Source organism: Nymphaea colorata, chromosome 5, assembly GCF_008831285.2.
Source record: "Nymphaea colorata isolate Beijing-Zhang1983 chromosome 5, ASM883128v2, whole genome shotgun sequence".
In the NCBI taxonomy this organism is placed as follows: Eukaryota; Viridiplantae; Streptophyta; class Magnoliopsida; order Nymphaeales; family Nymphaeaceae; genus Nymphaea; species Nymphaea colorata.
The window spans coordinates 3,011,684-3,152,512 of record NC_045142.1 but is presented as its reverse complement, the minus strand read 5'-3'; the positions used below and the strand labels follow the sequence as shown (position 1 = coordinate 3,152,512).

Genomic DNA, 140,829 nt, shown 5'->3' with positions numbered 1-140,829 from the left:
CACGCAGCGGAGTACAAGAACCAACTCAGTGAGTTTTAACATGTTAGAAGAACTTCGTTTTAAGCATTGATCGCGAGGTTGGGGATGACGATGGCAACAGTTCAGTTGTTCAGGACTTCTGGTTCATGGATGTTCTCGGGTTCACAGGGAGGAGTTGCAGAGAGACAAACGGAAATTTTGCATTGATGGGGACAGCCTTCCCCGCATAATTACAAATGCGGGTGCTCAGATTTGCAGATTAAGTGACGGTGGTACTCGTTTGATTCAGAGAAATTCTTTGTCTGGTTTCAGATCTTTTTGAGTTTCAAATTGAAGAAATTATTCAAATGACCCTAACTTCATGCACCTTTTAAGTGAATTCACGAACTCTATCAATGGCGGGCTGATGACACTCGAGTCATTAACCCGAGTCTGGTGGAGGTGCTCTAAGTGGCTGGACTCAGATCCAGCTTCAATCCCGATGAACTATTTGGAGGACTGGTGTGGGCAGTGGCCCACACCAGCCTGCATGCAGTTTTGCTACTGGAGTCTATACACATGCACATAATTTTCTATATGACTATTTTTATGGGTTTGATATAGGCCGATACTAGACAAGTTGTCTGGTCCAGGCCTGACTCAGCGTGTTTGTCGCATGGTGCAGGATTTGCCCATGAGTCACAGTGGCACAGCCAAAAGTTCTGAACACAAATATATATATATATATATATATATATAGTTCTGAACAGAAATATATATATATATATATATATATGAGCAAATATTTGAAAGCACTCATGTGTAAATAAAAAATTTTCATTGGAATATGTGAACAACTGCCCCCACACGCGCACAAATGTAATTAAGCCTTAAAGTAATTTACAAATTTCACAAAAAAATATTGACGTCTGGTAGATTTTAGTACCTTGCTTTGATTTGTTCAATGTAATAAATTTTTGAGAAATTTTGCAGATTTCAAATTTTTGCTAGTTTTTCGTGGCCATTCGTGAATGATCTTAGGGAAAGTTTTGACAAGTTTTACAAAGTTGACAAATTTTATAAGTCATATAAAATTCTTAGCCAACTTTTGTACGCATCATGACAACTTTCAAACTTTTGCAAGCTACTGATATCTAAAAAGTTTTCTTCTTATTCTTTGGACTCGTTTTTTAATTAAGGTCATTTTTTTCAAAACACAGACATTTATAATTTTTACTTTATTCGATTCTTTAAAAAAAATTATTGATTTTAGATGTTTCAATAAAATTTAAAATTTAGGTAAAACTTTTGATAAATGCTTGAAAATAACTTTTCCCTTAATTTTTTTTTCTTTTTTTATTTTTTTTTTAAATATGGATTGGAGACCGCTCTTTGAAACTTCACAAAATTCCTGAGCTTTTGTCAAACTTTCATATTTTGTAACAAATATTTTGATTTTACGGTCTAGCCTGGTTGTGAGCCAAGTCATGTAAATTTGAAGTGCATTTTGAAGAGGGTTCAGATAAAAGTGTAAATTTTAGTCTTATTATTTGAGTTTTTTCATAAATTCTATTGATTTCAAAATTTTTAGCAGATTTTTAACCTGTGCCAAATTTTGACAAGCTTCAAAAGTGAACCTTGTTAGGAGTACTTTTGTCTTGTCCTGACAAATACATCAATTTTACAGTTCAGTTCAACAATTTTTTGAAAAGATTTACAAAGTTCAAAATTTTCTTGTGATTTAAAGTTCAAAGTTCAACAATAAACTCTCATAAGTTTTGCAAGGTTTTACATGCTTCATGGGCCTTACATTATACAGTTTATTTTAAAAAATTTTCCACACTTTCCGTCAATATCTAAATGTTTTCGAGACTTCGTTAAATTTTGAAAATTTCACCAACTTTTGCCAGTGTTTCAGACATTTTTAACCATCTTCAAGGTTTCTTTAACGGATGAGTTCCCACGTTTTCGGACTTACAAGTTTTTTATAAGTTCTAGAACCGTTTGTGAATTTACATAATACTTTATATATATTTGACAAACTTTTATCTGCAGACACTTTTCAAAATTTTAAAGTTTTGCATGTCTTACAACCATTTATAATCTTCATATTTTACAATTCAGCATTTTTCAGAAAAAGTTTACAAATTTAATAGTTGTTTTGCTGGCTTGACAAAAATTATAAATAACTGTTCAGGGCTTCTGGTTCATGGATGTTCTTGGGTTGACGAAAGAGTTGCAGAGAAATGCTTTGTCTGGATCCGGACATTGTTTTGAGCTCTGACATGGTGAATAAATGTTGATTAAGACTGAGCATCGGGCCGAGCTGCTGACAACGACAAAATCGATCTTCGAAACTATTAGTACAGTTGCCCCGGCGCAGCCTCTATGCCATGCCGGTTCACAAGCTCCCCAATTGGAGCGAGCTTAAGGATGAAGTAGAGAAACCCATTCAGCAAATTCACGAACTCTATCAATGGCGGAATTAAGATTTTTTTGGCTGAAAGACACTCGAGTCTAACCCAGTCCCATGTAAGTGCTGCAACAGTGGCAGAGTTCAAAAGTTGTGTGTGTATATATATATATATATATATATATATATATATATATATATATATATATATATATATATATATATATATATATATATATATATATATATATATATATATATATATATATATATATATATATATATATATATATATATATATATATATATATATGTGTGTGTGTGTGTGTGTGTGTGTGTGTGTGTGTGAGAGTGAGAGAGAGAGAGAGAAAGTAAATAGTTGAGAGCACCGATATATAAATAAAAAAAAATTGATGATGAAAGATGTGAACAACTGCCCACACAAGCCCACATGTAAAGCGGACTTGATGTCAGATTAAGCGGCATAATCTCCGTAGTTTGTTATTCCAACTAATAAAACAAGGCTTCCAAGGGCAAGATGGCATTACTTTATATCATTGTCACAAAGAATGTGTATGGATATTATACGATGAGGAAAAAGATGGGTATAAGACGGTAAAGTTGTATATATCCAGAATAAAACGAAAAAATCTTAGTAAATTTTTAAAAAAATTAAAAACATTTAATAAATCTTAAAAATTGTAAAAAAATAAAAATCATAAAAAATTATGAAAAAACGCAAAAAAGGGTATAATACGTGTATAGTACACGTTTTATATGAGTTTTTTTTATTTTCTGACGTTTTTTTTAAAAAGACGGAAATAAAACAGGTATTACATGGCTGATTGTGTCTTACCGTATTATACACGTCTTTTTTCAATAAGATACATTTTTTGTGACAATAGTTCATATATCACCAAGAATTGTTCGTTGAACGATCATGTTCATGTATATGTTAGGAATTGTTGTTGTTTTATCTAGGAACCTGAATAAGAGAAGGTGATGAAATCTATTAGCGCACATCTTAATTATAAATCTTATGACATTGCAAAAATCTTAGCAACAAAACAATCAATTCATTAGAACTTTTGGACAGAGAAAGAGGCTCATAGAAAGAGATTTTTTTTCTGCCCAAATCTTTGACGCTAGTTGATGGTTTCATACAATCACCACATATTTCAAAAATTATACAAATTTTCATGATTATTTAATTTGTTTAAGAGAGTTTTTAAAAATGTCTCCAATTTCATCTATTTTTTAAAGTCTTTGGAGACATTTTTAATGATTTTCAATTTTTTGGGGGAAAACAATAAACTTGCACAAATATGAAGCTATTATTTTTTTCACAATTTTTTCTATTGATGTTAAAACTTTTTCTAAAATCTAACTTGTGACCGTTTCTTCAGCAAGGTTTCAAAGATATTGTTAAACAGTTTGAAAGTATTTTAAGCCTTAAAGTAATTTACAAATCTCGCAAAATATATTAACTTGTGATAGATTTTAGGATCATACTTTGATTGTCCAATGTAATAGATTTTTGAGAAATTTGGCAGATTTCACACTTTTTGTGAGCTTTTCGCGGGCATTTGTCAGTGATCCAAAAAGAAACTTTTGACCAGTTTTACAAAGTTGACAAATTTTATAAGTTTTATAAATTCTATGCCAACTTTTCAGATTTATCTTGAGACCTTTCGAGCTTTTGCAAGTTATTTAAATCTAAAAAGTTTTCTCATTCTTTTGGCTCATCTTTCAAGGTCCTTTTTCCAAAACACAGGCGTTTATAATTTTTACGTGATTCGATTTTTTCAAAAATTTTGTTGATTTTAAAACGGATTTCAGATCCATTGCTATCAAATTCCTTTTACATTGAAAAACTGCAGATCTGATATTAGTCCAAGAGGTGGGATCTGATTTTAGTTTTTTCATAAATTCTATTGATTTCATAACTTTTAGCAGATTTTTAACCTATGTCAAATTTTGACGAGCTTCAAAAGTGAACCTTCTTTTAACAAATTTTTGAAAATATTTACAAATTTCAAATTTTTTTTGTGATTTTATGTTTTACATCTTTTACAAAACTTTATAACCTCACACTTTCTCGACGAACTAAATGGGAGATCGAGAATAGAACAGTGAAGTCTACTAAAGTCCTGGGTTAATTATATGGTGTTGTTCCTACAAGTACATGTTGTGCTGATGATTTTAAGATCTTACCAGTATAGCAGATAGATAAGAGGTCAATTAAAGGGAGTTGGTATAATTTGTAGTGCAAGTTGAAGCATACAGGGATCGTGCCGACCAAGTATCGATAAAACTATTAAACCCTGAGGGGATCAGGGAAAGGAGAGAGCTTCGGCTCTCGCTCGGAGTAGTGGGGTTGGTCTCCCATGACCGACCTCAAAGAGGGCGCTAGCGCTGCTTATCCGTTCTGGCGCTCGTTGGCGAAAGCCGGCACCCAAAAGAGCTAGATGGTATTGTTTTGTAGCTCTTGAAAGAAAGTTATGAACAATGAACAATCTAAAGACATTTGGAATTTCTTTAGTTACAATATATGTTTGTGGATGTGCATAGGAGTCCATCTCCCATTTAACATTGTTGAAATTTAGGGTGGTGAAATCCTTGTCATTTTATTAAGCCATTGAGATTGATGAAGGAGGCAGTGAACTGGTGGTGCAGAAAGTCATAAAACTCAGCCCTTCCTTTAAGGTGTGTTTGATAGCTTCGGGACTCTGATTCGATGTTGATCTAAGATCACTTTTATGTGGGATCCGCAATGTCGACGAATATTGGGTTTTACGACTTTATGAAAAAGATGATTGAAGGTCCTCAGTTTATGTCGCCAAAACCTCATATTTGACAAATTTTGTGCCTTGTAATAGGTGCTGAAGCTATGGAGAATATCTCTTGTTTCTACCTTGTTGAACCAGGATACTAACTGACATACATTGGGGTTTTGTGTCTCGACACCAAAACAACAACTGCAAACTCATCTCCCTCCCCCTACGCTCCTCCACACACATTAAAAAAAAAAAGAGAGAAATCTTACAAAATGTGTATAATTTGATGCAGGTATAGTGAGTAGGTTTGCGCAATGAGTAAGTTGAGCTCGAGCTTTATGAGGCAAGCTCGAGTTCGACTCTATAGTCTGAGTCTGAGGTCGATCACAACTCATTTAAGCACTGTGTCATTTGATTCATATTTTTTTCTTTTAAATGAAAATGAAAGACACGAAAAGGTGTTAAAATTCATCAAAAATTACCGACATAATCCTACATATTAACAAACAGGAAAGATGAGCCGAGTCGAGTTTAAACAAGTTGATCTCATGTAACTTGAACTCGACTTGTTTATAGCTCGAGTTTTACTACAAGCTCGAGCTCAACTCATTAAATAAACAAGTCGAGCTTACACAGGCTAGTTCGAATCGCGCTCGAGTTGCCTCACTCTTCCTAGTGCAACAAAGAGCAAATAATTGTGCGTCTAATTTCTTATGCACAACGCATCTCAACTACATGCTCTTCTTTCATATAATTATGACCAAAGTTGTTTCTATATACCAATATTAAAGGCAACCATATTTACTGTGCTGGAAATCAGCGTCTTTCTTTTTATTTGTTTGATTCGGACCGTTGTTCTCAGTTTTGAATCGCTAGACCAAGATTGTAATATGCACTTGGATCAGGTTCAGATGGGTAAATTTGAGTTATTTCTGGATTTTTAAATGAATTTCTTAAATTGGTTTGGTTTTAGGTCTGCATTAAAATGCAATATTTTCATGTATATATTCCTGATTAGTAATGAACTAGATAAATTCACGCTTTGGAGTTAATTACAAACCGTAACTGCCAAATTTGATTGAAGGTGGCTGCCTTGTCCTTCATTGAAAGAAAGATTATGAATTTAAACCAATAGATGAAAGTGTTAATGCTGAAGTGTAACTAAAGATGTCAATATATTTAATTTGGATCTGACTGACTATTCAAAAAAAAAATGAAAAAAATGGTTGGATTAGGTTTAAAATTGGATTCAAACTCGGATGTGAATGTAAAAATTGGATATGGATCAAATTCAGATTATGAAATCAGATTTTAGATTCAAATCATATATGACTTTTCTTCGTTCATATTTAAATCTCAAGCATGTAAGTATCCAAAGACGCATATACGGTTAAGAGTATATCGAATTCAAATTTGATTATAGCAAAGTATGTTTTGTGTTATATTTTGCAGATCTTCTTCATCATGCTGGAAAAGAAACCACGAAAACATGTCCTTCTAATGTTTTAGTTTGGATCGATATCCATTTAAGAGATCCCAGATTGCTTAGTTAACAGGCATTTTCTGATTGAACAAAATATCGAACCAAAGTGTGTATTTTGTTTCAAATCCTGAAAAACTTGCTTTTATGCTTGAGCTGAATTCTGCAAAAATTACACCCAAAAAAAAAAATCTAGCATTCTTTTGTTACTCGTAGGCCTGGGCATCCGGCAGTGTCATAGCAAAGTCCTACAGCCTAAGCCCACCTGACACTCGAAACCCGAGCCGGGGCCCAGCTTGGTTAAAATAAAAAATATACATACATAAATATAAATAATCGTAATAAAATATATATCAATAAAAATAATATTAAAAAACATATCGGACCGAATCGAGCCAATTCGAGCTGGGCCAGATAGTTTCGGGCCTGGCCGGTAAGCTTTTTTCGGGCCCGAACCTGACCTGATGTCTACCCCTAGTTAGTGGCATCTGAACTAAAACATCGAAACTCGTCTCAGGGGCCGTAGCATAGATGAGCGGGTGAGTATTCTACCAAGCAATGCATCGACAGTTTGATTCCTTTAGGTGCTATTCTCCTAGTCTTAGAGTACATGATGTCACCAAGTTGAACATATAATCACGGGTTCAGTGCTCATGGCAGCTGCTTATATGGATGAGTCTCACTATTCACCTAGGCCGAGAGACTTTGTTGATCACTTGGTGACATAAGACCCTGATGCTAGTACCTTTGCCGCAGGGGCTATGCCTGTCTGCATGAGCTTTAGGTATCTCCTACTTGATTCGATTTCCATTAAAGTGTCGAAGCAGCCCTAAACCCTAGAGATATGGGAAGACAGGGTGGGGGGTTCGGCTTTTTCGATGTACCTTCTGTCTGATGGGTTTTGGGTTTCTCGAAGGGTTTAATCCCGCTGATTGTGTTCCAGATGGGCGAGAAGATTGCTGATTTTGCTAATTTTACATATACAAAGAAGAACATTCCTTGCCAACTTACAGAAACCGTGGCCATATTTGATTCCATGAGCTTTGTGTTCATTCAAATCTTGTTGGCTTATAAAAGGATTAGTTGACATTTTGACTGACCTGATTACATAAAACACTGAATGTAAGTTATTTATTTAAAATTAAATCTGATTCGGCATGAAATTTGAATATGACCAGATATTTATTTAAATCTGAATCTAATTGGATGTCATTTCTCAAATCAAAATCTGATACAATTTCTTAATCGGATGTTAAGCGTTCTTTTCTATATCCAATCTTTTGAAAAAAAATCAGTGGGATATGGAGACTTTTTAACGGTTTGTTATAAAGCGAGAAGAAATCAATAAAGTCCCGTTTGATGCACAGGAAAAACAATTCAGTGGGATAGGGAGACTTTTTATCCACGAAAAAACTCTTCGTGTCCAGCACCGAACTTTTTTTATCAAAAAAAAAAATGCAGCCATCAAACATGGTGGATTTGGAAAATTTGACCTGCCGTACACTTTCCTTGCATTGTTTTTTCCTTGACAAAATATCGGCTCAAAAAATTTCTGTGCCATCAAAACGGGGCCTAAGATAATAGAATGAGATTCACTCTTTCTAAACCTTCACTTTGGCTGTTTGATTTGCGTTCCACGGACAAGAGGAACTGGAACGTCTTGTTCTTCATACCACTGTTCCCTGTCTGCTGTTTCATGAAATTACGAACGGACACTACGTCTATTTTGTTCGGTGTTTTGAAGCAAGTGCTTTTGTTTATTCATTATAACTGCCATTGCATCACTTTAGGTCCCGATCTCAGCCTCCTCGAGCATCTTCCCTTCCATTGCATCACCGTGTTTGCAAGAAAACTGGTAGGAACATGACAATTGCCTAAAAATCACAGATGAATTTCAAAAATTCTTTAAAAAAAAATGCAAAAATATTAAATATATTGGATGAGTCTTCTTGTCCTCACAAACTATTAATGCAAGTCTTTCTTGCCTAGCTCTAAGTTGATAATCCTAATTCTTGATAGCCTGTTGCATATCTGACCCACTTAATGGTCCAAACAAATGTGTCCAATGAGTTGAGTCCAAATGACAACCCACTTGGGGAAGAGGCCCATGCATAGTGGATAAGGGCCCCATCACACTTTAATCAACTGTGTATGTGTGTGTGTGCGCGCGCACCTACCTGCAAATTGTCTGAATGTGTGTGCGTATGTGCATGCATGTGTGTGTGTGTGCGCGGGCCTGCTTGTTTGAGAAGGAGCCCATGACATGATCCACCACCCTCCCCTCGCCGGTGAGGTCACTGGCGAGGGTGGCGGCAGTCCGCTGACTATGGCCTCCCTTAAGAATGTTGAGGCGAGGTGCCCTCTTGGTGGCGGCAATGATAGAGGAAGCAATGGCCTTTCCCATCTCAAAGAGGTCTGCTTGCCGCCCAAGTATTCGAAACTAGTTCTATACACCACCTTCGTGTATGTAATTTTGTACTAACTGGTATCAAAGCATTGAGTATTTTTTTTTTCTACTACTAAGTGAAAGTGGACCGTCCATTTGGACGGCCCAAATCAACCTCTCATTTGAGAGAGAGAGCAAAAGAGCCAAAGAAAGTGGGGAGAGAGAGAATGATAGATGTGTCTTAAATTATTGAGGTTGACAACAAAGACCTGACCTTAGATTATTAAAGTAATCTGATTGTACAGATTTGATTTTAAAAGTGATTTGGTAAGGAACATATGTTAGCTCAATTATTTTCGAGTTTAAATGTGTTGTTTTAGTCATAAAAAATTTAATAACTCTTATAATATCAAATTTTTCGTCGTAGAAAAATTGATCATTTCCATGTACTTACACGAATTAAGACATGCTATACCAATTTCTTTTCTATATATATACTAAATTCCTTTGATGATGCAAAGAACAATGAACTAAAACGCATCAAAGTTTACAGAGTTGAAAATTCTTTCTTTTGTTGAAACATAATAAAAAACCCGAACAAATTAAAGAAAATGCGATCCACTAGAACTGATCAAAATATCTTGAGATTGTGAAGTCCAAGTTATTTATAGGGATATAATACAGACCTCGAAGTGCATTTGATTTTAGTGAATTCAAAGCTTCATCGCCTAAAAAAAAAACTCTACAGATCGGATCTATCAGTTTATATTAAAGATGAAATAAACGATAGAGACATAGCTAGAAATTTTCAGTTAAGGGGTACTAATAGTTTAAATTTTAAATTTGAAGGAACACCCATATATAAATTAACAGAAAGATAATAAAACATCTGTATGAAAATAAGAGCATTTGCATGGACTGGCGCGGACAATTGCCCACATAAGCCCAAACGTGCCTCTGCTATATATATATATATATATATATATATATATATATATATATATATATATATATATATATATAAACTTACAAGTTTTAAATGCAGATAAGAGTGAAAACCAAGAGTTAGTTTGGATTCTTTAGCATTATAAATTTTGATATGCCAACATATATATATATATATATATATATATAAACTTACAAGTTTTAAATGCAGATAAGAGTGAAAACCAAGAGTTTGGATTCTTTAGCTTTATAAATTTTGATATGCCAACATATACACCGATGGGTAAAACATTATCTTTTTGTTGGCCGGATCAGTTATTTTTTTCCTTAAGTTTCTCACAGCCATTAATTTTATAAGATCAACGGTCAAAATGACTTTTTATGAGGTCTGATACCTATTTTTATCGTAAAAGCATAAAAAATTACTAACAGTGGATACGTAATGAGACTTGTTATGTTACAATTGCGTAAGGACTAAGGATCATTAATGAACTTAACGACAAACCTGAGTAATATAATAACGACAACAAAATAGGTAACGATGAAAGCAACGGACGAATTGACGACGCCAATTCTTATGCTGAGACATGAAGGATTAAGACTCAAGATATATGAATTCTTGAAGCTGACCCTATCTTAAGTTGGACCTTTTATATATATATATATATATATATAAATAAGTTCAATGATTCTGTTGTTTAGAGTCATTCAACCATTTAATCATAACGGTTCGATCAATAATGATGAATGGTCAAGAAAAAATTAAAGAATTTTTTTATTATTTAGTATTTGTTCTTATTTTTTTTCTCCATGTTTTTCTCACAACCATCCATTTGCATTATATGAACGACCTTGATTATATAACTGGGTGACTTTAGATAATAAAAGAAAAAAAAGTGATGAATATTTTTATCATTTATTATTTATTTTTATTTTTTTCTTCATTTTTTTCTCACAACCATTCATTTGCATTATATGAACGATTTTGATTATATAACTGTATATATACATATATACACACATTTGAAACTCTCTTTTCCTCTTGATCTCATGGTGCAACGCTCTCTTTTAGTATATGACATTGCATATTCATTTTGGTATCTTTATTCTTATATGTATAAAAGCATAACGCTCAAGAAAATGGAATGGACGATGCTTTTTTCGTCGCCATCAACCTCACCAACTACCTTTGAGAATAAAGAATTTATTTTCAAAAAATCGTTATGCTTGTTTGTTAAATAATTATACCAAGGTTCCCTTGATTTTAAAACATGAATTTGTGGTGACAAAAGTTTATCAAAAATAAAAGGGCAATGGGAAGTGTTCTAACTGAAACAATTGGTCCGGCCCCCTTGTTCCTCCAATAGAGAAAATATATATATATATATATATGTATTTGATAAATTTTCTTGAAGAAAAAGTGTGATCAATCCGAAAAACGGTAAGGACTGTTTCAGGAAATACTCGAAAAAAGCGGCGGGGCCTAATAATGGGACGAAGGCGAGGAAAGAACCAGAAAAGCTGCAGAGCCGGCCATGATCAAATTATAATAACACCGCCCAATTTCCTTTTCACTGGCGAGAAAAGCTTAGCCGATCTCTCCTCCTCCGGCGCCAATGGCTCCCGGGAAACCCACGGCCAACGGCGGTCTTCGCCCGCCTTCTTCCGGCGAGAGCGCGGACGGCGACGACGAGCGGGAGGAAGGCGAAGAGGTAGACGACGTCGAGGAGGAGGGAGAGCCTCCGTCCGCCAACGGCGAAGGGCAAGAGGAGCAGGAGGAGGATGAGGAGGACGAGCCCAGGCTTAAGTATCAGAGGATGGGAGGGAGCATCCCTTCGCTCCTCTCAACCGATTCCGCCTCCGCGATCGCCGTCGCCGAGCGGATGATCGCGCTCGGCACTCACGACGGCGCCGTCCACATACTGGATTTTCAAGGGAATCAGGTTCATCAAGTGACTCATTCTCCTTCTCTTAGTTGTTCAACGTTTACGTAAGCAATTGGTTGCAATTTTTTATCAGTTAATTTCGATCAATTTTCTCGATATGACTTCTACGAAGTGTTTGTAAACCATGAAGGAGGAGGAAAGAAAACTAGATTATGGATCAGTCTTCTGATATTTAGTATCGATTTATAGGGCCTCTTTGTTCAATAGAGTGGAAAAATGTACGTCATGGTTCCTTGAAATGAAGGATTTCACGTATTGATTGTAACGGGAGATTCACTGCTGCACTTCATTGTGCTCCGGGATTCCGTTGATTTTCGCGCAGAGCTAATTTGGTGAATCGGCAGTCTGGGCGATTATGGCTTTGTTTACTTTTTTTGGTTGAGCGTGTCACTTGATGACATCCAACCACTTCTCTTGAGTGCTTCCCCTGGCTGATGGGCGCTTCATCTGAAGCAGTAGAAAAAAATCGCATTTGCTGGTAATGATTTGAGCTTTTTCTTCTTAACAGGCCCTTGAACAGTCGCTACCATTAGATACCTCGTGGTGATTCAGAAATAGTTGCTATCGGTCAGATAGCTATTAGAATCCATATTTTTCCCCATGATGGTACCAGTCCATGAAACTACTGTGGGCTTGTCGCGGCATGCATCCCCGAATAATAGAGAAAACTTGAAGTTACTTTTAAATTGCTAAAAGTTATACAGGTTCTCGTTCATTGCTGGAAGATTGCCACTTGAAGTGTATCATTCATTTGATGGTATTATGAAATGTCAATGGAAGTTCCTATACCTTATTCAGATTGCAAGATTTGTGTTGGTTGACATTCCTAATGGTGACGTATGTGGGGATTCCATTGAACTATTTTACATAACCATTATTTAGATATAACGAATGTAAGCTGAAGTGGGTTGAAGGGTGCAATTTGTTTCATAGCGGAGCACAGGCATGTGGACTAACTCTGAAACTTCTGATAATTGTGAAATTCCATGTTTTTCAAGGCAGAAAACATTTCAATAAGTAGAATAAGTGAAAACAGATACAACTGCATGGCATATTTGCAAAATCGATGAACTATAGTGCTACTATAAACTGTTAAATTGTTGGTAATTGAGCTTGATTAACATGAAAAAAAAATGTACTCTCTTAAGTGTGAGCAATGGACTTATGAGACATCATTATCATGTTTTGGATAGGCAAATCTTGGAGCAAATAACTTATTGTACAGTTTCAAACCACTCCACAACTTCCTAGCATCAGGAAAAGAAAATTTTCTTTTCATGACAAGTATCACCATCATGCTCCGGTGGTGGTTTTATTCTTATTCCATTATCATACTGTGGACATTTGCATGTCTACAATGTATTTATTTATAAGAAAGAGATTAGGAACTAAGAGGAGGTTAATGGAAGGTCAGCAGGTATGCTAGGGTATAGAAAAGATAACATTTGATGCAAGTTCAAAGATATTCCTACCACAAGCATGCTATGATTACAATTAGGACATTAGTTTTAGCTTAGGGTTTTTAAAGCTGTGGTCTTGTATGATTTTAGAGATGATCGTAATGTGGGCAAATTGTGGTGATGTTTCTGCATAATAGCAGAACCTAAAAAGTTTACTGCATACAAATTTTGCTATTTAGATGTTTGTTTTTTTCCACAGTCTTGTGCAATTTTATCCTTGTAAGTTTAGAGAATCATTCACACTTGAGAGATATGGGAACCTAGCAAATGATGCAATTAAATTAGTACTTCTAATATCTTTTACGAAGTTTCTGAACTTCCTTGTGCCCTTGGTGGTGGACAACTGGACATCCAACTTATTAATGCTTTTACATGGTTTAGAGACTTTTTCTAACCAAGTTTTCTCTACAAGATAGTTTACGTTACAACTATCTGAGACATTTTTGGCAGTTTGAAGTTCATAATAGCCTCATAATGTTTGGATTGCATTCCACAAGAAGCGATTTTTCATTGAAAAGTTCTAGATTCTAATGCTTGTCTTTAGGCTCCAAGTATACCTTGGCTCTTTTGTAAATGCATTCAACCCTGGTGCAAAAAAACATTGTTTCACATACTCACATAAAAAAAATGGCTTTATAAGATGTTGTAGTTATATGTACAATAGCGTGGAAAAATAACTGCTTATGTTCTGAAAGTGCTGGGTGTATTATTACAGTTACAAAAGTAAACCTTCTGTTTATGTGGAAGAAATTGACAGAACCATAACAAATGGGGGCAATTTCCCAAAACCTTCATAGTCACTTCTTTTTTTGGTACCAAAAATTCCTTATCTATGTGAAAAGTAGCTCAGCATTTTGATGAGTGACACTGTGCTTTGGTAATTTAAGCTAGTTGATAATTATCATCCTTGAAAGCAGTGGCACATTTGAAAACATATGGACCATGGTTGTTAATGGTGTATCATGTCTCTCTTTTTGAGGGAATACTAAATTAACTGTTGGAATGTACCTTTTGTAATTTTTATTTGAAAGGTAAAATGGAATTCTTTGATTGCAAAGGTAAGTTTATGTTTTGCTATTTGCTGCTGCCTTTGATGACACATACTTTTGGGATGTTATAGTTACTGAGTTTTATCATTGCAGATCAAGGAGTTTTCAGCCCATACTGCTACCGTGAATGACCTCAGCTTTGACTCAGAGGGTGAATATATTGGAAGCTGCTCAAATGATGGCACTGTTGTTGTGAATAGCTTGTTTACAGATGAGATGTTGAAGTTTGAATACCATAGACCAATGAAAACAATTGCATTAGACCCAGACTATGCAAGAAAATCATCACGGAGATTTATTACTGGTGGTTTGGCTGGAAACCTTTTCCTCAATGCAAAGGGATGGCTAGGATATCGTGATCAGGTTAAGCTTCCTTTTTTGTATGGAAAAGAGTGGTTGGCGAAATGTATCTGCAAAATGATATTATTGAATTGTTAGAACATGCACCCTTACAGATATTACACTCAGGAGAGGGTCCAATACATGCTGTAAGATGGAGGACAAGCCTTATAGCTTGGGCAAATGATGCTGGTGTGAAGGTCTATGACATGGCAAACGATCAGCGCATTACATTTATTGAGAAGCCACGGGGAAGTCCACGTCCTGAATTGCTGCTTCCTCATCTAGTTTGGCAGGTGTGCTAATGGAATGTGAGTCAGTTTGAACCTATGCCAAAGCTTGATAATATATCTGACGACTGACATTTTACTTAGGATGATGTTCTCTTGGTCATTGCATGGGGAACTACCGTAAAAATTGCTGCTATCAGGACAATTTCATTGGGATCTAATGCAACTCAAGGTCGCTTCCCATCATCAAGTACAAAGCAGGTGGACATTGTAGCTTCGTTTCAGGCCAGCTACTATATTTCTGGAATTGCACCCTATGGTGATGCTTTAGTAATTTTAGCATATATTCCAGAAGAAATGAATGGAGAAAAGGGTGCCTCTACTGTTCCTCGACAGGTCTTTTTCCATCACCTATTCCTACAATAGAATGAAACTGTCTTGTTTTAATGAAACTGTCTTGTTTTAGCTTTTTGATATTTCATGACTTTTGTGTAAGTTGGGTGACAATTTTTCTCGGTTTAAGCTAGTATTAATGTGATCTTCATGGCTATAAAATTTGACAATGCTTGTATCAAAACTTCTGTTTGGTTCAGTTAGTGCTGATATGTGCATTTTGCTGATCAAGGTTGCTGGAACTTTGCACGGGCTTGAAAGACTATCAGTTTCTGTTCCTTTTATCAGAGTCTTCAATGTTGGTCTTAGCAATATCTTGTTTCTTGTGATATTTATATTGTCTAATAGCACTTGATAAGAACCAGAAAAAAATTCAGCAAAAAAAGGAAGATTTAAAATAAAGGAGTTTGTTGTTTGTTAGTGTTCTGTGAACGTTATTACAAGGTCAATTATGTAAAATTATAAGTTATATGTTTTTTTAAATCAGAATGTAAGCTCCTTAGTATTCCCTATGTTTGTTGAGTCCTAAATTATTCTTTCGGTGTAAGGCCTTAGTTGTCAAGGCGGCTAGGCACTGCGTAGCCTAAAAAGACATCCAAAAGTCGTTGCAATTTTGCTTAGTTATTTTTAATTCTCAAATGTTAGCTTTATGTTTCATGTGTTAAGTTAGCATGTTATCAAGTTAGGAATAGTCAAAATCAACATATAATGATATAAACAGCAAAATAAAATGTTTTAATGCATTGACAAATAGCTTTAGTTTAGATTTTTCAAGTTGTATTTGACAAATAGTGAAATGCGAGGTTCTGGTCAAATGCTAGGCTTTGAACAGTTTTTTGTGTATGGAGATTCGTTGCTGATAACAATTAACAATATAGGGATAGCATTCAACGTATGGAGAGATACAAGAAGAAATCAGTTACCAAAATTGACAGGATTGCATTCAAAGCATGGAGAGTTAGAAGAAGAAACCAGTTATCATAAAAGCTTTCATTGATGTAACAAGTTACAATATATACACAAACAAATATGGAACTCGTAGATAAATACTGATAGAAGACACAGAAAAACACTTTGAACACTTGAAATTGAAACATGTACTACACACAGTAAACACTTTGAAAACACATAGCAAACACTTTGAACAGAAAACACTTTGAAGGTGAAAAGTCACCTTCTATGGACTAGGCATGCTGCTCCTAGTTCAGCCTAGGCGCCAACACCAAACCCCTCGCCTAAGTCAAGTCATGGACTTAGTCGAGGGCTGTGGACTCACGCCTTGTCCATGACCACACGTCGTCTAGGTGACGTCTTAACAACTAAGTGTATGGTGATAGTTACTGTGAAAATATAATGATATTGGCCTTTTATTCAATACCTCTTCAGACGTATTTTTTTGGAAAATATTGCCAATATTGGCAATCATCATTCAATGATAAATTTCAGCAAATGGGGCTGAACTGCGAACTGGCATATCAGATCTAGCCTTGGAGTCCTAGGTGTGGTCAAAATAGATGGATGAAAGTATTAGTTCCCGTAAAATAGGATTCATTAAATGCCACCATTTTCAATATCTGTCTGTTAGTTTTCAAATATCAACCTCAAATAAAGTTGTAATGATATTTCATAATAACTTTGTATAAAATCATTTGTCCTACTTTCCAATTTGATCTAATGGAATATATTCCTGGAGACTACAGGTCTGTAGCTCCTCTGGCTGATGAGGATGACTTTGCTGTCAATCCAGTGAGTTATGTGTTATCACTAGCTCATAGTTACGTTACCCTAGAATACCATAGTTTTGTATGGTCTCTATGGTTTAGTCTCTTGCAATTAATAGAACCTTCACGGTTGATACTTGCCCATCTATAAAAACAAATTACGAGGACATTTTTGCAGTAATTGTTCTTGCTGAGGCTTGTGGAGTTACTAATCTATATATGTTAAACATCTATGCTACGTTAAGCAGGGAACAGCACAGAGGCCTGAAGTGCGGGTGGTTACCTGGAAAAATGATGAACTTGCAACGGATGCTCTTTCTATACATGGTTTTGAGCATTATAAAGCAAAAGATTATGCACTTGCCTATGCTCCTTTTTCAGGTATTTATTTCTCTCAATTAGTTGACCTCAATGCTCCTAGTGAAATTCTAAACATGCTCCTCTTTGTAGTGCTTTGAACTCCTCTCACTGGGAGACTACTGTAGGGTTCTCTTAGTGGTTGACAGGGTTGGACTTTCCTGATTAATCGATGTGATCAATTGTAGGAAGCAGCTATGCAGGTGGACAATGGGCTGCTGGGGATGAACCACTATATTATATAGTATCCCCGAAGGATGTTGTCATTGCGAAACCAAGGTTAGAGCTCATGATTCTAAATGCATTATACTTTTTTTTTTTTGCTTCTTTTTTTTCCTGAAATTGAAATTAATAGAAAAAATTGGTGGATCACTTTATTTTAAGATTTTGATTTATCATTAACCTTTTTGGTAGTACTTGTCGATCTGTCTGTGGGATGAAAAATTGTCTCAATTGTGTGGTGCACTATGTTTATGATGAGGTGTTTTTGATAGACGTGCAACCTATGACACATGGTTCAGGCAGACACTGGTGCAGAGCATTTTCAAAAAACTTGGGACTATATATTTTTATTTACAAAATATACAAGATAATACCAAAATAGACAAGAAAAACACAAAATATAAGTTTCCCACACCTGCACCTGTGTCTAGCAGTGTGAGCATAGATGTAGCACCTTTCTAGGCATGTTCATGTGACAGCTAGCAACTTCAGCATACGGATGGAACAATGATGCTTAATTATTGAGTTACAAAATTCTGCAAGTGCTAGCATCCATTGGGGGGCTATTCTCACATGTTTTTGAATCATGGAAAGAGGTCATTACATCAACGGGAGAAAATCACATTTCTTTTTCTAATAAGGATCCCTGAGTCTTGGGGCTAGACATATGAATTATGGACATATACTGCATTTCTTCATTGTTAAGAGATTCGCTTTGTGAGTTCCCTTAAGTGTACAAAGCACTTGCTCTTTAAGGGTAAGGACATATACTGCATTTCCTCAACAACCTACAAGCTGCATTACTAGGTTTTAGGCTTTACCTTAAGGTTTAAAATATTTCACAGGGACATTCAAATAATTTGATTTCTCCTTGACAACAATGGTGGTTGTGTTTTAGACATTTCATAAGATGCTTTCTGCTCTCAAAAAAATGTACTTGTTCACAAGTTTTGTATAGTCGCTAATAGCCTAATACATTGAGTCTGAGGTGAAATGTAACTATTTTTTCCATGTCTGCCGATAAAGCTAATGAATACTATTTGTTTACATATGTGGCTTCTGAGGCACAACGTGCATATGTATTTACATGTTTATTTTTTGTCTTTATATGCATGTTATTATACATTTAGGTGGGGATGCACCTGGGATGGGATTGGCCCAATGCCCAATCATGTTGATGCTCTTCAAAAGTGTAGTAGGAAAATGATTGGTGCCTGCTAATTGCCGGGACGGAAGTGATTAAGGAGTGGAGCATGTCTTAGCTGTGGTCTGTGGGTTAAGTTCGGATGCCAGACTGGTTTGAACTAGGTAGAACCAGCATAGTGTTTAACACAAAGAATTGAAAATGATCCTGTGTTATCCATGATGTGGCTTTACCAAGTTGCTGAGTGCTATTTGAAATTTTAATTTGGTTGATGCTCAAAATGGAAGAAATATTTCCAGATCACATTACAATTGGTGACCATGCATGATTTTTATTTTTAAGAGAAATGGTATGGTTTCATCTATTTCTTAGGGATGCTGAAGATCACATTTCTTGGCTTCTTCAACGTGGTTGGCATGAAAAAGCTTTGGCTGCAGTAGAAGCAGGGCAAGGTCGTACAGAGCTCCTTGATGAGGTGAGTTATTGCATATTTCCTTCTTTTTTGTGTATCCACACAGGTTGAATATGATTAGTTGGATATTGTATGAGATTTGTTATATTTCATCCTTTTCATCTTCATTATATAGAAAATTCTGAAAGGTTGAATTTGATTAGATGAATATTGTATGAGATTTCATTTACATGTCACTTTTTTCTTCATTACATAGCAATCAGCTAGGCAAGGATAATAAAGTTTGGTAGCGGTCAACCTGCATCCCTCCAAACTTGACCTGCCATTTGTGTCAGGTGGTTAAAGGGGCGGTCAACAGGTTGGTATGTCTCAGTTTAGAGCATTCCACAGCCTGTCTTGTCTGCCCAAGTAGGAACTAGTTGGATCAGGTGTCTGTCCTGGATCAAATGGCTCAAAAAGATACGTTCATTAGAGATAGTTATTAGATGGTGACTTCGTAACTGGGATTCTTTTTCTGTTTTCTCTTTCTTAATCCAACACGTTAGACTTTATTATACCATTACATATTCAGGTTGGAGCTACGTATCTTGATCATCTAATTTTGGAAAGAAAATATGCCGAAGCTGCTTCATTATGCCCAAAGTTGTTGCGAGGATCCACATCATCATGGGAGAGGTAACATTTATTCCATCATGGTGTGAATTTTCTAGAACCAGATGTTTGTTTTTCCTTTTAGTTAATAGACTTTCTCTCCCAGATGGGTTTTCCATTTTGCTCATCTTCGGCAACTCCCTGTCTTGGTGCCGTATATACCCACAAGTAATCCACAACTTCGTGATACTGCCTATGAGGTTTGTGAATGTACTGTTTAATTCATGATTTATGGTTGGACTGCTGATTGTATGATACACTTTATTGAGAGCCATTATAATATACAGGTGGCACTTGTATCACTTGCAACAAATCCTTCTTTTCACAAAGAGCTTCTATCAACTGTTAAATCATGGCCATCAAACATATATTCTGCCATGCCTGTTATCTCTGCTATTGAACCTCAGCTTAAATCTCCATCAGTAACTGAAACACTAAAGGAGGTATATTCATGAGGCTTGAATTATTTTTTTCCATTTCTTTCTTTTTCCTTTTTTTCCACTTTAATTTTCATTGCCTTATTCCCAATTTTTTTAATCAGGCATTGGCTGAGTTATATGTTGTCGATAAAAAGTATGAGAAAGCTCTTGGGTTGTATGCAGAGGTAAGGAACGTCAGTCATCTCTGCCCATCAAATCCACACAATATGATGCCATGTACACCCTTGATAGGTTTTGCATGTTTTTTTCATGCGTCTAACCTCAATTTTCTTCTTGCAGCTAAAGAAACCAGAAATATTTGAATTCATCAAGAGGCATAACTTACAAGATGCTGTTCATGATAAGGTATAAATTATTCCCTTATAGATTAATACCGCCTACCGCCTGAGGTTTTTTCTCTACTATTCCAATCTGCTCTGAGTTCTACCCTTCTGGACATGGTTATTTTGTTCGTTTTGATTTTATTTTCTTTGATATTATTTTTCTTTTATGCCTTAAACAGATTTTCTGCTATGTTCATCTTGGTATTAATTCTATGTGATTGGCTTCATCTTAGGGACCTTTCTAAAATTATGAGAGAGAAAAGATATTTGGCTTCTATGATCCTGGTTTCCTGCTGTTGAATTTTATTTAATGAAAATTTTCTTTATTTGCATTAATTTGGTTTTCTACTTGACTCTTCTTGCGTGAAGTGGTCTTAATGAGATGACATCATATCTTTTCCACTTCATGTTTGTGTGCCTCTCTCTCTCTCTCCCTCCCCCTGACAAAATTCTCAAAATAACTGCTTGAGATATCTATATTCATGATACCTTTTAAGGAAGATGAAGAAGCTTCAATAAAACTTTCCTTGTTATTATACTACCAATAACATCCTTTTGAATTTTGATATTAGCTACCTCGTGTCATAGATTTCAGTTTCCCAACCTGGCACATATATATGCCCATGAGTTCAGATGGTTCCCTGTTCATGTGATAGGTGGTCTACTTGATGGAACTGGATGCTAAACGATCAGTCACCCTATTCATCCAGCGTCGAGCTACAATTTCTCCTTTTGAAGTGATGTCACAGTTAATGGACTCTAAAAACAAGGCTGACTACAGATATTTCATTCATTTATATCTACACTCTTTATTTGAGGTTGATCCTAATGCTGGAAAGGATTTCCATGACCTTCAGGTAACTTTTTTCTCTTTCTGTTATTCAATTTTATTTTGTTAAATTAGTTCCTGTGTTTATTTTCAATAGCATCTGCTTTTGTTTTTGCTCATAAAGCACCCTGCTTTGAAAGAGGGGAAGAATGATAACATGAGCTGTTCAAAAGTCTGGCAAATGTTATATAACTTATTAAATTCATTTGAGTTTGGGCAGCGTTGCTTCACAGGCTTGTGAAGAATGCAAGATGGAGGAGTAAATAGTTTCCTTAATGATGGATAGCTGGGTTTTGTGGTAAAAGGTTGCTAGACTCTGATTTCTCCTTCACAATTTAAACAACAGAAAGAAGCAAAAAATAGATCAATGTCCTAGGCGATCTTGATGTGTATTACTTGTTACCTGAACTCAAGATGCTACTAAAGTTCAAGTAGAATTTTGGCTGGTACTGGGCAAGTAATGGTTAAGCGATCTCAAAGTAAACAAAATATTGAGGTCACTAGCCCTAAGGCTAAATGACTGTTAATTTATATACCATGTATATATCTTTTAGATTTCATCATTTTTTTTTTCTGTCGATATATACTTTGCTGCATAGTTCTTTTCTTATGACTGATCTTTTGGCAAGCTCCAAGCTTGTATTTCTATGTATTAGAGGGACATCACCTCAAAGTTTTTTGCTGTTCCAAGTTTCATAAGCTTTTCAGCTATTACTGTTAGTCTGTTAGTTTCAGCCTTTGGGCTAACTATAACTACTTTGCATAAAACTTCACAGGTTGAGCTTTATGCAGAATATGAACCACGTATGTTGCTTCCCTTCCTCCGTAGCAGCCAACATTATCGACTTGACAAGGTCTAACCTTAGGTTTATAGAGTTGCATTTGCTGCGTTCAGTGTATTTGGAACTGATTCAGGTCCATGATGACAGGCACAAGAAGTATGTGTGAAGAAAAATCTTCTAAGAGAGCAAGTTTTCATCCTTGGAAGGATGGGAGTTCCAAAACGAGCATTGTCAGTACTAATTAATAAATTGGAAGACATGAAAGGGGTGAGCCTTTTCCTCTCGATATCTGTTAAGAAGTGGAAACTTTGCAGTCATGTATGTTCGACTTGCTGCACTATTTACTTGTTTTCTGCTGATGGTTGCATCTATTGCAGGCCATAGAGTTTGTCACGTTGCAGAATGATAATGAATTGTGGGAAGAGTTGATTAAGCAGAGTCTTTCCAAACCTGAAATGGTGAGTGAGCATAATAGATCTGTCAGATTTTTATGTATTACCACTGGTTGCATTTTGACAATTTTTTCGCAATAAACAGGTGGCCAAGTTGTTGGAGCACACTGTTGGTAATCTGGATCCACTGTATATTGTGAACATGGTTCCACAAGGGATGCTCATCCCCAGGTTGTTGTTGTAAAGCATGCTTCTGCTCTTCTTGTCATTTGTAAAGTGCATGTTGACTTCGTTGATGTAGGACAATGCCCATACTGTTTCACTTTGCTCATTTTGATTGTTTCATTTTCACTGCACACCTTTTCTTAATCTGTATGATACCTACTTACATATTTTTAGCTCGCCCTTCTTTTTTCTCTGTATGTTCTTTTTTGCAATACTTGGCTGGTTAAACTTATGAAATTTCTATCCTAGAACAGTCATCTCCTTTTCTCCACATTTTTGTTGTCTGTCTATGTTACATTCGATGAAACAATTCTGGGTCAGCTCTTGTGTTTGGTACGTGACGTTTTGTTGTAGTTAGATGTATATTAGTTTGTCCACGAACATATATTGGGATCTTAGTTCTTACTAGAACTTTTGATGTACTAGTGTGGATTTTTACCAAACTGCTGGAAGTGATTTATTTTCACCTACAGGCTTCGGGATCTCCTTGTTAAAATTATCACCGATTATCGGACAGAGACATCTTTGAGGCATGGTTGCAATGACATCCTTAAGGTATGTATGTTTATACTCTCTGATACTTGTTTTGGTCTCACCAGAATTGCTCTGCCGAGGAAACTGGATCTCTATCTTGTCTTTTGCAGGCGGACTGTGTTAACCTGCTGGTGAAATATTATAATGAAGCTCGACATGCAATCTGCATCAGCAGCGAAGAGGATGAAGCACAATCTGAGAGACAAAACTCTTCATCGTTAAGGTCTGCCGGTAAAACTGATAGTGTGAAGGCAGTGGGAGTGAAGTCTAAAATGAGGGCTGGTGGAAGATGCTGCATGTGCTTCGATCCATTCATCATTCAAAATGTTTCTGTCGTGGCTTTCTTCTGTTGCCATGCATATCATATCACGTGCTTAGCAAGCGCCACAGATGCTTTGAGCTCAGACATTAAAAGAACTGGTTCATCATCCTACGCTTCAGAATCAGATGAAGATGATGATGACACTCGATCCAGTGCACCAGGGATGCGGTGTATTCTGTGCACGACTGCTGCCTCATGACCTGCAAAAGGGTTTTTGTGTGGGTGATGCAAGTGATGAGTGATGATGTGCCGGATGTATTGTATTCAATTTTTTGTATGATTAGTTTGCTCTAAGTTCTAATTATGTGTCTCCTTTAGGTTTTAGCCTCTGAGTGTATATTACTTACGGTTTTTTTGCTCAGCAATCTATGTAAATGCTGTTCTGAAAGTCCTCCGGAATCATGAGATTGTGCTTTACAATTCTGCCTGCCAGCCTGCTCTTTCCACGAAGTTCTGTTGCAGCCATGTTTCTCTCTGTGATAAGAAATGAGGAAATTATTTCTCTCAAGCTCAAATTTAGCTTTATTTTTGTTCGTGGATGCTGCTGAATCTGTTTCATTACCTTTCAGAAGCAGTCCTCACAGGGATCAAGAATCCACCATATTCTTCAGAAATGCTACTAGAAATCCAACTCTTTTCAGTTGAATGAGAGAGCTTGGTGATGAGGTTGCGTTTGTCATGACCGCAGGCACCCATGTTGAATCTTCTAAATAAGATCATCTCAAGGATCAAGCTGCGTCTTATTTATCTGGAATCTTCTGGTAACCAAGAGCTCTGTCCACTCTAGATAAGAGGCTGGGTTCTCGAGAGCGCTTCTTATAGCAATCACAAATTCATTCATTTGTTTAAAACAGCTCGAACCTAATATAGGGAGATGAAAAGATTGGTAATTTAAGGTGTGGATATGCTTCAATAGTGGGGAAGAGGTTGTGCGTAGGCTTTGGGATTGGTTTTTGCCGTCAAAACGGCATTGCTCACAAAAAATGGGTCTGATGAAGCCTTCTTCCTTCTTGCTTTTAGAGTATCGGGCTGTGATGGTGCTGTACTTCAGTCTTAGAGTTGTGCTTCATCTAAAAGATGTTTTCATTAATGTAAATCAAGCATAAATATCTTTTTTAATGTTTACTTTGGAAAAATCATTTTCAGCATAACACCTTCAAGGCCCGTTTGATTGCCTGGGTGAAAGGGGGGAAACAGGTGAAATGTGTACAGGCGGGTGAAATTTCATCCTGTAAATTTTTTCAAAAAAATTTATCATGGTAAATTTATGACGATAAATTCTTCCCTACCATCAGACGGACCCTCAAGGTGTAGGCTTATGATTCATCTTTCAACTTGGTTGTCGTGATTATTACGGAACACATTAGAGCATGACAATAACCTTGAAGTTCAAACATCAGACCTCTTGAATGTGAGCCACCTAATTCAAATACATATTCTTTGTTCAATTGTTATGCTTTGACTCATAAAATCAAAATGAGATATGCTCTAAGCCTTTTTTGCTAAGATGGTTGGATCAGGATCAACAATTAGTAGAAGGTGAGTCCTTGATTCGATTTATGTGAAATTAAATGCTATAGAATGGTGTGGATAGTTGTTGACACTGACGAGATCTGATTTGGGTCTGAACTGAATGAAATCACTCCCCCTTTACACTTGTGATTCATACGGTGATGCCTGGTTTCTCCAAGCTTAAGCTTACGATCCATGGTGGAATGGCGCTGGACATCTAGCCGACCCGATCCGAAGTCCTCGGCAGCTTAAGGCCCAAGCCCAGGCCTGGCTGAGACTTGGATATAATAAAATTTAAAAAATATATAAATCTAATAAAATAAAATTATATGACGAAAGTTATGGGGCCGATTTCAGGGTCGATCTTACGACCTGGTTCCGGTTCCGGGCTCTGCCTGTTTGAGACCGGATACTAACTACCTGTCGGGTATCACTTTAAGGATCCGATCTATGAATTTGAGGTCAGTTATGTCATATCCTGTCTTCCCACGCTGAGTCAGAGAGAGAGAGAGAGAGGAAGAGAGGGGTCTGTCGAGCTGCTGGACATTTCATGCGCTCGGGCAGCTGAAGAAGAGAAGACTGTGACGGCGGTGGCGACGGCCAGGGAGTAGGAGAAGAGGGGAGCTCTCCAAAACGCTAGTTGAGAAGCATTTCCCTTTGCTCTTGATTGAAGAAGGGACTCGAAGCGTGAGGTCTTAGTATTTTTGCCCCTGCCTTCGATCTCGGTGGTTTCGGTCAGTCGTTAGGGTTTCGGTCTCCTGGATAGCTGCTTCGATGGCGGAGGTCATGGATGCGCCCCCTGAAAACCTGGATCGGAGGCGGGAGAAGCCACCGGAGCGGAAGGAAAAGACGGCGGAAGAATCGACGAGGAAGAGGGATAGGGACTCCAGAGAGAGGAGGGACGAGCGGGATGAAAGGGTGTCTAATCGGCGCGGTGATTACTACGAGAGGAACAGGTCGCCTTCGGCCACCGGTGCTGGCTCATCGAGAGACCGCGAGAGGGAGTACAGGCGGCGAAGCAGCCCCAGTCCTCCTCCATATGTACCTCGGGATCGGCGGCCCTCTCCTTCTCGCCATTCTCCTCCTTCTTTCAAAAGGACTCGGAGGGATGACGGGTATGATCATCGCCGAGGTAGCCCTAGGTAAGAACAAGCGCCTGCAGGTTGTCCGACTTTTTAATTTTTTTTTTTCCTGATTCCTCATTAGACAACGCTGCTATCTGAGCTCAATTTCAAGGAAACCACGGATTTATTCTGTGTTTTTTTTTCCTGCTATTTCTTTACTATGTAGTGCAGCATGGTCCTTTGTTGGTTCACGACTCTTTACTGATTTTCATTGTTATGCGGTTACTTTTTTCACTCATTTGTCATAATAATGAGAAAGTTGAGCTTTTTTTTCACTTTAAGAACATGTGGTAAGTAAAACTAGAAAACGATTAGTTATTTACTCCTTGAGAGTCTGGCGAAAATTTTGTGCCCTAGACTGTAAAAGTTTTTCCACGTCCCGATGGAGAGAAAGTCTGCGTCATTTGGTGATGGAGCAGCTATTGGGTTCGGTAAAGCAAAGGGAAGCATCTGATTGAACTCTGTTACCGACCATACTCGAGCGGCAAAATTAGCATGATCTTCTGTAAGGAATAACACAAAGTGAAGCAACGTCATGAGCACAACCCTATGCTTTGTGGGCGCTTTTAGGGCTTTGCTTATAACGTGACATTGCTTTAGTTTGTGGTTGACCATGTCACTGCCGATGTGGTTGATCACCACATGGACGAACCAGAACATTTAGTGAATTTTTGGCAATATGGCGTGATTCCAACCCAGTTACATAGACGTGATAATTTTGAGTTACAGCTGCCTTACGAAAAAAATGAAGGTTTGGCAACTTCTTGTAGAAACATGGAGTGTTGATTTGCTTAGTTTTCTAAAAATTCAATCTCTATTATTTAGGGATTTATGGCGATAGTATGTGGATTCTCCTAAATGGAAGAAGGATCCATGTTGGCACGAGGTGATGCAGCTGTGGGTGCATAATCCAGGATGAACTGTGTCGTCTTGGGGGTTTTGGCTGACCATGTGATTGAAATGCACTTGTAGTTAGATATATGAAAAAAGTCAAAAATATACTTAGGCAAATTTTAAAGAAGTTTTGTCTCAAGTCTCAACCAATAGAAACCTCCCTTTCTTCTGCATCCTGCTCTTCTTCTTTTCCCTTTTTATTCCTCCTCCTCCTTCTTTCATCCTCTTGTTCAATCAAATCCAAATCTGGCCAGGGAACTTGAGGCATTCAACCTCAGACTTGGCTTGGCTAGAAGCCTAGAACATATCATGTGTTAGACCCGAACTGACCATGATGGTTAAGACTCTAACTTAGCTAGATCTGGGCTTGATGTCTTGTGTCCTACACATGCTAGCACTAGGCTTCATTTTTTGGTTTTAGATTTAGCTAGTTTTAGGATGTTCTAGTTTTTTTCTTCTTTTTCAGAAAATAAATCCTATTTAGCTGCAAACCTATGAACATAGAATATCAAGAAATGTGTCGTTGAGGCAACTCTTCCAACTATAAATGGACCAGCATGTTATCCTGCACTTGTGTCACATGGAACAGGGATTTTGAATTTTCAAATTGCTGATGAGTTGGTGTTTTAATAATAGTAATATGTATTGGCTTGATTTTAGGATTCCTTGTTATTTACTGGTACCATACAGCCTAAGTCTTCAAAGCTATAAAGAGGTCTGTTGATTTGGGAATGTAGTTATGTGTACCATGACCATTTTAGGCCCTGTGCTGGCTGCAACTAGAGAATCTGGGGAACCAAATGCATTCTAACTAATCTTCACTATTAGCTCTTTCTGAGTTCATCAAATAAAGAATGTCTTATGGGTAGGCCAACTTGTTAAATCTCTTCATGAGTTATACACGTATTGTTGGATCTTTCCTTTTTTCATGCTTTTCATCCATCTAATCATTGTGATAATTTTTTTTTTGTTACCAGTTAAGAACTTAAGATACATATAGTGCATATTTTCATCTTTTCCCCTTGTCAATTGTTTTGTGACTTTTGCCTATAATATCTTGCAGATTTGGTTATGATTATATGGCAGGATATGACAGAGGTGCAATGGGAGGAAGACCTGGATATCATGATGAAAGGGCTCATGGCCGGCGCTCTGGTGGTTATCAAGGTTAATACTGTTTTGTTTGTTATTTTTTATTTAAAAAATAGATGTTAGTAAATCCCATTATCCACTTTTCCATTTTCATAATTTACAATCTACCCTGTTTTGGATGCATGTAAGAGCCTCGCAGCAGCAATTTGCTGTTGTGGCAGTAGTTCCAAGCCAAAATCCAGGCCCTACCAAACCAAACAAAGGATCCTGATTATAGGTCCTCTTTTTCAGTTTAGTTTCACAATTTACGTTGTCTGGGAGTAAAAATGTGTTTGTGTGAATGTGTTTTTGTGTGAGAGGGATGGGTGTGCCTGGGATTCTGTCTATCCTCAAACATGAAGACTCTAGTTTAGATCTGTGTGATTTCTGTATAGCTTAATTAGGAGATTATCAAATGCTCTTATAAGTTCCTGTTATCCTGAAACAAACCGTGTTCTTTTAACTAACCACATTTGTTTTATAACTTCCTTATGTATTGTCCTTCTGAGTTACAACTTTGCAGTTGGCATATACAAGTGTCTATTTTATTAACTGGCAGATAGATGACTAAAAGGGTGTAAAAATGGAGGTTACTGGAAAGTGGAAACTGGGTTACAATTTGGGGATGATAGAGATTTTTTCTCTAACTTGAAGGGGAACAACTAGAGGATCTTAGAAAGTCGGTGTTTTTTATTTTCAAGGTCCCATGTCCCGTTACAATGTTTAGAACTTTAGATATACCCTTCATTGCCTTCCTGAAAGCAATTTTATTATTCTTTTCCATGATTTATGCAAGAAAGTTTAATGGAAACTCATTGTTCTCTTTCCTTTTCCCCTCCTTTTGCTTCCTTTTTCTTCTCGTCTCATTTCCTCTCTTTTTTTTCTCATTTCTTCATATATAGCCTAACCAGCATAATATCATGGTGACTTAATGGCCCTTGAATTGGTTCTTCTTCTGTTCCTATGCCATGTCAGTTAGGAAATTGGTTTCTAAAATATTTATGGTTTTAGTGTTCAGCAATCCTTGAGATGAACAGCAAATTGTAGTGGATGTCTAATTATTCTTGGTGCATGCCTTTTTTTCTGAGGCCATATATTTGTTTATTTATTTTATTATTTATTTATACCTTCCTTGCAGATTGGTCTGATCCGCACCTAGGTGATGGCACACAAAGGTTTGAATTCCTGGACCCTTGGTGCTATGGAAATCCGTCTAGTTTCTTCAGCGCATTTTTTTTATTGCATATCAATATGCAGTCATTGTAATTGTTAGTCAATATGCTTTGAAACTTGAAGTCACTTCAGCTGTCTAAACTAGTACGAGTCTTATCCAAAATTGGCTTGTTTGTGCCTGTAGACTGTCCTAGGGCTTTTATTACACATGCTGGGTTTGTTTTTGGTCCTTATCAGATGCTTCAGATTATATGGGCATGTAATTTTTTCATAATTTCCTTTTTCTGAAAAATATAGATTCATTGAGAAGATGTTGGTTGCTTTTTTCTTTTAGTCAGGTTAAGTGTGCCAGTAATAGTCCAGATGTTACTTGTCAGACATGATCAATAATTGCATGAAAATTATGTGGTACCTTTTGTGGGTGATGAACTCTGGAAGAATATTCTTTTGCTGTCCTATTCTGCCCCCTTCAAGCAGGAAATAGAGACTCATTATGCATGTCCTGTGAGCATATGAAGCATGTTCAGAGTCTTAGACACCTCAAATTTCTTCAGAATAGCACACAAAGAAGGCCATAGCATCTCTTTTGCTTGTCCCTAATTTGTGCAGATCTAAAATGTAATTGTGGCCTGCTTTGGGTACTTATTGGTTTCTTCTGTTCTCAAAGCCTTATGAGCATTTGAGATGTGGAATTTGGGTATCTGTTGTCTGTATTGTCTGTTTGCATGCTCATTAGCACCCTTTTTTACTCCCATCTCTTGATGATAGCACCCTTTTTACTCCCATCTCTTGATGAACTGAGGCTGAGGTTAGTTGTTAAGTTGTCATCTAAGTTGTCAAAATTTGAAGTCATACAGGGGTCAGTCAGAGCCCTAAAAGGACTAGTCTGTTCATGTTGGTCCAAGTGGTGACTCAAAAAACTACTAATCAGTGAACGACTAGTAGGGACTAGTTCATGAATCATGGCCCAGCTGACTAGATGGTCGAGGACTAGTCTGCTGGTCAGTGACTAGGCTGACTGGGGCCTAATTAGCAAACTCTTCGTCTAGATTGACTGTAAAGGTTGTCAAGGCGTGTTTGTAAACTTAAGTGTTCTATTTTGTTTATGCTAAGTTTCCAAAAGCTGTGGAGTGTGGAGCATGTGTCTTTCTCAAATCCACGTCGTTGTTGCTAAATGATACATTCTTCAGCTTATCTTTGACGGATGCTCTAAGTGTTAAAACAGCTGATTCTGATCTTGCCTTATGTATACGGGAAAACAATTAATCTCCATAGATAGGTAAATAAATATGGAAGGGATGGTCATGGGCTTTCAAAATCCAGCTTCTGATAAGTGGCCCACAAAGTTAAATCAGAACTAACCTCAGAGCGACTGATCGAATACCATGACCAAATTGAGGTAGACCAGGCCTTAGTCTCACCTATTGTGGACTTAAAAACCAGGTGTATGAGTAGGGTCCATTGGCTTTAAGAATCATCATTACATATACGTGGATAATTGAGTGTTTAGTGGATCTTTGTGGTTGTCAGTAGTGGCCCAAACATTTGTATTCACAATATACACAGGTTTCCTAGGCTTTTGGGCATTTGCATCAGTATTGAAGACACTGCATAGTAGGCCAATACTATGATTTTGGTGCTTTGATGGTCATTCTGTGTATTGGAAACTATAAATATGTTTTTTGTAGCGTGTGGCTATAATTTCATTGTTGCTTCCAGGGAAGGCTTGATGACGTATAAGCAATTCATTCAAGAGCTTGAAGATGATATACTGCCTGCTGAAGCAGAGAGGAGGTACTGAGTTGCTCATATTTGCAACATAAACACTTAGCTGCCAAAAAACCTCCTTTTCATGCTGTTTCATAGGAGTTGCAACCTAAGTCACACGGGTGTGCCAACTATGGTGGCGCACCTGCATCGGCGCGGGTGCTGGTGTTAGTGCGGCCCAACACGGCGTCAAATGAGTTTTGGCTGTTTTGAAAAATGTTTTGGCCGAGTATTCATTGATATATCAAATCTCGATTCAAGGTAACCTTGATACAAAAAAAGTTTAAAGATATAGACAAATAAAATTACTTATAACAAATAACACACACACACACACACACACACACACACACACACACATATATATATATTCATATGCTCTTGCTGCACCCGCACCTAATTTTTTTTTTACCTTGCCGCATCCTGCACCGACACCAGCACCCACACTCGTCATCCATGTGACATAGGTTGTAAGTCCATAGTAAAAAAAAAACGCATTTTTTTCGAAAAAACGCGATCAATTAAATGGACGTTTAAAACTTTAAAAAACGCTTTTTTCGCTTTTTTTTTTGTTCACTTTTCTCATTTTTTTTCAGTTTCTTCAATGCCAAACAGTTTTTTTTTTTCATTTTATATTTTTTATTTGTTGCAAATCTACTTATCTTGTGATGTTTGTGTTATTAGTTTCTCACTTGTTTTATTTTTCTCCCATTTTCTGTTTTTATCAAGTTTGCGGTATTATACCCGAGAAAAACCTTGCCGTTTAAAACTCCGAGATGTTATTTTTTACTGTGACTTGTAACTAATACATTGTTGTAATTCAACTAGGTATGCAGAATACAGGTCAGAGTATATTGCAACTCAAAAGCGGTCATTCTTTGATGCTCACAAGGATGAAGAATGGTATTCACTTAATACATTGTGGTTACATTTTCTCAATATTCAACTTCTGCATTCCTGATGGGCTTATCATTATGCAAAAGCATAGGCTGAGGGACAAGTATCATCCAACCAATCTACTGACAGTCATTGAAAGGTTAGCTCCCTTTTCCTGTATTTTGATTGTAGGGTTATTTTTTTCTTTTCTCTAGTTTATCTCAGGAACTGAACATGATCTCAATGTTAACATTTGTTGAAAATGTGACTTTCTGAGGACCATTGTTATGATACTCGTTAGGTTTGTGCCAGTGTAAAACTACTATCTGATCTTCAAGGTTTGTGTAAGGAAAAAAAAAAGTGTATACTTTGTTGAATAATTTTTCTTCACTTACACAGTTATGAGAGACTATAAATTGGTGCAGTGTAGTTCTCAGTAGTTTCATGATATTGAAATAGAAGTGAAGAAAATATCATAAGCTTGTCTTGCTTATCTTTCATCCATTGCCTGGTTGCCTGAATTGCATATTTTAATCCAATCTTAGTGTAAAAGTATGAGATGGCATATTCAATTTAACAGAAAAGGTGGTTTTCTGAAGAGGGTTCTTTATGTATCAGGAGAAATGAAAATGCAAGGGCTCTTGCGAAGGAGTTTCTGTTGGATTTGCAGAGGGGAACTGTGGATCTGTAAGATATTCATGTTTTTTCTTTTCCTTTTTATGGATAAATTTCTGCTGTGATAACACTTGGCTTCCTCTTGTTGTGGGGTCAGTGGCCCCGGAGTCACTGCTTTATCAAGTAAACCTGGACCGGGAAGTGAACCAAATTCAGAGGATGAAGCAGATGCCACTGGTAAAAGAAGGCGTCATGGGAGAGGTCCTGCCAGAGAAAATGAGCTTCTTTCAGCTGCACCAAAGGCTCACCCAGTTAGTGCTGAGCCAAGAAGGATTCATATGGATGTTGAACAAGCACAGGCACTTGTACGGAAGCTTGATGCTGAAAAAGGCATTGAAGATAACGTTCTTAGTAGCGTGGATCAAGACAAGCTGGATGTTGATAAATCTCATGGTGGATCCATGGGCCCTATTGTAATTATACGTGGACTATCAACCGTCAAAGGACTAGAAGGTGTTGAGCTACTAGATACTCTTATTACATATCTATGGAGAATCCATGGTTTAGATTACTATGGTATGACTGAAACTAGTGAGCCTAAGGGGCTGAGGCATGTAAGAGCAGAGAATAAGAGCTATAATGAAACAAATGCACCATCAGGATCAGAATGGGAAAAGAAGCTCGACACTTGCTGGCAGGGTAGATTGGAGAGGCAGGATCCACTTGAAATAATGACAGCGAAGGATAAGATTGATGCTGCTGCTGTTGAGGCCTTGGATCCTTTTGTTAGAAAAATAAGAGATGAGAAATATGGTTGGAAATATGGATGTGGAGCCAAAGGCTGCACCAAACTCTTCCATGCTGCAGAATTTGTGCATAAACATCTAAAATTAAAGCACCCTGAACTTGTAATGGAACTGACCTCCAAAGTGCGGGAAGACCTCTATTTTCAGAACTACATGAAGTAATTCTCTTTTACCTGTAGGTGTTTAATGTGTACAAGGGTCCCTGTTCAGGTTCAGGCTGACTGATGGTTGATCATGTTTGGCATTGCAGTGATCCAGATGCACCTGGTGGTACCCCTGTTCTTCAACAATCTGGACTGGTAGGAATGGTTTGGTGGATATGATCTAATCATCATGTCACATGAATTCTTTTTGCTATCTTAAAATAATATCTTCGTTCTTTTCCTGATTTAACTCATTCTTTGCAGTGCTGCTTCATGCTGAATAGGACCATCCATTTTAACTTTATCCAAATTTGTGCTCATTTTGATGCAAAATGACCATTAGAAGATGATGATTGGCGTAACAAGTTGCAATTCTTATCAAATTAATAGTTTTGCTGTCTCCCTGCTTGTGCAGAAAGAAAAATTACAAAGACGGAAGCCTGGCACAGATTTGATGGGGCGCTTAAGGGATGATCGTGGGAGTCGGAGAGAATATGATAGGGCTAATGGAGGAGAAAGGTACGATAGGGATGAGAATTCGCCATCAAGGGATGGGGAAAATCCTGATTCTCCAAGATATGAATCTTATGGTGGTCCTGGAATGCGTGGTATGCCTCTGCCTCCGCCCGTCCTGATGCCTGTCCCTGGTGCTGGGTATGTCCGCTGCTTTCTATTTTCTACAATTTAGGTTGTTGATTAATCCAATTGAAGCACTGATTATTTTGTTTACATCTTGTAATTATGTGTTTTTGCAGACCTCTTGGTCCTTTTGTTCCTGCCCCACCTGAGGTTGCAATGAGGATGTTTCGAGATCAAGGTGGCCCAGGTTCTTATGAGGGAAATGGGGGTCCCCGAGGTAGGAAAGGGCGTTCAGGGCCTCCAGTTGTTGGTCCAGCTCCCATGCTTACTGCCCCTCCTGGTCTGAGGCAGGACCCACGGCGCATCCGAAGGTAATGGATCAATTTTTTTTTTCTTCTTTATCATACCTCGCTTGCTTGAAGCTCACTTGTTTCAATTGATCAGCTTATTAAATTTCACGAGGTATACCATTTCTGTAACTCCCCTACCCTTTCTGATCTTGTTAATACAGTTATCAAGACCTTGACGCCCCAGAGGATGAAGTCACTGTAATCGACTACCGAAGTTTGTAGCTTCTTTTCAACATTCAGCCTTCATGTTAATTTAATCCATAGTTGGAAGGTGCAGCTGTTTCTACTTCGTAGTGGAAGCTATCAAGCTAATCATATGGTGTTTGACGTGCGATGTGCCTCTCCGAAGAGTTTTCCGCATGTCTTGTAACATAATGGTTGTGACAGTAATGCACTGGGAATAATTGAATGGAATCGCCTGGTTTTGGTTTCTTTCTTTCTTGCCGTTTGACACATTCTAGTCACGTTTGATGGGATGGCATGGTCTTTCTGAAATTTTACAAGTTGCCCCTAGTAGATCTGCATGTTGGTGCCTGTCTGCCCCTTGCATGCGCATACTTCTTGCAGCTTTGTTATGGTTACACTGTTTAAAGATTTGGCAGGCAGGCTTTTTTCTTTGGGTCTCTTGTATCTGATGGTGATTCTTAGATATAATTATGCTTCTTTGCTGCGAATGGAGTCTGGAAAGGATGAACTGAAACATCGGTCTCGCACTTTACCTGTCTTTGCAAATTGGAATCTCTGCTGCAGCTTTTGTTCTTCCATAATGTAAGATGTCCTTGTGTACTGTGCCGTTGGCCTTGTTGGTATGCTTGTGCAAGATGATGATCTTAACGTGATCACACTTTGAGCCGTTTCTTTGGACGCAAATTTAAATTCCATGGTCAGTGTCAGAACTGAGCAGCATTTGAACTCATTGGTTTCATTTGGCGATCTCATTTAAATCAATTATGAGCTTGTGCTTTGGAAGCTGATACAAAGGGAAAGAATCTAGGAGCCAGGGTAATACTTTAGCGCCTCCCTTGAGAGCTTTGTCATATGTTGTAAATGCGCATTTGGGCTTGTTCGCATAGGAAATGATGTTTACAAGACTGCTCAGTGGACGGTTCTAACCCGTCCCTCTATGTTGGCCCCTTTGGATCTGCCATTGGACCACTTTTTCTACGCAACTTGCCTGGCAAACAACCACATTATTTTGGCAGTGATCCCCCAACTACCTTGTTAAGCTGCTGCTTGTCAGTGGAATCACACTCGTTGCTATGGCTAGAACAGCACTAGCAGCTACTATCTTCACATCGAGATCGACAGATCGAGATTAATCGGCAAGCATCAGCCCGAGAGTTTCTCGTTTGATTGAAGTTAATCAGCAAAGCTCTAAAAGTATGATTAATCGGTGAAATTTGGTCACATTTAAAAGTGTATTTGACAGTTAAAAATTTAAAACTCTCCAACTATACTTGGAGGACTTGCCAAAAGTGTGGATTGAACTGCATGAAATCCATGTTTGGTTTGGATCAGGTTGAATTTTTTGCACGTTGTTCTTCCGTAGTCTCCTTTTATTCTTCGTCTGTCCATAGTTGCCTCTCTGCCTTACCGTCACTAGTCTCTTTTCCATCCGTTGTGGAAGCCAAGGAGTTCAAGAAAAACCAGGTCTTCCAATCTTGTCCAGGAAATGGATGACAATGATAGTTTTCATGGTTTATGACATGTTCAGTTTGCTAGGATGAAACAGAAAGAACTCGTGCAATATTTGCAACACAACAAATGATACACACTGCTCCTCTATAAATGTACTTCTCATCTCATGCGAAGTACAAAGGTAGCTGAACTATTTGTCAACTAGAAAATTCCTTGAGGTTTGTAAATCATTGGCCAGCATGAAGCCAGATCAACTAACTTGATGTATCTGGATTGCTTTCTCCTTCACCGCCTGCAATGGAGTTGAAGATATTTCAGGTGTACAATCATGAACCGTAAATCATCTTAAACGTGAAAAGTTCAAGTTCAATTATGACAATGAGATTAAACATCATAATGTGGTGCTACCTAGCTCCTTACTATTCCTCGACACAGTACAAAAATCTGCATAATTCCCACATTCCTCTATGATTACCCAATGTTAGGGGATGGACCTACTTCTATTGGAGCTCTTGCAAGCCACTGTCCCGCAAGAACTTTTGTCGTTGAATTGAAGAACTGGAACCTGCACTCTCTTAGGGGCAGCAGTAAAACCCCTCGCGTGTATAACCTTACATCAGGAGGCAACTCACAGCTTCAACTTGTGGAAGAAGTGATAGATGCCATGAAACTATTGAGTGCCAACCAACCCCTTTGGTTCTCTGCGAGAACTTCTGTAGGTTACCTTCTTCTCTTTTTAACCATAATGAGCATCACCATTTTTTTTATGGGCATAGTAACAGTATTAGTAGGAGGAGCTATCCTGGCGAAAGATCTACCATAATAAACAACATTTCGTTGATAGGTATTATAACAGTAATAGCAGGAGTCATCCTGGCATAAAGCTGACCTAGAGTACATTAAACGGTGATGGTAATGGTACACCTTGGTGCATCCTTAGCAGAAGTTTTACCCTTTCTCAACAGTCACTGACAGTTAATATCATATGTACAGAGGGAGATAAAGGTTTTTATCTTACTGGCTACGCTAGAGGGAAATAGAAGTTTTAGCTTACTGGCTATAGGCTAAGACGAACGCATAAGCTATTCCGGCGAGTACTCAAAGTTGTTTCTATCAATCATGCACTCCAATCTTGTAATAAACTATGGTCGTTATTATCACCATTTTTACTGAACTTGAATGGATTTTATCCAAGCATTTCATGAACGGAAAGAAAATACTCGATGCGGCGATCATTGGATAGAAAGGTTAACTTATAGCGATCTAAGGATGTACGTGATGTGCAAACTACATCTCCTAGCTTTGAAGCATCAAACTAGATCCCAAAATCCTTCCTTAAAATCATTTTTTCCCAATGAAGAATGAATTCACATGTTTCTAATGGAAATCATGCACTCCAAGGTTTGGTATTTAGAATGTCAAAAACAAAATCTAATTCCTCAACATTGTGGACTCTTTCTCAGATTGAAACAAAAAAAAAACGAGGAAAAAGCACGCAGAAACCTCAAAACTTCAGCAGAAAAACCAAAAAAAAAAAAAAAAATCCACGTGAAAACGGTAAGAGTCACTAACGACCTCTTTGACTATGACGCTAAAATCATGTTTGGCACTTGTTGTAATACTAAAACCGAGTTTCTAACACGATTGTAGTGTAAAAACGCTACAAGAAGAGAGGGGAAAAAGAAAAGACAAGAAAACAGAATAGCACACTAACCTGATTCCCCTGCCTCTCCTTCTTCCTCGTCTTCATATTCGTCTTCTTCCTCAGCACTGGAAGATACCCCATACATCTTATTCAGGTACTCGACGGCGGACTTCGTGAAGATCAGCTTCTCCGAATTGAGAATGTCGAACAGATTTAGAGTCCTGGGAGTGAGCACCTTCAGTGTTCCAATATTGCGGCTCGACAGCCGGACATTGTCCGAGACCTCTGTGCAGAAAAGCAGTGAGCTGTCGCTCGGGTCAACGCCCCACCGCTTCATGGCGGCGATGAATTCCTTGGTCCTCGGCCGCTCGAATTGGTCGGAGAAGTCCTCGACGACGATGGTGTTCTCAGCCGCGCTGATGAGGGCGGTGGAGAGCGCCAGCTTCTTCTCCTTCCGGTTGATCTTGATGCTCCAGTCCCGTGGCTTCGGCCCGAAGATGACGCCTCCCCCTGGCCGGAGCGGCGTCCTCTGAGAGCCCCGCCTGGCCTTACCGGTCTTCTTCTGCTGGTACGGCTTCTTCCCGCCTCCGCTCACCTCGGCCCTCGTTAGGGTCGAGGCAGTGCCTCTCCTCTGGTTCTGCTGGTCGGTGATAAGCCCACGGTGCACCACCGACCGTGCAGTCTCCGGCGGCGCCGATTTGAGGTCGATGGTCGTCTCGCCAACCTTCTCTCCGGAAAATGAGAGGATTGGGAGGGACGCTAGCTGCGCCCGGAGGGGTTTTGGCCCTTTTGGGTGGTGAGCATGTTTCGGAAACTGGATTCTGAGGGTGGGAGTTTGAACATTGGGCGAGAGGGAGTGCTTTAAGGAGGGGGAGGAGGAATGGTGGAAGATGGAGGAAGAGAAGAAGGTGAGGGATGTAGTAGATGCCATTGCTGGCCTGAACCAGAATTGGCAGAGCAGAGGGAGAGAGAGCGAGAGAGGGATTGTGTTATCCGTTTCTCCTGCCGGGGAGGTTGTACTGAAGCTCGTTCACATAGACACGAGAAATGGACACAATACCTTTTCGGGGTTTTCTTTTTCTGATTACGTCCTGATTTTATAGGCATTGACAAACTCGTGTCCCAGTTATTGCTACTGTCAAATTCATCCCTATCTTTCACTAATTTCTCTACGGCATTATTTTTTAATAACATAAATATTCCTGAAAGAGAGAAAGAACAAAAGCTACTAATAGAAGGATATCATTGTATTTAAAAAGATAAAAATTTACTTTCTTAAGCTAATTATTAAGAGACAGCTAACATAACGAAAGCAACAAAAAATAAATGCCTTAAAAAATGCAAACATCCGGAAAGAGTCGGTCAATTGCAACATAAAGCGGGAATGGATGGACAAATCAGTTGCCTACCGGTTCACTTAAAAGGAAAAATTGGTGACAAAATTTTTCGGCTTATAATTTTATGAGAAGTGGCATAACTAGATGACCACATGAGAACAAATGTATGAAAAGACCAATTGTGAAAGAGTTTGGAAGATCGGGATTTAATGTAATTCGAATGATTTGCTAGAGCAATTCAATAACGTTGTTTCTGGTAGCTTCAGATGAGATTCGAAACTGATTCCAGATCCTAGGATCCTTGGATCATAGAACCTGCGGTGGTACTAGATGATGGTACCCTTGATTGTCCAGGGTTCGAGGACTAGGGTTGAAGAGGCAGATGATAAAAAGAAACTCATAAAATGGGTTTAATCATTCCAATTTCCTAAAAAATTTTCATTCTAGAAGCATAATTTGTCCTCAAATGAAATCAAAATTCGGGGCGTCAGTTTCCTAATAGAAGAAATAAAATACCCCATTTGTTTAATCATTCCAATTTCCTAAAAAATTAGCATTTTGATTCTAAAATTCCTTGATTCTAGATATATCAAACGCCCAGGAAGCTGCAAGTAATTGAGATCCGATTGCTTCTTATTTGATTGTATAAGATAACTAAGGATCTTAGACGTTGGTGATGATACATCAAATTTGGATGGAATGAATGTGGTTTTAACGGCATCGCACATTCACGACGTGCAATATTTGCTGATGTAACTCGTATTTTAAGTGTTTATCCAGCTCAACCTCGAGCAGATTTTTACCCGCTTTTCCTATTACATAATGCACTGCAGCTTCGTTTTATCCCGTTTTAATGGTTAATAATGGGTTGCAAATGAAAGCCGATCTCCGGAGCACGCCTATGGTCCAAAACCAGATCATCAGGTAATTTGGATTCAATCTGAAAGAAATTTCTTATATGCTTGCTCATCTGTCTAGCTTACTTGAAGCTGAACAGGCATCAAATGAAGCAGCTCTGACCCCGGATACAAAGGGAAAAGGAGAAAAGGCTTTGTCAGGTATCCAGCCCACCAAGACCCACATCTTCCCAGTTGGCCCCTTAACGAGGGCCAAATCTTACATAACATGGGTTTCATTCAATTTTAACCAGATGTCAGGCACCATGTTCATAAGATAGATTAGCCCTGCGCTGAAATCAAGTTCAATTTCCAAGAGATAAGAGAGAGGGATCAAAAGCCGTTCCAAACAAAAAGGATGGCAAGTAATGTTCCCTCTGTATTATGCTCCCGTGTTTCTTATCAAAACGGTCAAAAGAGAGAGAGAGAGAGAGAGAAGATATTCAGCTGAAAGAGCAAAAGCATAAAAGTTATTGAGCAATTTTGCAAAGTCAAGTGGACGATACTGGGTTTCAATTTTCAGGTTCACTTCATTAAAGAAACAAAAGGCAGCTTCAACTCGAATTAGAGAAATAAATCTGGAAAGGCTGAATGGGTTAAAAACAATAAATCATTACAAAATTTTAAAGCTCCACTAACTTCCAAGAAATCTATTTTACTGCAAAATCAATTGAGTCACTGTCATTTGCAGACTCTGAAATATCAGAGACACACAATGTTTAGAATTGCAACTAGAATCTTGGGTAGTTGCCCATTCATTCTATTGGAAGTCCTCCAATATTTTTTATGTGCTATTTCTAAGCTATATCACAAGGGAGCCAATTTTCTCACCGGACGAATACAATTGGGAGCATCTATGATGCAACCAAGGTTTATAATAACATACTAAGACGTTCTAGTTTTCACCTTTTCAACGAGGCCAACATTGCCTGTCACAAGCACCCGAGCTACCTTTACAAGCTCTTCCTTGACCATGAACAAGATTGCAGCAGCAAGCACACTCTGCACAATCTTAGTGTTCATTCCTTTGTAAAAGCCACCAAAGCCCTCATGTTGAATCATTTTCCCAATAGCATCAAGAGTACCTACATAATCCAAACCGAGGTCATGGCATGACACAAATAGGAGGAAAATAGGTTGAAGTTATGGATCTCATCCAGGATCCCTCAAATTATACAATAACTATAATGATAAAGCTCAAATTTCAGCGACTTCATTTAAATTCTAGCTTAAAGATTCATACCATCGATAATGAGTTATGTCATTGAAACCATTTTACCATAAAACTTAAGCCAGCACCAAATAACGCTTAGCTGTTTTGCTTAATTGAAATCAAGAAGAGACATGTGCCTGGCAACCCTATTCTCTCATTGCAAAAATGGCTTAAAAAAAGTGAGGACTCATAAATGGCCACAGAAGGATAGGGTCACTGGATCTTTATATCATGTTTAAAGTACACAAGTTACTCAGACAACCTTTGTAGTGATGCCGCTTGTCAGCCCCTGAAACTTGCTTTACTTGAAGTCTTGACTGCAATTTCAACAAACAAATAATATGTTCAGCATATAAAGTTATAAACTAGCAGAATAGTTGGCTCGATCCACTCAAGACAGTTGCATTCTACATAAGAAAACATCTGGATCATAAAGGAACAAAATGTTACGGCACCATCTTAATGGGTACTGCTGCAACAAGACCTTTTACCTTAACAACAAGAAGGGGATATGTGACAACAGTCGCTCCAAGTTTTGCAATTGCTCCAAGAAGGAAAATCTAGGCAAGAGAAATCAAGTAATTCATAGAGCAATAGATCTTTTAAGGCAAAGGATTTTATTATTCCACTTCCATCATACCTCCAAGGCAGTGGCCCCGTTTCGTCCTTTCTTGTTCAAAGCACGTCTTCTCTTTAGTTGCTTCAGCATGGTTTCATACAGCATGAATTGTAAAGTAGGATTGCTCACCTAAAATTAAAGTTATGTAATTATCACTTATTATTTATCCCTGAGCAACGTATTTTGACTCTTACTGACCATGATTAGAGTTGGAACCACACCCTTCCAGAAACCCAAAACTCCAGCTTCGTCATACACTTCCTGAACCTGTAAAATGAAAGCCTAAACATCAATAATATGAAAGATACATAGTAACTGGCTAACCAACAAGTCCTTGCTGTTTAAACTTCACTATTTTTGTGCAGAGCCCACCTGAGTTTGGAAGCTGGGTAAGGCCTGAATTCATGACAAAACAAGCCAGAAGTGGCATATATGGATTAGCTTCTTTAGAACCCAAAGGCAGTTGCAGGACAAAACAGTAACCTCTGGACTCATGACCACCAGTTGACCTAGTATGCATCTTTGACATGATGCTACACAAGCTGAGCCTAGGCAAATGCCTTTAGTTTGTGCTGAGCTCATTTATGTCACATAAACTGGTAGCAACTTTGATTTACAAGTTTACTGGGCAAACTCCAACAAGCTCTAAATGAGCTAAAACAAATTGTCAGAAGTCCATTTCATTGGGGGAAACCAATTACAACATTTACTTCTAAACTTAATACAGTGGATTCATTGTGTATCTGCACCATCACTGTAACTTGATAGGCTAAACATGTCCAAGCAAGGAGTCCTTTTCACGTGGCAAGGCTGACTTTACCAGGCTTCCTAAGTTTTTCAGGTCTCAGAGTACTGTCCTGATTTTTTTACCTTGTATTGTGGGCAAAAATTTCGGAGACCGGAAGACCTTTATTCAATAGAACTCACACTGATAAAAGTTCCTCTATTGAGATTGCTCTCACATCCATTTGAAAAACACAAATTTTGGGAGATGGAGCTTGAGTGGCTGGTACAAGGTCCAGCCATTCCAACAGCATTACTGGAAATAATCAGTCTAAGGGTTAAAAGAATATTCAAAGTCCTTGTTTATGTCCAAATTACCCTAGTTTATGCTGGCGAAGTCCCTGTAGGGTGATAGCATGTGCTCGTGTGTGGTGTTTATGCATGTATACCACGATGGAAAGAGAATTTATATAAGAAATGGGTAAGGGATGGACCATGGAGGGTATTTGGTAATTCCTCTGCATTAAGCTACAGGTTATCCTACTTGTGGTAGGATTAAGACTTATCCCAGCTTAATGAGTATCATGATGCCATATCAGACCCACGTGAAGATGGTTTAAGAATAAGAACATCATCGTGGAAATAAAAGAAAGACAATCTAGATTAAATTGCTCTAATGCATGATTAAGGGTCGGGTAATCCCAGTTTAGGAATAGAAAGTAGGAATTCAGTTACCTAGCTTCTGCAGCTCCTACTGAAATCCTGCTCTCTTCAAAAACTCTGAATTGTCAAAATAAGCTACGAAGGAAGACTGGAGAAAAACGGATCTTTTACGTTCAAAATGGGCTTAGAAAGGCAAAGGAACTCGAGAGAACATTTTGAGAGTGGAGATGACTGATGCTGCAACTAGTTCTATGACCCCTTTCTATAATGAATGCATGTTCATGTGCAAATTACCCTGAGGGCCTGAAAAGACTCAAACTAATGCTTGAACATGATGATGGGATCTGACATGGTTTACACATTAATGAATTTGAAGTTTGTGCCGAAGCTGGAACACTGTGCTACTTCGAGAAAGTCACATTCCACAAGGATTTCCTGTGAAATTCTTGGTTTGCATGTTAAATTCTATGAATTGCACATGAAGAAAAAATCATATTCCATCGTCAGAATACATCCTAGTAGTGGATTGTACCAGCAGCCTAGAGACTATGCATGAAAAGTTGGAGTTTGTATCCATAGATGTTGAAACTGCCTCGGAAAAATTTGGTTTAAACTCCATCCTTGAGATCGTACAAAGGCACAACAGACAGTTTCCCTTTGGCCTTCTACTATTTACTTGTGGAGTTGAACCCAAGTAATGTTTGTGCAAGATCTGATATTTCATTGGTTGAAGTGTAGAGAGGGTGACTCAATATGTAATCTAGCCTTTGAGCAACATGTTTACCTTAAAATTTAAATGAACAAAACTAGTCTGTCCACCTAATCCTACCAAGGCAGCCTATCAGCTTATTGAATTGGTTTCAGACGAGCAGAGTCTGAACCAAAGTAATCCATGAGCTACTGGGTCTAGGTCCCTGCCCTATTAAATGACACCTTTTACCAGCACTTTAAGTAGGCTTCTATTGTATGACTTGAAATTCTTAAAACAAAAGATAAAATAGCCTCAATACAAAATAGAAACATATGAGAAGGTGATATAAGTAGCATATCCAAAGGACCTAGATTCATGTTATTTAGATGCTTGTGAAGTAGGTCGTGATCAGTAATGAAGTGTAAGAACACTGAATGCTCCTTTCCATCGTTCATACCATTGCTACAAACAATGTTTTCGAATTTTTATTAGTGAGGTTTTTCTTGGGTAGTAATCGAGAAGTTTGTTTTTCCATGAAAAAATCTTAAGAATTCAAACATTAAAAATATAAAAAATCAAATAAAAACATGAAAAGTTTGAGTTTTCTTCTAATTCTCTTACAGAAACATTGATCAAAATTCAACATATTTAATAATATGCTACAAGAAAAAATTAAAACATTTACAAGTCACTTTTCCAAAACGGGCAAAAATGCAATAAAAACGTGATATCATAAAATGCATTTTTTCATTTTGGATTATTTTGCAGAATATCACAATTTTCCCTTTTACTTTATTTCCTTTTTTTTTTTGCATTTTGGGAAAAAAATTGCTGGCATTTGCAGCATTGGTATAGATTATGCAAAAAAGTTAGAAAATTTCAAAGTAACTGCAGCCCATGACACAACAGCAAAGCAAAATAGAGCTTGACAGGGCATGATTCAGCAAGTCATATGGACATGTGGGATTGAGGAGGAAAAAGTGAAAAACAGGCGAATGGACTCAAGTTATACCACATGAGACTCTGTACTTTGATGAACCACAAAATTTTGTCCAGCACACTGACAGGAATATGCATCTCATAAAGCTGAAGGGGTCAACCCATTTTTTTGCTGCCTCATGTCATGCTCTTTGTAGACAAACTCTGCCTTGAACCTCTGGATTAAAGTGCAATTTCCTCTATCAAAAGATAGTGTCTGGAAATGGTCTTATTTGAACTATAAGTTACAGTGGAAAACCAGCTTTTTTTTCTTCTGTGTTACCATGCAGAAGGTTATGTCTTTTTACAGCTAGTGATTCACTCATTTCCTGTAATTATTAAACAGGTAAACATCTAGACAATCACAGTGGTACGTGGGAATATCCCATGTACCAGTACCAGTATGGCAGTATGCCGGTACTGGTATGGCAGTGGTATGTTTGGATCAGTTCTGGGTCGGAACTGATCCAAAGTCCAAACCATATTTTTTTCATTGTCTTCTTACATTTTAACCATATTTTTGTTAGTTTATTTATGTTTTATGAGATTATATGTAGAAATTATGAAAGAAGTTGTCTTAATAATGTGTATATATATATATTAACACACACTTTTGCTTGTCGTACCCTCATAACAAGATTTTCTAAAATTGCCATACCTGCTTCCCTGTACCTGCACCTGAACCCATACCCATCCTATGTGACATAGCTAGACATCCAACTTAAGAAGAATATGAATTGTTCATCTATGTGTGGAGTGGCAAATACTGCACAAGCACAACTTGTTCCGAAAGAGGGTAAACATCTACATATGCAACTTAAGGATGTAAGCCATAAAATCTATAACATGGTGCAACACATACCGCATGACTTGTTCCAAAAGGAGAAGAAGGTTCAAGTGGAGAAATCTGGGGTGCTTCAGGAGGGATTCTTTTCAGAGGATCAGCCTGGTTTTTCTTCAAAACTTTTGTATGTGTCTGAAGATAAAAGCCAATATCAGTATTTGTCGGCAAAGATTCTACGGCGGGAAGCAATAAATTCATGATCACAAGACAAAAGAAACAAGATACAAGCTTGTAAGTTGTAACAATTAAACTAATATCAGAACTAACTTGATGTGTAGACCACAATTGGAGAGAAAACTTGAACCCTTAATCTTATACCTGCATGCGAGTAACCACAACCCATATTGGATTTGTCAAAAGCACATTCAAGCACCTGCACAAAGGGCAGAAGGATGCTGGCTGAGAAGCCCTCTATATTCTAGATCTGTTTAATAATATTTTCACACAACTAAGAAACGAAGAGTCAAACATCATGATATAGAACAAACATGCTCCTTAATTTTCATACTGGGATCCAATAAATCAATATACAAAGATTAAAGAGTGACTATCTTAAAGTTCATGAGATGAACAAACACGAAGAAGCTTGTCTCATCACATCACACTATTTTAATATAGGAAAAGGCCTTAAAGTATGAGCAAAGTATGAGCAGACTTGCCCAGATAATGCTGCAACAAGAAGTGAGGAAAATATTCCAACAGTTCCATCACCAGATCCTTTACTGAAACGATTGATAGCTGCAGCTTCTGCATTGGTCCAGAATATTTGATAGAAATAGTAATAAACGCCCTACACATGAAGATCTAAAATCAGATAGTAATTTACCATAGAAGATTGCACACAAAAACAATGTGAACTGTCTCACTAGGACAGAAAACCCCAAGAGTCATGGATAGCATATTACATCATCCCATTGCTCCTTTTTCTCTCCTGACACTCAAAAACGAAGAGAACCAACAAGTATGTCTAGTGGTAAAAGAAGTATCATAGAATATCACTCAGCCACTACTTAATACCACATATCAGTTATCTTTATGAACTAATTGCGATTTGCAAGTATATAACAAAGATAAAACACAATTGTTCACTTTATCCACGTGTTCTCGGAATTCGAAGTAGCATAACATGACAAGTATTAAAATCTTAGTAAAGGTTCATAAGCTGCAAAATCACCTGTGATGCTGCTGTACCAGCTAAGGAAGGCATAAGGCCACCATACAAACGTCCCCATCCTTCCTGTTTTATAACCTGTAGGACATCGTTTGCAAAAATCAAACCTTTAGGAAACAGAATTTCACATTATGATTGTGCCAGTAGAAGAACAAAACCTGGCATATTTGTCCTATTGTTCCCAAATTCCTCTTTGCCAACCTCTTGGATGCAATTAACAGTTCTTCTCCAGAGGCATCTTTTGGCTGGCGTTCTGTCTGCTGACGAGTATTAACCTTTAAAGAAGAAGAGGAACAAGGAAAAAGAAAAACTATTGTTGAGGCTCTTTGCAACAAAAATGCAGATGGAGAATACAAAATCAGTTTCCTATGCCAAATGTGGTAAACCGTAAACCATATGGCTGATGACAAGAACAAGTTATGGACCAAACAAATTACAAGTTATTGACCACCATCATCAACAGGATCGACCATATGTATCAATCTGCCTCAAAGATCCAGCATCCCATGCTTTCAACTTCCAACAGTTAACTATTGCTAACGTCCATCCTTTCATCAGCATCTCCCAGTCCTTTGGAGGCACCGGCTTTGGAAGTGTCGAAGAAAGAAAAGGTTACAAAATTTTTTGGAAGCTTCCCTCTATGGATAGAAACTAAACTAAGGAACAAACCTACATCACGTTGCCCCTCCCAACTCATTGAGTATGAAGCATCTATATTGCTCCAAATACATAATGACTATTACTTATTCCCCAAATTCCTCTATCCGTGGCGCAAATTGTGAACCTTCACTTAATACCAGTTTCTATGTTTTCGTTCTCCCACACCTCAAAAAATGTAGCTCAACAATAGAGACCCCATGGTCTTTGCCACCATGTACAAGCCTCCCGTACAATAAGAAGGCAACGGTGCAGCATCAAATGAAAGGTTAACAGCAGCAGATGCCATAGATACAGCCATTCAGACCCCAGCACCAGGCAACGGCCTCGGTGAACTGTCTAATGGATGGTGCCCACATTGCCACGGAGCTCACCTAATCGGTCAGAAAACTAGGACCTGCCAACAGTTCAGAGCATTTGTGCATTCGAAAGGATTGGGGCATCAAAGAGGCAGGTTCAGCAGCAACAAAAAGCAGTGTCGTCAGCCGAGGTCAGTTTCCGCCAGCAACATGCACCGCAAGGCCAACGGCGAGCATGGTAGGGACAGAAGCAACCTGCCGGAGCTGGTCGGTTTTAAGTTAGAGACAAGCTCAATGTGACCGAACTAGTGGCAGACGGAAGAATAATCAAGCTTTTCCTCCTCCTCCTCCTTCTCCCAAGTTTGACCCCGGCACCGATGTCCTCCCAAAACCCACCATCACTCCTTATGAGGAAGACTACAAACTAAATCAGAAAGATCGATAACGAGAAACTTTTAAAGAGAATTCATGATTAGTTACTAAAAGCATCATCCTACTAACGGTCAATCAAATAATTCCCCAAAGGAACAAGAACATGGCATCATTTCTTCCGATCCTGATCAATACGACTCCAAAAGAGACAAATACGAAGAAAAAGAAAAAAAACCAGTCCATACTCTTCTTCTCCGAAAGATCGTTAAAATCAAGTAAAATAAGAACAGATGAAGCAAGGAGAACAAGAGATCATACTGTTTGGAGTGGGTACGTGATCAACTGCGCGACAATGCCAGCTCCGGCTCCAGCGACGCCGTTGATCAACGCGTCCGACATCTTGGTCACCTCCCCGGCACCAAAAAGCGAAAAAAGAAAGGGAGAAACAAAATAGATTTCTAAGAACCCATTAAATGAGAAGGCCAAGCACAAGAAATTCAATAGAGCAGAGACAAGCCGGAGAACGGAAAGAAAGCTTGATCCCGGGAATATCCACCTAAAGACGACGCGCTAAATGGTCATATGGAAAATCTTTACGAAGGAAAGGAAGGAAGAAAATTGCAGAAGGGCGTGACGGAAGGAACCCAGGGAAAAGATGGCGGGATCGGTGAAAGAACCGAAAAAGTTAAGAAAGAGGCGCCGAGGAAGACGGAAAAACGACGGAAAAACGATGAATTTTCAAACCTGGACAAATCTGACCCTGTGATTAACGAATATTCTTTCTCCCGACTCCGTGTCCGTGAAAGAAGTTAATTGTTTCTTCGGGTTTGGGTCTGAGACCTAAGCGGACGAATGATCCAGGCTGTAAACCTCGACCCGTGTTTGCTATTTCGTTCCTACAAACAATGGATAAAAAAAAAATCATCCAACTCCACAAGCGACCGGTTGATTTCAATAAATAATATATATATATATATATAGTCAATGCAACAAATGTTGGAAAGTTGCTGGATGATTAAAAATTAAAAATTTATTATTAAAAAGTCAATGAATTTCACATCCTATGCCATCTCTAACGTTATTGCAATAAACAATTTTTTAGCCCAAAAAAAATAAATTTAGCCATTTGACATCCGGCAAGTTGAATTATCCTAGACCACAAGCTCAATAAAAAAAACTAAACTACTTAAATGCAACTATTAAAGTTTTCTTTCTTGTTTTTGTTTTTGTTTTTGCGATCTAACCCTACATGTGTGATTTCAATAATATGTAGATGGGAAACACGTGTTAAGTTAATCATCTTTTGAATTTAATCATACTTTTATAAAAAATAAAATTGAGCCGCTCATATAACATCAAGATTTTGATAATGGAGAAATCTCCATTCCATTTTTCGTAAAGGCATCGGTTGTTCCCATCAACCGATTCTCATTCCATCAAACAACGAAAAGGATTACGTGGAACAAAAATCTCGTTCCATCACACACGATGGAAAATTTGAATGGGAAGCAAAGTTTTCATTTCACCGATTCTTAAAATGAAGTTTCTCCAGAGTATCAAACTGTAGATGGTGGCGATTCCCATGAGCACCAACTTTTTGACTATGTCAGAGAGCAAGTTGATTTAGAGACATATAACATGGCAACATAAGATATGCTTAAGGGTGGGCATTGGATTTGGGGCCGGTCGTCTTGGCCTCACAATGAATCAGGTCGGGCTTAATAAAATATTATTTATCAAAATTTAAAATATTTTTGTATATTATCTTTTATATTTTAAATATCAAATATAAATATTTTGATTTTTTTTTTAATTTAAATTGAATTCGTTGGAGTTGGTCGAGCCGAGGCTCGAGACGGGTCTAGGATCCTAGCTATTAAAATGGATTCCGGTCAATCTAAACCCGATTTTGAATAGGCGGACCAGATGCCCAATTGTGATAAGGCTAGGCATTGGGCCACGCCACCGGCACCTGCATGACCCGAAAAAGAGGCATCGGGTCAGTCTAAATGTTTTTTTTATTTATGTTAGTAATTTTTATATTTAAATATAATATTTTATTGCAATTAATTATATTTATATACTATTTTATAATAAAAACGTTTTTTTAAATTTAATCGGCAGGGCTCGAGCTCAGGCTCATTTAAATGGTCGAACCGAGCCCAGGCCGGGCCGAGCCTGCGGACCCTATGCGGAGGTTTAAATTGTGGAGACATATTCGTCCTTTTGAAGATACGGGAGACACTTTTTGGTCTTTTTACGGCCGGAAAAAAAGGGGAGAACTAAAAGTTCGGTCGGAGGCAAACTGAGCTATCAAACATTGATCACGCCACTCTCTCCCGTGACGTCCCGTCTAAGCAACCGAAAGAGGAAGAACACGTTTCCCCACGCATAGTGGGCTTGACCTTTGAATGTTGGGGCCCACGCCGTGTTTGAATTAGCGGGCTCACAAAAGTGTGCCGGGACAACAAAACCGGGACGCACGTCTCACGGCACAGCAAATCCAGAACGCTGTCAAACGCGGCCTTCCATGGGGAACAGGCTTGTTCTTCCTATTGTTGGGATTTGGGATGTCAGGAAGTTCTTGGACACATTCGAGCTGGACATTTCGTTCCTAGCGTTCCAAACAGGAATTGAACGACCAGGAACAGGCTTGGCCTTTGTTCAAGGATGTACATGATTCCGGCTGGGGCAGGCTTTTGACTTTACTGTATGTCTTTATGTATTTGAGTTTAGGTTTGATCATGTTCTTCTGGATTTGAAAGCAAGTAACATGATATCCAACATTTATGCAGGATCTTCATCATGTTCCGATTGAATATCCGACGCAGATTTAGTAATAAAATTGCATACCAAATCTGAACATGAACTTTTCTATCGGATCCATTAAAATGGATTCTAAGTAGAATACAATTCATTTACATCCCTAGAGAGATTTTTTAGAAATGCAACAAAGTTAATTATCCAGAACTTTTTATCTGTGGCTGATCAAAAAGATCTTTGATCTTTGAATTTGCTTCCCACTTATCCAACTTGATCTTAAAACACCCACATTTTGAAATCCAGATATCAAACACTCACAAATCTGCTCTTGTGTCGATCATTTCGACGACTGAAAACTATTAATTTGAGGATCTCGAATTAGATTTTAGTTTTTAGTTTAATTAACCCATGATTTCCTTGTCACACCCTTGGCAAATTGATTTGATTCAATTGGTGATTGAAATAACGGGGCGATGCCCCCTTTACATTTTCTCTTTTTCTCAAAGGTTCAGGGTTACTGTTATTGGGAACAAGCTTGTTCTTCCTATTGTTGGAATTTGGGATGTCAATCACTCTATGCTTTCATACTTTATGATAATAACATGGATTAAGTTTTTATGTCATTTACATACAAGAGTATCAAAACCATTTATTCATTTTGGGACCTAGATATGTGGAACATTGGGCATATTTGGCAACAATAATAATATGTTATTGTTGCATGAATTTACCGCCAACTAACCCCATATTTATCCCTAGGAATGTGGACATAGTTACACATGTGAACTAGAGGCGGAGCTACATTGTAGCTAGCGTGGACAATTTATTAATTTACATACACAAACTTTATTAAATTTTAGCTTTTTTTATATATGAGTGCCTCTTAAACTTTCAAATTTAAACTAACAATACCCCTCAACCAAAAAAATTATGGCTCTGTCATAGATGTGAAGACGTATTATTTCGTCGAGAGTAGTGAATCAAACATACTCTAAAGTTTTAGAGTACAAGTAATTTAATTATCGATAGCCTTGAGGAGAGTAACACAACTGGTCAAGCTGACGAACCCATGAGAGCTGACCGTTAGTTCGATTCTTGTGGGTGTTATTCATTTGCACTCCAAATGGTGGTAAACATTACTATCAAGTTGAAGTGAGTAATCATAAGTTTACCCAAGCCTTCATAAAGTTATGGACTCTAGAGACAAGGAAAAGAAAACGAGGCTTTGACCACTCATTTCAATAGTGGTAGGGGCAAACAATGAGTCGAGTTACTCGAGCTCGATTTGTTAAAGTTTGACTCGTGAATGAGTTTGAGCTGAGTCATTTGCTTAACGAGTCGAACTCGAGTTCATGAGTCAACTCGTTCAAATAATCGAGTTGAGTTCGAGCTCCGTAATTATCGAGTCGAGCTTGAGCCTTAATCAAGTTGAGTTTGAGGTAAACAGGTGACGATGAATATCAATTATATTCAAATAAGTTTGTCGAGCCTTAAGAGCCTTAATTGAGTCGAGCTCGAGCTCAACACGTAGCGATGAACATTAATTATATTCAAACGAGTTTGTTGAGCTTTAATCGAGTCGAACTCGAGCTCAACACGTAACTGCCGAGTCGAGCTCGAGCTGCTTCCGTTGAGCTATTCTCGAGCTGGGTTGAACCTGACTGAACTCGAGCTAACTTAGCTTGTATTCACCCCTAAATAGTGGGGTTCCTCATGTTCATCCAAATTTAGTCATGGATAAGGTTGATGATATGTCCGTTAACTAAGGACTTAGCCAGCTTAACATTTGAAGCCGTTATAGAGACATTTTGGGTAGTGAAACTGAATTATACTTAAAGATCTTAAGTCCAACCTTCATTTATTTGATAGCCTATCTTTCCTTCTTAAAATGAAACACATATTTAATTAAATGTATAACCAGAGATAAGATTGCGTTATAATAACAAAATAATTCGTCCTCTGCATTATCTTGCCGACACTAATGCAGCTAAAAAATGTTGGGACCGAATAAGAAAATGAAGATTTTATTTTTGAATTTTAACGGTCAGAGCTGAAACAAAGGAGCTGCGCTCCCTGTAGGCTACCCTCTTCGCTCCTTTGGTGGTCAACAGTATAAATTGATCACTTCGGCCCTTTCGTCGGCCGGTCATTCCCTTATCAACCCACTCGCCGCCGCCACCACGACCACCATCATGGCAGCTCCACCGCCGGCGTCGTCGAAGATCCGCCTGGAGATCGACCTGACCATCGTCTCGGCAAAGCACCTCAAGAACGTCAACTGGCGACACGGCGACCTCCTCCCTTACGCCGTCGCGTGGGTCGACCCCCGGAACCGCTTCCCCACCTCCGTAGACTCCTTGGGCGGTACGAAGCCCGTCTGGAGCGTCCGCCTTCCCCTCTCCCTCTCTCTTCCCCGCCCCCTCTCCGTCGTCTCCTCCTCCTCGTCCTCTCCCCCCTCCCTCTCCATCGACGTCCTCCATGCCGACTCGGCTCCCATCTCCGCCTCCTCGAAGCCTGTCAACCCTCTCGTCGGCTCTGCCATTTTGCCCCTCAGCGACGCTCCAGCCGGCGACTCCCCCCGCCTCGTCACCCTCGAGCTCCGGCGGCCCTCGGGCCGCCCTCAGGGCAAGATCAAGATCAAAATCGCAGTCAAGGAGGTACAGCTCGGCTCCTCACCGCCGGATTACGCACACCCCCCTCCGGCTGCCCCGTACTCCCCGTCCTTCCCTCCTCCTCAGCCGTACTTGCCGCCGCCTTCCCAGTCTCCGGAATTCCGCGGGGGATACTCCTCGTATCAGTACGCCGATCTCGCTTATCTGAGACCTAATTGCCATTCTGGTTTCTACAGCCAACCCAGCCCTTTCCCTCCACCGCCCCCTCCGCCGGTCGCACCGGACTATTATGGGCGAGCTGGGTACGCTTCGGGTCCCTCTGCTCCGTTCGACTCGTCTCCGTCTTCCTCTTCGTTTTATGGTGTTGATCACGCTCAAAAGGGGAAAGGGTCGAAGATGGGCTTTGGGACGGGGCTGGCCGTCGGAGCGGTGGCCGGCACCCTCGGTGGACTAGCTCTGGACGAAGGCATCAAGTATGAGGAAGAGAAGGCGTCTGAGAGGCCGGAGAAGGAGCCGGCGCCTAGGGATAGGTACTCTGAGTACCATGGCGATTACTGATTGGGGTTTCAGAGGCTCTGTGGAGGTAAATTATCTGTTGCTGATATCGTCGTTCTGGGTTGTTGTACATATTTCTTATGAGACTCAGCTACTATGCTTATGGTTAACGGGTGTTCCCTTTGGCTAAGAGAACGGTTTGCGTTATTCTCGGTTGATAGGATTGTTGAGTACAAGCATGGATGTGGAAGAAATTGTTGGTTGATGATCTTTGTCTCTTGCTGTTGAATTCCACTTTGGTGCCTTCATACCTTTATATGCTAAGGGTTGTGTCTTTGTTTTCAGTTGATATTTTAGACTGAGTTTTATAATTGAATGACCTGGTTCAAACGGACGCGGGCACCCAGTGTGGTGGATTCCGATCTGTCCCTACAGTCTGCTACAAGCTACGATGCAAAGTATAACTTAGGCCGATGTACACATCAACGTGTTCTTGCTACATTTTTAAAAACTATTTTCTAACTATTCCCACCCATGAGATGTTAAACACCATGTAGGAGGCCAACTTGTTGGTGTTATGATTTGCATTTTAACAGTTCTATGTTCTTTTCTGAAGATCATGGTTCATATCTTGAGTCTATTACGTGATTGTCGGTGAATCCAGAAGGGTCAATATGCTGAAGAGATTCAGCTTCGTGATGGGTTTGGGATTGATCGCGCTGGACTAAAAATGCAGTTGGTGGTGGTAGGCCTTTGCACTTGAGCTTATGCATTTTCCTTCAGTTACCGCAGTTCTAAATTGTAGGGCGTCGGTTTTTCCCTTTTCTAGGGTGCTTTATGGGAGCGATTTGCGAATGTTAGCTCTTTGTCGCATTTGTCACACGTTTGTTTGTTTGGAACCGATGGGTAGCTCTTCATCTCTCGTTAGGGCTTTGTTTCTTCCAATGCCAACTTCGAATGATGTACTGATATTTTGAGGTGATCAAGAACTTTAGGCAGATCAGATTCTTCCGAATATCACAAACTTAGTAGTTGGTGTAATGATATGAAAACAGTCTAACATGTTAAGGGTCATGAGCAAGGATTATCTTCCCTTCAACGTCAAGGCATTTCTTTTTCCTAATCTCGAAGAGGGTTCAATGCTGCAAACTATTTAGGGTTCAGGAGGGTATTTGCCTGTTTATACCCATGGGAACTCTGTGTTGATAAGGTGGCAAGCAATATCCTTACCATGGTTCAGGCCTGTGTTGTATTGGTTACTTTTGCTAATTTCTTGAGTCTGGTTTTCTTTTTGTTGAATTGCTATTGGATGGAATATAATTTATCGACTGAGATGAGGCCATGGAGTCCTTTGCTCAATATGCATCAAGGGTCGCATATATGGCTTTGGCTTGTCAGTGTACTGATGATGGTGTACAGCAACATAGAAACATGCGGACCTGGTGACGTTTCACTACAAAGCTGCAAACCTGATCTGCACTCTTATGCCATATGGTGCCCACTGTTTGCAAATTTGCAAATCTGGAAGTTTTCAGACATGTAGGGGCTTCAATAATGAACTCTAATGCCTTGTTAGGTCTTGGAAATGGTAGATCACTTCTCAGATATCTGTGCTAGTGGCATCATTTGAATTGTAATTGCATGGTTTTTTTGTATGTTTTGGGGTTCATATCAGGTGTTTCCATCTATCAGATACTTCCATCCGCTGTGAGAACATATACCTGAATGAGATAGGAACTTCTGCTAATATGACTGAAAGGTTTCCGCAATTTTGCTGTAAAATACCCTCTCTAACTCAGGAGTTCAGTGTTTTCATGCTTAAAGATTACCGTTAAATACTTGGTGCCTCTTCTTAACCTCTAATTCATATACTTGGTGCCTCTTCGTGAGCTTCAGTTTGTCGCATTCTCTTTTTGCCTTGCGGGTGCTGATGAAGCAATGGCCATGTCATGCGCCAATGATGCTTCCTATCCCTTTTCTATATTTGGAAGTGGAAGTGCATAGGTTCATCTGCCTTTCTCTGTAACCATGATCTTGCTTCTGTTTGCCGGGGTTAAAATGTGGAAAGAGAGGGTGCTAGCTGCGAACCAACAGTTACTGACTGTCCCAGTCTCCATGAGATGGGATGAAGTGTCTTTCTCGAGAATGGAAATTTGCAGTCGCCAAACGTCAGTACTGCTCCCAGATAAGCGGCACTTGACCCTTTCTTTTTCGGGTAGATAATGAAGGAAAGCAGCAGTATAAGATACAGATACAAGGACGAATCACCCGCCGCAACTGTCCTTGAGAAACCTTTCTATTTGACAAAATCTTAACTAGTTGTTCTATTTCCATGGGAAATGTACGTCTACCAGATTAGTGTAACTGATGCACATTCTAGTTATGTTACTCTGACAACCTTTTCTTTCATGTGAAAGTCACTTTAACCACACAACAACCAACAAATACTCGGTAAAGAAATCTAAATCATTCTTCGTTTTTTAACTTTGAAATTGAAGAAAGTTGGTAGGAAAAATGTTCAACTGTCTTCACCTGATCTAAAATTAAATTACCCCCAATGAAAATCGACGTGAGGATCTTAGTCACTGCATTTGAACATGCCCTCAATGTCAGAGATGGTTTGAATACCTTACGGACCATCGTAACCAGGCAAGTTTTCTTATTGGTGTTGTCCTTTGGCGGTTTGGTGAAAGGTCAAAACCACCCTCAGGACTCAAGGAGTGGGAAATGGGATATTAGTGTCATTTTAAAAAGTTTTAAAGCTAGAATAGGTGATTCACACTGAATCGGCCCATTCAGTCACATTTTGATTCGAATCGGTCGATTCGTGCAAGCTCAGGCCAATGTTATGATTGATCCAAAATCCCCACGAAAATCAGTTTGCTCCCCACAATTCACTTTAAGCCCTAAGACTAAGTTACAACTCGGTTAGAAGTGTCATCAATTTTACAATTTTAAAGTTTACATGCATCACTATTAATAAAATAATCATCTTCAATTTTCCGCTCAATTTATTAATACTAATACATTCAGGACACTAACAAAAAAAAAAAAAAACTATTGGAGTTTTAGATTCGAAAATTCAATGTTCTTGTTTATAATCAACAAAGAATCCTTCTTGCCACAAGATTCAAGCTATGTGTACTCTTCATAAGTGCAGGGCCTCAAAGATTCTACCAGATGGATTTTTTTTTTTTTTTATAAATGATGGAGCTGCCCTTGACCTAAAGAAGGAAGAAAATAGAATGGAATGAAGATTAAACCAATTGAAAGTTGGAAAAGTAGATGGGCGTTTGGCCATTGAAAAGGTTAGGTGGTTAGACTGGTAGCTGAATATGGAGGCATATAACAAATTGTCACATAGTAGCCTGTATCAAGAGTGTTGGAAATGTGAAGTGGTTGGTCCCTAAATGAATATTTGCCCTTCCATGTTCATACTGTAAGCCTCCTTTCCACTACCACTTTCTCTCATTGAGGTAAGCAAGGAGGGCTTCTTATCAAGCCTCCTCACTCTAGAGAACCCTAATTACCACTCTCCTAATGATACTTAAATGGTTATTTATGCTAAAGTGAGATCAGGTCCACCTGTATGTGTCACTTAATAAATAGATAAGAGTACACACATTCCATCTTGCAAATATAAGTAAGTCCTTAAAGTTTCAAACTCGACCAGGTTCAATTGGATTTAGATAATCTAAGTAAGTTCTTAAAGTTTCAAACTCGACCAGATTCGATTGCAAATCTCTTGTGCACAGGAATAATTACATTGTTGATAGTGGTGCAGCTGAAGATTCCAGTGTTGTATGTGCTGTTTCGGGACCTTGGTGAACCTACGATACACCAGTCAATTAAAATGTTGTGTGCGCCACCTTTTGCAGTTTAGAAGAGTAGCACACATGGGAATCAAACCGACTTTCACTGTTAATGCACTTTTTGTGTTAATTAAAAATTTCTAGCTCTGCCACTACAATATAGTGACACATATGGAAACCTGCTCTTGATTCTGGCCATCTGCTACATATGCCTCTGACATGGGTACTCATGGTGTCGATTTCATTCATGTGTGTGCTACTCCTACAGACTGTGGCGGGTGTATCGTAGGTCCACCAAGGTCCCCAAATAGCACATACAAGACTAAAATATCCAGTGGCACCGCTGTCAACAATCTAATTGTTCTCGTGCACAAGAGATTTGCAATTGAATCTAGTCGAGTTTGAAACTTTAAGAACTTACTTAGATTATCTAAATCCAATTCATTTTCACCTTTACATCCCCAAGTTCTGGAAATAGATACAAATGGTGAAGCATATGTAGCTATTGCCACCAAACTAGTTTGGTCGTCAAAGCTGGTGTGGATGAACGAAACTAGCCAAAACAATTGGCCGCCGCATCTTTGTTGCCAGCGACCTTAATTCATTTCATGGTGACCACAAATCTCACTTTGTGAAGTGGGCCAAGTGAAATATGTGGTAACTGGTAAGGATTGAAAGTAACTAATGACCGTCAACCCGCCTCCTACCAGCTTCAGTTCTTCCCCTAAAAGAGGTAAGAACCAATACAACCAATCACTTAATAACATATTTTATAAGTCCCTCAAGATTTTGTATAATCTTAAGCATGAGACTAAACTTTTAGATAATTATAGTAGTATCAGAGCCAGATGTAACACTCGGACCTAAGGTCATATACGTGTAGATACATGTGCTTTAGGAGGGGAGGGGATGTGGATTATAACACTTCAAAAGTTTAGTCTCTTATGTAAGATTGTGAAGAATCTTAGAGGATGTACAAAAGGAGTTGTTAAGTGATTAGTTAACATGGTTTTGTATTCTTTTAAGAAAGAAACTAAAGCTACTAGGGAGTAGGTTGGGATCTATCAGATAAAAAACCCAAGTCCGTTGTGGGAGTAGGCCGTGTCATGACACTACTAGTCAGTTGACCTTAACGATGGAAAATTTTAGATATTGGGCTCACATCAGACAGTGAGTCTAGGGAGCTAAATGGGTTCATAAGATCTGGTTCCCACAACTATATTCATCTAGGCAGATCCAGTAAGACAAAAAGCTCTGAATCATAATCGGATCCAAACTTCAGATAAACTTCAAGTATTTGTATCATCCATCTCAAAAATCTAATAGGAATCCAACTCCGTTAGGCATAAAACGTAAGATCTGGATATTCAATGTTGAAATTCAAATTTGAACCAAAAGCTAAGTCGAAATCTAATTGAAGAAGATCTTTTTCTTCTTCTTCTTCTTCTTCACTTAGCTTAGAAACTGCACCGGCGCCAAGAGAAAATTTTCACTCGCCCAGCAGCATAAAACTCCATGCTATTGAAACATTACACACCACGTTTCTTGAACCCCCAACCAAAACAGCACACTGCCCCCTAACCACGACATAATTCAAACAAAAAAAAAAAATCATTATTTCCCATTTTGTCCTTACAAAGCCTATTCATTTCATCTTTTTAAAGGGCATTTTTGCTATTTCAACTACATAGGAGTCACATAGAGGCTTGCAGCAGTAACACATTATTACTGTCACATAAATTTACACTAAAAATTGAGACAAATTAGTAGAACAATGCGTTGCAGTGCTTCATGAATTCTATGAATTCTACTAGAATAGATTCATGAGACAATAATAATACTAACCGGCCTCTAAACAAATAAATGTAAACATAACAATGCGTTGCAGTAATTCTACTATAATAGATTCATGAGACAGTAATAATACTAACCGGCCTCTAAACAAATAAATGTAAACATAATTTGGAAGAGGCTGCTGCTCATCTCCTGGCTTCTAGTCAACCAGACAAGAGGCATAGCTGAGAAGCCCAAATAAGTTGGTGGCATGAATGGAATGGTAGCTCAGTGAATTCCATCAGTCTTTGTTGATCTCCCACATTGCAAAATTCCAGCCCCTGGCAGACACCCACAGTGCTATAGAAAATTAGTGGCACATTGGACTCAACTAACTTTCTCTTCTTCCTTCTTCTCTTCTCTCCCCTTCCTCCACTAGGAGAAGCTTAAGTGGAGGAGGAGGAAGGACAAGAAGAAGAAGAAGAAGAAGAAGAAGAAGGTGGTGAAGCTTTCACGTTAGTGAGCTCAGGATCTAGGCTTGGAAGAGCCTCCAATAATGGCGGCAGCACCGCTTAAGTGGGCGATCTTGCCGCCCTCGCCTTCCGGCCTCTCCACCTCGCCTTATTCCTATGCTTTCCTGAAACTAAACACAGCCCTTCAAAGAACAAGGAGTTGGCAGAACGCAATGCCCAGGATTCGGATGGTGCGCGCAGAGAGCAGGTTCTCCGGGACCAGACTGGAGCATTCTGGCCGGATCAGACCGGAAGTAAAGACCGGCAGCTTCGCCGACGATGGTGCGCCGATGGCAGGGGGGAGGAGAGGAGTGGTGGCGAAAGCACAGAGCCTGGAGGGGGAGAGCATACAGAGGGAAGCCGTCAGCAGGGTTCCAGAGAGGGTGAAGGTGGTGGCGATGGTAGCCTTCGTTATGATGCTCTGCAATGCCAATAGGATCGTCATGTCTGTTGCCGTCGTTCCCCTCGCCGCCCGCTACGGCTGGAGCAGCGCCTTCTTGGGCATCGTTCAGGTGATTACTCCATTAAAACAGAACTCAATTGCATACCATCTCAATCTTAACTTCAGCACCTCTTTTGCTAAAAGAAAATTGCAGAAGGAAGCTGTATCCAGCAGAAACACGAACACAAGCAGAAATCACGTTTCTCAACAATTGTCTTTCACTATATAGAAATTTTTCTGTGTGATCAATTTTCTTGGCTCTTTTTTTTTCTGAAAATTAATGTAAGAGTACTTTTCAAACCTTCGTTGCATCTTTCTGATTGAATTTTCTCTTTTCTGCATGCAAAATAAAGAGGAGCTAGAAGAATTTAACTTCTCAAAACAATAGTCTTAGCATCTATGGGCAAATTTTGACTGGTAGATAAGAAGTATATACTTCAAATGATTCATGAGAGATGGGATTTATACATAGCTGCATAAACCATTGAGTGATACATAAATGGTTGGAGACTTGAATTAATTTGGGTTTGTCACTCTGTTGCATGCAGTCTTCATTTCTATGGGGTTACTTCTTCTCGTCCATAGCAGGGGGAGCCATGGCGGATCTGTACGGAGGGAAGAGGGTGATGGCAGTGGGAGCAGCGGTCTGGTCGCTGGCATCCTTTCTCACCCCCTGGGCTGCCAACCATTCAACTGCTATGCTTCTTGCCGTCCGCGTTCTCTTTGGCCTCGCCGAAGGCGTCGCTATTCCTTGCATGAATAAGATGCTATCTGGGTGAGTCAAGCAATTTCGGTTCTTCTTTGTTGGTTGGTAGGATCAAATAATCCTGCTGATTCTCTCAAAGCATTCCTGATTCTCTAAAATTATTATTTGAAGGCTTGGATCAAGTCACTCTTTCTAGTAAAAAAAAGTTTTGTAAACAGGGGCAGAGCTCAAGAAGGGCCCCCATGAGCCTGACTTCATTTCAATATTTTTTTAAAATTTATATGTAAGTTTTATAAAATTTTATTTGTTTTATATAAAAATTTTGAAAAATGATATTTCGACTCTAGTTAAAATTTAAAAACTTTAATTCGGCTCTTCTCATAAATTTTTTTTTGGCTCAGATCCTACTTATAAGGTTGTATAATTGTTTGCCTTTGATTTGAAGTTCCACCCTTTTTATTGGACTTCTGATTTGAGAATTTTGCACATCTAAAATTTACAGCTCCAAATTTCCAATTTTTTTTAAAATGGTAGGTCCCACAAAAGATGAATTATATATATATATATATATATATGAAATCCCATACTATCAAATAGGGTCCCTTCATTTGTTGGCTGAATGTGGGCTCCCTACCCTTCATTTATTGGCTAAATGTGGGCTCCCTACATGCATCTCAACCTGATTCATCAAGTTTTTATAAATTTATTTAAAGATGATTTTCAAAAGAAATAATGATTGATTATACCCTCATTTCTTAGGCTTACATTTCCAACTTTACAACATTAATTAGGTGAGCAGGAGGAGGCTTTAACCTAAAACCACCCCTTCTCTTGTCCCCAGGATCTAGTGCTGTGTTGGCGTCCATAAGGAAACCTTGCTACATGTTAGCTGCACACATAAGAGAAACTAATCAAGATCTAATAAAAGTTAAAGAACATTAATTTCAACTCGTAAATTGTTGCGAGTTTATCTTAGAAGCGCCATGAAAGCAGTGTTGATGGAGATCAATGTTCAACATCTGTAGGTGGTTTCCATCTAATGAACGCGCCAGTGCAGTCGGCATCTCAATGGGAGGCTTTCACATGGGGAACCTGATAGGCCTGCTTGCAACTCCACCTCTCATGGCAATGCTTGGGATCACCGGACCCTTTGCACTCTGGGGAGCCCTTGGCTACCTGTGGCTGTCCTTATGGGTTCCAGGCGTCACCAGCGACCCCCGCGACAGCCCGCGGGTCGACCCAGTTGAGCTCAAACTCATCCAGGCGGGGAAGAACGCATCAGTGACCAGGACCAAGGAGCTGCCTGATCTCCGGCTCCTCCTCTCCAAGTTGCCTACATGGGCAATCATCTTTGCCAACGTTACTAACCATTGGGTGAGTTCACACCTTCTCCTTCAATGTGAACACAAAGAAATTTAGAAATGCAATTTGAGTTAATAAACTTAGTTTTTGATAATAATTTGGACGGTAAACGATGTGATTGAGACACTCTAATGGGTGTACCTAGGGGCAAAGCGAGAATTTTTTTTATAAAAAGGCTTGAATTATAGTTTTTAAATTTTGAGTAGAGCCAAAATATCACTTTTCAAAATTTTATATACAAGAAGTGAAATTTTTAATATATATATATATATATATATATATATATATATATATATATATATATTGAGGTGGGGCGAGGACCCAAGCGCCTTACATTGGCTCCGCTCCTGAGTGCACGCTCAACACCTCAAGGACAAGGGGAAATGGTGGGACCTCCATGTTTTTTTTTTTTTTTCTGGCTGGCAGGTTGTTAGCTTCATGCTCACCAGAAGCTAAACCCTTTAAGTACTTGAATTCATGAACTCGGTCACTTTTCACACCATGTCCAAAATTTAAGGGCATGACACCAAGATCATGAACTCAAAACTTTTGATTTTCCATTAATGTTTTTAGGGGCTGTTTGGCAACAGTAACATATTGGTATTGTTTCATGAAAAAAAATAAGACAAAGAAGTAACATATTGTTATTGTCTCATGAATATACTCTAAAAAACAAGACAAATTCATGAAACACTCGAACAAATGTCTCATAAATCTTCTTCAACTTTTTTTGGCAGATTCATAGTATCAATGTGTTAATGTCACCAAACGAAAAAAAAAAAAACTCTGGGATGTTTGAACATGAAATTGTCTTCCTTTTTAATCAAGGATACTTTAAATCCATAGATGAACAAGAAATTGAGAAATTTGATTTTTTTTTTTCCTTTTGTGAATTTGCAGGGATACTTTGTGCTTTTATCATGGATGCCGGTGTACTTCAAAACAGTAAGTAATTCTGACAATTCTGCGTAATTAATTACTGAAAGTTCTGCTACACATTTAGAATGGATGTTTAGGGATTTCAAGTTGTCAATAGGTCGAATATCGCAGCGGAGACACATCCATCAAAAGTTTAATTTAGATATGAAAAATGACATTGTAATGACCAAACAATTCATAGAGCGCCCACAATATGAAAATACTATTTAAACAATGAAGAATTTAGTGTATATATATATATATATATATATATATATAGAGAGAGAGAGAGAGAGAGAGAGAGAGAGAGTACCTGAATATGAGAAAAACAAAGATCGCAACTATCTTGCTAATAGATCAAGTGTTTATAGAATGTGCCAACGATCATAAAAAAAGGTTAACTAAAAAGGCAGATAAAGAGTCAAATCTTTGGAAATGTGAACTATAAGATCTGACTGATAAAACACATTAGTAAATAAACAAATGATATATTCAGAAGAACTCATATTCTAAATGCTATATATATTAAATAAATCTTTAGTTTTACCATAGTAATTAGAGGCCTTTAGCAGATTTGACATAGCGAGTTGGATCAACAACTGGTAAAAGGTTAGTCCTTGATTCGATTCTCAAAGGCAACAGTCTCATGCGCAAGCTGACGCAGCCTCGGACCCTAGTAACAAGAGAAAAGGAGGAGTCTAGGCTTCTGGTTCGTCACTGATACCATGGTAACTAGAAATCTTGCTTCATGGTTTAATCAAGGTTAGCATAGGAAAAAATCAGCCTTATAAGTTAAGTCACTCATGTCTTTATTTGGACTACATTCATATAAAGAAGGCAAATTGTGTAATAGTTAGAAGTACAGGCACCCTTTTGTAAATTACTAATATTTGTGGCAGTGTTTTCGTAAAAGAATTTAGGTCCAATGTAGTGACGCATGCAATGACGTCATAGATTGTTTTAGTTGGCCTGTTCTTGTCTGTGACAAAAGCTTGTCTAGAAGCTAAAGTACTTCTTGGTAGCGATAATTACCTCAACAACCTTGATTAGGAGGGGAAAAAAATTTCTGTCCATGAAATTGTAAAATCAAATGCAAACTTAAACTTTTTTTGGATAAATTTCATGTTGTTGATCTGTTAACTCGTAAATGTTGTTAAAATTGGCTGAACCAGCTAATTTGAATCTAATTGGTGTTAAATCGACTTGATTTTGGAGGCAGATTAGTGTGTTAACTTTAAATTATTTGTTAATATTTTAAGTATTTTATATTTTAATGACTTTCTACAAATTTTTTCATTTATTTTTCTCAAAAAAGAATTTTTTGATGATATTTTTGACCGATTCACAACCGATTCAGCTGAATCATTCAATTGGACGACTCATTGAATCCGCAACCCGATTCACTAACTGATTTTTACTCCTCTAGTAAATAGTAACTATAAAATTAATAATATCAGCTCCAAGGGGATAGTAATGCATTGGGTGGCAAGACGGTCCACTTCAAAGGGGTATGAGGTTCAAATTTCATGGTTGTTATCACGACCTAGTAAACTCATTCTCATTCTCTGGACTCTAATAGATCCCGAAGCAAGGTATGTGAACCTTGGGGCTACAAGACTTGTAGATTTGTTTGATGCTTAGTTGATCGAATTAGCATCCGAAATTGATCATGAGAATTGTTTCCTTTGTTCTAATTAGGTCTTCGACGTCAACCTAAAGCAAGCTGCCTGGTTCAGTGCGATTCCATGGGGGATGATGGCTCTTTCCGGCTACGTCGCAGGGTGGGTCTCCGACACGCTCCAATCACGCTACCCAGTCACCCAAGTGCGCAAGATAATGCAGGTGAGCTTCAGGTTCTTCCCCTTCTTTTTCCTCGTGTCGCGTCGTGTCGTATCTCCTTGCATCGTGTCTCTGATTTTCACAATTGCCAAGTCGTACGCGGACACCTGCTCTGCGTTGGTTGGTCTCAGGTGCTCGAGCTTGCTTGAGCCATTGACCGCCATGGCGAGCTCTAGCTCGACTTGACCAAGCAAACCTGACCCAGTCGAATTTTACCCTTCCATTTCTTAAATATGAATGCGCTGATGAGTTCCATAGACATTGGGAACAAGACATGCCAATTGGATCTGGCCAACCTTGTCACTAACATGAAATTGCTTGTTTGATTGAACTATCCCCAGTCAATTGGGTTCGTCGGACCGGGCGTGTCCCTGCTATGCTTGAACCAAGCCCAGTCGCCCACCGCAGCAGCAATATGGTTGACCATAGGACTTAGTCTCAGCTCCTTCAGCCAGGCCGGCTTCATGCTCAATATGCAGGTATATATATATGTATATCCTTTGGGTTTTATTTGAGTGGTGGGTTGCAATAAATCCTCATTTCTTTTTCTTTGTCCCTTTTGGCGATCTGATCAGGATATTGCTCCCCAATACGCTGGATTCTTGCATGGTATGTTCTTTCTTTCCCTCATACAATCTTGCAATATTTTTATAGAACAAGAACAATCACTATATATATATATCATACAGTAATTAAGGCGTTTCTATTGCGTTCGAATCTTAAAATATATATCAAGTTAATCTTTTTTCTAAAATTAATTGTATTTTATTTTGTTTTACATCAAACTAGTTTTTTTGTAAACATGGTAGGATGCTTTTATTTTGTTTAGAATATCTTTTAGCAAAAACTTAAAAGGTCAAAGGAAAAACGGTCTGAAATCTAAGATATATATATATATATAGATATATAGATAGAGAGAGAGAGAGAGAGAGAGAGAGAGGGAGTTATGACAAAAAACTGTTTACATGTTTCTACGTTAACTCTGCAACTTCATGCATCTAAATCATGCCAATTAACATTTTCTTTTTTGTTCCGATGCTTCAAACCACTTAAAAATGCAAAAATTAAGTTTATCTTTAACTACTCCTTTGCTGTTCTTCAAAGTAAATAACTAAAATTTAGCACTAAGCAGTTTCCTTAAGTTAGAAACGAAAAAATAACTAAAATCTTATACATAAATAATTAGAAACAAAAAAATAATTTAAAATACCCTCAATCATCAATACAAAAGCACACTTAATAATTCTGTGGGCAACTGTCTATATAAACAGACAAAAAAATTATATTTTAATATCAATATTTAAGAGAAATTTTATTTATTTACATATTGGGCATCGCTTAAAAATTTAAAATTTTATAACTAGTGTTTCTTAACCAGATTTTCCGGACTCCCTGGTTATCATAACTTTCATGTTCTTCCATCAGGGATCACGAATTCTGCCGGAACATTGGCAGCCATAGTGAGCACCATCGGCACCGGCTACTTCGTGAAGTGGCTGGGATCCTTCCAGGCTTTCCTGACCGTAACTGCGGGTATCTACTTCGCAGCCACCATTTTCTGGAACCTCTTCGCCACAGCGGATCGAGTCTTCTAGAGTCCTCAGGAAAATCTCATTTCTACAGTATAGATTCATGTTCTGCTCTGTCGGCAGCTTGAATTTTGTGCGACATTAATGGCTGTTTCTCTGGCCAATGGAAAGTACACGGTGGGGAGGTGAAATTTTATTTTGAAGTAGTAAATAAAATAGTTTTTTTTTTGTGTAATTCCTTCGAGAATGACTTTTGCCTGAAACAAAACTCCGGCGACTTATTGCTACAACCAATATTCTGGCGGGTCCTCTCTGACATCATTAAACGAAGTAATTCTTTATAATTATTGTTTGTTAGTTGATTTGATCAACGTGATCCTGTAAGCGAATGATAGTTGGTGCCCAAAATGGAATATCTAATCTCTCTCTCTCCCTCTCTCTTATCTAGTTATCTAGTTGAAATCATCCAATCATCTTGAGCTCTGTCCAATCATGGCCACCAATGAAATCATGGCCGCCAATGAAAGACAACTCCCGCTGTGTGCCCCGACAGACTCTGACGTTTTGTGAATTTGTTCCAAATATTAAGTTGTATTCATGAAATAGTAACAAACTGTTATGTTGTCAATTGTTTCCCAAAAAGTCTATTGGACACTTGGAACAACATTAAGTCGCATTCATGAAATAGTAACAAACTCTTATCTTGTCAAATGATTCTAAGAAAGTTTATTAGACAACTGGAACAACATTAAGTCGCATTCATGAAATAGCAACAAACTGTTATGTTGTCAAATGCTTTCCAAAAAGTCTATTGGACAACTGGAACCTATGTCACCTGAGTGCAGGGTGCTGGTGCCGGTGCGAGTGCTGGTGCCGGTGCGGCACATCTCAAAAAATTTAGGTGCGACGGTGCGGTGAGAGTATTTTATTGTTTTTTAAATATAATAATATAAACCACAAAATTATTAAAATCATTAAAAGCAAAGGCCTCCTTAAACAAGTCAGATTAGATAAAAAAGATATTATCTCTCTCATGAAAACCTATCAGCAAAAGGTATTATCTATGTGATGCAAACCTATAACTTATAAGCAATTTAAAAAAACAAATAAGACACCAAAGTGCAATCTCAAGCAAATGTTGTTAGTGTTAGTCATGACTGTAACAATAAAATGCAATGCTCAACGGTGCTGCTATAGTGCTACCTATTTAATCAAAGAAAACTGGATTTTTGTTGTAAGCATAAGTAAACTCATATACAAGATGGACATGAAAACTCCACAATATATACAAGCCGGACATGAATATAGAAAAAAAAAAACAGCAAGATTTAAGCATTTTTTCTATGTTTAATCTCACTGTAAAAGTACAAGGCTTGCAAAAAACATAAGCGTTATAAGACCAACAAAGTTAAGAACTCCCACAAAGAAAATCTTATATATAATTCAGATAAACTAACATTTTTTTCCTTCAAGAATCCAATTTCAGTGTTTATAGAGCTGTTGACACTAAAGACCTACATAGGATGACATTGTAGTCACACATAAGGACTTCATCACCACCAGAAATTATGTTTGTCTGTTTAACTTTATGATATGATAACAGAGGTAGTAAATTGAAACCCAAAATCGTGATTTTGGTATTGATAATGGCAACGAGGTGGTGGTTCTAAACTTACAATGTACGAGAGAGAGGTTTCCCATTTTTCACCGTCTTTCCCTTTGTCTCCTCCTCCACCGACGCCCGTTTCCCCTTCTTTTCCCTCCCCTCTCTTCCCCTTCGTCCATGGCCAAATCCTACTTCCCTCTCTTCCCATGTGCATCGATTCAAGAGCCTGCTTACATATTGAATGCAGGGTTCAACTGGAGTTGCAGTAGGAGCGCAGAGAGAAGGAACAACGTAGAGAGAAGGGAGCAGCGCAGAGAGAGGGAGCAACATCAAACAATAAAAAGCAGAAATAGAATACGCTGCAAAGAGTGAGAGAGAGAGTTTACCCAAATCCGAACGCAGCGCAGAGAGATGGAGCACCCGGAGGCCGGAGTAGCGCAGGCTGCAAAGAGAAGGAGCAGTGCCGTAGAGAGAGGGAGCAGCGAGTTCCCCAAGCGTCGCAGAGAGAGGGACCACCGGAATAGAGAGAGGCCGAGAGGGAGAGAATCAGATAAGAGAAGCTGAGCGTGAGAGGGAGAGAACTTCTCGTGCCCTAGCTAAACTTAATATCATGTAAAAATTAAAACACCCAAAAAGTGGACGAAAAAGGGCAAGTTTGGTTTGACTACACCAGACTCATGTTTGACGCGAGCCGGGTGCGCGTCCATGGATGAATTCAGTCAGGTGCGGCTGACCGCACCTGACTCACGTTTGACCTTTTGGGTGCGCACCACAAGCGCACCCACGCCCGCACCTGCACCCGCACCCGAAATGCGTTGGGTGCGGGCACAAACTGAAAGCACCCAGGTGACAGAGACAGGAACAACATTAAGTCGCATTCATGAAATAGTAACAAACTGTTATGTTGTCAAATGCTTCTCAGAAAGTCTATTGGACAACTGAAACAACAATAAGTCACATTTATGAAATAGTAACAAACTGTTATGTTGTCAAATGCTTCCCAGAAGGTCTATTGGACAACTGGAACAACATTAACTCGTATCCATTAAATAGTAACAAACTGTTATGTTGTCAAATGCTTCCCAGAAAGTTTATTGGACAACTGGAACAACATTAAGTCGCATTCATGAAATAGTAACAAACTGTTATGTTGTCAAATGCTTCCCAGAAAGTTTATTGGACAACTGGAACAACATTAAGTCGCATTCATGAAATAGTAACAAACTGTTATGTTGTCAAATGCTTCCCAGAACGTCTATTGGACAACTAGAACAACATTAAGTCGCATTCGTGAAATAGTAACAAAACTATTATGTTGTCAAATGCTTCCAATAAAGTCTATTAGACAACAGTAACAACATTAAGTCGCATTCATGAAATAGTAACAATTTGTTATGTTGTCAAATATTTTTCAGAAGGTCTATTGAACAACTGGAACAACATTAAGTCGTATTTATTAAATAGTAACAAACTGTTATGTTGTCAAATGCTTCCCAAAAAGTCTATTGGACAACTGGAACAACATTAAATCGCATTCATGAAATAGTAACAAACTGTTATGTTGTAAAATGCTTTCCAGAAAGTTTATTGAACAACTGGGACAACATTAAGTCGCATTCATGAAATAGTAACAAACTGTAATGTTATCAAATGCTTCCCAGAACGTCTATTGGACAACTGTAACAACATTAAGTCACATTCATGAAATAGTAACAAAGTGTTATGTTGTCAAATGCTTCCCAGAAAGTCTATTGGACAACTGTAACAACATTAAGTCACATTCATGAAATAGTAATAAACTATTATGTTGTCAAATGATTCCCAGAAGGTCTATTGGACAACTGTGACAACATTAAGTCACATTCATGAAATAGTAACAAACTGTTATGTTGTCAAATGCTTCCCAGAACGTCTATTGGACAACTAGAACAACATTAAGTCGCATTCGTGAAATAGTAACAAAACTGTTATGTTGTCAAATGCTTCCAATAAAGTCTATTGGACAACAGTAACAACATTAAGTCGCATTAATGAAATAGTAACAAACAGTTATGTTGTCAAATGCTTCCCAGAAAGTCTATTGGACAACTGTAACAACATTAATTCGCATTCGTGAAATAGTAACAAACTGTTATTTGTCAAATGCTTCCCAGAAAGTCTATTGGACAACAGTAACAACATTAAGTCGCATTCATGAAATAGTAACAAACTGTTATGTTGTCAAATGCTTCCCAGAAAGTCTATTGGACAACTGTAACAACATTAAGTCGCATTCATGAAATAGTAACAAACTGTTATTTGTCAAATGCTTCCTAGAAAGTCTATTGGACAACTGTAACAACATTAAGTCGCATTCATGAAATAGTAGCAAACTGTTATGTTGTCAAATGCTTCCCAGAAAGTGTATTGGATAACTGGAACAACATTAAGTCGCATTCATGAAATAGTAACAAACTGTTATGTTGTCAAATGCTTCCCAGAAAGTCTATTGGACAACTGGAACAACATTAAGTCGCATTCATGAAATAGTAACAAATTGTTATGTTGTCAAATGCTTCCCAGAAAGTCTATTGGACAATTGTAACACACTGTTATTATGCAATCAATCTACTCCAGGGTCCAGATTCATATGGCACTTATTATCGTGTTCCATAAATTTACTCAATTTTTTGGGCAGATTCATGAGACAGTAATATTATGTGTTGTTGTTGTTGCCAAATAACCCTTCAAAGAACTATTTCAAACTTCACGGTAGGGATGTCAACGATCAGATTCAAATCAGACATATACTTTATTTACCGTATCTGTTTTTTCGAACTATATATCCAGATTTCATATGCATATTTGAATTCGGATGAAGAAAAATCTATACCATATCCGGATCCAAAATCCAAATTCACAATCCCAATCTGATTTTCAAATTAACATCCAAATCCAAATTTGAATTTTAGACAAATCAAATCGTATTATGGACATCGAGTATAGAATATTAATCAAACCCAAACCCCTTGTTTTTTCTTGAGTTTATATTTGTTGCATGCTCGATCTCTTTCCAATTGAATTCTCACATAGACTGAAGCTGCCTTCAGTTTCTTTCTTCCTCACATTGGCCAAACTTTGACAAGAACGAAACCGGGTTGACCGATCCACCAACCACCTACCAAACCGACTTGGTCATATGCATCGTACTGATGCATGACTTTTCGTGTGTCAGTATGGTTAATAACTAAAATACTCTTAAATCACACCGAAAAAAGAAAATTTCATGTAAGGACAAAATTGAAAATAAAGAAATAAAATGTCTATGGAGGACTTTCTTTTAAATAAATTATCAAAATATCATTCCCTACCAGAAGCCAACTCAAATGAAATTTTCTTGGAACTTAACATGACATCATCGACTCCTGGAAATTCATTCCTGTTATTTTCTTTGGTAGTTAAACAGACACTCTTTCGGTCGTCTTGTCAATCAATGGTGGCAGCGTTCTACTTTTCCTCGCACCGTTTCCCACCAGAACTCCGAAGCGATCAGATAGAAACATTGTCACTTGTCATTAATATTACTATACATTAATCTTATACGTTGCTTTGTGGTTGAGATTTTTGTGACTAGGAAGAAAAGAAATGCATGAGAGTGAAGAGTTGGTATGACCTAACCCCAGTGGTAGGTGAATGTGGTAGTGGACGATTACGTGTAAGTGGGTAGTGGACAAGTTGTCTGTGATAGATACTCAGATGAACAAGTTAACCTAATTTTGGAAGCTTGAGACTGAATTTGCTTTAGTTTTATGCAAGTAATATCCAAATTGACAATTGATTTGTTTTTTTTTCTTTTTCCTGCATATTTTATGATAATTATATGTATGTCCAAGTGCATGAAATCAAGGTTTGTTTTGTTGCAGCGGGTCCGAAAGGGACTTTCATAGAGGCTGATATATTTTCAAGGCACCGAAAGCAGATCTGAAAATGAAGAATTTTTGTTTTTAGTTGAATGTTATGATAAAATACTTTTTCTCCGTCTATTTTACCTAGAAGGCTCTGTTTTGTTATCATGGATGTGTATCTATTTGGATTCAAACATGAATAAAGTAAAATATAGAGCATAACTTTTTCAATTTACAACCCAAATCTTTTCTCAATTAGACCTTCAGATTCACAATTGAATCCCTTAAGTACACAACCAAATGTGAACTATGTGCATTATAATGTACTGAAAACCATCTTTTAGATTTGTATAAATGTTGGATAAAAGATAGCCATTCGAAATTGATTTCAAATCTAAATCCAAACTGATCTTTGTTTAAAATCGAATCCAATCAGATGTCATTTCTTCAATTCAATACTATGATTTTGTAATCTCATGTTAATTTTTTTTTCCATGCCCTACTCTTTTGATCCACTTGTTTGTATATATTTGGATTTCTGATCAGCCTCAAATATGAAATATCTGATTTCTCATCGCAAATTTTTGTGAAACCCATCTTGTGATCTCATGCTTCTTTGATCGGGTAAATTGAATATCAACTTTACGATCAATAAATTTTTCGTTCCTGAAAAAAGATGGTCATATTTATTTGATTCCTTTGTCGTTGCAAATGCTGTAAAAAATTAAAAATCAGCCCCAAATGACCGATTCCAGTAAAATTGCTGACAAAGTTATTCAATTCCGATATATATAGTCAAATATTTATCAAGTTCTTATTATGTTTATATACCTACTATATAATTTGTTTTTTTTTTTGGAAAAAAATATGAGAGAAAGGACAAATAAGAGTCAAAAGGATAAGCATTTTTTTTTTGTTGGTCGCATCAAAGGCAGTTGCATGTAAAATGACTTTATTCAAGGGCTTAGAGAGAAAAATAAAGATAGACTGTCAGCATCAATACTTTGAGAGAGAGAAAGAAACAATTGAAGTTTCTCTAAATTAACAGCTTGTTTGGATGGAGAGAGAGGAAGAAAAAGGAAAATAAATAAAGGTCTTTCTCGTGTTTAAATGACTAATTACTAAGCAGAGAAAAAAAATAAAAGCTAATAAATGTGTTTGGGTGCAAAGAAAATGAAAGGAAATTGAGAGAAAAGAAAAATTCTTTTACTCCTTGTTCGGATGGAGGGAAATATAAGGAAAACAACAATCAATCATTTCTTTGGTGATTAATTAAGAAAAAAATAAAATAAAAGTAACAAATTTGTTTGGTTGCAAAGGAAGTGAAAGGAAAGGAAGGGAATGAAATGATACTTTAATGCAAATCCAATTGCTTCAAAATTAAAGGGATTGAGAAGGAAAAGAAAGATTTATCACTTTCTATTGTGTGACATTTCTTTCTCTCTGCGCATGCATGAACAACATTTTACAGCATCTTTTTCGGTTCAGAGTCTCTTTTTTACCTTCACTCACGTAAACCATATTATTGTAAATTAATATAAATTATATCATTTATTTTTGTTTATGTAGTCCAAACAAACATGGTTTTAACAATAGATACAAAATAATAACAATTGACATGTGGTCACTCTCATAGGTGAATTTAGGGGTGTAGCCACTAAGGACACACATAATACCATATATTAACTAAAACCAAGATCATTAAACATGCTAATCCATAAAATAAATCACATCCAGACATGATTAGTATTTATTAGCTTAGACCAAATATTATAAAATGACATTATAAGCAATAGCTCAGTAAATTCCAAAACTCATAATGCTGAGGTGAGCAATTTGGTCTTCGAAAAATTAAACCGTTCTGTCCGGACGCAGTAGTTGCCAGTAGAAAAAAAGTTTGACAATGAAAAAAAAAAGTTTTAATTAAAAGCAAACTCAGTCTGCATGGGGACAAGTGGGCATGTTTGTGAAGAAAATTACCACAATACCCTGGATACTGAAATGAATGGTTCTTCTCGTATATGGGTAAAAGTAGAATTTGAAAGGCTTTTTACCTGTCAATTAAATAAATATCACGTGGGAACATGTCATGACCATGACATGGAAAGTGCCTTCGGCTGCAGGTATTGTTTTGTATTTTTTAACATTTAGTGGGTTTGAACGGAAAGAGACAATTTTTCCCCACCAACCCGCGGAGGTTGGTGGTGACGCGGATCTGATGTGGACAGTTGCGGCCTTCTGGCTTCTTATCCGTTCTCTCGTATAAAAATTATTGTCAAAATGGCAGCTCGGTTTTATAAATTTACAGGATGGTGTCCAATATAACTAAAATTCACATTTACCGAGCGTTCATCCAATAAGAGCAAGGCGGTTGGTGGGCATAAGTCTAAGTCAAGTCGCTTGGTGGATGATTTGTTTTTAAGGGCATAGCCAGAAATTTTTTATAAAAAAAGTTAAACTATAGTTTTTTAAATTTTTGATAGGGTTGAAATATCATTTTTCAAATTTTTATATAAAACTTTTTTTAAAATTTACATGTAATTTTTTAAAAATAATTTTAATTTTTTTGAGTGAAGCTCAAAGCCCCCTTGACTCTATCCCTGATTTTCTTACCCTAGGCTTGAACGAGTCACTTAAACACATTTTCTTAATTTCATTCATAAATGTTGATCGGCCTCAATCTGCAGACTTTGAATCGAATTATTGGCCAACGTATTCAATTTGGGTCGCCAATTCAACAGTATCATGCGTAAATCTTTTGGATATTTTAATTGTTTGTTTTTGCTCGTTTAATTTGAAATTTTTTATGAGCTCACGACCGATTCGGTCAAGTTCATAAACCAGCCAATTTTCAAAATCCGCAGACCCACACTTCTGTCTAACAAATCGAAGCTGCTAGAGGGTAGTTGAGATCCGTCAAACTGGATTCTTATATTTTGGGCCGCACAAGCAGGCTGAAGGAGGGGGCTTCATTTCTCGCTTCTCGGTAATGAGTCGCAATCTTTCTGAATCAGCAACTAGATAGATGTTTCTCAATGTGACTCAAATCAGATTCAAACAAAAATACAAGCCCACACAATTAAATTACCTGAAAAATAGATTGAGGTAGTTAAGTACACAAATATTGGCCAGCTTTTTTGTTTTTATTACATTAGAATTATGTTGAGTCAAGACAAATTGCTTTGGGTTCACAAGATGGACAATGACATGCCAATTTGATTTTTGTTGGAACAGAAACCTTAGGCTAAATGACAACATATCACAGATGTTTTATTTTGGTGCGAGTGAGGGGAACAGTTCATCCTTCCGAGTTGATGTTATGAGAGCTCAAAACAAAGGCTGGCTGTCCCATCTACTGGTGGTTATAAGCGAAAATGATTCTATTGAATCTAGTTTTAAGCGCCAGCGCGCACATATATATATATATATATATATATATATATATATATATATATATATATATATATATATATATATTAGGGTCAATGGTTTATCTCTACCACCCGGAAGAGAGGCGAGGCAATTCCTCCCCCTTGTGTACATCACCTTTACGGTTCATAAAAATTGCGTCGGGACCGATTAAGGTTCAATGGATGAGCGCAGTGAGTCGTGACAACAACCACAAGATTTGAACATTAGACTCATTTAAAGTGAAAATTTTTAAAATATAAATAAGCAAAACGGAAAAGACCCTATGAAAATCTACCCTAACTAACAGCAGTCATTGCAGTGTTTATTTATTAAAGAGTATTCTCTTTAATTAGAAAATGTCGTGATATAGTTGTGGACCAACTTATATCTAGGCATTGCTGCACCCCATCCTTGCCTCCACCTCTCAAATGAACCGACACTTGTAGATAGGGCTACCTTTGGCTTTCGCATATCAGCACCACAATTTTTTTAGTTTACTGATGCACTCTATCTTTTTGAATAAGTGAGAATAAAAATAAAAAATTTATTACGAAAAAATAAGTATTAAAGCATTAAATATGGTTTATAATGCAGCAATTATACTTTAAACAACAGTTGCATGGTAAAGTATTGGTGATGTCCTTATAACAACCTTTTACAAACAACTTTTTTCTTTAGCTCCTTGGCATCGAACATATTTGAATTATATTTTTAAGTGCTTTTGATAACATTTTTTTAATTTTTAGTCATCCAACAATATTTATAACACAGAATTTTTGTATATATATGTATATAATATTTATAACGCAGAATTTTTGTATATATATGTATATATATATACAACTCATGATAACTTCTTTCAGCTATTCAAGCATTTTTCAAGTTTTTACAGTCATGGATTAGTTTAGTTTTATATTCATTCATTTTGTTCCAAACATTTGTATAATCCTTTCTTTTGATACGTATATCACTTCCCATCAAGTCTTGAAATAGTCTTGAAAACATAGAGGTGTTTGGTCTAAACATTTCGCTTTTATCATCTCTATCATTTTCTTTCCTCCATTTTCTTCCGTCCCAAGTATAAAATCATGGTGTGCTAACAAAGTTAAAAATGTGTTACTAAAATTATATGTAAAAATAACGTATACGGGTCACAATATTCATATTGAATCGATTTATTTTTATTAATTTCTTGAATTCATTAGAAAAACCTAATTATTTCTTAATAATTTCATGAAAAAACAAACTGAATGTTGGTAAATGGTAATGACCTGCGTTCTTCCAGGTGCCTTCGCCGCATCTGCGCCGATACCGATGCGCACATTGAGGAGCATTTTTAAGCAGAAGATATGGAAATGACCGACGGCTCCTTTTTTGAAAAATTGGGTCTCCTAAAATAACTCCACCAGGTCCACCTGTGAACGACGGCCATTAATGTTGAAGAAGCCGTCAATTTTCCAACCCCCAACGCGCGTTTTCACCGTTTCTTGATCGGCTGAGCCCCACCAAGGTGAAAGTTGGAGGCGCATAAATCAGCAGGAGTGTCTCCCTATCTCCCTCTCTCTCTCTCTCCAAAGGAGGAAAAGCTCTCTGTTCAGAGCTCTGTTTCTCCGGAGGAGCTCTACATCTCTCCATTCATCTTCACTTTCGAGAGAATCTATCACCAAGATTTAGGGGCTGAAACTGAACCGACTACCCAAATCACAACCTTCTCTACATTTCCTTCGGCATCATTATCTGCCATCTCGCTCTTTCTATCTCTTCTGCTTGTTGATGTTTTCAGAAGCAAAGATCACTGTATAAACGCTACCCACAAGCTACCATTGGCATTTAAATCACATCGTTTTGTAAATTTTCACCAACACCACCGCCATCATCATCGTCGTCATCTATCTCTCTCCGTCCCCTCTCTCTCTCTTTCTCTCTGTTTGTTGATGTCTGCAGAAGCAAGCATCACCGTATTTGGAGAGGTTGAAACGCTACCCACAAACCAAAATCCCTTCTTTCCTACCCATTGGCCTTCCTCACGTATACATTTGTGAAGGATCTCCTAAGATGGAGGCATGGTCGCTAGCGCTCAAGGCCTTGCCTGTGTCTTCTTCCTCCTCTTCTTCGCCTTCCTCGAATCGTAATGCTTTCCATTCGGCAGTCCGTCCTCGGTCGACTTCGGTGGCCTTCCCAAAGCTGAACGCTCCCCGGGACCTCCGGCTCAAGTGCGCGACGGTGGGGGCGCCGGAGACCGCCCGCCTGCTGCCGGACTGGACGGTGGGCTTCGACAGGCCCGGAGAGGCTGAGGCCAATGTGGGGCTTGGCGGCGAGGAGGATCATCGGAGGGCCGCCGTCGCTGTCCGGGGCGGGCTGGCGAGGGAGGCCGCCGGGCGGTTCGTCGTTCCCGAGAGAGCCAAAGTGGTGGGGCTCGTGGCCTTCGTCATGTGCCTCTGCAACGCCAACAGGGTCGTCATGTCCGTCGCCGTCGTCCCACTCTCCCTCCGCTACGGCTGGTCGAGCGCCTTCCTCGGCATCGTTCAGGTGAGTTCCCCTCCGCCGGCTCTCCGGTCGCCAAATTACTCGGCACGCCCCCGATGCAGCTACCTTTGCGGACGCGTCGCCCTGTAAATTGACCACTTTTGTAGGGGCAATATTGAGATTTAAAAACTGTTTCTTTCCCACCTCCCGCGGTGGTTGATCATATCTAACCGGAATCAAAGTCTGAGCTCATCAACTAAGTTTAAGCATCAAAAACTATTTTGAAAGAACTAGTTTTGATTCTAAAACCAACTTCTCTGCCTGGTTTCCGCCATTAACAAGGGCAAAACAAGAAGATTAACCCGCTGCTCATTAGATCTCATGTCTAATTGGCTCTGCTTCACTAAGATGACCTTATTTGAATCTGGGTATTCTTGAATCTGTGCAGTCTTCCTTCTTGTGGGGTTACCTGCTGTCATCCATAGCCGGAGGAGCCATGGCGGATCGATACGGGGGGAAGAGGGTGATGGCCTGGGGCGCCGCCCTCTGGTCGCTGGCGTCGTTCCTCACGCCATGGGCGTCGCAGCACTCGACCGGCATGCTCCTCGCCGTCCGCACCCTGTTCGGCCTCGCCGAGGGCGTCGCCATGCCCTGCATGAACACGCTGCTCTCCGGGTGAGTGGCTTTGCTCCGACTTACCATTGTCTTTTTCGGTTTTTCCTCTTTTACAATTTACTGAATGTGTATAAATCTAAGGCGTGTTTGCTTCTGTAGCAGAGTGTTCGTGACAATATTTCTAAGCCTCTATAACAAACGCAAGTTCTGAAATATATTACTATCGATGTGCGTGTATAAACATTGGCTTCTGTCTCACAAGAGGGGATACATTTTGTCTCGGACAAAGCGTTCCGAACGGGCCCAATGGATGTGAATTGGGTGCTCTTTCTATGGAGTTTAGCTATACTTCCCTTTTTTTTCTGAGAAACAAAAAAAAAACTTTTAAAAGTATTCAACAGTATGTGGTTGTAAAGTTGGTTTAAAAAGAAAAATCCAAATTATATCTCTTTGTACAGAAATATATACGATCTGGTAATCACAAGCAGATACCTGAAGTCGAATCTGGATAGAGATCATCTGATTGAGTCAATCCAATCAAGTGAGGTTAGGTAATTGCATGGTCCAACCTTTGACTAAGTTCACGTATAGTTAAGTTATGGAATGTTGGCTAATCATATAAGAAAATTGTTTTTTCATAGCTGTCGGCGGCTTTAAATGTGTAAAGTTACACTTATTCCTTTCTCAATTGAAAAACAGTGTTCTTCATAATCGTAATCGTTACCAGCTCCATCTCCATCAGCATAAACATATAAATTGCTTTCAAATCTGAGTCAATCATTGAGTTGGCTTGATTTGCTTTACTGAATCTGACTGATCTAGATCAGGCTTGGACGGTCCTTGAATCCAAATCTTCAAATCCAATTCATTAACAAGTCTGTTGCTGCTGTTGTAGAGTAAGAGCTTGAGCTCAAGAAACTTGGTATCTAACAAAGGCATGTTGTTGACACAGGTGGTTCCCACCCAACGAGCGTGCAAGTGCAGTGGGCATCTCCATGGCCGGATTCCACGTCGGGAACGTCATAGGGCTGCTGGTGGCTCCGCCGCTCATGGCGACGCTCGGGATCTCCGGGCCGTTCGCGCTTCTAGCGTCGCTCGGCTTCCTGTGGCTGTCCTTCTGGGTCCCCGGCGTCGCCAATGATCCGCAAGACTGCGAAAGCATCAGCGCGTCGGAGCTCAGGCTGATAGGTGCCGGAAAGAGATCGGCGGCGGCCAAGAACAGAAAGCTTCCTAGCCTCAGGCATTTGTTCTCCAAGCTGCCAACATGGGCAATCGTTTTTGCTAACGTTACAAACAACTGGGTAAGTTCAAATCCGTCGCTAGAAATCTTTAACAAAGATTAACTTTATCTTCTGCCTGCCAACTGTTTTTTGTTTTTAGTTCAACTGTTTCCTGAAATTGAGTTGCTAAATAAGAAGATGGTGGTCTCGTGAATATTTTATGTATTACAATAGAAAATGACAGGGCCCTGGTGCTAGATCGGACCCATTTCCGGCCTTATGTTCATCGAAAGTGAGACACCATTATCATCAAAGCAGATCATAGTTTGGCATATTCTAGAAATATATAGTAACTCGTTTCTTAATTGAACATATGATTCCAATTATGATTATCAATCTTTAGATTCGTTGATAAGAAACTTGAGGTATCATTGATAGCTTGGGATATGAGATCTAAAGCTGATCTGAAATCTGTTTTATATGAGACCCACAAAGATAATTGGCTTTCACCTTATGTCACATGGGTGCGGATACGATACGGGTATGGGTACGGCGATACGGGTACGGACACAGTAATTTTGAAAATTTTAGATACGCAGATAAGGCAAATTTTATATTCTCAAAAATAATAAAATGAAAAAAAACATTAAATTAATAGTTCACTTTTATAAAAAGTTTGTTTTATCACAAAAGTGCTAGTATTTGAAAGAATTGTTCATACAAAATAATTGGATGCATCACAAAAAAAATGATAAAATGAAAAAAAAATATTAAACTAATAGTTTATTTTTTGGTGTGTTCCAGCTGTGTCCTGTATCCAGATACGCGTGTCCGCGTATCGGATACGGGTACGTGGGCTAAATCCAAGTATCCGTATGACAGAGCTTTCACCACTCTAAAAATGAGAATTTGATATCTTAGTATGTGGCTAGAACGTCCTATTTGAGATCCAATTGGGGAGAGTCAAAAACCTTAAATCATGAGATTCTTAGTGATCTCACAACACCTTGGATCTTGGATCAGAAGGAAACAAATGCCCCCTTAAGGATTTGGATCCTCCATCTTTTTTGTGATGAATCCATACTTTATGTTTTTTGCTTGATGCACTTTATGAGTTCAAGCTTCATTGTAGTGTTGAAAGTTTTAGAGGTGGATCCATGAGAAGTTGCATAGATTTGGACCGGAATGTTGCTGAAGGATCTGGTTCCACTTGGATTAATTTCGGGATTAATTTATGCTAATTGCAGGGTTATTTCGTGCTCTTGTCGTGGATGCCGGCGTACTTCAAGATGGTAATTAACAGTCTTAATTCATTTTTTAAGACATTTTTCATCGAGATAAGTGGAATTGGATCTCCATTAACAGAGTGATCATGTTATTAGATAATCCAATTTCTTAACTTGAAAAGGAAAATGCAGGTTTTCAACATCAATCTGAAGCAGGCAGCGTGGTTCAGTGCACTCCCGTGGGGGATGATGGCAGTCTCGGGTTACATTGCTGGATCCATCTCGGACTTTTTGATCCAGTCCGGGTGTTCGGTCACTTCAGTGCGAAAGATCATGCAGGTACTCCTGGTGGTCCATATAAGCATTCCTTTTTAGATCTCAAATCCGAGACTGATCCAAAATCCACGTTCTTTAGAACCTACCATTTAAACAAATTGTTAAATCTCGGCAGTGTTATGAGATCTGGATTTTAGATCTACATTAATGGATCTTCAATCAGAGCAAGATATGAAATCCACGTTTTGTAAGTCTTACCAGTTAAACAAATAGTTGGATCTCTGCGGTGCTAAGAAATCTGGATTTCAGGTCCACGCTAAAGGGGATGAAACCCCTGACTTGGCGTCCAACTGGAGATATCTGCATCTCAGATCCTTGGTTTATCAAACATAGCTTCTAAGGGATCTTTCCCCAGAAATCCGAGATAAATTGTCATGGGAAATTAGTCCATTCTTCCCACTGAAAGTTTTTCCCAACGAATTTTTCGTTTCATTGAGCGAGCCACTCATTTTCCAAGGTTGGAATGGGACCCACAGACAGCGATTAAATAGTGGAAAGTACAACACTTGAGTTAAATGACATATTATAGATCATTTTAAGTCCGAAAGGAAGCTAGAACCATAGAAGTATAAGGATATGGCTTTGCTGAAGATAGCTTTCCCCCTAAATAAGCATCAACAAATTTGTTGAATGAAAAATTTGGGGGCACCATGTTTTAGAGGCTTATAGCTAGAGATATGATAATTTAAAAAAAATTTGAATACCGGGATACAACAGGTACATATGCATATATGTTTGTGTGTACATAATTCCACAAAATGTATAAAGTTAGTACAAAATAGGTGAGAAAAATACAAAACAGATGAAAAAACTATACTTTGAAGAATTTATACTAAAAAATAGTGTTGATTGCTTTACAATCAACATGCAAAATACAAAAACTAATATGCATTTTTTAAAAATGTGTCCAAGTGTCTGGCATCATACCAGCCAGTGGCCCAACTCTCTCTGTCTTGTTTTGACGTCTTCTTATTATTGGTAATATGGCAGTCAGTGGGCTTCATAGGGCCAGGAGTGTCCCTACTCTGCCTGCGATATGCAACAACACCAACTGCGGCGGCGCTCCTCCTCACAATAGCTCTCAGCTTCAGCTCCTTCAGCCAGGCAGGCTTCCTTCTCAACATGCAAGTATGCCCTCAACCCAAACACTTATAATCCTTGGTAAATTGGCAAATGGCAATGCTTTTTAATAAGTTGGCGCATGCCAGGAGCGGAGCTAGGAATTTTTTATGAGGGTAAGTGGCCGCCATGGCCCCTGTCGGCCCCACCTTGGCTCTGGCACCTTGTTCGAGCACGCCGCTCGGTCTACTTGAAATAGCCCTATGTTCGAGCTTGGCTCGGCGAAGTTTGACACTATCTGCTTGCACCACCTCGCCAAAATATGTCATCTTGACCTGATCAAGTTCTTGGGCATGCAGCTCAAGAATTAGATGGCTCTTTGAGAATTTCTTTTAAAACTTGGACGCCTATTTGTTGACTTTCAAAAGTTGAGCAAGGATTTGTTATTTTCTCAAATGTTGGACACACTTTGTTATTTTTTTTCTCATTTTATTTCTTAAAGTCAATTTCATGGGTTTTAAAAGTAATCTTGAGGTCATGTTTTGGGTGCCAACTAAGATGAGCACTTCGCCCATTAGCATCAACAACCATTTTCTACCATAGAGCAACAAGCTTTACAGTTCTATACTGAAACATTCCTGATAATTTTTTTTTTTTCTCTCTTCTTCATTGATCAGGATATTGCCCCACAATATGCAGGATTCCTCCATGGTAAGCTTCACTGTTCTAATATTGATTTCTTTGCCTCCTTCAACTTAAATTTTTAGGCAAACTTGGGATCATCATGTGTTGGAAGATCATGCTAGGAGAAGTGTCCTTACCACTGAACTTTTGACCTCTTTCAACTTGAAGATCTACGGCCGCCGCCCCCTGCCATGGAACTTTGCCTTGCTTGTAGCAGGCAAGCTTGACAAGGACCTGTCTTGTCGTTTCGTGCTGAAAGAGGGACACATGTCACTTCATGTTCTCCTTGAACAACTTAACTGTTGTTTAAAGCACAAGAAAACTCTGTAGATTTATAGGTGTAGTCCAACTGTTGATTAAGAAAATAATCCCACAACTGCTTGGCCTAAGAATCTATGACATGGATGACAATGACCTTACAACTAATGGGTTGTTTTTACATAAGGGAATGCACTACTGTGCCTGACCTCATTGCCTTCAACCAGCTGTTTATTTCCTAAGCCTTAGGATTCCTAGCATCAATTTGTTTTGCCTTCTAGCAGAGTGGATCAAATGTTATCTCAAGAACAAGATTAGCATCAAGATCTCTAAGTAGAATCTATATGCTTCTAAGACACCATTTTTGACCTGCTAAAAGTTTTACTGTAAATGTATCACTGTTACCACTAAGTGGAAGATACAGTAAATTTTACCTGTTCATTTTGCTATATATGACGTGCAGCCAGAAACCATTGATTCCAAATATCATTGCCATTGTTTTCCTATACCAATTTTGTGGGCTAATCTATAGTTGACTGCAGTTTATGGAATCTGTTTTATATTATCTGCGTTTTCGTTTATCAATTTTTACATGAATCCATTGATTTCCCAGAACTAATCACATTCTGCTCCTTCTTTTTGGCAGGAATAACAAACTCACTGGGGACATTGGCAGCAATAGTGAGCACAATAGGGACTGGCTACTTTGTTCAGTGGCTGGGATCCTTCCAGGCATTCTTAACTGTGACTGCCTGTCTATATTTTGTAACCACAGTCTTCTGGAACCTCTTTGCAACTGGAGAGAGAGTCTTTTGAACACTCTATGGACATCTAGGATCCCATAAAACGCGATCGAGTTCTTGAATTTGGTCCTGTTTGATCCAACATCCGAACATTTTGATGTGCTGACTATGATATTCTGCAGCTTTCCACCCCCTGATTTAGCTGTCACAGGTTCTGCAATAGCGACTGGATCATGCCCAAGAATTTTCTTCCAGTGTGCTTTGCCAAGGATCTTTGGCTTCGATTGGAACATGTGAGAGGTGCATACCGTCATGAAATTTCAATTTCATGGTTTTCGAATTTGTGGAGTTCTCAAACTTGTGGGCTACAAAATTCTACGTATAAGTTCTAGCATGTAGTAGATTCCAGTTTTTGCAAATCTGCAACTGGAAGAATTGTTTTGTATATAACTAAATGTCGATATCATAAAGGTCCTCTGTCCCTCTGCCAGTTCTGTTGTGGATTCTTTGCTGAAACTTTCGAATGGTGTATAAACATCTTTGGCTTCCATATAAAATCTGCAACAATGAAGTCTTTGTTACCTATATTGTTCTTCTGATTTAACAGTTTATGAATCGGAAGTAATGGAGCTGTGCCTCTACTGCCACAGAGAAGTTGGCAGATCGAATTCTACTGATAATTCCTCTTTATGAATCTGAGTCTGTCATTCAATGTGGCAAAATTCATGCAGACAGTTTATTGTGGGCAGAATCGTTCCTACCAAGTCATGCTCACAACTTACAGAATCAGTAAACTACTCGAACAGAGATCAAGGAAGTTGTTTGATTCATGGACCCAATGTGGAATTCTTCCAAGAGAATGCTGTGGAGATTTTGTTGAGAACTACACTTAGGTTGTCCAGTCATGAGATTGGCTCCAAGGCTGTGATTAGTTTTCGTTATCATCTGATTAAAGTAAAAACTAAGAAAAAGTTAAAAAGTTATATAAAAATAATAAAAAATGGTGATGTATAAAAGATGGCTTAATGAATCAAATAGATTTGCCATCAATTGGATTTGAATGGGCATATTTTAGAATACAGTAAGGAATTAACCATCTTTAGGGTCATTTGTTATCCCGGATTTTTTATCTGACATAGCTACAAATATTGTTCAGAGTTTGATCGGTGAGGTTTTTCTCATGAAAAGTTGGTTTTTTTTTTTGAAAGATCTTAGAGAGTTTTGAAAAAAAAAAAATCAAAATGTTCGATAAAAATAAAATAAATGACATCTAGTTAAAGTGACCAAATTGATAAAGTAATAAACATTGTATTGCATCTATTAGGTCAAAACAATGAGACGATAGATGAGTTGTGCCCATAGAGTCATATAGGAGACATGCCTCTTCTTGAACCGCATTGGGCAGGTTGAGATCCACCGAACCAAGAGCATGTATCCTGTGTGATAGTAGTCTGGCTCATTTAAGTAGCAAAGAGTGATTAAAATAAGTTGGTTGATGTCTTCTCAAACCTTAGTTTTGAAAAAAACCCTCGATTATTACCTCAAATCTAAAATTTGATGATCCAAAATCACCTCAAATCTAAGATGGAATAGTTACCTTGGAGAACTTACATGATAAAATAACTTAAGCTGTAGTTTGTCAGCAGAGAAATTTTCGAGTATCCCGTAAATCTATCCCAATGTTTGGAGTAGGTTCATTGAACAAAGTATTTTAGTGTCCGATGAATCTACCCTACTCTTTGGGATAGTTCATGTGACACTTACAAAGTGTCTCTGTTGTCAAACAACCTTTAAGGAACTACTTGGCAAGACCAACGGTCCCATGAATTTATCCCATTTTTTGAGTAGATTCATGAAACATTGTAACAAGTGTTTCATGAATTTGCCCTATTTTCTAAATCAAACTTATATGACAGTAACATCCTGTCATCGTTGCCATGCCGGCATGAAAACCTTGAAATTTCCTCCCACAAACTCCAGATCTCTATTAACATTTTGCTATATATATATATATATATAACCAGTGGTTTACTAAAATCTTGACATTTTTTAGTTTGAATTTTATTAAACTAAGTATCTTGACCCGAGAAATAAAAGAACATGTAAGACCTTGGACATTTGCATTGTTCATAGTTGTGACGGCCATGTTGCATGATGCAAACTACAATACATATGATTGAATTTGATAAATGAGACAAACAAACTAGTCAAGGCAGGTTTAAACTTTTGGCAAACCAAAAGGACATTCTGATTATGACCTTTCTTCAGCAAGAAAGAGCTTATGTGGTGCATTTTTTAATGAAGTTCTTACAAGAACACTGTCAAGTCTTAGTAAAATGTCAGAAACTTGCTTAGGTTCGGATTGTTTTCATTTAAGTGCATGGTTCTTATTTACTTTAGGTATATTTATGGCCAGCTCTAAAGCTTATTAGCAGGAGTTTCTCTCGCATATTAGGGGGTCGTTTGAGGAGCTTCAAGGGAAGCAGATCCAGAATCCAATACTTGGACTCATCATATGAAACAGTTTGGACAAACCAATGATAGGGTTAGAAATTTCTTGTTTCATTTCTTAAAAACGAATGATTGAGAGACAGAAATATAAAAAAAACTAAATGGCTAAGCAAATAGCTATGAGATACTAATAAGTACGCAAGTAATTTATGTTGTTGGTATATGTGGGCAGTTGCCCACACACGCCACATGTGCCTCTGATGGGATAAAGCTTGGCTTGCATAATTTTCACTTACACATGAAGTTCATGCTCACACACAAGCAAAAAGTTAACACTTTTAAGGGAAAGCTGAAATATAATTTTTTCTTCACAAGGGCCAAACTATAGTTTCAATATTTTAACAAAAGCTGAAATATGTCCGATTAAGATGTAGATCCTCATACTAAATCTTATTTTTATTTGGCTATTGTAAAACTTTTGAAAAATAAAGTCTCACCTTAAAAAAAATCTCAGCTCCACCCTCAATGAGTTTCAAATCTTAAGATTTTTAAATCAAAGACAATCAGAGCACCAAAGCATATGTGATCCTGATACTTTCAAATGCAATGTTACATCAAAGAAGTCAAAGACTTGACGTGGTTGCGATTAAGATTGGGCATCGAGCCGGCCCGGCTCTGACTTGCGGCACCTGGCCCAATTACTCGAAACGCCTATTCGGAGCCCGGTTAAAATTATATTAAAATAATATATAAATATAATTAATTGTAGTAAAATATATATAATTATATATATAGATGAATAAAATAATATTAAGAATAAGTTATCTAGTTGAGTCGGGTCAACGCTGCACCCAATTTTCAAGCCCAAGCATCCATAGGTGCAACATGTAAGCAGTCAGATCCAAATCAAGTCCGATCCGGTTTATAAGAGACCAGATCAGCTTGGACTCAATAAAGCGTGGACCCAATCCGAAGCGTGGATCCAATCCGAATCCCAACGATTTACACCGAAAGCGGCTTTCCCACCATTTCCTCCTTTTATATTCAACAGGAGAATCAAAAGTCAGGTGAGTTGGTTGAAGAGAGCAGAGGGCAGCAATCGGTGATCGTCCGAGAGGGATCCGGATGTCGTCTCTGTCCACGAAGAGGGAGAACGGCCGGCGACGGCCTCCGAGCGTCGATGGCCGGAGCCAGCACGGGAGTGAGATCGATGCCTCGTGGTCCTCGGCTGCCAGCAGCAGCTACGACTTCGCCAAAGGATCGAGCTACCCCGACCGGCCGCGCGACAGCCCGGATCGGAGGAAGCTCTCCTCCCTCGGCTCGGTGAGGCTCGTCGCCGGAGCCTTCACGTCGTGCTTCTCCCCTCTGCGCCGCACACGCGAGCAAGAAGAGCAAGGCCTCTCCGGTATTCTCTCTCTCTCTCTCTCTCTCTCTCTCTGCGTGTACGCAAAAGGGATAAAATAAAATCGGATGAAATTATCACATTTTTCTGATCAAAATTTAATGATCTCTCACTTTATCTCTCAATTTCTCTACGCAAAAGGGACAAAATCGGTAGAAATTGCCACAATTTTCAAATCATAACTAAGCAATCTCGCTCTCTCTCCCTCTCTCATTTTGTCGGCTCTCTCTTTCTCTCTCTATATGTGTGTGTTTGCGTGTGTGTGTGTGTGCGGAAGGGATAAAATCGGACAGAGCTTTTAATTTTTCTAATAAAAGTTAAGCAATTGCTAGAGTCTGATCTGGAAAGATCTCGAAAGGCGTAAAAAACAGTATGGATGTATAAAAGTAGGGAAAATGAAACATGTACCTTGTCGTATAAATTTGTCGTGATATGTTAAGAAAGAAATAAGTTATATTGAGCAACTTAATTTTGGTTCTTCCGTGTTACTTGAGATCTCAAGCTTTTGAGAGCAGCGGTGGTAACTAGTAAGAGGGCGCTTCGCTTGTAAACCGCAGTCTTGGTTTTTGTATCTATTGTGTTCATGAGGCAGCAATTAAGCTGCCGACGGAATCAGCTGGAGGTATATATTTCTAAGATAAACTCTAATCTCTTCTAGGAGACATCACGAAAAATTATAACCGTAATTTGCTATGGGGATTATTAATGAGAAATAAATAATAAGGATTTCAAAAGCACGCTAGCATGACCTTGTCCTTTCCAAAATAGATTGCATTTGAAAATTTTTACATTTATATCGAGATTTATCAAATTTCTTCGATTATCTGAATAATCTCATAATCTTTTCTGCCTGTGAGGATGATCTAGTGGCACAGGCCATGGTTGTCCAATGGGTTATGAGTCGAGTCTCATGAATCATGATCATCACTCCTTCTATATGTCAAATTAAACGAACTTAGATGAAAGGTGTAATGCATTTAACCACTGCTTCCATTTGGATCCAATAAGCAATTTTTTCCCCTTCAACTTTCAGAAATAAAGCACACCATATTTCATTATTTTGATTTCAAAATAATTTGGCCGGTTGCATTTGATTTGCGAATTGTTCTCTTTTTAATAGCTTGGTACGGCTCAAGGATGCAAATTTTCCTAACACAATTTAAGAATTTTCATATTTTTATAGCTTGGTACTGCCCAAGATCGCGAATTTTCCGACTGCCCAATGTTATAAATGGTCTGAATTTGATTTGATTGTTATTTTTGAAGCTTTGAACTGCGCAAGGTTACAAATGGGCCGAATTTTAACAGAGAACCTTTTCATTTTGTATTATAATATATCTGGTGCGGACTGGATCTCTACCCTCTAGCGGATTCAGCTGTTTGGAATTCGACGTGTTGAAACAGTCAGAAGGGTCACCACTTTTAATGTTGATGTTGTTGAATCGATGAAGGCATTTCGGCACCAATTTCTTTAATTGAAAAGCTTTGCCCCACGACAAGGAAAAGTCGTGTTCATGTCATTTACCGAAATAAAATAAAGCCTCTGGAAGTCAAGCTATGTATATCACAAAATTTGGATGCAAGTTCTACCTCTTACAGCTTGCATAGAAAACTGACTGGTTAACTAACGAAAATGAGAAAGAGCAACAGACGTTTAATAATAAGAGGAGCTTATGTGAACATTCAGAAGAAACCATCTTTTCTTAATATTAAATCATCCAGGCTTGATGTACATGTTTGGCTTTATCAAATCTTTCCCGAGGACTCTATCTTCTACAATTTAAATATGGTTTCTTTCCAAAGGATGGAAAATTATGGTTGTGGGTGTTTTTCCAAACTTTTCAGACAGCAAATTTGTTTACCAGATGGTTGAAGAGTTTACAATGGGGATTACTCAACGTATGCGAGTCAGAATTCGTTAGGGCTGCTTGACGAAATAGGAATTGTACTATCAAACCCAAAAAAAATTGATTATCAAATTATAGGTTCATTTTATCATAGGGAGAGTAGAATTATGATTTCATAATTTTAGAATTTTGTCATCTTCCTTTAGCGCACATATCATGATGGTGGTTTTAATTCATCAATTCTAGAATTTTAATTTTTATTTTATCAAAACACATCATTTTCAATTTTGAAAGCAAAATGCTGGACTATCAAACACAACTGGAAACTGGAGCTCAAAATTTAATTCCAAGTCCAATTTGAGGTGGAATTTTGTTTTCAGAATTAAATTCTAGAGTAAAAAGTTTAAGACCATGCGCCCCCTAATTGAGATTGCAGAAATCAGAACTCCACAAGTGTTTGTAAGGAGTAGTGAATATATTAGGGGATTCACGAAGAGTTTTAGGTTGATGGGGAGGCAAAAATACGGCAAGCTAAATCAATAAAAGCTAATAGCTTCTTTCCTAGGAATTCTCTCTCTCTCTCTCAGATTGAAGGGAAGAACTGGTCATGTATACTGGAGTACGCTGCATCTTCTACATGAAATTCATGTCACGTTTTGGTTAATCTAACTGCTATGTATATGAATTCCATATCTAAGAACCTAAGAATCGACACGACGCTCATCTTTGAGTGTTTTTCAGTGTGTAGACAAGATTTTGCAAATCAAGAATGTTGGAGTCGGGACTGTTTATCTCCAAATTCGTCCTGTCCTCATTTAACCATCAAAAAGATGTTTTCTGTTTGGATTCTTGAGTTTAAAGTGTTAACGTACTTGTGTATATATATCAATTGAAAGGATAAGAAAAGAAAGTTGGACCCCTTGATATGTGAATAACATTAATGTTGTGTGAGGGAAGAAACGGTGGTATCGACTGTGAGCAGCGAGAGCTCCATGGGAAGCAAGGCGAGCAGCGGTCGGCAATTCAAGATGCCGAGACAAGAGGATTGCCGGGCTTTCGGGATGCTCAAGCTCTCCTATGCGGAGATTGCCCGCGCCACCAACAACTTCTCCGCGGAAAATGAAATCGGAAGGGGCGGATTCGGCGTCGTCTACAGAGGCAGGCTTCGGGATGGGACCTTCGTCGCCGTCAAGCGTGCCAAAAAGGTAAATCCCACAGTTCCAAATTTTATCGGCTCTCCTAGCACCAGAGACATAATGATCGGTGTTTTTAACTTTCTCCAACGCAAGTATTAATATGGATATGTTGAGAAACAGGTATATCAGATTATCAGGACAATTATATCAGGGACAAAAATGGGACTATATAGATATAGATGTTTGTTGTTGATCTAGTCACATTTTACTGTACCTTTTCAATGTGAAACACCAATATAGTGCCTTATAGTGTATTTAACTATTAAAATGACCAGCGTCCAGTTTATATGGTCCTTGGTGCACGTTGCACGTTGCCTAGGCGCACGCTGCACGTTGCCTAAGTACCAAGCACTTACTTGATATCAATGCCTATGGCGCCCCCAAAAGCTTAACTTTCAAATAAAGCTGGTCAAGTAGTTGAACAGAATAGACAAATCTTTTCTGATCTGGTTCAACAGGCTTAACTCTTTTCATCACGCTTCAATGAATGATTTGCATCTTGTCCATTAATCCACTTACAAATATGCATTTCATCGACGTTTAGCGATTTATTGTTTCTCTTCCATGTCCGTTCATCGCTTTCTCATGCATCAGTGGACATGACTTAGAAAAACTTCTTCCAGGGTTTACACGACTACCATTTGTCCGCAGAGTTCGAAAGTGAGATCAAGACGCTGTCAATGGTGGAACATCTGAACCTCGTTAGATTTTTTGGATGCCTTGAGAGCCCAGACGAATGGATAATAGTGGTGGAGTATGTCCACAATGGAACCCTACGAGATCACCTACATGGTATGGTACCTGGTCCTATCTTTAAGCACATCAGTCTTCTTTTATGTTTCAAATTTTCAAATCGCTAGTCCATGGTGATCTTAGATGGATAAGAAATCAACAGATAAACGCTTCAAGGTGCTCCAACTTGGCGCTCGTCTGGATATCGCCATTGATATTGCTCATGCAATCACATACCTTCACATGTATGCAGGTTCAGTTACTCCCAACTTTGACCACCTTTTCAACATGGGTTTGATTTAAAATCTGCCTCAATTTTCAATATTTCAGCTTATTCCTCAATTTTCTCTTCACCATAAAAAGCTAAGTGCCAGTTTCATGCTCTTGTAAAGTTTTTTTTATCGATTTTTAAAACTTTGAGCTTTAATTAAAAAAAGTTACTTTTAATATGACGACTGTTCACCATCTTCAACAAACGGCTTGAGATTTCCCATCAGTTTTGGCGCTTTCTACTTCTCTTATGTTCGTGGATGATTCCAAAATTGATTTATTAAATTGATATTAGGTTGATCAACTTCCATATATTTTAAGATTGAAACTTTGATTGTGGAACATGACTCATGCGTGGTCGTAAGTTGAACTTGCTCCAAGGTCATGCCAATTGCCAAGGGCCAACTCTCTCTCTTTCATATGTATGTGATTTTTGAGATAGACAATTCTTCTGTCTATTCCAGAGCATCCGATCATCCACAGGGATATAAAGCCCGCGAACATCCTCTTAACCGATAAACTAAGAGCCAAAGTAGCAGACTTCGGCTTTGCAAGATTGACGTCAGATGATCCAACGGCTACCCACGTCTCCACACAGATCAAGGGGACGGCAGGACGTATGGACCCCGAGTACCTCAGTACCATGCAGCTTACGGAGAAGAGTGACGTTTATTCCTTCGGTGTTCTACTCGTTGAGTTAATGACCGGAAGATGCCCCATCGAAAGAGGAAGAGGAGCCAAGGAGAGGGTGACCGTTACGTGGGTTGGTATTTCTGACACCCTTCGTCTAGATACTTGGAGGTTAGATTGCTGAAAAACCTTTTTAAGTGTTTAAAGATATGAAGGTTTTCGGGTAGCTCGGATCTCCTGAGTTAACAAATCTAAGGCTGTCGTGATACGGTTTATACATCAGAAACTTTATAGCGCTAGGCATATAAAATGCATAAATATTTAAGATACACCATAACAACGTCATAAGGATCATCAACATAGAACATATGTACTTCCTGAACTGTATAATGTATCGGAACCAGGAAGGAAGCACCCTTGCCACATACATAAGAACGTACCCGCATAGGAAGTTACCATATAAATTGCGTTACCATAAAAATTGCCCTTATATAGCTTGCCTTATGATTTGAGACAGACGTTCCCGCGTCAGGCTTTAACTGACACCTATAACCTTTCATTTTCAGGTAATGAAGAAGCTTCGAGATGGAGAAGCTGCCTCACTTATTGATCCAAGATTAACAAGAAACCAAGCTGCAGATCTGGCCGTTGAGAATGTCTTAACGTTGGCTTCCCAGTGTCTTCTTCCTACAAGAAGAGAGGAGAGGCCTAGCATGAAAGAGTGCGCAGAAGTACTCTGGGGCATCAGAAAAATCTATAGGGATGCTCATCATGTTTAGCTTCCCTCTCCCCCTTCGAATCATCAGGCGACCTCTTACGGTAAGCATACATGGTAGTCCCCCGAAGAAATACGCGCCACTCCTCCTCGAAATATAGTCCCCCTGCGTGGCTCCATCTCGGAACAGAATGGTGTGATGAAAGAATTATATTTCTTTAGATACCGTCTCGTGACACAGGGATTAGAAGCTCTGTACATGTTGTGTATTATGGTTACCTACTATCAGTCTCATTGCGTGTAAATTTTAATCGACAAAGTACCTTCACTTGCAACAGCAGCTTCTCGATGGCTTTTTTCTCATTCCTGATGGCTTTTTTCTCATCAAGTTCAAGTTAAACCTGTGGATAAACATCACACCCATCTGTCCCCTTTTTCAAAGAAAGGATTTTCCCATTGAAGAACCGCTTTTCATGACAGCCCGCACACACCAAAGACAATTGAATAAAACCGACCATTATTTCCACCCACACACTCGACATCGCAGCAGATGGGCTGCGGACGGCAGGAGGAAGCCGTTTGCGCGCATGCTCCCCCGAGCACAACGTCCACCGTTTGCGCGCCTGCGCGGGACAGACAGCAAAGACGCTCAAAGTCAAAGCCCGTAGGTAACAGAAACGGACCGACCCTGTAAAACTGCGCCGAAGTATATCTTTAGATGATAATAATTGCGTCAACATAAATGCAAGACTTCGTAGACAAGAGTTCATCGTCTTTCTCGTAGAAAGGTTAAATAAACAGATACACTCCTAAGCACAAATGTTGTTGAAGCCCTCAACTCAGCGAGAGGCAGACGGGGACCTAGAGCGAGAGCTCACGCTACAGCTCCGACTGGGGCTCCTGTGTGAAACGCTCCTCGATGGACTCCGGGGGCCACAACTCCGCCGGGAAGACGCACTGCGCGAGACAGACCTCCGACGCCTTTCATACGGAGAAGGTGAACGATCATAGCGATCGTAAGGGCTGTCACGGCGCCGTCGACTGTACGGAGAATACGACCGATCCCTCCTATCGTAATAGTATGGCGAGTACGACGACCTCGATCTCCGGTAGCGATAGTCGTACCTTCCATAAGGTGATCCGCGGTCTCGGGAATACGACCTGTATCGTCTTCTGCTGCAAGGGCTTCGAGAGTAGGAACGGTAGCGCGATCCATAGTAGTATGAGGAGCGACCATCACGGGAGCGGGACCTCGACCTGTATCTTTCCCTCCCGCGTGGAGAATAGGATCGATCCCTTCCCCGCCGGTCGTATGGAGAATAGGATCGATCCCTCTCGTCAGAATATTCAGAGTCATAAGGTGAGTAGCTTGGAGACCTACGCCTCACTGCATCGAACAAAAAGAGACGGTTAAAGTAATGATTCAAACGACAACGCAAACGAAGACGCAAAATCTTTCCCTAGGCACGTACCTCTGACGGTCTTCACACCCAGGTAACGACCAGGGGTCGGTGTTCGGCCTCGACTTCGTTTCGCCTGCACAACATGGAACCTCGGTAAGTTAGAACAAATGGAGTAAGAACGTTGTAAGGAAAAACTGAATTACAGGCAACACGCGTTATCAGATACAGCAAACATGCAAGTTAATCGCTCAAAGAAAGAAATGCAGGGCATACAACCCTCTGCCACATGTCTGAATTTGCTGAGAGTTTGAGTTTGAATTTGAGTTTTGATGTAGAGCTGCTACACACAGCCACCCTGCTGCCAACAACACTTAAGAGGCAAACAAAAATTGTCTTTTAAATGACAAATATCATGTCATAATCATGTTAGATTTTGCTCACGACTGTGAAACAACATCGGCACATGCAATGGCATTTCCAACAAAATAATTATGAAAACATGATCTCCGATTACTCAAGGAACGCGCACCACAACGCCTTAACTTACCTAACTCTCCGTATGTTGGCTTCAATTTGTTAAAACGAGGCAACTCTGAAGAGAACACAGAACTAGCAAAGGAACTGCACGTCAAAAAGTGAAAGCCTGGAGATGTACCTTCTCCACAGTAATTACTCGACCGCCTAGAACAGAGCGGTCTAGATACTTAATACACCGATCCGCTTCCTCAACAGTGGACATCGTCACAAATGCAAATCCACGAGATTCCCTGGTTCGAGGATCGACAACCAGGTGACAATCCTCCACCTGAACAAAAAATAGGACATACGTCAAAAGAGGACAAGTTTCAAGGAACAAATCAAACTTCTTTTCCAGCAATCTCAGACTCTCATCTCGTATCCAAAATATATAAGAATATAAAAAGAAAAAAAGACGATAAATCCCGAGCCCACAAAACCGTAAAAACTAACAGTAAAAGACGTCCAGATAACAACAACCACGAAAACCATGATTCTATTCTAACACCCGTTACTATTGAGGCCGCAAGGAGATGCAGGATTGACAGGCAAATATTGCAGTCCCACCAAAACCGTAACCACTATGCAATAAAACTACCTAAACAACCGATCACAAAACCATTTGTTTACCATGCCACCTTCACTGGCGAAATGCCTCTCAAGCTCTTTCTTGGTGACTCGAGTTGAAAGCCCGGTCACGTAGAGGTTATTTCCAGGGTTTTCTGCTTCATAGTCATAGCTCCTGCCAATATATCGATGACATCAACGACAGAACATAAGTATGCGTTTCATCGTTCAATATCTACAACGATCTTCCTTTTTCTTTATCATATGGCAAAAACAAGCTACTTGAGCAATCCCCACAGAAGGCAGGTGACAAAATTTTACCTTGAACGACTCCTTGACCTTGACAAGGACCTTCTCCGCCTCCGGTCCATATCGGGCGACAATGACCTGGAACGTGAACGTGAGCGTGAAGATGAACGAGACCGACAATAGTACCTGAAATCAAATATGCAGCACAATCAGCAGTTTAAACGAACGAATCGTCTAACGCCGTTAAAACCTTAAAAAAAATAACTGGGAAGACAATGAGAAAACACGCACCTCTCACTTCTGGAGTATGACATCTGCCACATTGAGAAGAGGAAACAGGTCAGTGATATGTCATATAACAGACCATTCACAACCAGAAATACATAAATGAAGCATAAACCTATTATCCACCTAATTCAGGAAAAAAAAAAAGAAAAAAAGATCAGATACCAGAAATTTACGAACTAAAAAATTAAATCCTCCTTAGCTTTGGAAAGAGACAAAAGCAGATAAACAGCATACCTTGTTGCCATGATGTCATGCAAGTTGATTGCATCACCCATGAGAACAAGTATAACAGTACAAGAACGCTATCATACAACAGAAGAGGAAAAACATCAAATACCATTCAAAAAACCATACTTATCAGCCATCTCAAGAGGGGAGGGGGGGGTACTAAATTTTCAAAAAAAAAAAAAAAAAAACATTAAGGCCACCATACCGGACCCCAAAGCCTGCAGAAGTAGCATAGTTCAACAAAAATATTGTCCTTCAGCAAAATCAAAACAAGCAGATAAAGTCCCTGTAGCCTTTTGTGTAGTCCTCGGAAACTATCGTCCATCACATAGTAACAAATAGAAGAAGAAGAAGAGTACGAAAAGTTAAATGATAAGTGGCCCAATCAAAAGAAATAGCAACGAACATACGAACTCCCATCTCATGCGAAATCTAAAAATTTAAAGCATTTCTGTAAAAGATATTATAAAGTTTGACCGTCGTATTTGTTTATTGACCCCATATAGCCTCCTAGACACCCAACAAGTTGACATACATGATGAACAAGTTTCCTTTACGTACTAAAGTTACGTAAAGACTCTTAACACGAACCTAAAAATTTAATAATAATAATCTTGATTTTTCAGAAAACTAAAAAAAAAATCGATGAAAACTATTTCGTAATTGAACATGTAATGCCATAAAACCCTATTCAAAGAAAGAAATAACGATACTTTAACAACATAATAATAAATAAACCTTCAGAAAGAGGAAAAGATAATAACAGCAGTAACAAAAAGAAAAATAATAACCACAAGAAATAATCAGAACAACAATGAGGATAACAGCAACGACAGAAAGAATAACAACAATAACAACAACCTAAACATTGCTCCATCAGACAAAGAGAAAAATAACAGCAAGTCAGCCAAACCGAATTACTGGTTCGTCGAACATATAAGGAGAAGCACGTACGTTCGAGGAAAAAACCAAAACGCCACCAAGCAAAAGACAGTGAAACCAGGAAAACATATCGGCCACTTGCGAACCCAAAAAAAAAAGCATAAAAACTAATTCATATCAAAACATATTATGAAATTAAGAAATTTTGAGGTCACAGACATAAAAAGAAGCCCCTTCCAAAGAATTCTCACGGAGAAAAAGCAAAACTCAAAGAGAAACACAAGAAAACCTATTTCTCTGTGAGAACCATCAAATCAAAACATTCAGAAGAACAAATCAAGAAGGTAAAAGATCTCTCTGATTAAAAAAAAAAAAAAAGGTTAGCCAAATTACCGTATCAGCCGCTTGTGAAGGTCCTCCACTCAGAATCGCGAACCAGGACGAAATCAGAACAACACTCAGAATCGCCAAGCAGGACGAAAGCCCGGGAGAGGGCAGAGAGAACCAGAACGCAAATGAGAAGTCGAAGAGGAGCGGAGGTATTCCCTTATAAACGCAAGAAGGTTCTGGAGACGCGGACGCGAAAGTTTCATCAATTACCGTTCATTGCGGACTTGGATCCGGAACCGAATCCTTTTATCAAATTGGATGAATCGCCCGTGCTTCGCGTCCGGGGTCCTGGGGGGCCCACGCGCCAAACTGAACCGCCTTCTAAGAGAGCGTTAGAAAGTGAGTGTAGTTAGTCGGATTAAGAGCAAGGGGTATAGCGTAGTTGATCGGGTTAAGGGTCTGTGAATGGCAGGTCTCTAATTCAATTCTCGTGGATGCTATGTTCATGTGTTTTGTGACACCAAAACAGCTCAGGAGTTAGGACCCTATAATGCCAGGAAAATGGGGGGCTTTCGGGTCTCGCTAAGGGTAGTGGGATAACCCTCTCGCTCACCTAAAGAAAGCGCTTCGCCACAGTCTTGGTTTTTGTACCTATTGTGTTCATGAGGTTTTTTCAAATTTCTTCCATTATCTGAACAATCTCTTAAGCTATTCTGCTTGTGAGGGTGATCTAGTGGCACAGGCCATGGTTGTTCAATGGGTTATGACTCGAATCTCAAGAATCATGACCATCACTCCTTTTTGACATTCAAATGAACTTAGATGAAAGGGTTATGACTGGAATCTCATGAATCATGACCATCACTCCTTCTATATGTCAAATTAAATGAACTTAGATGAAGGGTGTAATGCATTTAACCACTGCTTCCATTTGGACCCAAGAAGCAATATTTTCCCCTTCAACTGTCAGAAATAAACAAAACCATACTTCATTATTCTGATTTCAAAATAATTTGACCGGTTTGTGGATGTTTTTCTAAACTTTTCAGACAGCAAATTTGTATACCTGAGAAGAAGGTGACTGAAGAGTTGACAAATGGGGATTGCTCAACGCATGTGGGTCAGAATTCGTTAGGGCTGCTTGATGAGAGTGGAATTGTGAAATTTTATAATTGAATTTTTCATTTTTTGATGAAATAGGAACTGTACTATCAAACAAAAAAAATTTGATTCTGAAATTATAGGCTCATTTTATCATAGGGGTAGTAGAATTATGATTTCATAATTTTACAATTTTTCATATCATAATGGTTTTAGTTCATCAATTCTATTATTTTATCAAACACATCATTTTCAATTTTGCAAGCAAAATGCCAGACTATCAAACACAACTGGAAACTGGAGCTGAAAATTTAATTCCAAGTCTAATTTGAGGTGGAATTTTGTTTTTAGAATTAAATTCTAAAGTAAAAAATTTAAGACCATGCGCCCCCTAATTGAGATTGCGGAAATCAGAAATCCGCAAGTGTTTGTAAGGAGTAGTGAATATATTACGGGATTCATGAAGAGTTTTTAGGCTGATGGGGAGGCAAAAATATGGCAAGATAAATCAATAAAAGCTAATATCTTCTATCCTAGGAACTCTCTCTCTCTCTCTCAGATTGAAGGGAAGAACTGATGATGTATACTGGAGTACGCTTCATCTTATACACCAAATTCATGTCACGTTTTGGTTAATCTAACTGCTATCTACATGAATTCCATATCTAAGAACCTAAAAGAATCAACAAGAAGCTTAACTTTCAAATAATGCTGGTCAAGTAGTTGAACAAAATAGACAAATCTTGTCTGAACTGGTTCAACAGGATTAACTGTTTTCCCCACGCTTCATTGCATGATTTTGCATCTTGTCCATTAGTCCACTTACAAATATGCATTTCATCGACGTTTAGCGATTTATTGTTTCTCCTTCGTTTCCGCTCATCGCTCTTTCTCCCTTATGCACCAGTGGACAGGACAGAGAAAAATTTGCTCCAGGGTCTACACGACCACCATTTGTCCGCAGAGTTCGAAAGTGAGATCAAGACGCTGTCACTGGTTGGTGGAACATCTGAACCTGGTTAGATTTTTCGGATGCCTTGAGAGACCAGACGAATGGATAATAGTGGTGGAGTACGTCCACAACGGAACTCTTCAAGATCTCCTACATGATATGGTGCACACTCTTTAAGCCTTCTCTGGCCCTATCTTTAAGCACATCAAGCTTCTTTTATGTTTCAAATTTTCAGATCGCTAGTCCATTGTGATCTTAGATGGCTAAGAAATCAACAGATAAACGCTTCAAGGTGCTCGAACTTGGCGCTCGTCTGGATATCGCCATTGATATTGCTCAAGCAATCACATACCTTCACATGTATGCAGGTTCAGTTACTCCCAACTTTGACCACCTTTCCAACATGGGTTTGATGTAAAATCTACCTCAGTTTTCAAGATTTCAGCTTATTCCTCAATTTTGGTTACCTACACAGTCTTACTGCTTCACTTGCAACAGCAGCTTCCTGATGTCTTTTTCTCATCAAGTTAAACCTGGAGATAAACATCACACCCATCTGTCTCCCCACCTTGCAGGAGATGAGCCACGGACGGGAGGAGGAAGCCCTTGATAGATATTATCGGTGCTCCCCCGAGCACAACTGTCCACCGTTTGCGCGCATGTGTGGGACAGACAGCAAAGACGCTCAAAGCCCGTCGGTAAAAAAAAAAACGGACTCTCTAAACTGCGCCGAAGTATATCCTTAGGTGACAATTTTTGCGTCAAATATACGTGACTACAAAGCTAAAGAGTTCATCTTTTTTCTTCTACAAGGGTGAAAGAAACAGGCACGGTCATAAGCACAAATGTCCCCTAAGCCTTCAAATCAGCCAGAGGCAGACGGGGACCTAGAGCGAGATATCACGCTACGGCTCCGACTGGGGCTCCTCGGTGAAACACTCCTCGATCCGCGAGAGATCACTCCGCCGGCGAGACACACTGCGCCAGACAGACCTCCGACGCCTTTCATACGGAGAAGGTGAACGATCATACGGGCTGCCATCACGGCGCCGCCGCCTGTACGGAGAATACGACCGATCCCTCCTGTCGTAGTAGTAGGGTGAGTATGCTCTCGACCTCTATCTCCGGTAACGATAGCCGCACATTGCATAAGGTGCCGGAAATACGACCTGTATCATCTTCTGCTGTAAGCCTGTAAGGGATTCGAGAATAGGAACGGTAGCGCCATCCAAAGCAGTATGGGGAGTGACCGTCACGGGAACAGGACCTCGACCTGTATCTTTCCCTCCCGCTCCTGCCGTATGGAGAATAGGATCGATCCCTCTACAACACTAAGGGGCAGGGGCGGGCCGCCCGGGCCATGGCTCGGGTGAGCTGAGAACAAAATTTTCTTTTATATATAAAAAATCAATTTTTTTTAGTTTGGCCCGACCTGTCGTTTCTCTTGGCCCTACCGTCGCTCTTCTTAGCCCGACCCGTGGATGGTTTGGCCCACCCCTGAAAAAAATGCTAGCTCCGCCCCTGAAAAAAATGCTAGCTCCGCCCCTGCTAAGGGATTCAAGACTTGTACAAACGTGAGCGATACAAATTTAACTCTCACAACTCACTCAACATTCATTCACAAACCATTCATACAATCTCTAGAACGGTCAAAGTCTTTTCCCTTTGGTAGTCTAGCTACCCGCAGTCATGTCCTTGGCAAGGTGCTTGGGAGGGACTACCGACTGTAGCAAATGACTAGAGTCAGGTTTAGAAAGCAATTACACATGTAATCCCTGTTTTATAGGATGTTTAGAAGTTACCTAGCCTACGAGCGATCGGTTTGATCAGCAAGTGATCCGAGAGAAAACCAGTGGCAAAGCCACACTCGAATATCTCAGCAAGGAAGTGGAACAGAGATTAGGTCTGTCTGGCCTAGGACTGCTTATGGACTGGTGGAAGCTGGCCGAGAGAGACGGAGTGTCTCGCCAAAGGAAGGGGACAGCCTGGGGCTGCCGGCTACACTTGGAGGATGGAGCGTGGTTGTTACAGGCCTCAGTTGACCAAGAGAGGCAGCAAAGTGACGAAGGAGCGCCCGAATGGAAGCAGGGGCTCGGCCCACCTGGCTGAGGTCACCTTGGTGCCTAGGAAGATGTTCGGTAGATGATTGCAGCGAGGGAGGCTGCATGATGACCTACTAGCTGTAGTGGAGATGTTAATTTTGATCACGTTTAATCCTTGGAGATGAACCTAGCTAATGGACTCCAAAGGGTCAAATCGAGCTCGAAACAATGAGTGAGCTCAGAGTGGGTGAAGGTAGGCTCAATTTGGGTTAGATTGTATAGAGCTGGGAGATGGAGATTAATTGCTAAGGGGTTGGTTATGGCTTAGAGCTAGACTAAGGGTAAGGCTTATGATGGTGGAGGGTTAATGAGATGGTGGGTCTTAATGGGTATGGACTGTTATGAAGATGGGTTAAGCTAAGGGTCAGGCGTGAGGGGTTATGCACTAACGTACCTTTTTTATTGCCTCAATGATGAGGAGAGGGAGTGTGCAATGAGTGAAGGAGGTGTTGGCTCGTGCGTTGAAGGTGAAGAGGTGGTGATGCGTTGGAGGGTTGCGAGGATGAACAATCAAGGCTGAATGAGCAAGGGAGCTTTGTAACTCCCTCTTAAAGACGAGGAGCTCAAGAGGAGGCGGCCAGTGGTAACGGTCGCAGGTCGCTCCCTCTCCTTAACTCGGGAAGGGCCTAAAGGATGAATCTGCCCATGTCAATTAAATCCCAACTTAATAACAATTATACTCGAACATGGGCAACTTGGGAATTAACGGAAATAAGTGGGTGCCTCTCTATTTTGGCCGGAAAAATAGCAGCGTTCAGGATTTGAGCGTGCAGAAATTGAATTCCGATCGGAAGCTGGTTCTCCATGACGACAGGTCAGATTCACCTGACATTTGGTGGGGATGTTGCTAAGATTTGGGCGATTCTACTGAAATAAGCGAGAGAGTGAAACCCACCCTGTATTGGGAAAGATTTCGTCTGCAACATCCGCCCAATCTGCTTATTCGCCTCTCCCAAGCCGTAGATACAAATTGACCCTTTTTGTTTTGGATTTGGCTTTGGAGATTTTGATCTCCTGTCGACAGCAACTTCACGATTGAACTGGAAGTGGTTTGCTGCTGCCGTGGACGAGTCCTCCAAGCAATCCACTGATCAAATTCGCTGAATTCCGACTGGCCTTTTACCAATAAAATCCGACGAGTTCTCCCGGTTTCTCATCGTGAAAGCAGTCCGTAGGAAGAACCGACGTCGATCCTCCTTTCCGGCGATCTCTCTCTCTGTTTTTGGACAGAGTTCAAGGGCCTACAAAGGACGGTTTCAGTGTGCTCTAAGCTTTGCTCGAGTGGGGAAGGAGCCGGGAGATTTAACGGCACCTATCTCTTCTCTTGCAGTCGAAGTCATGCGCTTGGGTACTAGGCAACTGGAGCCATTCCTCCAAACCTTCCCGCACCGAGAGGATACTGCAATTCAATTGGGGAAATGGTGCATAGGGTGAAGAGGCTCTAGGAGGTTTTCAGGTGACTCCAAGGACGTCTCCAAGTTTGTCGTTCTTCAACCAAAGCCACGGGTTGAAGGTTGGAATTCTGGTTATCGTCGGTCGCCGGTGAGGGGAAGAGAGAGGCAAGAGCCAATTCATACGATAACTTCAACTTTGATTCTTAGATTGCATAATCAAAATGTCTTACACAAAAACTTAAATACTTGAAATAAGAAATAAAACTGGTTCTTAACATGTGAACCGAAACACTTGCTGAAATAAAACGACTCAACTATAAAGCAAAAGCATAAAAAAGAAATCGAGACAAGGTGTCTCAGAAGTTCAGTGAGTTTGGCTTCTCCCTAGCAGGTTCAGTCATATAACCTACCTAAGTTCAACCTTAAGCTTGCCATGCGTGGACTGGGTCAGGACTAGACTCACGGTTCGAACTCGCTATAACCGGATCTACTAATTCCCGTGCCTGCACAACCTTGAAGTCTTCAGCCCGCTGCCCACGCTCAGTTGATGATGCTCCACCCACACTGAGTGGGATCAGCTTTATATCACATCCCTTACTTAGTGGCGAATTTATTCTTCATTGAGTGGGGAATCAATTCTTTAGGAAGTGTGCCTTCGTATGCGGAATCTTTATCATGTCATCTGTATGATCTTTTACTTGAGTGGCCAATCTATTCTTCACTGAGTGGGGTTTGCTTTATATGATTATATCACATCCTTTACTTAGTGGTCTTCACTGAGTGGGGTTTGCTTTATATCACATCCTTTCCTTAGTGGCCAATCTAGTCTTCACTGAGTGGGGTTTGCTTTATATCACATCCTTTACTTAGTGGTCTTCACTGAGTGGGGTTTGCTTTATTCGCTGAATGGGGTTTGCTTTAGATCACATTCTTCACCTTTGTTGGTTGGTTTAGGAATTTGCTTCCTTTTGTACTTGGAAATCTATCCGCCTTTTGTCATATCTCCTTTTGTACCTTTTGCCTTTAACTTTTAGCATTTCTTCTTTGCTATGTCATTCTAGATTCTGATGCTTTTGCTACGTTATTCTAGATTGATGTCGCATAATTCTGGTGCTTGCTACGTTATTCTAGATTTGGTGCCTTTGCTACATGATCCTAGATTGATGTCGCATAATTCTGGTGCTTGCTAGGTTATTCTAGATTTGGTGCCTTTGCTACATGATCCTAGATTGATGTCGCATAATTCTGGTGCTTGCTAGGTTATTCTAGATTCTGGTGCCTTTGCTACATGATCCTAGATTGATGTCGCATAATTCTGGTGCTTGCTAGGTTATTCTAGATTTGGTGCCTTTGCTACATGATCCTAGATTGATGTCGCATAATTCTGGTGCTTGCTAGGTTATTCTAGATTCTGGTGCCTTTGTTACGTTATCCTAGATTGATGTCGCATAATTCTGGTGCCCGCGAACATTCTGTACATGCGTGCTCTGGTATCTTCTGCATAAGCCTGCAAAAACCTTTCAGGCTCTCTTGTGACATGAATTCTTGTTTGATAGCTCTTGTCTTCGGCACTTCTTCTGGTTTTGCCAATGTCTCTAACCATCGTCTTATTTCTTCAAGAGATCCTTCTTTTGTTTTTTGTGATAGTGAAAATATAATTTGATAACCCTTTGATTCGTATAACCAAATCTTTTGGTTATTGAACTGCTGCAATAGCTCTTGAAAGATTATCTTAATGCTTTTAGCTCTTTTCTTTGAAAAAAATTCTCTTATCTCTGATAAGAGTATTTCTTCTTGGACCTGTGTGTCCGGATCCACCATGTCCTTTGTGAGTCCTATCTTGACACACTGTATTGGTGGCAAGATTTTGTCTTGTGTTATTTCTGCCTGTGCCGAATAAAATCTGACAAAAATTAATTCGGCCTTTGTGATGTCCAAATATCTCTTGGCGACTCTGCATATGTCTGGTACTTGTTCGAGTTCTTTGCCATTGTTGGTGTATACAACGTGTAAAAGTCCATAGCTGTAGGCTGTTTTTACTAAGTAGGGATTGGTATTTGGGTAGGCTATGAGTTTGTTGAACCCTGGTAGGGGTATGGTAGTATACCCTTCACGTTCCTTACATTTTTCTCTTGCGTTTTTGTTCAAAAAATCTGTAATTTGTTTTAGGTTTTTGGTGTAGGCTACGTGGTTTTGGCTTTCCTCTTTCTGGATCTGAATAGTTTTCGGATAGGTTTGTATTTGGGGTGGAATAAATTGGACTGGCTTTGGTTTGTTCTGGGTTCGTCTCTGGAATCTGTTATTGAGGTTTTGATTTTTTATCAAAACGGGTTTCTTTTGTGTCTTGGTTGCTTCCTTTGTCTGTTTTCCTTTCGCTTTGGCTTTTCCTTTTTCTTGGGTTTTGTCTTGGTTGGATTCTTGGTTTCTTTGGAGCTTTTCATTGAGATCTGTCAGTTTGCTAACTTGTGATTTCACTATCTCCAGTTCCTCTTTGAAGTTCAGGAACTCATTCTTCAGTACCTGAGAAATGAGAGAATGAGGGAAGCGGATCACAAGTTTTAAGGAACAAATCAAACTTCCAAAATATATGAGAATAAAAAAACGATAGGCGATAAAAGTCAGAGCCCACAAAACGGTAAAAACTAACAGTAAAAGATATCCAGATAACAAGAACCACCAAAACCATGTTTCTACTCAAACGCCCCTTAGCACGTTACTATTGATGCCACAAGGAGGTGCAGGATTGACAGACAATTGTTACAGCTACGTACCAAAATTCGTCACACCCCCTCAAACATATCATTATCCAACAAAACTACCTAAACAATTAATCGATCACAAAACCATTTGCTTACCGTCCCACCCTCACTGGCGAAATGCCTCTCATGCTCTTTCTTGGAGATTCGAGTGGAAAGCCCGGTCAGGTCAAGGTTATTTCCCGGGTTTTCTGCGTCATAGTTATAGCGCCTGCCAATAGATATATGACATCAACGACGGAACATAAATATGCCCTTCATCGTTCAATATCTACAAAGATTTTCCTTTTTCTTTATCATATGGCAAAAACAAGCTATTTGAGCAATCCCCACAGATGGTAGGCTACAAAATTTTACCTTGGACGACTCCTTGACCTTGACAAGGACCTTCTCCGCTTCCAGTTCATATCGGGCGACAATGACCTGGAACGTGAGCGTAAATATGAACCAGACCGAGAATGGTACCTGCACTCAAATATGCAGCACAATCAGCAGTTTAAACAAACGGATTGTCCAACACCGCTAAAGCCTTCCAAAAATAACCGGGGAGGATAATGAGAAAACACGCACCTCTCACTTCTGGAGTATGACATCTGCCACATTTGAGTAGAAGAAACAGGTCAGTGATATGTCATATAACAGGCCATTCACAGCCAGAAAAACATAAATGAAACACAAGCCTATCATCTACCTAATTCAGGGGGAAGAAAAAGAAAAAGGAAAAGAAGATCAGATACCAGAATTTTACAAACTAAAAAAATTAATTCCTCTTTAGCTTTGGAAAGAGACAAAAGCAGACAAACAGCATACCTTGTTGCCATGATGTCATGCAAGTTGATTGCATCACCCATGAGAACAAGTATAACTGTACAAGAGCGCTATTATGCAACAAGAGAGGAAAAGCATCAAATACGATTTTAAAAACCACGCTTATCGGCCATCTCAAGAGGTGAAATTATTTAAAAAAAAAAAAAAAACTAAGGCCACCATACCGGCCTGCAGAAGTAGCATTCAACAAAAAATATTGTCCTTCAGCAAAATCAAAGGAAGCAGATAAAATCCGTTTAGTCCTTTATATAGTCCTCGCCTGGCGTCGACCATCACATCGTAACAAATAGAAGAAGAAGAAGAGTACGAACAATTAAATGATATGTGGCTCAATCAAAAGAATTAGAAAGGAAAATACGAACTCCCATCTACTGCGAAATCTACAAATTTAAAGCATTTCTGTAAAAGGTATTATAAAGTTCGACCGTTAACCACAAGAACAACAACAATAACTATAAGGATAACAGCAAGGACAGAAGGAATAACAACAGCAACAACAATAACGATAATAACAACCTAAACATCGCTCCATCAGACAACGAGAAAATAACAGCAATTCAGCCAAACCAAACTACGAGTTCGTTAAACATATAAGCAGAAGCACGTAATTTCTAAGAAAAAACCAACACGCCAACCAAAAGACAGCGCAACCAGGAAAACACGAACGGCCACGTGCGAAGCTGAAAAAAAAAAGCAGAAAAACAAATTCATATCATAACATATCAAAATATATCATGAAATTACGAAATTTTGGGGTCACAGACATATAAAGAAGCCCCCACCAAAGAATTCCCACGGAGAAAAAGCAAAAAATCAAAGAGAAACACAAGAAAACCTATTTCTCTGTGAGAACCATCAAATCAAAACATTCAGAAGAAGCGACAATCTAATCATGAAGCTAGAAGATCTCTCTTATTAAAAGAAAAAAAGTTAGCAAAATTACCGTATCAGCTCCTCCACTCAGAACAACACTCGAATCGCGAACCAGGACGAAAGCCCTCCGGACGGCACAGAGAACCAGAAGGCAAATGGGAAGTGGAAAAGAAGCTCCCTTATAATTTATAAACGCAAGAAGGTTCGAGACGCGGACGCGAAAGTTTCATTAATTACCGTTCATTGCGGACTTGGCGCCGGAACCGAATCCCTTTATCAAACTTCATGCATCGAAATGCTTCGCGTCCGGGATCCTGAGTGGGCCCCACGCGCCAAACTGAACCGCCTTTGGCTTTGACCGCGGTAGGTCAGCTTAATGGCTGAACCTTGGCTCCTTTTTTCATAACGAGTCTACTTTGGGCTCTTGCTACCACGTAACATTAGAGACATTGTTTCAACACCTTATTATAATTGAAATCTACAAATGGTGACGCGTCATCTGCACTATGTTGTCATTCATGTTCGAAGATCGACAAACTCCGTATTTGCAGGGAGCAATCCCGAAGTCTACCAGAAGGTGAACTTGATCACTGTGGCACGAGTAAAGTTCATGCTTATGCAGCTGCATCGTTTCTCCAACAGATTTGTCACAGTGGTGAGCATGTTTCATGCAGTTTCAAAGCGATTGCATCTTCAATTCTTGCCAATTTCATTTGCTAACTATGGATCATTTCTCTCAGTATGACAAATAGCGACCATGGCAAGCTTATTAAATGTCGATCATTCTTGCTTATGAAGTGATACCCGTTGATGCGCTTTCTTTACTTGTCGCTTCTCTTGTTAAGTGGAAGCATGACGAAGAAATGATAAGAAACTTGCAAGAAGAAAAAGAAAAATCATGATGAATGCACAAATATTTGAATCCAATATGGTAATAGCCGGACATCCTCCACCCAGTTGTGACCTTCAGCTTATTATTCAATAGGATGAACAAAGCTTTGTCTTCAACTGACTGACAGGAGCGGCCATCACGGCAGTCAAATTCTCTGGCAAACATACAATTTAAGCAGCCAGTTGATTAATTCAAAGGCAGATTAGTTATATTACTTGGGTGGTAGCAGTATTATAACTGGTCATCGAGATTCCACAATGGGCACCCGTAAGAAAAGCATTCTTAATCAACTGCACAATGAAAACATGCAAAAGATGATGCATGGATGAAGACAATCTAGAAAAGGTTAAGATCCAAGAGTTTTTGCTAATACTTGGAAAATATGGAGATGAGGTCTGTAACAGACCATAATACAGAGGCATTCACTTGGAATACAGAAGGCACTTGACATCGATTCCATTTAATGCAATAAAAATCGTTATAGGGGATCAATATTAAAAACTTTTGCTGTTACAATTACAGGCACAAATTTGATACAGAATTTTTGCTAGTATGCTTTTTAGCAGTGAAAGGTTACACCAAGAATCGGCAGTAAGAAATTTATCAAGGATCTGTATACACGGCAAAAACCCAACGATCTCTTCATTTATTGTTTGGTGTAACATGAGAATACAGCATCACAGTCTCAAAATTGTCATAAGACCAATCTCTGTGCTGCTCTTCAGATGACACTCTGTGGGACAAGATTTCTAACATTATGTGGAGGGGGATTTACAGGCATTGCCACAGTGCCATGGCCATGCGGCATCCCTATAACGGGCATTGACACGAAAGGTGCAACACAAGGCATCGAAATTATTAAGTAAAATTGCTAAACCCCAAAAACTTGATGAGCATCTTACCGTCTTAGATATCTTGGACTATGAAAACCTTAGGCTGTTACTTGAACAATGTTAGCGAAAGAGTTGATGGATCATAAATTTCAGAAATATTAAGCACAATCTTATCCCCAAACTGAAATGTGAAGAAAAAACAGAAAAGAATTAAATCTGAACATTAACAATGGGACAATAATCTTAAATCCAATTGATTCTAAAGATTCCATGAATCAAGGATTGGGATACATGTCCAACTTATTTGCATCATATGACTGGATAGCATATTTCTATAAGAAAAGATCATGCCATTCGAAACAACCAATCGGACGTGACTCTGCACAGTGCACACTACATGTTTACCTCAACATGCATTAGAGGAAATATGATAGAACCATATAAACACAAGCAAAAAGATCAGCTAGCTGAAAAGAATGAATGTCATTCACACAAGGAAAATCATCTCATTTCGTCAGGAAGCACAGGTTTTTTATACAAAATCTGCTGCAGCCATTACAATGCATAAGAATCATTGCAAGCTTCTTCTTTTTTCCTTTATTTGCATGTTCATGATAAGATTACTGGTAGCTCAGAGAAATTCTCGAACCAGACTGCTTAATCTGCATTTTTCTTTTCTTTTTTTCCTTTGCTTGTCAACCACCAAATTCCTTGGGCATTCTGACCCTACATCACACATATAAGCACCATCCAAGCTATGGCCTGAATAATTTTTATGGTGCCAGGCTCCTAATCCGGCAAATGGAGCTCCGACTATAATATGACCACTACATGCACCATAAACCTTTTCTTTTTCCTGATAGGATACTCAAATAGCTGAATTCTCTGACATGTTCAGCTAGTTGAACTAACTCACGTTGATGAACAGTCAGACTTACTTGGATGTAGGAACAAGTCCATCATTCATCATCTGCATGAGTACATCAACAACTGCATGCATGTCTCCTTCTTTATGATTCATTTCCACAAGAACTTTAGATATTTCAGCCTCAGGGACCAATGAACTTCTCAAAAGGTCCTCAATGAGGCTACCACAATCTTTACTCATCCCCTGATTGTGAAGGCCTATGATTAGAGCAATCATACTTCTTATATTGGGAACAAAACCTGCACTGTTTAATTCTTTGTATAAATCAAGGGCTTTGACTATATTGCCTGCTCTACAATGACCATGGATCAGCACATTATATGCAGTTTCCGTAGGCTGCCAATTTTTTTTTACCATTCTCTCGAAGAGACTTTCAGCTTCTTTAATTAATCCCTTCAAGCAAAAGCCTTTGATAAGCGCAACAATGCCCTGCATATCTATTTGGAGACAGTGGTCAATTAGTGCATCATATGTAACCTCATTTGTAACTGGGACGTCATGCAACACTTTGAACAGGAGTCGCTTAGCCTCCTTCGTCCTAGCTTGCCTGTTGAGCCCATTAATAAGTATGCTGTAAGTAACAACATCAGGCAGCAGTCCTTTCTGAAGCATCTCTTCATGAAGTTGCAGAGCACGCATTACGTTGCCCTCCTTACAGTGGCCATCTATTAACATTGTGAAGGTAATATTATCAGGACACAGGCCTGCACTCTGCATCTTCTCAAAAAGATCATCAGCTTCCTTGATTTTTAGCTGCTCACACAGACACTGAATAAGTGCAGAATATGTAATTAGGTCAGGCATGAAACCCTTCGCCATAGCCACTTTAAGCAAAGAAAAAGCCTGCTCCAGTTGACCATTTTTACAGTAAGAACCAATTATTGTACCATATGTCACTACATCTGGCCTCAAACCTTTATCTGGCATGTCCTCAACAATGTGCAAAGCATCATCCATTCTTCCTTGGAGGCAGAGGCCATTGATAAGACAATTGTAAGCTACAAGAGAAGGAGGGAACCCGCTTCCCTCCATTTCCTTCAGAAGAACATAAGCATCCTCCACATAACCTCGTCTGCAGCACCCATCAACTAGTGTAGCATATGTCATCTCATTTGGCTGAAGTCCTCTTTCATTCATCTCGTGAAAGAAATCTATTGCCTTTTTCAGGTTACCCTTTTTACACATATTGTTAATAAGGGCAGTGTATGTTACTACATTTGGAGACAAACCACTTTGAACCATTTCAACGTGCAGGAAAAGAGCTTGATGAGTATTTCCTTGCCTGCAGTACCCATTAATAAGTGTATTATATGTAATACCATCAGGGGCAAGACCACATTTTCTCATATCATCCAACAATCTGCCAACGTCACCCATTCTACCTTCTCTACAAAAGCCATTGATTAGAGCATTGTATGTAACCAAATTTGGCCTCAAATCTCTTGTCAACATGAACTCCAGCAAATCACATGCTTTATGTATCTCACCTATTTTACAATAAGCATCTATGATAGTATTGAAAGTGACGACAGTTGGTTCGCATCCATTTGCTCTCATCTGTTTGAACAAATCAAGAGCCTTGTCGAGCTTCCCACTCAGATACAGTCCTTTTATCAAAATGTTATATGAAAAAACATTTAATGAGACAGACTTCCTAATCATGTCATTGTATATCTTCTCAGCCATAAAAGAATTACCAGACTTAAATAGTGCATCTAGAATATGGTTGTAGGAGAGTGGACCAGGCATGAAGCCACTAGATTCTGCTAAATTAAGCACCGAAATTGCTTTCCACGCCATGCCACAACATGCATAGGACTTTATCAACATGTCAAAAGCAGCTGAAATGTGAGCACACATGCTGTAAGTTGACTTCAAAGACTCAAAAACATCAAACCGGCTATCATCTTCTGCAGTTATGAGCACTCGCATTATCTGTTCAGCTTGTTTGTATTGTCTTGATCGACATAAAGTATGGATGAGCAAAGTTTTGCAATCCATGCTCTGATTGAACTATTGGTGCTTTGTCCACTTAAAGAAGTCAAGAACCAAGCGACAATGGGACTGGAACCTGATGACAGGGCTCATAGCAGCTTCGGAAGTAAAGAAGGCGATAATTGGTGAAGTTGGTGAGAAAATGCTTGTTTACCCAGGAGTATCCTGACGGAGGTGGCCATGCACCGCCTTTCTCAGACCCATGACATAATGAGCAAATGATGGAAGGTAGTCTTGCGCCATCTTCCCAGATTTACAGTGATGGCCATAATCTGTAGGGATCAGATGGGAAAGCCAAAGGACCCAACCTTGCAACAGTGTGAAAGCGCCTCTGAGGCAAACCCATAACTCCCTTACACCATCTCTCTCTCTGTCCTTATTTTCCTCTTTGGTGCTGCACCCTCCCTGCTCTGTGATGCCGGTTCAGTCCAATGCATGCAACAACATTGAGAGGTATGGACTTCCTCACTCCTAACAGTGGTATCAAAGCCTCATTGCCGCATCCTGCAAGTTCAAAGGCAAGAAACAGTGAGTTAAACAGGCTTCATTCAAGCATTCTTATTTTTCTAGAAGTGTGCCGATATGCACACTTTCAGGTTAGTCACTTTATTGCCTGCCTCAACATTTTGTATTTTTCATCAGTACTTGGTGCCTCAAGAGATAAGGCCAACTACTATTAGGAAGAGCCTTCAAAAGCTATTTGCTTCACTATGTTATTGTCTTTGAGTAGCGGATACGCTTGCCTCCATTTTAGAAATGATTTTCTATTGACTTTATGCTGGCATGGAATATTGTGTTTTCTATGAGCATGATGAGAAACACGCTTACATGTGTGATGGTATTTCATAATAGGCTACCATGGATAAAACATGGCATATGCGTGCCCCAAAACGAAAATCTTTATGCATCCATGTATAGCATGAATCTGTGCATAAAAAAAGGTAAGGCAATGAATTTCTGAGCTCTACCAGTGAAAATAAAAATAATAATAATAAAAGGAGAAAGGAAAATAAATTTCATACTTACCATCAGAAGGAAGTCCATCCCTTGGCTAAGGGCTTTGATTTTCTGGTCTTGACTCAAGAGGAAGATAACGCCTGAGGGCCAGGTATCTCCTTCGGTCCAATCTCCTCCACTCTGGTGGTAAAGAACCCCTGCAGAGGTTGAATTTGATTGATGGACCCTTGACACCAGAGCCTGAATTGAGACTGTTCTAAACCTTGCTCACTATAGGATGTTTGACGTGTTCAGCCAGCCACCGATAATCGGTACTCTTCAGTGGAACTCTAAAAAAATAGTAAAAACAAAAAAAAATGACGACAACAACAAAAACAGAACGGAGTCCACCGAAGCCGCATGGCTCTGCTCGATGCATGCAGAAAAAAAAAAAGCGAGAGAAACAAACCAAAATAGAGAACATATAAAAAATCCCTTCTTCGGTTATTTGAGCCAAGAAGCCTTGTTAATTGAGTCAATCTCTTTGCTGAAATAACACAAGAGGTAAAAGAAATAGATAATGAAAAACAAGAGGGGCAGCACACCGGCCTTCTCTGCGAAGACATCTTAGCCTAGTTGACAGCGTCCTGAAAACCAGGTTTGCCTACTATCTTTGGGTACCCTCCTCCTCAGAACTCTTGGAACTCTTGACTGCTAGTCAATGGTTTTCGCCGGTGGCCTAAGGGGCTAGAATAGGTTTCTGCTTTCAGCGAAACCCTCAGAGAGAGAAGAGGGTACAGGAGAGGAGGGAGAAGATGGAGGGAAAAATAAGGGAGCATTGTTTATTTCCCTTGATTGGAGGTGAAATTTTACGAAGGGGAGGTCCTCTTGGTAAAGAGTGGAAGAGTCGAAATTCAACCTCATCCCAAAACGTGTGTTTGATGAGTTAGAAAAGTTCTTTATTGGTGTTTGATGGCAAGTGAGGGAACCAGAGAAAAACAGTTAAATAACTAACTATTACAAATGTGTGTTTATCAAATACTTGTAAGCATTTCATGTTGGATCCCTGATAAGCATTTTAACAAACAGTTAATCCACGCTGCACATGAATCTGTAACATGTAAAACTTAACAAAATGTATATGAAAAAAGCAGGTGCACGGACAACCGGAAGTCCTTTGGCTTGCCTGGTTTGTGTGGAGATGAAGAAAAGGACGCGCACAAACATTAGGAGCACCGACATCAGCAGAACATTATGACAAGAATGAGCGAATAGGAGCAGTCAAGCATAGAGAGCATAACATATAATGCACAGGGCAAAGGAGCACAGCGAATGGGGAACGAGAGAGAGAGAGGTTTCCATTTTCAGCAGCGTGAAGAACCCTTACCCGTGGATGTATGCCTGATGAAGACGGAAGGTCGCGGTGGTATGATGATGCACAACCAGTACAATCACTCCCTAATCAAACGGCCCAAGAAAACATCTACGTCGGGTATGTCACAATGGTACGCCCAATTGGTGGCGTACCACGTACCGGTACGCCGGTACGCCGGTACTTTGGTACGGCCCGGTACATTTGGATCTGGATACGGGTCAGAACCAGATCCAAACTACATTATAACTAAAAAAGAAAAAAAAATGACTTATCCTTTACTTTTTCTTGTTTTTTTTTTTACTTTAACACAAGAAGTCTCGTTAACAAGATGAAACATTGATAATTTATTCATTAGGAGCTTCTTTTTGTTGGCATTTTTGTTCCAACTTGTGGTTTAATTATATATAATAATTATTTTTTTGAATTAATTATATATAATAGTCACTCTATCCATACCAAGATTTTAAAAAATGCCGTACCCATACCCATAGCTGTATATTGTGACATAGCTTCGGGGTTTATACGCTTTTTGAAAACCTTCAAAAGTCAGAAATAGGAGTTCAGTTTTCTTTTATTAAACATTTGTCTACAGTCCAAATTGGAGCCTTTGATTTTCTTGCTCGCCAAAAGTGAAGGCGTGTGACGATCACTCATAGATTTTACAAAGACGAATAAGCATGATCAGTCTTTGTATGGAAGTGTCAATTTCCTTTTAGAAGAATTAGAATTTTTAATTGGATCTGGATATTATAGCAGCATGCCCATATAACGTTTGATTTCGAGCCATTCATGTTCTAAGTTCATATTATCATGTTTTGGTAATATTGTATTTGGATCTACATTGATATGATCTGGATTTCTGTACCTATTTAGCTTATGGGTTACTTTAAGATCCACAATGCATTGGGCTTGCTTTATGATAGGTTCTCTTTCTTTTGGTTCTTTTGACTCCAAATGTATATCTGGTTTGTATTAGATCCAATCGTATTTGCCTTTTGGATCCGATCATATTAGAGAGTCATTTGCTCTTTCTGTGTGAGAAGGAGTATCACAAATCGTGTGGTGTAAGATAACAATCGGAGTAATCATACTTCTCTTATTGAGAACAAAACCCAATATTTTAGATTGTGCGAGCTATCTGCTGGAGATTTTGGGAACAAAACCCAATGTCTTAGATTGTGCGAGCTATTTTTGGAGATTTTTTTTTTCTCTCTTTGGCTGCGTTTATGGTCTCAGATCTTAGATTCTAAACTGATTTTAGATCCAAAGATCTATAATCCAAGCTTTTAAAGTAAGATCCTCATCGTGTTTTGATGACTCTGGATCTTAGATTGGAAACTGATTTCAGATCCAAGGATCTATAATCCAAGCTTCTAAAGTCAGACCCTCTTCGTGTTTGATGGCTTCAGAAAGCCATCGGATCATTCTCGCCGATGCATGGCAGCATCAGCCGTGAGAGCATCCGTCGGCCGGTGATGAAAGGATCTCCGGCGAGGCGCCATAGCCGACGATGGCCATGTCCGGGCGAGTCTCTCTCTCTCTCTCAAAAAGGAGGGATGGGTCGTCGGAACAAGAGGGCTTTGCAGCCCTTCTTTTCTGGTAACCACATTGCGGAAGGAGAGGGCTTCAAACTCGCCGGCGAGGTCATCACCTCGATGGCGGTTTGGGTTTTCCTCACAACCCTCGGCAATGGCTGAGGATTTTGTTTTCTGTGAAGCCCTCGGCCATTGCGGAGGGTTCTGTTCCACTTGAAACCTTCGGCAATGACCGAGGCTTCTGGTTTATGTCAAACCTTCGGCCATTGCCGAGGGTTTGTCCGTGCTCTCAGACCCTCGGCCAACAGAGAGACACTTGTAGAGAGAGAACAGAGAGAGATTTGTAGAGAGAGATAGAAAGAGAGTCCGGACGATGCCGGAGGTAGCTTCACGGGCATGGCGGGAAGAGCCCCGCCACAACCTCTCCGGCGGGAGAGGTCGAACCCCGGCCGGCGATCCGACCTGAAATCCGTGGATTTCAGGCCCTTCATGGATCTGAAATCCACGGATTTCAGACGTGGCGTTTGTTGACGCTGTGATCTCTCAGCAAATCCATGGCCGGTTTTTTTTTTTCCTTTTGGTTTGTCTTGGACTATCGAAGTGTATTGTTCTATATATTCCTCGGGTGATTATTGTATAAATTGAAACGAATGAATGAATTGCTCTCCTCCTCTTGTGGACGTAGAAACAAAGACGAACCATGTACATGCTTTCTCTTGATTCTTTGTGTGTCTTCTTCTCCTTCAAGCTAGGCTCACCTGAGCTCTTTGCATCATGGCGGATGAGCCAGCATGACTTTAGTGTGATGGATAGCATGAATCCGCATTGAAGATTACTACAAAGTCTTTTACTTTGGCCAAATCCATGAAGTTGTATTTTGTGAAGCAACAAGTTTTCTTTAATGTACCATGCGAAAGTGCTACTGGATTTTGGATTTTGCTTGTATGATAATATGTTACTTGGAGGAAGCAGAAGCGAGAACAAAAAAGCGTCAAAATTCTTTATAACATGAGAAAAATTATTTGGCAAAACCATCTATGAAAGTGCATGGAAGGTGGCGTTGTTGAGATCTCGTTTTTTTTCTTTTAATGACTTTAAATAAACAAGAAATAAGTTAAAATACTTGGTCGAGAGTGAGCGTTATTTTAAAAGGTTCTTGCCAATATACTTACTCACCCTGTAGAAAACTACATCAGGGATGTCAATCTCCGGAAGCAGGGGGCAGAGCCAGGGGCTATAACCGGCCCTAGCCCCACCTCAAAAAAAAAAATTATAAAAAATTTACACACCTCAAAAAAATATATATATATAAAATTTTCATATAAATTTTAGAAAATTTCACTTATTTTATATAAAAATTTAAAAAAAATGATATTTCGGCTCCTATCAAAATTTAGAAACTTTAATTCCACTCTTCTCCAAGGACCAAAAATGACACGGTCCTTTGATTTCACTTCGACAATAAAAGCCCTACCGCAGCCATTCCATCATGGCAGAAGATGCCGCTATCGCGGCGGCAAAGAATTGCGGCCACCATCCCTATTGTTCACCTGCTGCATGTTGATCTCCTTCTGTGTTTGCCGCGACCTCCATCGCCTCTCCCTCACCATGGCCCCCATTAATTTCTTTTTATAAAAAATCGCTGACATTTTTAAAAAATTTCAACATGGCATATGTAAAATTCTCGTATACAAATTTTGAAAATGCTATTCATTCCCCCTTAAAAAAAAATAGAAATTACATCATACTAGTCTACTTACTCCCTCTAATTACTACGATGGGATGTTACTTCATATTAATATAGAGATCGTCGGCTTGAAAATACACCAGCTCAACTACTCATAATTAAGAGAAATTACATCGTACTAATATACTTGTTCACCCTAATTGCTATGATAGGAAATTACATTAGGGATGTCAATCCCTATAGGTGCAATTTGACAGATAACTTATATGTTGTCGTCCTCGGCTTTCGGAACACTGAAAATAACACAATCGGGGGTTTGAATGGGCCTTGGCGCCACCTCAAAAACAAAATTTAAAAAAAAAATTACATGTAAATTTTTAAAAATTTCACTTGTCATATATAAAATTTTGAAAAATGATATTTCGGCCTCAATCAAAATTTAGAAACTTTAATTTGGCATCCCTCATAAAAAAAATCTGGCTCCCCACGGGTTGTTATCACCACAGCAACGTGCACTCAGCCTCCCTAAAAAAAATCCTAGCTCTGCCGTGAAATTACTCATACTTATGCACTTATTCATCCTAATTACTATGATAAGCAATTACATCATACTAAGAGAGTGACGATCGGGTGGAAAGTACACCACATCAACTACGGATAATTAAGAGAAATTACATCGTGCTAATACAATTACTCACCCTAGTTACCACTATAGGGAATTACATCATACTAAAAGAGAGAACATGGAATGGAAAATAAACCACATCAACTGCTTATAATTAAGAGAAATTACATCATATTAATATACTTGCTCACCTAAATTGGTATGAATAGGGCGAAATATCATTTTTCAAAATTTTAATATAAAACAAGTAAATTTTTTAAAAAATTACATATAAATTTTTAAAAATAAATTTTTTTGAGGTGGGGCCAGGGCGTGTGCGGGCCCTACTACCTCCCCCAGAGTAAAGGTGATAAATCTCATTTAATATGAAACCTACTATTTTTCTTTTATTATGTGAGCCCCATATAAAAATATTTCAAAACAGCATCGAATCCAAGACTAACTGCACTCTTAATGTGAGATCTGAACTTGGTTTTAACGGTAATTGCAACTATTCGATCAATTTCCCAAGCTTAAGTTTCTTAAGATCCTTCTATGCATAGAGCATATGGAAAGTTGCCCGCACTAGCTTCACAAAATATGTTTAGTTTTACATCATTATTTTGAAATATCGGAGTACATACGGATGCTTGAAAAGCATTGAAAATTATGAATTAGTGCCCCTCAAACCAAAATTAATGGCTTTGCCAGTGCATCAAATGATGTTAATTTGTCAAGAACATTGCACGACAATTTGTATACCTAACTTTATTTTTATAGCTTTATTAAGAGCTTTGATGGTAATGGTCGGGCCAAGTATAGGACTAGTGCCTGGCCTGCTTTGGACCAACCAAGGCATAAATTCAAGACAGGTCCAATCAGACTTGGGTCCGTCCAAGCCCAGTAGCTGGGCCCAGGTCTTTATGTGGTCAGACTCGCCTGGTCGGGTTCAGTGCCTAGTCTTATTTACCTTAATTGACTACTGAACAGGTTGAAAAGTCGCCATGCTAATTGTGGAATTAGCCAATAATTGAGCCTAAATTGGTCAAATGGTGACTCCTAGGGCTGTGTAAAGCCCAACCTGGACCTGAGTTCAGTATTGGGACCGGCCCGTCATGGGCTGGCCAAGCTTCTCACTGTTACAATTAACACATATCTCTGTTCAGTTGTGTGACCCAATCTGAGCTAATGGGCCGGGTGGGTCAGGCAAGTGTGTGTGACTATATATATATATATATTATTATGAATGGTGATTTTGGTCGGTTAGAATCACCTAACCATTTAATCATGGATGAAGGATAGCTAAGAGAAAAACAAGAAAAAAAAATATGGTAAATATTTTTTGTCATTTAGTATTAGTTTACACATTTTTTTTCTTGTTTTTCTCTCAGTCATCCATCTGCTTCAAATGAACGATTCTGTTTAAATAGCTGGACGATTTTAGATAGCTAGAGTCATCATTCACTTAATATATATATATATATATATATATATATATATATATATATATATATATATATATAGAGAGAGAGAGAGAGAGAGAGAGAGAGTTACACTAGCAAGAACAATTGATGGGCTTAATGATATTATTAAATAAAATCATTAAAAACCCAAAATTTGATGAGCATCTACCCATCATAAATACATGTGGACTACCAGTCAATTGAATAACTACAGTTTCAACAACTTACCATAGTAGATCAACTGCAAAAGCACTGTTAAAAAAGTTCACTAACATTTCGGGGTCCAACCTTAGGGACGCATAATATGTGCTTGTTATTTATGGTCATTTTCTTGTGGCTGCAGGCGCTAGAAGCCTAATTGGTGCACATGGCTTCATCTTTAGATCATTGGTTTCAAACCCTTGAAAACGAAGGGTTAGTTTTTCTTCTAACTCAAATCCAAACTCTGAAATTGTGTAATTCAAATAAGCACCCTTCCTTTTTTCAAATTTTCTTTAAATATGTACCACTTGATCCATTTGCATGTATAAGTTTTTGGGTCTGTCAAGAGCTGTACTCCAAGAACTGGCTTCTAAATTTCTCCAAAAAATGATGCCTATGAGATTCAGATCTTGTTTGCGTGCTCTCTCTCTCTCTCTCTCTCTCTCTCTCTCTCTCTCTCTATATATATATATATATATATATATATATATATATATATATATATATATATATATATATATATATCAAACCCCTCGAGTTACTAAGAAATCTACCATGAAAGCATGCTAAAGTGCGAGCTATGAACTAATGGAAATTAAGGGATAAAATTCAGGAAAATGAGTTATAATGATTCATTGGTTTAATCATCCCACTTCATTGAAGCTGGAATAACAACTAGAAGTTAAGAAAACACTGAATTCGATATTGAATTTGACTCTTGAGCAAGGATGGAGCCATGGGGTTTTGTAAATTCAAATTGCATGACTAAAGATTTCAAACTTATTAATTTGGGCCCATTTTCAAAATCATTAATTTAATCCCCCTCTTTGAAAAAAAAAATTCTCCACCACTGCTCTTGGGAGCCGCCAACCAAAGGAAATGTAGGCACTAAGTAGCAAATAGGTTTGAAGTTTCTCCATTTGCTGGAAATCCGATTGCAAAAGCCAGAAAGAGGGGAGAGGGGGAGATCTTCATCTCCTTCTTCTCCTCTAACTCTTTATCTCAATGCCACAAGGAAAAATAATATCAATAGAAATCAATGAGAAACTATTGTCCGACAAGCTACCCTAAAAGCTATGACGCTACGGTGGTCTCCTCAAACAAGAAATTGAACTTCTCTTTTATGAATTATCAGATCTTTTGGCTTAAGAACCTAAATAATTGAAGAATTCTATTGAATGACCTCAGAAAGAACAACCCCGTTCCTGTCGTAATCCCATCGTCAGTCAGTCATACTTTAATTCCACCACGGCTAAGGTAACTACGGATTTCGTCATCGGCCCAATCTTTTAATAAGCCATGTCGGCATTTCAAATTATATAAAAAGATTGTGCAGTATACAATGTAATCAAAAGGCCGAAATTAGCTGCCTAAAATGTACTTAGTATCTGATAAAATTTTGATATTTTCTCGAGACGAAGATACTCTGGCTGTTTCTCTCACCATCTGACATCATCCTTTGAAATTGAAAACCTTGCGATGAAACGATAATTGGCCTGTTTAGGTAGTGGTAACGTCAACTCTAGAAATTTGATTTTAGCATCAAAACTGGTTTATAGAACTCGTTGTAAGGCTAAAACCAAAGTTTTAGTTTAATTTCAATTGTCACCAAACGGGCTCAATATTTTCAGAAAACGCATACTATTGCGACTTCGACCTTTTACCAAATTCCAAAAATCTTTTTGGTTCTCTGATCGGCGTCGCATTCACCATTCTCCAGCCGTGTGAGTCACTCTCTCTCTCTCTCTTTCTCTCTTTTTCACTTGCTCTGTCTCTCTCCAGTAGTTTCTGTGGCCTGTTTCTGAACTGGGGTTTTCTCCTTGTAACTAAGCCTATGATGTGCCGTTACCTGCAACAAAAGAGGCGGTAGCTTTTTCCCCTACAAAGGAAAAGTCCACACAGAAAGAGAAGATACGAGAAACCCACCTTCGATTTCCACCTTGAGGGTCTCCCAACGATGCCTTTCAGGAGCCTCGAGGAGTTCTGGCCCTTCTACATGAATCAGCATTCCAAGCCCTCCACGAGACGTTGGCACTTCTTTGGCACCCTCACCGCCATCCTCTTTCTTATATCAGCCGTCTTCCTCCGGTGGTGGCTTGTCTTCTTCGCCCCACTCTCTGGCTACGGCCTCGCTTGGTACAGTCACTTCTTCGTGGAGGGCAATATCCCTGCCACCTACGGGCACCCCTTCTGGTCTCTCATCTGTGATTTGAAGATGTTTGTTTTGATGCTCACGGGCCAGATGGATAAAGAGATGAAAAGACTTGGCAAGAGGCCTGTGTTGCAGGTCTTCTGAACTTATTCTTGTGTTTGTGTAATTGTGCTTATTTGGATATCTCTCCGTTCCATGTATTAGATTGTGGATGTATAAGGTTGGATTTGCTTCATCTGAAAAGAAATTCTTGAATATTGTTCCTTTAAATCCCATTTTTGGTGGTTCTTATGTAAGAATTGAAGCGATTATTTGCTAATTGGTCGAATTGGTGGGTTTTTCTTGATGGGTAGTTTTTGATTTGCCAATTGAGGTTCAATTGCTGTTTGTTTTCAGCATGGAAATCCTGACTGGTAATGGAAAGCCTGCTCTGCTTAGCTTACATGCTGGTTTTCTTTTCCTCCACGAGAGCTGTAAGATGGTTTTTCCCCCGATTGATAACGGTACTGATTATAAACATGATGTGTCTTCTGTATATCTATAAATTGATTTGCAGCTTGTAGTTATCTAATTTGCTTCTTGAATACTTGATATTACTTTTTGACTCTTCAGCTCTACTGCCTATGGGTGTTCCTTTGGAGTTCATGAACGAAAGATACTTCAGCATAACTAGACAATTCAGCTGCATTATTTAAGGCTCATATGTGGAAATTGGAAATGTTTGGAAGTGGTGAGAAATGAACTAGCTATGCGTGAGTAGAGCATGTTATCTAGTAATACAATGGAGTACATAAGTATATGTATCTGACATCAAGCAACTGATCATGCCCAACATATGCCCTGAGAACTCTATCATGTCTAACATATGCCCTTAGCAAAAACAGTATCCGATATATAAGTAGGCTTAGTAGGGTGCGAGATCTGTTGTTTAGGCAAGAAAACCTGTGGAAGGATGAGGTTTGTTACCAAATGAAAATTTCACATGGTTAAGTCAGAGAGCGTGAAACTCTAACCATGAATGGTAGGAACATTTGAGTTAGACAAAATGGGCATTGTTGAAAGGTCTCTCCTACATCGAGGGTAGGAGAACTTTCTTACCATTGTTTGCACCATATGGTAGTTAACATGAATGTTGTTTGGGGGGCGAATGAAAAAGTAAGCACTGACTTTTTGGATTCCCCAGCCTCCAACTGCAACCAGATGGGGAATGAACTGTCTTTGAAACTAGTGAGGATGGCAAGGACTGACATGAAGTCAACATCCAATCTGAATGAGACAAATGAAAAGTAAGCACTAACTTTCTGGATTCCCCAGCCTCTTACTGAACCAATTGGGAAGTGAACTGTCTTCCAAACTAGTAGAAAGACAATAACTGATATGAAAGTATACATCCACATCTGTATGAGCAGACTTAAGCAAGGTTCAGATTTTGTTTGGTTTTGGTGCTAAATGGAGCATCAGTTTGTGAATGCTAGGTAATAATTCCATCAAATATAGATAAATGGAAATCCTGGTAGCCCACCTTGTCTTGCCCAATTTTTTGTAATCTCCTATAATCGATAAATTGTGATTAAGCAGTTAAAAACTAGTCAAATTGATCCAGAGCTCTCTTCATAATAATTGAGAGATTTGGAATAATAAATTTAAGTGTTATATATATATATATATATATATATATATATATATATATATATATATATATATATATATATATATATAATATAGGAATTGCATTTCAAAGAAGCGTTAATTTAGATTTCAACTAATTGAATTTGACTGGGTTCAGATGAAAACTTAATGTTTTCATATTCATCTGCTAAATACATCTTGCAGTTGACCAAAGCCATTATGTGACTAGCAAAGATCCTTAGGTATAGGAGTATTTAACGCATGCTTTTAGTCATATGTTAATTATAAAAGGTGAGTAAAAAATTATTATTTGATTTTTTAAGAGTACTATCCAACCTATTGGCAAATTAAAGGAGAAAACATAGCAGGAAGTGATTAAGTCGAGAACAGCAAGTGCCATCTCATGTTGCTGATTAGTTTACGGTTAATCACTCTCCTGAGGAAGCGATTAGCAGTTTATGTTGCAAATCGGCCTTGTCTCATTTTGCCCACTTAACATTCATGATAAGTTGGCTATTCACAGGACTAGTTGCCGAAAGTGGCTAAAACAATGAAAACAGATGTTACACGTTTACATTATGCGTCAGAAATATATGTGAAATATTAATCAATGAGATGTATATGATTGTTTAATACACTTCGTTATTTATAGCATAAACAACATGTCAAGTTCCTGCAGAAAATGTATGATGTTGGGAAGGAATTTCTCTATGTATTTCTTCTTAAGATTTCCCGATTACCATCCTAGCTGAAGTATCTGTTAGTAGACATTCATTTGGTTTGAGGGATTAAGTACCAGAATTACATTAGGTTAAAAAATCAGATGTTAGCACCATATACGTGCATAACCAAGTGGACCTGTTTCTCCTCTGTTTGGCCTATCACAAGATGGCCAGATAGCTAAAGTGTCTTGCTACAATTTTAGTGATGAGGGTTGTATAACTTTCATTTCTGAAAAAACAGGAAATTGAAGTTTGATGCAACTGCCTTCCATTTTTTACATTGTTGATAGTTATTTCAGTCATTCATCTCATGAAGCAGTTTTCATGTAACGGAAAAGGAATCTAGCTAAATCTTATTGAATTGCATAGTCCAACAACTTTCAGTTTGTAAGAAAGAAGGATGGTATGCATGGAATGGTTGATTGTCAAATAAAAGTTCCACAAGAAAAGACGTTCTCATGTGAATTTTAGCCTCTAATGTCGGTCCATGATTAACAGCTTTCTCTGCGGGTTACCAAACACAAGAATTTGTATACTTGATGTTCTGAAGAATGTATTGCTTTCAACCTAATGCATGATCACTTTGATCCAACATTTAGGACGGAAAATCACTCGGTTGTACATTGCAGGTATGTTTGAAAATGTTCAGGTCTATATCTGGAGTTTTCTGGGTATTTAACATTATGTATCAGCCTTCGTCTTGTTTCAGGACTCACTTTTATCCGACAAATCTGTCCATCCTGCCAGCCAAAACCATGGTGATGAAAGCAAATTCAAACTGATGTAATGTTATTTCTGTTCTTACGTGGTTCTGCTGGTTGGGATATTATGAAGTTGCTTGCATTAATTACCTCAATTCGGTAAAATAATGTACGGCAATGATTTCACAACCTTCCAAGTTGACGCAGATGTTGGACCTAAATAAATGGAAATGTTGGATACTTTGGTCTCTCTTTACTCGTTGCTTTAAGTTGAAGAACGTCAAGCGATTAGTGTTTGGAGGCATCGTTTGTAGTAAAGGTCTGCCTAAATCCAGCTTACCTCCTGCCTTCATAAGAAAGAGCCATCTTTACTGCACGAAGCGCAACATGGCATGATCCATCAATGCACTTTATAGAGATGTTCAATATCTTGAAATTATTTCTTGATAATGAGGACCAAGCCCCCAACCATGTCTTATCAGCGCTATACTATGAGAAAGTTCAGGCAAATGAATGACAGGATCGAAGCTTTATATCAAGGTCTGGTCTTGACGTTCTTCAATCAATCTCTTTTTACCCCCGCTGGACACTCATGGTATGCATTTAAATTACAAGGTATTATTTCTATGTTATTTTGTCACCCTCTCTACATGGAATGACGTCATATTGAGATTTTTTATACATTGTTCATGGTCTGTGCAATGGGTTGGTGCAACTACATAAGTGGCCCCCTTTCCCTGTCATGAATGGTAAGGCATGCAAATCAACAGGTGCAAAATCAAGGCCAAAGCTTCATTCTTTCTTCTTTCCCTGCATCTTTTTGATGCTTTGGAATGATACTTTCACTCTCCCTTCATCCCCTAAGGTATAAGACAGCTTTTGATGCTTTGGAATGATACTTTCATTATGTTTCAACTTGCATATTAATGTCTTTCTTTTTGCAATATGAAAAGCTGATGTTACTTAATTCAAAACAAAAACCAACTTCCTTGCAGCTCTTACCCCATCCATTGTGTCAACCCATTGAGGATGCCTCCACCAGGTTCAAAAGGAGTGAATTCGTTTTTTTTAAAAAGTAAATTCCATGCAGCCAACAAAGTTTCAATAGTCCAGTTTCCAGTTTATACTAAAAAAAGCAAAGGAACACTATATTCTAAATTTCTTCTTTGTTTTACTGAAGATCATGTGAATACTACTGAAGAAGGAAAACATTGGCGGTGATATTCCACGGATAGAGAACCAAACAAATTGCAGTTGGAAAAGGAAAGGAAAAAGTGAACCAAAATAGATTTTTTGAGACATTGAGCGCCTTCTAATCCAGAAGAACAAAAGAGGGCGGACCCTGGTAGAAGTATGAGAATAGAAGTATGAGAAGCATAAAACGAACACGTTTATCTCAAGCAATAGTGTCTAAGGCATATAGAAGCTCGTATCTGTCAGGCCAACCTATGCACTGTATTTAACGTATCGTAGAAACGTATGGTAGATGTAGCGTAACATATTGTAAATTAATTTTTTAATTCATAATTTTTTTAAAAAAATAAAAAATAGTGAAAATCGGTAAAATAAAAAAAACAAAAAAGAAATTGACAAATAAAATATTCATAATAACATAATAAACATTCATCACAACTTTAAATTTTAATAAAGTGTTTTAAATTACATTATAAGTTTACAACAAATAATATATTATAATCATCATCTATCAAGGTCCCATCATCCCCACGAGCCATGAGTAAACCTTATCTCTTGATCTACAAGAGAGTTCTCCTCTAAATTGACGATTTATCACATAAATATGTGATTTTTGTCAAAAAAACCTAGTAAAACTTTTTCCTCTCACAACTTTTAAACATGTTTAAATGGAGGGAAAGAGGTTTTTTCATAAAAAAACTACAAAAAATCATTTTTATCCCTATATCATACAATACATGAGTATATACATGGGTATATCGAGCGTATTGTACGCATAATACAGCCAATACGCCTCCTAACACAGCACATCACGTATCGTATGTGTATCTTATAGGTTTTGTAAACTTATAGGTTTTGTAAACTTATACGATACTTATTGCACGATACTGATAACACCAGTCTCAAGTACTAACCCAATAAATGAATTTGTTTACACCAGATCGTCTAAATGTTACAACCTTCGTTCCTTCCCATTTTCATCAACCTCTAAAGCTCCAAACTCCAGCATTAGACATGACATAAACAATAACCTTTTCCACTCCGAGGATAAGAATATACTCTCTCCAAATACAAACAAGGTAACAAGTTTGAAAGCATGACCAATTATCTACTAGCTGGGCTCCTTCACATGTGTACTAATAAAGCTTTCAGACTAGCATTGAACAAGACAACTGACACCGAATAATTTTCTGCATTACATGGATAAGAATATGCTCTCTCCACACGTAAACAAGGTAGCTAACATGCAAAAGAGAAAAATAAAAAGAGGCTCTCTCTCCATAAACAAGCATACCCTGTAAAAATTATGCTGCTCTTTCGTGTCAAAATAGAATGCGAGAGAAGGAACATAAAATGGAAGCCACTTGCAGCCACTTGCAAAATCGGCTGCCAATTCGAACCTAGGAACAGACACCATGCTACTTATCCGTTCAGAATTAATCAGCAGAGGGAAAAAAAAAAGAGAAGGCCTCAGACAATTTGATGAAGCAGCTTAGCTGGATACTTCCACTTGATTGGCTGTACCAACATTCTGGAACTGACTCATGATGGACTGCAGATGGACTAACACTTGTCACCATCATCGAGCACTTATGCTGAAGCTGTAGTTGACAAAAAATTTCCAGATAATCTTTTTACGGTCCTCAAGTCTCAAAACCCAGAAGCCAAGCTTCTTTCCATCCTTGAGCTACATTAGTGCATCATTTTAGAGATGCTCTCTTGTTTTTGTTCTTGGGAGGTCTTTTGGCTCTTTTCATCTTCTTAGTGTCCTTTGATGTTTTCTGCCGTGACTTTTGAGCCACAGTAGGGCTACCAAAGTGACCTTCGAGGACAGGGGAGCTTGAACGCTCATCTTCATCAGAGCTAAGCTCTAGTTCTGTCACCACATCCTCATCCATGACAGGTTCCTGATCTTCCAATTTCCGTTTCTTTGTGTGTTTCTTGGATTTTAAACTCTTCCTGGGGAATGGGGGAGAATATTCCAAGATGCATATATTTTGAATTAGATCACAGGATTAACCTGAAAGAAAATGATGAGAATTTTGTCAGGGTAACATACTTGGCATCGCTCCCTGGCAACCAGTTGGAACTAAAGACTGCATTGCCATGTTCTGCATCCTCGCCTTCAATATCAGGTATTTCTTTGGTGAATCTAGACACCTTCTCTCCAACTAAAACACTGGAAATAGATGAGAATTTCAGGTTACTGAGCATTGTGAAAACAAAAATGAAGCACAAAATGATGAAAAGAACTAATGGATTTACTAACCTAGATTCATCCATTGAAGCCTTCCTCTGGCGTGCTCTAAGGTGCAAATTTTCCATGTATAAGGATAGGGGACTCAGTTTCGCTTTTTTCTCAACCTAGTGAAAGAAGAGGTTTAAGTTTACAGTGCTATTTAATCATAAATGAAAAGAAAAAAATGAAAAGAAGACGAAGAACAATTTATACAGACCTCAAGAAATGATGCTATCTCAGCCTGGTCATTTGGTGAAAATGCAATAGTCGTTCGCATCTTATTCGTAAACTCAACATTGGCCTCCACCTATTTGATTAACATAAATAAAATAATTAAAGCTCTGGCTTTCACAAATAATTCATTTCAAAGACATGCTCTTTGTTACTCACTGAGTAAGAAGAGCTGCAGGTGGATAATAACAATTTATTGTACAAACATGACTGGTCAGGAACAGGCATACCTGCTGTACCAATTGCTTTGCTTCCCTCCTGAACCTTTCTATTGTGGTGGTTTTGCAGAAGCTTCTCAAACGTGTCAGTGGTACAAATGCCAATTCATAAAAGAAGACAGAGTAGCTCCACTGTTCTAAATGTTCACCAATCTGTTCAATTACAGAAAACACACATTCCTCCTGAAATGCACGTGTTCTTAATGTCTGCTTACTTACCTGTAACAAATGAAAACAACAAACTCATCAAACTGAAATTTCCCAACTTCTTTCCTTATGATTCAAAGTCTTTGCATCAACTCTACCTTCAATGTAGAACGAAAGTTTACTGCCTTGCCAACCCCTCCAGTGGCTGACTTTTTCAACTCCTTAAACTCCAACATATCTGCAAGCAGGGAACCGATGGGAATGAAGGTACCAGTAGATACAGCAATTTGATTGAGCATTCTAGTGCACTTCAATCTAAGAGGAAAGTATCTCGCAGTTGGAACCAACTGAGCGGCCCCACATATTATCTGAGTCAATGGGTATGCTAGGAGACGAAAGTCAGGGTCCTCTTTATAAGTACAAACAACTCTAGTCCACAGTTGAAGGCAATTCAAATACTTCCACTCGTAAACCTTTCTATATGCATCCTGCACATCAAGGTCTTGACATGAGTTTTACCAGACAATTCAGTATTCCCACAAATAGATGTAAAATGTGAGCTTATGGTAAAAATGCCATTTACAGAAGCACAAAAACTTCCATCATAATCAGTCACAAATCACATATCTGCTTTTCTTGGCCATGAAGGAAACTTAATTGCAAAGGAAAATTCCAGGGAGGGAAAAGGAAAAGGTGTTCGTTTAAAAGACATATATAACTAAATGTAGCATTATAAAAAAACAAACAAAAATCAAATGAAGATACCACATTGGCTTCAACAAGTGGACCACTAATTAAGAGTTTACCCTAGTGTCACAAAAAACAGTTATCTTTGAAAAAAACGCGTGGAAATGAATCTGCCAAAAAAAAGCATTTCTTTCAAAAAAAAGGTAAAAATGAAAAAAAAGTGTAAAAGATGTATTTAAAACGCGATTTTTTTGCATTTTTTAAAAGTCAGATTTCTTTTTCAGGTGGTGGCATCAATTGTAATTTTAAAAATTTTAAATGGTAGATTTGTAAAAAACGACTAAAACGTAAGACATTCAAAACATTTCACCAACAGAGGGGAAAACAACTCGACGGCTATGTACATTTTCCGGCACTCAGCAAATCTCCAGCTGTCTGTCCTTGCACAGGTAGGATTTGCTTTGGTTTTTTCAGTAGATTTGCAGATTTGCCTTGGATTTTTTGAGGTAAGCAGTACTGAAAAAGACAGGACATGTAGTTTTCTAGTTTCTGATTTTTTAACCGTTTCCTTCAGTGTTTTTCAAGCTCGCCGTATTATACCCGAGAAAAACCTCGCCACTTAAAACGCCAAAACATTATTTGTGAGTCTGTGACTATACTTTACCCTCTTGGAAGTTCAAGGAAATTGAAAATATAGTAATATATTTGACAAACATGATGTAGCCAACTACGTGCCTAGTGCCTACTGAAATTTGACCATGTGAAATTGTAGGAACTCCCTTTTCCACGTGTCGGTGAATGGGTTTCTAGATCCTAAATACTTACCTTCAACCATCTAAAAGTGGCATGCAATTACAGCAGATGCTTACAACTATTACCTTGCTGTATACCACTTAACACAAAACATTCTTGCTCTGGTCTACTGTGACATGTTCCTTCAAGGATGAATCACATATTTCCCAACATTGTCAAGAAATTTCCTACATGAAAGAAATTGTCTACAAGCCTAAATGAGAAAATATTTCCTACATTTATAATGTACTTATAGGTTATACTGATACAGTACCTATATAGGTAACCTCATGACAATGAGATAAACCCAAGGCCAAAATCTTAGCATCTGAAAGAAACCCAAGACCAAACTCAATAGATCTCTAATGCCAAACCCAACAGCTAATGTTTTTCCATTGGCAACATAATACATATGACAAGAAGAAAATACCTTGGTTTGAACAGTGATTGCATCTCGTAATATCATTCCAAGTTGGCGGATAAAAACAAAAGCATGTTGATATGCACTTGGTAGGTCCACGCCATATAGTTCAATGATGCAACTTCCCAGAAATTCAATGTGTTGTAACTTGGACGGCGTCACAAACTGGCAGTTCACAACATAAGCCTTATAGATGCCTTTCAGACACGGGTCTATACAATCAGACCCAAGTCGAATACAGCAGTCCCTCATAAGCAGAAAAGAAACAACAGGAAGAGCACCTTTTCCAGTACCCCAGAAGTGCAGAGAAACCTGTATCGTCCAAATTAATCAAATGAAGATTCAACAATACATTTTACTTGCTCTCTGCAGCAGATAATCAAAATGCAAGACATGGACATTTACAGTCTATGCATAAGAGAAATATATATCTAATATTTCATCATTGACAACAAAATCAACAGGTCATCTGCTCACACCTTGATATATCTTCTTAAAAGACTAGGAAATGCAGCCAAAAATACTGCTGAAGATCTGAGTCGTTGTAAAGTAAATGAGATCATCTCAGTATCCGTCATTTGTTGTAGTACATGAAGAGTGTTTCCAAGGTAGGATTTCACAAGATAACCATGATCCTTCCATGCTTTGGTAGTCATCAGTTCTATTATAGTCTCTTTCTTTCCACCAGTTTCAGGAAGCTTTAGGAAGGTACGAAATATTCCATCAATCTTATTAAGAACAAACACCATTATTTTGTTAAACACACTGCTGGTCATGACACTGAACTTTCGAGAAGATTCATTTTTGTTATCATCACCATAATGACAAGCAGTATGGTAAGCCCGCATGATTGAACGAATTGCACCTACGCTACCATTCTCCGAGATATTTTTGCACCAGGAATCAATCATCACAGTTGTGAGAACCTTCCCCGACTTCTGTGTGCTCTCCGTGGGTAAAAAAGGCTCTAACTCAACCTCATCAACATCAGTATCTTCCTGAAAATGTCAAAATGCATAACCATGTTCTTCATTAGTTCATTTGCAATGATGGAAAACATAATATGTGTTATAAAAAGATACAATATTTACACTTACAGAAGGTTCTTCATCTTCAAACTCTAGAAGCTCCTTGTCATGATCTTCAAGAAACTTGTAAAACTCTGGGTCCTGAGTGGAAGTACAAGGAACATTGCAATATCAGTGATCAACAGTAGTCTTAACATGAATTTCTTAGCTTCAGAAAAATGCTTAATTGCAAACATTGACAGTATATCTTTGTGTCCACTTAGTCCCATGTTGAGAATTCAAATGAAGCTATCAACCAAATGAAAAACAATCTACAATTTGAGGGATATTATTAACTTCAACACGTGAAACTGCTCTAGAGCACGCACATAGAGTATTAGAAGCATAAACACAAATCATTTCCATCTGAGGGCCACTTTTAGAAAATAAAAATCTTAGATCTGTCCACAAATTTGACATATGGTTCTTCAGCTCCCAAACTAATAAAACCTGGTTGTCATCAAAGGGAAAGAAAGTCCATTTCACTACAAGAAAAGTAATTACAATCAATATTTTCTAAAGAAAAATATAAACTAAGTTAAACCATAAATAAGAAAAAACTCAAACCCAATCGACAATAGAATGTGAATTTGGATCAAACATTATATTTCAACTCATCAACCTGGCTCTGGGTAATGAAGAAAGGAAATTGTGGATTGGACTTGATGATTGATCAAACTCAAACTGGTATAATAACTAATGTCCTTACAAAAGAAATAAGATGCAACATTGCTTCTGTTTCAATTTTACGTCATAATAGAACCAGTAATACAACATGATTACTGTACACATGCTCCAAAGCACAATATTTCTCTTAAGCAACTGAAATTAAGAATTCTTTATTGGAACTGAAATTAAGAGTTCTGAACAACTGACCATTTTGCATTTTGGATATAGATTTCCTCTTTCACTACTTCAGAACGTACGGGGTGTACATTATGTTTTTATCTCTGAACTCTTAAGTAACAATTCTGATGAAACTTAAGCAAAGTATGAAAAACTGCTTTCTCTACCTTCTCTTTCAGTCGTTGTAGTTGATGCTTGTGTTCTTCTACTTCACCCCGAAACTTAGGTGTAGAATGACTTTTATCTGTACGAAACAAAACACCTTGTCATGAAATATTAATAACAACTAAAAATTTTGTCATCAGAAGCATTTGACAAACCTGACTTGACCACACCTGATACACCTGTTTCATGGTCAACTATGTCGTTTTCATCCTAATGATACACCAGACAAGAAAGCAAAAAAGTCAGCAGAAGAATAGATCTCCAGATCAAAGTAAGAATATGAGTATATGCAAGCAAAAATAAATTAGTGTTGTTTGTGGATGTTCTCGTGCATGAAATGCAAGCAAATCCACATCAAGCATCGTCTTAGGATCAACTAGAAAACACAAAAAAATAAATGACACAACAATATGGGTAAAGGACATGTTTTGCATTTATGCATTATGGTGAAGTCCCAGTTCAACTTGTACCATCTTCATAAAAGGGCTCCTGCACACTTAGTGGCTTCAGAATTTGGGAAGAGTTGCAGAAAATCAATTATCAACTTAGGCTGCTCACTGAACTCAAACTTTGAACTTTAAACTGCAATAAATAATTCTTCAATTCTCCTGTAATGACATGAAAAGAGTTTTAGCATCAGCTGACAAGCAACAAGTGTTTCAATAAAGGGATGCTATGAAAGGAACCAAAAGAGCAATCAACTCAGTATATCAATCATCTTTGATAACATCTTTTATGACGACTTCTATGAAGCAAATATAAATACGAAAATTTGCAAACTATAAGTTATGCTTTTTATATATTCTGCTCTCTCCAAGCAAATATGGTCAATAATATCCATTTTTCCAATAAATGAATTATGCACGCATTCAGACATGGCATAAATGTGCCAGAGAAGTCCGGACCTCATTGAAATTATTCAAATACAAAACCAAACAGAATTTCAATATTAATTTCTTTAAGCAAATAACAAAACGTTAACAGAAATAATAATAAAAACCCCATAAACTTGAAGCTTTGTTGGTGTAGCCCATAATCCCAAATACAAGCAGGGTATCTCACTGAATCCATACAACAAATGCATTAACTGAAACCTATTTCAAGATACAAAAGGCCCAACCTCAGTTCAGCTTTGAAAACCAGATCCCTTCCTTTTCCTGTGTATATTGCTTTGGGCACTGCCGAGTATCAAATAAGAAAGGAAATTAGGCTTACATGAAGAGAGGAAGAAGAACTGACAATGATGAACATGGCAGCCCTGGTCCAGGGCCCGTGCTGCCCCTTCCCTCCTTATACTCAGAATGTTGACATCCAACAAACTCTGTGGCAAGCCAAGTAGGTGAGAGAGATCTTGGTGGAGCAAGAGAGAGATGGTAGCATGGGGGTGAGGGAGCAGAACTTTAATTCAGAGAGAGAGAGAGAGAGAGAGAGAGAGAGAGAGAGATTGTCTACATTCTTGGAAAACGTACTTTTAGTTTTAAGTTTTATGACTTTATCTAAGGGAAGGTTTGATGGTTTGGAAAAAGCTTTTTCTGGAAAACTTTTCTAGGAGAAGTTTCCTGGTTCAGAATGGGGACAAAAAATTTCCTCAGTTTCTTTTTTTTTTTTACTTGTTGAAAGGAATGGTAAATTATACCTGAATTTTTTCTCAAGTATTCGATGAAAGAAGATAAATATACTGGAACTGAAAAAGTCAGCTTTGAGCTTGGACTAGAGTTTAGAAGTTAATCATTTTGCTATTCCCATCATGACAGTACTGGAACTGAAAAAGTCAGCTTTGAGCTTGGACTAGAGTTTAGAAGTTAATCATTTTGCTATTCCCATCATGACAGCCAAGCTCCAATAGACACTCCAATTTCCAACTATATCCAACATACCATCTGAATCAAATACTAGCAATCTCCTAGTCGCTAAGCACATCTCTAAAAATTACTGCTTGCTAATTAAAGCAAAAAATATACGCATCAAGTTTCTCATAAAATGGAGCATTCGGCCCTGAATTTTTTTAAAAAATGTAACAGGTTGGGCCTTTTGTATGTTGAAATAGGCTTCAGTTAATGCGTTTGTGTGTGGAAAGAGTCACAAATAACATCTCAGAGTTATAAACGGCGAGGTTATTCCCAGGTATAATACTTTGAGCATGAAAAAAAAGGGAAAAAAAACAGTACATTTTTTTAAATTTTAAAAAACTAAAAATGGGGAAAAAATTAAATAACTGGTAAACTAATAACACAAACATCAAAAGATAAGTAGATTTGAAACAAATAAAAATAGAAAATGAAAAAAAAACTGTTTGGCATTAAAAAAACTGACAAAAGTGAAAAAAACGTGTTAAAAAAGGGTTAAAAACGTTTTTTTTCGTTTTTAACGTTTTCTTAAAAAAATACTGTTTTTTACAGTTTTAAACGGCCGTATAATTTATCGCTTTTTTTTCAAGTTTTTTTCAAAAAAAAAAAAAAGCCTTTTCTGTGACTACCGTGGATTCAGTGAGATACCCTGCTTGTATTTGGGATCGTGGACTACACCAAAACTGCAGATATAAGATTTCAATGAGCAACATGAAATTGCTGCTCCTTGCTAACAAAGGGGCCAGAGTTAATTTGTTTTCTAACAGTAATATTTCAATCAACTCACGAGATCTTGAACATGCATGATTCTTATCACCATCATAAACAGAGTATAACTACCGATCACAAATGAGCATAAATTATAAACTATCAAAGGCGGACATGCTGTGTTTGACCATCAAAGGGGAATCAAAGCGTGAAGAATGTGTCCACGAGACAGTTTCACCTCTACCGATTGCAGGTGCTAAAAAAATGCACGAGTAATATAACGATCAATCACAACACATGAAGATTTCAAGCTCTAAAACAATGCATGAGTAATATAACTACCAATCACAACACATGAAGACTGCAGGCGCGGAAACCCTTATTCACTATCCTCTGATTCAAAATATAACGATTCCTCGATTTTCCCCAAATACAACACGTCATAGCAAAACCCTCATTCAAAATACAACGATTCCTATGTCGACCTGAAACCCTCCTTCGAAATAGGATTCCTGCACTAAGACTGAGCAAGAGCGAGAGTTGGCGGTGACCACCTCGGCTTGCTTCAGATATGAACGTCGGGAGAGAGAAAGAGCGGGCTTACCTGGTCAAAGACTGAGAAAGGGAAATGGCGGTGAGCACCATGAAAGGCTGCTGAGCACCGTCGAAGACTCGAAGGAAGGCTGCGGAAGGAGGAGGAGCGGCTGCCCCCCTTCTCGTTGGCGAGGCGAGTTTCTAAATAAGCACGTGTCCGTGAGAAGCCTTTCCGAGGGTGGGCATCGGGCCGGCCCGGGCCCAGCCCGATAGCCCGGGTCTCGGCCCGGGCCCGGCCCGTTTAAAAATAAAAAATATTTTTTAATCATAAAATAGTTTTTTTTAAATATAAAATATATTTATTAATAATAAATATATATTATTAAAAAATAAAAAAAAATATTTTTTAAACTTAAACGAACACCGAACAGAGCTGGGCCGACCCGACACCCACCGTTACTTGGTTTAAAGAGACAATTGAACCGAGTCGGACAAACCGACACCCACCCTTACTTGGTTTAAAGAGACAATTGAGAGTCATCAAAACGAGGATCCTTCTATCTTTTGTAATTAGTTACATTTTTTATGTGCTTTACAAAACCCGCTTTTTTTTTTGTATTGTGACTTGAGGAGGATTGTATTATGATCACAATATTGTGTGTTTGTTTCACTGCATATTTGAATCCACAATGATATGAGATCGTAGGATTTCAAATTAGTATGTTTAAAATTTGACTCTCTTTCCATCCGATTTTATAATCCGATGTCAAACAGTCAAATGTTATTGACTGCAAAATCCATTTATAGTAAAAAAAAAAAAAAATTATAAGCTTTGAATGCTTACAAACAGTCATGAGTTAGACTTGTTGAGTCAGTTGGGATCATTAACTAATTATATGTTCTGTTTTTGTTGTATGTCGTTTCCAAATCACCTTTCCCATTGAAGACATGAAGTTTGTTATTTTTTGAATTGTGAAATATCACAAACTTTGGTAGTACTAAAACCGAGGAGGAAACCAAACATGATGAATTAACAAATTTACATTCTTCATCTATTTATATAAAAGAATGTGCCATACAAATTATTATCTAACCCAGCCAAATCGATTGGCTAACCCGATGAGTCTAAGTTGAGTTTGCCAACGACGTGGTACTGTCTAAGGCTGTTCACGAGCCGAACTGAATCTAAATTGAGTTTGCCAACGACAAAGTCTATAAGGCTGTCCACTAGCTCAGTCAGTTCAAGTGGCATAAGTCACAACTTGAACTCGGCTCGAGCTTAGAGAGCTCAAACTTGGCTACTTGAGCTCAGATCAAACTTAGCATGGCTAAGTTCGAACCCAAGTAGGACTAGAGCAGAGCTGATAAAGTGAAAGGTCAGGTTTGAACCCTAACACTTTGGGTTGTCCACCTCAAAGAAGACTCTTTGACCATCAAGACAACTTTTCACTTGTTTAAAAAAAAATGGAAGTATTTTTTACATATTCTTTCTCCACTAACTTCATCTAATTTAAAAGAGTCCAGCTCATATAGATCAAGCTCGAGTCATTAAATTAAACAAGTTCATTTTTAACTTGAACTCGACTCATTTATTAAAGAACCGATAATAGGGTGACCTCTATCGCAAACAAACAGTCACAAAGTTTCGGTTCTCAGCCGTAGAGATCGGGTTGATCGTGTATTGGAACCGAATTATCTGTTTCCCAACAAACCGACTTCAGCAATAAGGCGGGTCACAGAGTAACCATCCATATGCATTTCATTTCCCGAAATTCAAATATCCGGGTATCTCGGGTTCCAGAATTCAGCGTTAGCTTCCCTCGTTGGTCTCGATCGCGGGAACGGCGGACGCCACCTCTCTCGCTCTTCTGCATAAGTTATTGTTTTGGTTCCTAAGCTTATTCATCGGCCGATATCTTGTAGTAGGAGTCTCAGGAAGAGAACAAGAGGAGGAGGAGGAGGAAATATGTGGAAGTAGTAGTAGCGAGTGGGAGGTTTTAAGATCCGGGCGCTGTTAAACGTCGTACTGCGAGGGCATGAGATCAACCCACCTTTTTCATCGCTCAATCGTTGCCTAGTTGTTTGTGGCAGGTAAAATTTATCAACAATTTGCCCTAAAATTTGTTGGGTATGCGTTACAAGATCGCAGTTGAGTCGAGATTTTGGGTCTTCTCTTTTGTTTTATCGGACACGGCAATAGCCAATTGAAATCTGCCCAGAGTTTTGTTTGTATTGGCAATTTTTTCAGTTTTTTGGCATATTCTAACACATTTTATACTGATAATACGATGATGCTATCGGTCCAGAAACTTTTGTTTCGCAGCTTTGTTTGATAAATTTTTGTTTGAGCTATCGTAGTATTGAAGCATCAGAGCGCTCACGTTACTCCTGTACTGAATACTATCTAATTTATAGTTGTGCTCTATTTTCTTTTTCTTTTTTTTAATCCATGGACGTCACAATCTTTGCGGAAATCGAATGTCATGTAGGAGGGTTAAAGAATGGCTCATGATAGAAGAAAAAAGAGATCAGAATCCAGCGAGAGCTCATCATCAAGTTCAGATAGTGATAGCAGGGAGGAAAGATCAAAAAAACGGCATAGAAGCAAACGACAGCGAGGCCGTAAACATCGCAGGAAGGAGGACTCTGATTCCGGGGATTCTGAAAGGAAAGGTAGGAAAAAAGACAGGAAGAAGGGAAAGGAAGATACAGGTCCACAATTCAAACCAGATAAAGCAGAAAAGGTCGTTCGTTACATGCTGAAAAAGTTTCCAGATGCCAAAGATGATCTAAAGCACGTAAGTGTGTGGTAATTTTAAGTAATGGCTATCCGCCCCTTCCCAGAAAGTTAACAAATCAAAATTGCCAGTGACCATATCTCGTGGTCATTTTTTGATGTACATTGCATCTTCATCTCTTTTCATCTGTTACACATGGTAAAACTGGAGGTGATTTTTGTTGATGTCACAAGCGGTTGGGATGCTGATTAGTCTTGGTTGACTTAGGAAGAGGTTAAAAATTGCATAATATAAGACCCTTTTATGTATAGGAAGCACGCATATATTTTATGCAGATTCTCATCGAATGTCATGCGTTATTATTAGATATGCAGCACAAAGATACAACATTGATTTGATTTTACCATGAGTAATTTCACATGACATGCTGACATGTTACTGCAACGATCAACACACAAAGAAACATCCCACCGTTTCTTTGTGTGTAGAATATTTTTGGTTGTTGTTGTTTCCTTCAGATGAACTCGTGTCAGTTGGAGCTCGTCCTCATTTGCATGTTTCTGTCTTCTCTGTTGGTGAGTTTGTGTCAAACATAGAGCCGAAGTGTTGTTTGAGATTATCATATCAAGTATACCTTGTTGAGGATTATCATGTCAAGTATACTTTGTTTTCAACGGTTCAGGACCATTGCAGCAGCGCCTGTTACACATCCATCTCTTTAGGTGTTTGGAAGGATTTGGGAGAAGTAAAAAAAAAAAGTAGACGATGATGGAGATAGGGCATTTTCAACTACTTGGAATGGATGTTGTTGACAAACACTCTTCCATCTCGATCTTTTAATTCTTTTTTGGATTTTAGATTTTACAATAGCTATTAAAGCCTTGTGCTCCTCTATAAACTTTTACCGGAATTC

General features: G+C 38.8%; 13 protein-coding genes across 22 annotated transcripts in view; 8 read left to right on the top strand and 5 right to left on the bottom strand.

Moving 5' to 3' along the window:
* The first annotated feature begins 11,470 nt into the window (after positions 1 to 11,470).
* On the top strand, positions 11,471 to 24,153 carry LOC116254707 (vacuolar protein sorting-associated protein 41 homolog). Its single transcript, XM_031630252.2, has 19 exons — positions 11,471 to 11,902; positions 14,508 to 14,777; positions 14,870 to 15,049; positions 15,128 to 15,379; positions 17,346 to 17,478; positions 17,643 to 17,733; positions 19,193 to 19,295; positions 19,804 to 19,907; positions 19,990 to 20,083; positions 20,171 to 20,326; positions 20,425 to 20,487; positions 20,603 to 20,668; positions 21,303 to 21,503; positions 22,252 to 22,329; positions 22,405 to 22,524; positions 22,635 to 22,715; positions 22,795 to 22,880; positions 23,348 to 23,429; positions 23,519 to 24,153. The coding sequence occupies exons 1-19, from the start codon at positions 11,576 to 11,578 to the stop codon at positions 23,927 to 23,929; spliced, it is 2,898 nt and encodes a 965-aa protein (XP_031486112.1). The 5' UTR covers positions 11,471 to 11,575; the 3' UTR covers positions 23,930 to 24,153.
* Positions 24,154 to 25,721: 1,568 nt separating this feature from the next.
* On the top strand, positions 25,722 to 35,132 carry LOC116254401 (serrate RNA effector molecule-like). The gene is made up of 12 exons (XM_031629781.2): positions 25,722 to 26,384; positions 28,324 to 28,427; positions 29,530 to 29,566; positions 31,284 to 31,358; positions 32,160 to 32,234; positions 32,320 to 32,367; positions 32,826 to 32,894; positions 32,980 to 33,786; positions 33,879 to 33,927; positions 34,187 to 34,425; positions 34,527 to 34,721; positions 34,862 to 35,132. Exons 1-12 carry the CDS (start codon positions 26,017 to 26,019, stop codon positions 34,920 to 34,922), a joined length of 2,127 nt encoding a protein of 708 aa, XP_031485641.1. The 5' UTR covers positions 25,722 to 26,016; the 3' UTR covers positions 34,923 to 35,132.
* A 1,203-nt stretch (positions 35,133 to 36,335) lies between these two features.
* Positions 36,336 to 39,038, bottom strand: LOC116253844 (50S ribosomal protein L4, chloroplastic). Its single transcript, XM_031628807.2, has 2 exons — positions 38,053 to 39,038; positions 36,336 to 36,630 (listed from the first exon to the last, which is right to left on the bottom strand). Exons 1-2 carry the CDS (start codon positions 38,912 to 38,914, stop codon positions 36,593 to 36,595), a joined length of 900 nt encoding a protein of 299 aa, XP_031484667.1. The 5' UTR covers positions 38,915 to 39,038; the 3' UTR covers positions 36,336 to 36,592.
* Positions 39,039 to 40,851: 1,813 nt separating this feature from the next.
* Positions 40,852 to 49,152, bottom strand: LOC116254749 (peroxisomal nicotinamide adenine dinucleotide carrier). Its single transcript, XM_031630310.2, has 12 exons — positions 49,003 to 49,152; positions 48,765 to 48,854; positions 47,277 to 47,393; positions 47,122 to 47,196; positions 46,607 to 46,737; positions 46,266 to 46,320; positions 45,966 to 46,079; positions 42,247 to 42,315; positions 42,070 to 42,177; positions 41,921 to 41,989; positions 41,692 to 41,746; positions 40,852 to 41,301 (listed from the first exon to the last, which is right to left on the bottom strand). Exons 2-12 carry the CDS (start codon positions 48,843 to 48,845, stop codon positions 41,102 to 41,104), a joined length of 1,074 nt encoding a protein of 357 aa, XP_031486170.1. The 5' UTR covers positions 48,846 to 48,854; positions 49,003 to 49,152; the 3' UTR covers positions 40,852 to 41,101.
* A 4,151-nt stretch (positions 49,153 to 53,303) lies between these two features.
* Positions 53,304 to 54,660, top strand: LOC116255164 (protein SRC2-like). Its single transcript, XM_031630935.2, has one exon. The coding sequence runs from the start codon at positions 53,402 to 53,404 to the stop codon at positions 54,377 to 54,379; it is 978 nt and encodes a 325-aa protein (XP_031486795.1). The 5' UTR covers positions 53,304 to 53,401; the 3' UTR covers positions 54,380 to 54,660.
* A 5,581-nt stretch (positions 54,661 to 60,241) lies between these two features.
* Positions 60,242 to 67,444, top strand: LOC116255009 (probable anion transporter 3, chloroplastic). The gene is made up of 8 exons (XM_031630698.2): positions 60,242 to 60,925; positions 61,404 to 61,630; positions 62,587 to 62,935; positions 63,824 to 63,868; positions 65,540 to 65,683; positions 66,022 to 66,159; positions 66,256 to 66,289; positions 67,106 to 67,444. Exons 1-8 carry the CDS (start codon positions 60,458 to 60,460, stop codon positions 67,273 to 67,275), a joined length of 1,575 nt encoding a protein of 524 aa, XP_031486558.1. The 5' UTR covers positions 60,242 to 60,457; the 3' UTR covers positions 67,276 to 67,444.
* A 10,167-nt stretch (positions 67,445 to 77,611) lies between these two features.
* Positions 77,612 to 85,298, top strand: LOC116255022 (probable anion transporter 3, chloroplastic). The gene is made up of 8 exons (XM_031630725.2): positions 77,612 to 78,639; positions 79,025 to 79,251; positions 80,144 to 80,492; positions 81,659 to 81,703; positions 81,830 to 81,976; positions 82,964 to 83,101; positions 83,710 to 83,743; positions 84,621 to 85,298. Exons 1-8 carry the CDS (start codon positions 78,166 to 78,168, stop codon positions 84,788 to 84,790), a joined length of 1,584 nt encoding a protein of 527 aa, XP_031486585.1. The 5' UTR covers positions 77,612 to 78,165; the 3' UTR covers positions 84,791 to 85,298.
* A 2,933-nt stretch (positions 85,299 to 88,231) lies between these two features.
* LOC116254223 (calmodulin-binding receptor-like cytoplasmic kinase 2) lies at positions 88,232 to 94,323 on the top strand. Of its 3 annotated transcripts, none has more exons than XM_031629443.2 (6): positions 88,232 to 88,573; positions 91,375 to 91,622; positions 92,237 to 92,405; positions 92,509 to 92,598; positions 93,080 to 93,378; positions 93,812 to 94,323. In XM_031629443.2, exons 1-6 carry the CDS (start codon positions 88,294 to 88,296, stop codon positions 94,022 to 94,024), a joined length of 1,299 nt encoding a protein of 432 aa, XP_031485303.1. In that variant the 5' UTR covers positions 88,232 to 88,293; the 3' UTR covers positions 94,025 to 94,323. The 3 variants fall into 3 exon arrangements, with proteins under 3 accessions (XP_031485303.1, XP_031485305.1, XP_031485304.1); XM_031629445.2 differs by having other exon boundaries at positions 93,080 to 93,416; positions 93,812 to 93,940; XM_031629444.2 differs by lacking the exon at positions 92,509 to 92,598.
* A 350-nt stretch (positions 94,324 to 94,673) lies between these two features.
* On the bottom strand, positions 94,674 to 108,611 carry LOC116254224 (serine/arginine-rich splicing factor SR45a). Of its 5 annotated transcripts, XR_004172654.2 has the most exons (9): positions 97,417 to 98,451; positions 97,218 to 97,285; positions 96,987 to 97,106; positions 96,768 to 96,881; positions 96,510 to 96,621; positions 96,019 to 96,168; positions 95,640 to 95,733; positions 95,433 to 95,496; positions 95,272 to 95,347 (listed from the first exon to the last, which is right to left on the bottom strand). XR_004172654.2 is itself a non-coding variant. In XM_031629448.2 (8 exons), exons 1-8 carry the CDS (start codon positions 97,534 to 97,536, stop codon positions 94,800 to 94,802), a joined length of 1,296 nt encoding a protein of 431 aa, XP_031485308.2. In that variant the 5' UTR covers positions 97,537 to 97,880; the 3' UTR covers positions 94,674 to 94,799. The 5 variants fall into 5 exon arrangements, 3 of the variants coding, with proteins under 3 accessions (XP_031485308.2, XP_049933884.1, XP_031485309.1); XM_031629448.2 differs by lacking the exon at positions 95,640 to 95,733 and having other exon boundaries at positions 94,674 to 95,347; positions 97,417 to 97,880; XR_004172653.2 differs by having other exon boundaries at positions 95,262 to 95,347; positions 95,433 to 95,733.
* A 2,026-nt stretch (positions 108,612 to 110,637) lies between these two features.
* LOC116254383 (pentatricopeptide repeat-containing protein At5g39710) lies at positions 110,638 to 115,474 on the bottom strand. Of its 3 annotated transcripts, XM_031629761.2 has the most exons (4): positions 115,401 to 115,474; positions 114,104 to 114,363; positions 113,906 to 114,002; positions 110,638 to 113,581 (listed from the first exon to the last, which is right to left on the bottom strand). In XM_031629761.2, the coding sequence occupies exon 4, from the start codon at positions 113,081 to 113,083 to the stop codon at positions 111,089 to 111,091; it is 1,995 nt and encodes a 664-aa protein (XP_031485621.1). In that variant the 5' UTR covers positions 113,084 to 113,581; positions 113,906 to 114,002; positions 114,104 to 114,363; positions 115,401 to 115,474; the 3' UTR covers positions 110,638 to 111,088. The 3 variants fall into 3 exon arrangements, with proteins under 3 accessions (XP_031485621.1, XP_049933701.1, XP_049933703.1); XM_050077744.1 differs by lacking the exon at positions 115,401 to 115,474 and having other exon boundaries at positions 114,104 to 115,394; XM_050077746.1 differs by lacking the exons at positions 113,906 to 114,002; positions 115,401 to 115,474 and having other exon boundaries at positions 114,104 to 115,394.
* A 6,971-nt stretch (positions 115,475 to 122,445) lies between these two features.
* Positions 122,446 to 126,629, top strand: LOC116254386 (uncharacterized). 2 transcript variants are annotated; one of them, XM_031629764.2, is made up of 3 exons: positions 122,446 to 122,602; positions 122,710 to 123,165; positions 126,011 to 126,629. In XM_031629764.2, exons 2-3 carry the CDS (start codon positions 122,836 to 122,838, stop codon positions 126,161 to 126,163), a joined length of 483 nt encoding a protein of 160 aa, XP_031485624.1. In that variant the 5' UTR covers positions 122,446 to 122,602; positions 122,710 to 122,835; the 3' UTR covers positions 126,164 to 126,629. The 2 variants fall into 2 exon arrangements, with proteins under 2 accessions (XP_031485624.1, XP_031485625.1); XM_031629765.2 differs by lacking the exon at positions 126,011 to 126,629 and adding an exon at positions 123,427 to 123,596 and having other exon boundaries at positions 122,542 to 123,165.
* A 1,924-nt stretch (positions 126,630 to 128,553) lies between these two features.
* Positions 128,554 to 137,385, bottom strand: LOC116254382 (nucleolar complex-associated protein 2). Its single transcript, XM_031629760.2, has 13 exons — positions 137,249 to 137,385; positions 134,560 to 134,697; positions 134,245 to 134,299; positions 134,092 to 134,168; positions 133,109 to 133,180; positions 132,491 to 133,009; positions 132,021 to 132,323; positions 130,270 to 130,599; positions 129,977 to 130,183; positions 129,733 to 129,822; positions 129,546 to 129,640; positions 129,336 to 129,455; positions 128,554 to 129,235 (listed from the first exon to the last, which is right to left on the bottom strand). The coding sequence occupies exons 2-13, from the start codon at positions 134,566 to 134,568 to the stop codon at positions 128,977 to 128,979; spliced, it is 2,136 nt and encodes a 711-aa protein (XP_031485620.1). The 5' UTR covers positions 134,569 to 134,697; positions 137,249 to 137,385; the 3' UTR covers positions 128,554 to 128,976.
* Positions 137,386 to 138,936: 1,551 nt separating this feature from the next.
* The window catches only part of LOC116254385 (uncharacterized), an 11,307-nt gene continuing 9,414 nt past the window's right edge, over positions 138,937 to 140,829 (top strand). Inside the window, exons 1-2 of the mRNA XM_031629763.2 lie at positions 138,937 to 139,269; positions 139,668 to 139,976. Coding sequence (XP_031485623.1) covers positions 139,680 to 139,976 — 297 coding nt within the window. The 5' untranslated portion in view covers positions 138,937 to 139,269; positions 139,668 to 139,679. The remainder of the gene's footprint in view (positions 139,270 to 139,667; positions 139,977 to 140,829) is intronic.

Bases quoted from the DNA above. Each gene is read 5' to 3' on its own strand.
- LOC116254707 (XM_031630252.2), top strand. From the start codon at position 11,576: ATGGCTCCCGGGAAACCCACGGCCAACGGCGGTCTTCGCCCGCCTTCT. The intron at 19,908-19,989 runs GTAACATTTATT...TTTCTCTCCCAG, and splicing joins TCCACATCATCATGGGAGAG to ATGGGTTTTCCATTTTGCTC. The intron at 20,084-20,170 runs GTTTGTGAATGT...TATAATATACAG, and splicing joins TTCGTGATACTGCCTATGAG to GTGGCACTTGTATCACTTGC.
- LOC116254401 (XM_031629781.2), top strand. From the start codon at position 26,017: ATGGCGGAGGTCATGGATGCGCCCCCTGAAAACCTGGATCGGAGGCGG. The intron at 28,428-29,529 runs GTTAATACTGTT...CCTTCCTTGCAG, and splicing joins GCGCTCTGGTGGTTATCAAG to ATTGGTCTGATCCGCACCTA. The intron at 31,359-32,159 runs GTACTGAGTTGC...TAATTCAACTAG, and splicing joins CCTGCTGAAGCAGAGAGGAG to GTATGCAGAATACAGGTCAG.
- LOC116253844 (XM_031628807.2), bottom strand. From the start codon at position 38,914: ATGGCATCTACTACATCCCTCACCTTCTTCTCTTCCTCCATCTTCCAC. The intron at 36,631-38,052 runs GTTAGTGTGCTA...ACTCCATTGCAG, and splicing joins AGGAGAGGCAGGGGAATCAG to GCGGTGAAGGAGAAAGCAAT.
- LOC116254749 (XM_031630310.2), bottom strand. From the start codon at position 48,845: ATGTCGGACGCGTTGATCAACGGCGTCGCTGGAGCCGGAGCTGGCATT. The intron at 46,080-46,265 runs GTATAAGATTAA...TTTTATCTTCAG, and splicing joins TTGTGGTTACTCGCATGCAG to ACACATACAAAAGTTTTGAA. The intron at 41,302-41,691 runs GTTGTCTGAGTA...TGGATTATGTAG, and splicing joins CAAGCGGCATCACTACAAAG to GTACTCTTGATGCTATTGGG.
- LOC116255164 (XM_031630935.2), top strand. From the start codon at position 53,402: ATGGCAGCTCCACCGCCGGCGTCGTCGAAGATCCGCCTGGAGATCGAC.
- LOC116255009 (XM_031630698.2), top strand. From the start codon at position 60,458: ATGGCGGCAGCACCGCTTAAGTGGGCGATCTTGCCGCCCTCGCCTTCC. The intron at 60,926-61,403 runs GTGATTACTCCA...TGTTGCATGCAG, and splicing joins CCTTCTTGGGCATCGTTCAG to TCTTCATTTCTATGGGGTTA. The intron at 62,936-63,823 runs GTGAGTTCACAC...GTGAATTTGCAG, and splicing joins CCAACGTTACTAACCATTGG to GGATACTTTGTGCTTTTATC.
- LOC116255022 (XM_031630725.2), top strand. From the start codon at position 78,166: ATGGAGGCATGGTCGCTAGCGCTCAAGGCCTTGCCTGTGTCTTCTTCC. The intron at 81,704-81,829 runs GTAATTAACAGT...AGGAAAATGCAG, and splicing joins TGCCGGCGTACTTCAAGATG to GTTTTCAACATCAATCTGAA. The intron at 83,102-83,709 runs GTATGCCCTCAA...TTCATTGATCAG, and splicing joins GCTTCCTTCTCAACATGCAA to GATATTGCCCCACAATATGC.
- LOC116254223 (XM_031629443.2), top strand. From the start codon at position 88,294: ATGTCGTCTCTGTCCACGAAGAGGGAGAACGGCCGGCGACGGCCTCCG. The intron at 88,574-91,374 runs GTATTCTCTCTC...GTGTGAGGGAAG, and splicing joins AGAAGAGCAAGGCCTCTCCG to AAACGGTGGTATCGACTGTG. The intron at 93,379-93,811 runs GTTGGTATTTCT...TTTCATTTTCAG, and splicing joins AGAGGGTGACCGTTACGTGG to GTAATGAAGAAGCTTCGAGA.
- LOC116254224 (XM_031629448.2), bottom strand. From the start codon at position 97,536: ATGGACGATAGTTTCCGAGGACTACACAAAAGGCTACAGGGACTTTAT. The intron at 96,169-96,509 runs GTAAACAAATGG...TTTTTTGTTCAG, and splicing joins TCGCCAGTGAAGGTGGCATG to GTGGAGGATTGTCACCTGGT. The intron at 95,497-96,018 runs GTACATCTCCAG...CATGTTGTGCAG, and splicing joins GAGTAATTACTGTGGAGAAG to GCGAAACGAAGTCGAGGCCG.
- LOC116254383 (XM_031629761.2), bottom strand. From the start codon at position 113,083: ATGGATTGCAAAACTTTGCTCATCCATACTTTATGTCGATCAAGACAA.
- LOC116254386 (XM_031629764.2), top strand. From the start codon at position 122,836: ATGCCTTTCAGGAGCCTCGAGGAGTTCTGGCCCTTCTACATGAATCAG. The intron at 123,166-126,010 runs GTCTTCTGAACT...TGTACATTGCAG, and splicing joins GCAAGAGGCCTGTGTTGCAG to GTATGTTTGAAAATGTTCAG.
- LOC116254382 (XM_031629760.2), bottom strand. The intron at 129,823-129,976 runs GTATGCCTGTTC...TTAATCAAATAG, and splicing joins CAAAGCAATTGGTACAGCAG to GTGGAGGCCAATGTTGAGTT. The intron at 129,456-129,545 runs GTTAGTAAATCC...ATCTATTTCCAG, and splicing joins GCTTCAATGGATGAATCTAG to TGTTTTAGTTGGAGAGAAGG.